Below are 144179 nucleotides of genomic sequence, written 5' to 3' on the forward strand. Positions count from 1 at the left end.
GTTGTGGGTTTAAGCCCCACATTGGGCAAAGGATTCCTGCATTTCAGGGGGTTGGAGTAGATGATTCTCAATGATTCCTTCCAGCCCTACAATGCTATGATTGTAGGCCAGTTGTGCTGTAGTGGTTAAGAGTGGTAGATTCGTAATCTGGTGAATCAGGTTCGCGTCTCCGCTCCTCCACATGCAGCTGCTGGGTGACCTTGGGCCAGTCACACTTCTCTGAAGTCTCTCAGCCTCACTCACCTCACAGAGTGTTTGTTGTGGGGGAGGAAGGGAAAGGAGAATGTTAGACGCTTTGAGACTCCTTAGGGTAGTGATAAAGTGGGATATCAAATCCAAACTCCAAACTCTTCTTCTTTCTAGCTCAGTTTTTTCTTTGCAGGTGTTCTGCAGAGTTTCAGATAGGAGTTCTACCACATACCCAACTTGTGATCTTTGGCATGGGAGCCATGTTTTCTTCCACTCAGGCACAGCCCTTCCCTTAACAACTGGAGAGCAAGAAGCAGCTCACTCCTCTCAATTCAGAAAGCAGTAGGTCTGGCTGATGTATGATATCTGCCAAAAGCACGCAGGTGGGAAAGTTGCTTAGTGCAATGGCCTCCCAAGCCATAAAATGAATTTCAAGGGAGGGCCCTACTCTGAGATGGGGATGGGGCAGAAATGTGATTCAGTTCACATTTAAAAGTGAACCTACCTGACTCGTGCTTTTGAAAACATTACTTGAACCAAAACGCTGCCAGCTTTTGAAATATGCACTTCTCTGCATTTTGTAGCGCATTTCTTCAGTCACGTAATGCTTACAAAGATACATATTTTGGTGAAAGCAGCACACAGAAATGCATTGTATCAGGGGAAGTTAGTTGCTTTGCAACAATTACTTTTGCCTGTTGGGTCTGTCACTTCCTTTTTGTTCTGTAACTTGGCTATTATTTGATTGCTTAGCTGCCTCAAGCCTAGGATAAGCCACCTTAGAATAACAAGGTGTATCTGACAAGGAGATGATTTCCATATAGAGGAAACCCTTGTGTGTGAAGAGGTCAAAAGAGATGCCAAACTATGATATTCATCTAATAAAATTGCTTCTCAACACAGCCTCATTTTGCACACGCAATTAGGGAGATTAGAGAGGAAGGGAAGAACAATTATACAAAGCAAGTGTTTTCAATAGAAGTCCGGGATAATTGGCTGCAGAGTGAACATTTCAGAACAAACACATTGCCTTCCTTTGGCTCCAGAGCTCCTGCGCAGGAGAAGATTGCCTGTGTGCTTTGGTAGGTTGGTAAGAACTGAGCTCATTAGACTAAGCTTTTGCCTTTCCTGTAAGTTTCACATAAAATCACCTAATGCAAAACCCTTCCTTTGTGAAAATCAATGGCATCCCCTCTGCGACTTTGAGGAGAGCTCCAGTGCAAAGGGTCAGGATGGGAAAATATCAGAGGAGTCAGATTGGCTCTGTGGCCAATGTGAAACGTTCTGTGACTGAGGTAATTGTGTAATTGGGACTGGATTCCATAGCTTCCATCGGTCCCTTGTGCACTCGTCAAAGGCAAAACAATCACAGACCTTTCCTAGCACTTAATTTAAAAAATAACAATTTCCTCCTAGGAAATTGCATCCCAGCTCATGGGCGGTATTTAGTTTTTACTCAGAGTAGACCCTTTGAAATTAATGTACCTAATTTATCCATGTTCATTAATTTCAGTGGGTCTACCCTGAGTAAAACTTGGTTGAATACCACCCAATGCTTCCATTTTAATTGAATTATCTGTGTGGACCAGGAACACCACAGCACTGATGTGAAATAGCCCCTTTCCCCCTTTAAGTGCTTCAATAAGACTGGATGTTACATGAGGCTGTCTGTCTCTCCTCCTCCTCTCCCTGATAAAGTGTAGTAAAGAGAAATATGTGGTGAGGACTTACTGTGCTCTTATTTTCAACACACACACACACACACACACCGAGCATAAACCAACGAAGTGGAGGAGGCGGGGGATTTCAGAGATGACATCGCATCACATGTTTTGATTTGCTGCGAGGAGGAGTAGATGGAGAGCTGCTGTTTTCAATGACATCAGCATAGTTCTCCAAATTCTAGATGCAGCCGAAGGCTGTAGCTGCATACACGTACTATGGAATACACCATTGGACTCAGTGGGGTTTATTTCTCAGCAAAGTGCTTCAGGTTGCATTGCATGCCCTGTCCCAGACTGTAGGTCTGGGAGGAAGATACAGATGCAAAGGACAAAGAGTAAGATGCACGTTGAAAAATGTGCATTTTTGCTGTTTGAGAGTCTCTGTTGTAAGGTTTGTATGTACATCAGCAATCTGTGTTGTGGGAGCAGGGAAAGCACTTAGAAATGCATCATCTTAGACAAGAAGAGTGCCAGTGTTCTGCGTTAACCAGACTTGGCATTTGCATTATGCTATGGATGTTTAAACTCCGCAACACAAAGCAGCTGTCTGTTCCACAGCAAAACGTATCATTTCATAGTTGATTCAGTGTGGAGCAAGAATACTGTTTCCCATTCAAGATTTGCTTTTGGCTAGACAATTGAACACCCACCTTAAATGTCTCAACAGCAACTATCCACAGTGGCTACCTTCTCTCTGGGTCCCAGTTACCACAGGTGGGGAGAGTGTTGTTGCACTCAGATCCTGCTTGCCGGCACCTGGCTGGCCAATGGGAGAAACAGGAGGCTGGCTAGATGGACCAGCGGCCTGATCCAGCAGGCTCTCCTTATGTTCTTTTGCCATCAAACTACAATGCAGACTATTCAAAGCAAAGCAAATTGAGTGTGTAATGGTGACTTATATTCAGCTGTTTGCAGGTGGGTGGGTGGGTGGGAGGTGTTGTTCCATAGTTTCCCCCCTAAATGTTTTTGGTTTTTTTTGGTATTTCTCCAAATCTTGATGCTTCTGGACCCCTGCTGATACCTCCCTCTTGTGCATGGGCGGTTCTCTTTTGGCTACATAAGGATAACGGAGTTGGCTATGTAATATTATTGATAGTGATACATAATCATGGCCTGGTTCCAGCTTGTCACCAGTGCTGTAAGAGCTCATGTGGTGGAGGAAAAGGCACCCCATGCAGCGAAGTTGTGTTATGTTTACTCCTTGTTGATTTCTACCCTCTTCTTCTTCTTCTTTTTTTTGAGAGGGAAGTCTATTAATTGGCGTTTCTTTGCAATGTGCATGCTTACCCAGCCCTGCACCACAGGAACTCTGTTCCAACAGATGACAGCTGAGAACATAAGCATCCTATCTCCCACTGCTTCTCCACATCAAACTGACCCTTCCCAAAGTTGTTCTGTCTCCATAGAGGGGCTGCTACGAGTTTGGGATTAATATGCCCTAAGTCATGAGATGATCATGCAGCTGTTTCTCTAATCACATCAACACCTGCCTGTCTGCCTTGTCCCCCTCAAAGTAGCTCATAGAGAACGAGTGGGAACCTGTGGCCCTCCAGATGTTGTTGGTCTCCAATGCCCATCAGCCTCAGCTAACAGGGCCATTGAACAGGGATGATGGGAGTTGGAGTCCAACAACATCTGGAGGGCCAGATGTGCCCCATTATACAGGATTCCCAGGGGTCTCCCCTTCAGGTATTGGTCAGACCAATAGATGCTTAGTTTCAGGTACAGAAGGGTATCAAGTGCACTGGAGAGATCTTTGGCCCCATAGGCTATTGGTGCAAAAGCAGAATGCTTCAGTGTTTGGCTATGGCTTCCCCAATTTTTAAAGGTCAGTAGTACAATTCTGCTGATTGGCAAAACAAAGGATTCCAAAATACTTTTAAAACAGGCTTCCTCAACCTCAGCCCTACAGATGTTTTGAGACTACAATTCCCAGCATCCCTGACCACTGGTCCTGCTAGCTAGGGATCATGGGAGTTGTAGGCCAAAAACAGCTGGAGGAAGCCTGTTTTAAAATGTTAGCTGCAAGTCCTTTTCCACTTTGCAGAAACTTGGTATCCAAGCGATAGGAAAGCAATCACCCAGTGATCTCTGTGGTGTAAAATATATTTACTGTGAAGTAAAATATATGACATTTTTTTGATGCACAGTCTCAGAGTTTATTCTCAGAAAGAATGCGCAGAAGTAAGAGGAGTGCTCTGTTACCAACAAGAAACAAGGTTGAAGTCTCCGTGGATTTGAATTCTGGAAAAGGATGGGCAGGCAAACCAGATTGAGCCTAGACAATAATTAATCTAATGGTTGAGGGTGAAACTTCTGAACATTTTCTCTCCCAAAGCTGGTAGGTCCATATTCTTATTGCCTTATATATATGTACATGCATATTTCCCCCCTTTCCTGTCTTCAGTTTAAGTGCCAGGCAGAACTAATACAGCTTTAATACACTATGCAGTAAACGCACACCTAATTTAAAATAATTAGATAATAAAAGCTGGGAATTTTAACTGAAAAGCATAAAAATGTTAGTGCTGAAATCTGCACTCTGCTCCTACGGAATGGATAGAACATTTGGCATTCTATCCATAAGAATACTAACTTCAAATATATGCCCAGCTGCTTTTACCTTCTTCTAAATATTGCATCCAAGCAGTTTCTTAACAGGGAAATATGTGAAGACATTTTGTTGAAACTGGAAGATGGAAGACACAACCCTTTTAGAATATTACAACATAAAACAATGAAATCTCATTGCAGTTGTAAAGGGAGGCGGGGAAGCATCTGTAGGAGTGAAATTTGAGCATCCAAGAACAAAAGGCTTTACAAATTACCATAACCTTTGAAACAAACATGATTGTCAGGCGGGAACCTCTGTGACCTTGCTGTCACTCAGTGTGGTTTTGAGCACACTATGTGAACCTTGATGAAAACATCGCTGTGCATCAATCCTGAAGTTGTCATATTGTACATATCGCTTGTAGGGGTTGCAAGGAAAAAGTCAGGCAGGAACCTGTGCAACATAGGAGAGATGCATCCAGGAAAATTCATTCTTTTATTGCATACATTTTGGCTGATAAACTGGAAGGAATGTGAGCTTTTGAGCCTCAGAACAAATGGAAAGCAGGTGATACAGCTCATTATAGCAACATGAATCAGAGCTTCTAAGCAAATGCAGTTCATCAACAGCACACATTTTAGTTAGATAATATTTCAGGAAAGAGACTCATGGCGCATCAAAGATCTGTCTGACGTGGCTTAAAAACAACTTCAATCTTATCTCCTAACTCACTGGAGCAGCAGCTTGCAGGATTGAATAGGGGGTCTCAGTGCACCCACACAATGTTTTAATTCAGCCCCAGACTCTCTGTCAATGCAGCCATATATGTTGGCCCATAGAATGGCAGCCGTGTTAGGGACAGGAGAATGGCTCAAGTGGTCATTGCAACAGAATATCCTGGCAGGCCAGCGTAAGGGATGCATATGTCAGCTCTGATCTGCTACACTCCGTCTTTTCTCAGAGTGGCTATCTAGAAAAACTACAATCTGGGGAGGTGTTAAAGCATTTGCATGACAGGTCACATGACTCCCCTGACCCCACATCCTTCAGTTTGTGATGTCCTTACACTGACGACCATTTTCAAAATGTTCAGAGGAAATGTATTGGACATGAAGATGCCAAGAAGTATTTGAAATTTATTTGTGGCATCAACTCCAAATTTGTGCTCGGACAAGCTTGTTCCGGGATGATATCTACTTAGGCCATTTTATTACTCTTGGCAGAATTTTTAAAAATATAAAACATCAAGCCATTTAATAAAATTAAAGTTCAAAGTACCCCAGAGACTGGAACCTCTTAAAATTGTCCTGGCTTTAATGTAAGAGGCCATAATTACATATGAACAAGAAGGAAGAATATGGCCTACAGCTTCATTGGCCTAAATTAATCTAATCTTGAATAATTTTCTGCACTTTGAAATGCATTTTTTGTGGGTGGAGATTGGGGGCACTGGATCCTGGGGAGGGTGCCCTTTTGGGGCCCCCTATATTTTTGGGGTAGGGGTCAGCCTTCCCCCATCCTAAAAGTGCAGTGGATCCTTCTCCTTCACTGCCTCCTCCTGCCGTGGGTCAAAGCAGCCTGCCCCTGGTGGCGGCACCAAGGAGGTGGCGCCCTCGCACATTGAGCCATGTGGCCACTGCATTTGGCTCCGCCCCATCTCCTCCTGATGAAACGTGCATGATGTTGAGCCCCCAATCACCCTCACAAGCTGACACCTCTGGTGGCAATGTTTAGTTACCTTCCATCACTGGATATATATACAGTGGGACCTCTGGTTACGTACAAAGTTCTTAACCCAAGGTACTATTTCTGGGTTAGCGGAGTCTGTAACCTGAAGCGTATGTAACCTGAAGCATCTGTAACCCGAGGTACCACTGTATAGGCAATTCAGTGACAGATCTGGGCATAAAAGAACAGTGTGCATGAAGCTAGGACAGGTACAATTGTAGTATAGAGGCTAGAGAGTTGGAATAGAATGCAGGAGGCCTTTGAATAGGCTAGCTAGCCCATGAAGCTCACCTTGGCCCATCATGACCCCTAAGTCTAACCTAAATAAAATGGGTGGGGGGAACCATAATTCCAACCCTGAACTCTTTGGAGTACCAGCAGGATGCAAATGAAATTTACCACCACATTTCTCGCCTGAAAAACATGGGCACAGGCATGGAAGAGACCTATTTTGCTATTGTGCTGCTCTTTTCCATCTTAAGTTACGTTGGAGCAAGATAATTTCTCAATGCATGTTGTTGCCACCCACCCTTTTAAAAGTCTGGGTGTTTAAAGAGTGTGGTTTCAGGGTTTTTGTAGGATAGCTTTTCAAAAGGAAACGGCAAAATAAGGAGTAACCATCCAAGTAGCCACACACAATGTATACATACAAGATTTGGATTATGAATTAATTCGGATTAGGGTAGATACTTCTACTTTATGTTTCCCAGTAATGAAATTTCTGAAATACAATGTGGGGGGTGGGGGGTGGGTGGGGTAGGGATGAAAGAAGGAGAAAGCCTTTCACACAGCAGTTTCAATATTAACATCCAGCTCGCCATAGACATGTCGGAGAGCATCGCAATTCAAACTTGCAATCAGCTTTCGGGGGCCGGACCGCTTTGGAACACATTTTTCTTCCCAGGTCAAGGTTGAATTCCTTGGAACTTCTCTGCAGCGAGAAAGAATAGTGTAAACATGGTGGTAGATGGGCCATAAATCTGAACTGTAATACATGAGTAAGTATCTTGGTGATAGAAAAGATAACCTATGTTTTAAAGAAATGACCTATCCCAAGAGGGGTTTTTTTTGTCCTAAAGGGGAGGGGATACATCAGAATACCCCTAGAAAATTCACAGCTGTCATTCAGAGGCAAAGTGGACAACTCAAAGAGAATTGTTTAAAGTTAACTGAGAGGCAGTGTGGTATGGTGATGAGAGTGTTGACACCAGGGTTCAGCCATCAAGCTTGTAGGGTCATTTTGGGCCAGTCCCTGTCCCTTAGCCGAACCTACCTCTCAGGGTTGTTTTGTGGATAAATGAAGATGGGGCAAATCCATTCCTTGAAGAAGAGTGTGCTATCTGTTATGTCACTTAATTATAAGCAATTCTGAAAAGGTGTTTTCTCTAACACTGACTCTGTGCTTTGGGAGGGGGGAAACCACCCTTCAAATATCTCAACCCTAGCAAGATGACAAAAAAATAACCTGGTCAGTATTACATAAAAGTGTCCCCCCAGAATATCATTTTGCAGCGAAAATAATAATATGTTATAGAAGACTAGAGGGTGCACTTCCAACAGGACATTGTCCGGAGATAATTTTTAAAAACCCTGCGATATATCCCAAAGGATTATTTTAATTTTAATTTTTTTGGCTAATGGAATAAAACTTCACTAATTCCATTTGCCCGGAGTAACCTTAGTGATGGATGATTCTCAGTAATGTGCTAAGCCATCAACATTGACTGGTCATTTATCATCTTCTATCCACAAAAACAAATGGGATTATTATTTAAATAATCTGCTACGATTTGTTTTCTCCAAGTATAACTTGAAGCTTCTATCCAAGCCAAATGAGAACTCAATCAGCACTATGTGTTATTATGCAAGCCCAAGAACCCCAGCTTTTAGAGTGGTACTTCTTTTTCTCAAAGGCAGCTTCTAGTTCTCTTGGTTTCAGAGAAGATTTTGAAATTGCCCAAATCCAGAAACCTACCGGAACTATTCATTTATTGTTAAAATAAAAATCTGATGAGTGCAAAAAACAAGACTTGCCCATCAAGTCCGTCAAATCACTATGAAAGAAAACCATCATAGCATTTATATAGCAGCCTTTATAGCAGTCAGACCACTTTATAAACATTGTTAGCAGCCTTCGCTTGTAAGGCAAATTAGTATGACTATCTTCATACTAAAGATGGTGGGGGAAAGACCAAGAGATACTAGTTTTCCAAGCGGCTTCATGAGTTAGGTTGCAATCCTAACCCCACTAACCTGGAACTAAGCCCTACTGAATTCAATAGGATTTATTTTTGAATTGACATGATCAGGATTGTGCTGTGCACTTCCTGGATCACAGTTCACACTTTTAGACTGCAAGCCTAACCACGTCTGCTCAGAAGTAAGATCTGTTGAATTCAATGGTGTTTACTCCCAGATAAATGCAGTTAGGATTGCAATCTTAGATTACCTCAGGGAGATACTATGACAGTGTTATGTTTTATATTGCACCAGCATGCATTGCGTCACTGTAAGTCAGGCATGTCCAAAGTCTGTTTCGGGGGCCTAATCCAGCCTGCCGGTCAGTTTAATCCGGCCCCTGGCAGTTTATTTCCTGTAGTAAAATCCCAAAAAAAGCTCAACAACTCTCTGGTCGGCCCTTTGGTAGGTCCTCACGCATGTTCACTTCATCAAATCAGGCCCTCTTTGAAAAACGTTTGGACCAACCTGCTGTAAGTGTTCATATTCCTGTGAAAACGCAGGTTGGGCAGCCAATGCTATAACCACAGATTTCTTACCTAAACAGCTTTGCGGTTGGTTTCAGTAGACCAGGCCCATCAAGACGGACCCAGACATCAGTGAGTTTCTGTTTCAGTGGGTTGGCAAATTCCACTATCACTGCCATTTCCTTGCCAACTACCTTTTCCCCAGGAACCTGTGGAAAGGATGCAAATCAAAAATCAGATGAACTTAAATATGTAAACAAGTATATATTAATGTATATTTAACATGAATGGTCGTTTGTGTTGCATTTGATCCAACCAAATGGCTCATTTTGGCTTTCATGAAAACGTCTATGTGGTAGAGGAGGAGGAGGAGGAAGATTGCTATTGGACTTCCAAGCACAGGATGATAACCCTTAGACCTCACCCTGGCAATACCTCCTGTGGTCTGGCGAGTCTTTTGTCTGACAGGGACAGAAGGAATTAGCACTTTTGAAATAAAAAGGGAAGAAAGAAAAATGCTGTCACGCTGCACAATGCATAATTCATGGCAACATCTGTGGTATGTCACATTTATCTTAGCACATGAGAATAAGTCAGTTCAGCCTATGCTTGTTACGGCTTTATGAATTATATTAAACCTTCATTTCTTCCACCCTGGTCTTTTTTCTCTTTCTTTTTTTTTAAAGAGAGGGATCATGTTCTCTCAGTTGAATCAGACGGCAAGCTGCTCCACGGAAGGAACCAATTTGAGTTTGTATTCAGAATTTCTTACCTCTCCTCCCCTCATACTCAGATACACATGATACTCTTTTGACAGAAACCAGGGGTGTCAGGTTTCTTTTCTCCGCTAACCATTGATTCCTTGCCCTCGTGCTTGAAGAAGACTTCCAGAAAGCAAAGGAAGTGCAGTAATGATGGGTAACAAAGCTGGCCAGGTAAGTCCAATGGTGTGTTTATTTGGATTTTGCTTTCCATTCAGCAAGTTTACTATTCCTACTTCACAGCAGAAGGGGAGACCTGAGCAATCTAGGAGGCTTAACCCAGGGAAGATGATATATGCTGTTCAACTTTGGCCATAAATAAATAAATAAATAAATAAATAAATAAATAAATAAATAAATAAATAAATAAATAAATAAATAAATAAAAGGATTATACATTTTTAAAATGTGGTTACTGAAGATACAAGCTCAAAAGCAAAGTTTATTTGACTTATTGGCTTCCTCTGCAAAATGCTCGGAAAAGACACACTATATCATTTGAGGACACTGCCAGTCAACATTTGTCCAGGCTAATTAAATACACAATGGCTGCGGCTGGAGGAGAGTTTTGAACCAACCTTGGTGTTTGATGAGAAGAAGCCCTTTCCCATCAAACTTCCAAGATTTGCTGAGCTTGTATTTGTGGAACATAGTGTGCTTCTTTTGGTGCATGCATACTTCTCATAGCCTGTACGACTGTTGCCTGAAAACGTGCTATAGTCACTCTGGCGTGCGCCCTCAAGCTACAGTTGAGGAACTTGTGTGTTTTTCCAGATGTTGCTGGAGGACCCCTCCCATTATTCCTGACTGTTGGCCATGCTGGCTGGGACTAAAGGGAGTCAACAACATCTGGAGGGTCCATAGGTTACCAAACCAAAGTATTGCCATGTATGAGGCCACCACTTTGCTGAAGTGGATCCAGGTCTGTTCAGTGCCTGGATGGGTGATTACCTGGTAACCACTTGGACCCCATCTTGGGTTCCATTATGCAAGCAAGACAGGATATGCAACCAAAATGAATAATATATTCCCTATCAGATTCTGGAGCTTCCTTAACCATCTCACTTTATCTTCTAGTACTGTATACCAAGCCTCAATGGGCAGATGAACCAAGACTCAGAATAAATCTGGAATCAGAACAGCAGCACTGGTCTCTTTGCTGGGGATGGGTGAATCTGTCAATTCTGATTTCTTCCAAGTTTCTCATTTTTTCCATTCTTAAAGTCAGTTATTCACATTGCCACATCAATTTCTGAATATATATTTTTTAAATAAGTCCTCATGAAAATCCACCGGCAGTTTCGTGCAAACCTCTCCAGATAGACACATATCCCCCCAAACATAATGCGTTTCTGTATGCTATTTTCACCAGTATATTTTCATGAAGACATTGTTGGGAATCTGCATACGTGCAGCTACACACACAGAGTCAATTAGAGTTTGGCCGACAGCCAGGGCAATGTGAAGGAGTAAGTCTGCCTGGTGATACAGAGGCATGGAGACAGCTCCATGATTGGTCAAGCTCTCTCACGGGAATAATGATTAATGGCCTACTAACTGGAATGTGTGTTAGTACAAGTTCGAGTTCAGGAGTTGTGAGTCGTGTATGAGAGAGCTAGCTAAAAATCTGTGTTCTGTTCTGTTCCTGTATATAGTCCACTGTATATAATAAACACCTAACTACAAGTTCCTGGTTCCTGCTTCGTCCATCCTGTCTGCAGCCAAGTTGCCAATTGCTTTCATGAACTCTGCGTTTACTCTGCTAGGTCTGGCTAAGGTCCTGCAACTACAGTGGTACCTCGGGTTACACATGCTTCAGGTTACATACGCTTCAGATTACACACTCAGCTAACCCAGAAATAGTGCTTCAGGTTAAGAACTTTGCTTCAGGATAAGAACAGAAATCGTGCTCCGGCGGCGCAACAGCAGCAGGAGGCCCCATTAGCTAAAGTGGTGCTTCAGGTTAAGTACGGACCTCCGGAACAAATTAAGTACTTAACCCGAGGTACCACTGTAGTCAGAAAGTTGCGAAACACCAATAGGTTTTGCCAATAGACTTTACCCAAGGATATGCATTTTTATACAGGTTAGTTGGCTGGAGGACTGCATTGCGAAATCTGGAGCATTTTGAAGGACAACTGTGTTTTGGGTTCATGTATTGTTTCAGAACTCCTGCCAACCTAGCAGTTTGAAAGCACGTCAAAGTGCAAGTAGATAAATAGGTACCACTCCAGTGGGAAGTTAAACGCCGTTTCTGTGGGCTGCTCTGGTTCACCAGAAGTGGCTTAGTCATGCTGGCCACATGACCCGGAAGCTGTACGCCAGCTCCCTTGGTCAATAAAGCAAGATGAGCGCCGCAACCCCAGAGTCAGTCACAACTGGACCTAATGGTCAGGGGTCCCTTTACCTTTACTTATTGTTTCAGAAAGCGCAAATTAGCTAGGTTGTCCTTTTAAAAATGTGTCCTGAATCAAATCGATGCCCGTCCTCCTCAACCTGCTGCCATCCCTGAAACTGACCTTAAGGAGCAGCTGGGGTATTTTCAACACAGTGCTCTTCTGCCTGGCCAGGATCTTCTCTGTTTCTTTGACGCGGGCTGTGACAAAGAAATGCAGGGAGGCTTGCTCCAGCAACTGGCTCATGTACTCGCTCGACTTGATTAGCACCTCGACAGTTTGAGCTGACAAGAGGAACAAACAAACAGAGAAAACACAACTGAAGCCTGAAAGCAATATAGTTGCCAGTTATTACTTCCAGTCCTGCTGATGTCGTATTACCCATAGGCCATCAGATGCAATAAAGATGCTGCTCACAGGGAGGGTCAAAGCTTTCAAAGGCACAAGGAAGCTTCCAGTTGTAGAACTGCTGGATTGTTTGCTGTGATCTAAACACAGCAGTGACATGGGGGGGGGGATACAATGTAAATTTAGATCATTTTTTAACCCATGAAAATAAATCCATTTCTGCAGCTAGGAGTGTCGGTAATAGGAAGTTAGCCCCTGACGCAGAAGGCATTTCATTGGAGAGGCACTTTCCCCTTGTGTAAGGATGGGTCAAACTGGCAATTTCGGTTTCTGTTCTCAAGTTCCGTTTTCCACATTTCCACACCAGTTTGCGATTTCCTTCCCTTTCCCTTTTTTAAAAAGGTCATCGTGAAAACCCATCAGCATTTTAGTGTGAGTTTCTTCCAATGGACACATTTTTCTATGCAATTTTGCCTAGTCTGCACATTTTTGAAAAGCAGCTTCTACTAATTTTTTAATTTTTTTGCTGTTTGCACTATACATGCATTTATGTGTACACTTTATCCCAGTACGTGAATTTTTGCACACACTGCTTGACCCAAGAACCGCACTGCAAAATTCTGAGAATCGCATGTTTTTGGTTTGCGTACTCTTTCCTAAAGTGTAAGTTAAGTAGTTTCACCCTTAAACGTGAACTTAATTGACTTTCTCCCCCATCCATACTCTTGTGAGGTTTGAATCCCTATAATAGAAGGGGTTTTTTTTTTTTGTTTTTAGACATGCGTCTCCTAGGATGATAATAGGATAGGATTTTTTTCCAGAGTTGCAGAGCTGGTCAGCAGCCACAAAGAGCAGAACTGTGCTTCTGACCTCTAGCTACATTTCCAGATGTAACAAAAATCCTAACCCTTCACACTGAGGCTGCCATGTGAAAAAGATGTGCTGATTCTCCCTCTTTGTTCCACCCACATCAAAATGGAGCCCCTGCTTTCATTCTTATCACTATTCCCAGGCAACCATCTGACCTAGATTTCCGAGACCTGTCAGGAGCTGTTTGATGTGGCCCCTCTGCTGCAAAGGAATTACACAATACCCCTCTAAGTCTTAACCTTAGATGAAACTTAGAAATAGTCATGTCTAACACTCCCTGCTTCCACCAAAAAAAAAGGGGGGGGAGGCATGAGCGAATCTTATATTTTCACACTATGGAAAAGATTGAGTGGGAGAAACATTTCAAGATAAAACCAACAGGGAGTCTCGTGAAACCTTGAAGATTAACAAAGTTATTGTGGCATAAGATTTTGTAGGCTACATATTATGCCAAAACAAATCTGTCCATTTTTAAGGTGGCTACTAGCCTCTTTTATTGTTTTTTGGCACAACAGACTCGGAAGAATAGACCTCTGGAAGTCTGAGAAGAAGATTGCAAACCTAACCATCCTAAGAAGTTGTTAAGTATAATTGATTTAATTCACAAAGAAAGAAAAGGTATGTGTATTAATGAAGGTTTAAAATGAAAAATGGCTAAATGTGTATTGCTAATATTGGGGTTCTTCCCACGATTGTTTTCTAATGGATTCTGAGCTCCTTAATGGGTTAATGAATAACTGTGGATAGTTTTCTATTATTCTAAACTGTTAGATCAGGTGACAAAGGTATTAAGTTGCAAATTCACCAACTTGAAAGGGTGGTGTTTGATAGTATTTCTCTGGGGACAGAGAATGTTGTTGTTGTTGTTTAGTCATTTAGTTGTGTCCGACTCTTCGTGACCCCATGGACCAGAGCACGCCAGGCACTTCTGTCTTCCACTGCCTCCCGCAGTTTGGTCAAATTCATGTTGGTAGCTTCGAGAACACTGTCCAACCATCTTGTCCTCTGTCGATCACTGCCTTGTTGTGGCAAAGGGGCTTGAATAACTCAGAGAAGCTATGAGCTATGCCATGCGGGGCCACCCAAGATGGACAGGTCATAGTGGAGAGTTTTGACTAAACGTGATCCACCTGGAGCAGGAACTGGCAAGCCACTCCAGTATCCCTGCCAAGAAAACTCCATGGACAAAGACAACAGGGACAGAGAATAAAAGGATGCAAATGAAGGGAGAATAAACAGCCAAAGGCCAATGGAGGCTGGAATGCAGGCTGTGGAAAGAGAGAGGGAGAGGGAAGGAAGGAGGGAGGGAGGGAGGGAGGGAGGGAGAGAGAGAGAGAGAGAGAGAGAGAGAGAGAGAGAGAGAACTTTGCTTATACAGTGGTACCTCACGTTACATACGCTTCAGGTTACAGACTCCGCTAACCCAGAAATAGTGCTTCAGGTTAAGAACTTTGCTTCAGGATGAGAACAGAAATCGTGCTCCAGCGGCGCAGCAGCAGCAGGAGGCCCCATTAGCTAAAGTGGTGCTTCAGGTTAAGAACAGTTTCAGGTTAAGAACAGACCTCCGGAACGAATTAAGTACTTAACCCGAGGTACCACTGTAGGTCTGTTTGGATTATTTTATATTTTCTAAGATGCCGAGCCTGTGCTAGACAGCACAAGACATTGTATGGATATTTTGTGATGTATCTTTGATGCTTATGTTTTGTTTTTTGAAGAGTTCTGCCAGTAAAAGTTTGAATATTATTTTTATGGAGCTGGAGAACGATTCAATCCCAAAAGGAGTCAGTTCTTATGCTTCCAGTTGCTTCAAACTGCACAATATTAATATCTGCAACAGAAGTATGCCATACTGAAGTGGCAGCAAATACAATACAGACCACATAGGACTGTACATGTAGAGGAGACTCGGAGTGTGACCAGGAAGTTGCTAGTTCTGCTTAGGACTGGGAAAGCAAAGCCAGGAGAGACAACAAGTGTCCTCAAATGGAGTGCCATTTCAGATAATAATAATAATAATAATAATAATAATAATAATAATAATAATAATAATAATAATAATAATAATTTATTTATACCCCGCCCATCTAGCTGGGTTTCCCCAGCCACTCTGGGCGGCTTCCAACAGAATATTAAAATACAATAACCTATTAAACATTAAAAGCTTCCCTAAACAGAACTGCCTTCAGATGTCTTCTAACAGTCTGGTAGTTGTTTTTCTCTTTGACATCTGGTGGGAGGGCATTCCACAGGGCGGGCGCCACAACCGAGAAGACCCTCTGCCTGGTTCCCTGTAACTTGACTTCTCGCAGCGAGGGAACCGCCAGAAGGCCCTGTCTGAGACTGGCCAAAGAGCTTCCATTGAGAGAGGGGCAAGATTCTTAGCAACTTTTAAAGGGCTGCTTTCAGTGGTAATTTTTTTAAAACAGCCATATATTTTTAAAGAATAATTGTTAGGTTTTCTTCTGTGTTTTATATATCTCACAATAGCTAACAATCATATTGATACTGGTCAAAGAGTCACTTTTAACCCAGGGAAACCTCAAACTCCACAAGGCCATTTCATAACGTACAGTCTGAGAGTTGCCAGAAAAAAACATAGGCATTCCTGACAAAGACTCCCTTGTGGGGAAACAAAGTGAATGACCTCCCCCCCTTCTCTCCTGAGCAGTGCCTGTGTGCCTACTGTCCTTTAAAAAGCTAAATTTAGCTGAACAGAACTGATAGCCCCTTTGAAGACATTTGAAGTATTCAGATTCTTAAACTTGATTTCCACCTACACAATGCCTTTCATCATGATTTGGAAGACCATGTGCGCAGTTTCTGTTTGAAAACGTGCTTTGCTCCTTTCTTTCCATAACAGCACTTATCATCGTGTGTGTGTGTGTGTGTGTGTGTGTGTGACTGTACCCAAATGCACATAGATCACTGTAGGGTTCCTCTTCATTTGTACCTTATCAAAAAGTCTGGCCAACATGTAACAAGACGGGTTGTTCAACTCTGCCTTCCATGCATAGGCTATGCATGTGGGTAAGTTGTAGGAGCAATCCAAGCCATTGGCTTTCAGGAACCTCTGCCTCTATGCAAAGAAATGTTTTGTGTGAACTGATACCTATTGTCAGGGACCATGCTGAGGAGGAATTGCACTGAGGAATAATGGTGGGAGCCGCCCTTCCCCCTGACCCTGAATCTTCCCAGGAGCAGGAGGACAGTATAGATTTGGAACAGTGGTTTGCAAAGGGGCATAGTTCAGAAGGCAGAAGCTGGGAAATACTGGATGGGGAACAGTTAGGAGAAGAAACACGGGAAGAGAGTGGGTTAACAGATTCACAGTCTCTGGACAGCATTCCTCCCCCCCCCTCACAATCCCCAAGGACACAGAGAGCTCAGAGAATGTCAGAACAGAAAGCGCAGAAGCTACAAACTCAGATTACAAAATGCAGGAGTGACGCAGATTAATAGGGATGGAGGGGGGGTAAGCCTTAATTGGGAGCACCGCCATTCTAGGGAGACGCTTTCTTTTGTCTCTCACTGTGATTATTAAAGAAACTAACTGGTAACACTTTCCTTTCGTTTGATCTGCTTATTTACTGCCACAGAGGAGGAAGCCGATCCCCCAAAGCCTGACACCTCTGCAAGGCCTTGTGGATGTGAGTACATCCAACCCATGTGATTTCATCATGATTTTAAGGCTCACTCCCTCAACCCATTCAGAGGTGCACAACTCTGGGGACATCCCCACAATAGCCTGCAATCCCCAGTGTCTTTGCTACTTTTCAAAATAATAATAATAATAATAATAATAATAATAATAATAATAATAATATTGCAGCAGGTCCCCCATAGGTCACCACAGAGGCACTCCACTACATCAGAAGGCAGAAGGCAAACTTAGATGTAGGTTAGCACTGACGTGCATCAGGTTTTTTTAATGTATTAAAAAACTGGGAATCGTGGCATGGAGGAGAGAACACAGAGTGGAAACCCAGCTGCCTTAGCTGCCATGATCCAGGAGAAGTGGCGGTAGCCGAACTGAGGAGGAGGAGGGCAGAAGACACAGAGAGATGCAGGCAGCATAAAACCTGGAATGAATGGACCTGCAGCTTCTGCCTGTGTCTGGAAGTGGCAGTGGGATGCTTGGCTCCAGTAGTGGCTGTAAGAATCCTCCTCCCTGCTGCTGCAGCCAATCACCCCAACACTGCTTCCAGAGAAAGACGGAGGCAGATCCATTCTAGCCTTTTTTTTCTGCCTGCATCTGTCTCGGTCTCGTGGCTCTGTCTCCATCTGAGCTCCACCTTCCGTGGAGAAAGATCTGTCTGGGTGAGAGGCTGCTTTTGTGGCAGGAAGATGAAGAAACCTTAAACTGTTTGGGTCAGTTTGGATCAGCTCATTAACTGATTAAAGATTAAAGCGGCTGAGTTTGTTGTTTGAGGAATAAAAATAATGTCCCTTGTGTACAAGTATGTAGGGTGCACACGCTAATGAAATGTGCTGTTCATGCCTATGGCAGGTCAGGCTGCATGACACATACAGTTCTATTCTTCAATGCGTTACTATTACTCCTTGCCTGCCTTGTACCAGCATCTGAGGCACTCTGTCTAATGGTAGGGCTGGCCTTATACCAGATGAAGACTGTTCCATTCTAACTGGCTTTTGTGTAATTCTGTCTCTACTGTTTGCTGCTGCTTCCCTTCTGTTGCTGCTAATCCTGAGCTTTTTAAAACCCTTTAATTAAATTGAATTTTTACATGTTGTCAATATATTAAGTATTTCATTATACAGAGCATACGTATTATATTACAGTTGCTGTAAGATGCTTTGAACATTTTAAATACATAAAACATTTTCCTTTGGTTTCTTGCATCATGTTCTACTGTGAGCCTTGAAAAAAGGGGTGGAGCTATATGTTTTAATTAATGACACACCATTAAAATGCAGAAACATATTCTTGCCTTACCTTTCATGGGTTCCAGTTTCACATCAAAACTGTGGTTCTTGAATTCAGCCTTTGGGACTCCAGTATAGAACACAATGTTGCCAGAAAGGTAAGATGTAGCAGTGTACAGATTTGGGGTGTTGTTTCGAAAAGTAATGTTAACAGTGATGTCACTGCCAATTGTTGAGTCTTCCACTGAAAAGTCCATGTCAACCTCCGCGGTAGACACAACATCCTGGGTGTGAGATTTTTTAACACCATACATCAGGGCAGTCTCCAGGGCCAGTCGTTCTTCATCTGTGCCTGCAAAACAAATGGAAAATAGGTTTTTTTAAAAAACATGTGAATCACTGGTCATGTTCCCACATCATGCTCAACCATGAGCAATAAAGAACCACAGTGAACTCATGTGCTCTCCTTCTCCCTGGGAGAAGTGTTTCTCTTTCCTTTAACCGCAGTTTGCCGTGCCATTTGGTATGGTAAACTGTGGTTAGCACTAAACTCGAGTTAATTATAAACAAGCCCAACTTCAAATTATAGTTTCTGAAGCTGGCTTGTTGAAACGAAACTTAGTTCAGTTTAGCTACAGTTACAGATCCAGACGATGTGGCGAACTATGGTTAACTAAAAATGGCAGCCAACGTTCTCAAACTCCTCTTATCACTCAAAGCATATTTATATGGTCTACAAAATCTAAGGATGAAAAATGCCAGAGGCAATGGAGAAAGAAGAGGGAGAGACATGAGGATAATAGGAGATAGATATGTTGAAGTACAGTGATATAAATATAGTTTTTTAAAGTTAGGATCAAAGACTTAAAGTGAAGATTCACAGAAGAGCTAGGCACCATGTAAGTGGGTTAGAAAGGGGTTTTAAGCAAAAAGGGGCATCAAACTCAGCTGTTGGTGGGCCATAGGCTAAATCTGGCCCTTGCTGGAAGAAACATACCTGACAGTTGTTCAGGTGCCTCATCAGAGTCAGCAGCGTCTTAGCATGTCAGACTAAATATTGGGAGTTCCAGGTTCAAATCACTAGGTCTCTTTGGGCCAGTTCTGGTGTCTCAGCAGGCTCAGAAAATTATAAGCCTGCTAAGATATGAACTAGCCTTGTGGGTGTGCATGCCATCCCTCTGTTCTTTTCTTTGCATGAGCATGCAAACAAACCAACAAACCAACAAACCAACAAACAAACCTGGAACTCTCCAATTAGCAATAGTTTCCTGTTTCATTGTACCTGGAAACTGTAGTTAACAACTTTGGACTATCAAGGCAGCTTCTGAACCACAGCTTTCTGGTTCAGATTAATCAGATGAACTCGCTAGTTGAAGAGTTCCTTGTTTATTTGCTCTTGGCAAAAGAGGAGCTCAAGGGCTGGATGAACACCCATAAGACTTGCTCATATCCCAGCTTATTAAGCTGTGGTGCTATTGTCCGAATGTAATCACTGAGGAAAGTTGCTTTGAAGGGACAATAGGTGGCGGGGGGGAGGGGGGAGTTGCTTTGTGGATCTGTGGACTGATATAAATGAAACTTCATTCAGGTAATTATTGAGTTTTGCCGTGAAATTACCTTCTTTGAATTTGTAGAGCTCAGTAATGTCCCTCACTTTATCCCCGCCCTCTTCTTTGGTCACGATTAATTTCCCAATTTGGGTCTTGTCAACATGTTGAACCACCTTAGTTCCATTTTTCATTGCTTTTGAGTATACAACATCACTGTTCACCTAAAAACGAAGCAAAGGCAGAGCGTGAAGCCATCTGCTGGCTATCTCATGAGTCAGTTGATCATTAATTCCCAAACTATGGGCCATTAAAGAACAACAACTGTGCCACAGGAAATAGATTGATTACAAATGTATAAAGACTTCCATGAGCCCAAAGCATAAATTTGCAGGGGAGGCTGCCTGATGGGTCACTTCATGAATCGCTTCTATGATCTTGCCTCCATCTTGCTTTCTCCCCTTATTCCCATTCCCATTTTCACTTTCTCATGCTGCTTCACTTCATTACCTTTTCCCCACTCCAGCCATCATGCCTTCTGCTCATCTAGCATGCCACAAGGAAACTTGCCGTTCCATGTGAGCTAATTCAGTCTTTTCTCATCCTTCAAATCCTTTTCAATAACCTTTCTTTTACTAAGCTCTGGCTTTCATTATAGCCTTTCATTTTCTGCTGCCAAGCTTCTCTTGTCCTATATGAGGTCTTCTCCACCACTCTGTTCTTTGTGCTGACTATCTTGATAAAGACTATTAAATGCCATTAAGGGCATTAAGATCAAGATGGTTAGTCTTTCCATGGCCTAATGATTATCAGTTGGTGATGATGCAGAGGCAAACTTTTTCATTGGTGGCATGCGTGTTAAGGAACATACAGTGGCAAAGCTTCATGTTCCAGCACCGGGGGGCGGAGAGCAAGCGTGGGTGTGGCTGGTGTGCACCCTGGGGGCGTGGTGTCCCATCCACATGGGTGTGGCTGCATCCTGAGGGCATGTCCTGTGTCCTGGGGGCATGGCGCCCAGCACGGGTGGGGGGGCAGCTGCGATGGCACCCCACTGGGATTGCGCTGCCAGGGGTGGTGTGCTCCCCCCGCACTCTTCTTCCTCCGCCACTGGGAACATACTCCCTGGTGAAATCCAAGAGGTTTCATCTGTATTGGCATTCTGCCGTCTTTTATAGATTCACCTGCTTACACAGACATTCCCATGATTTCTCAATGTGAGTTGCCTGTGTTAACTACGGTGTTGTTTTACAGTGGTACCTCGGGTTACGAACTTAGTTTGTTTCGAAGGTCCGTTCTTAACCTGAGGTGCACTTTCGCTAATGGGGCCTCCTGCTGCCGCTGCACAGCCGGTGCATGATTTCCGTTCTCATCCTGGGGCAAAGTTCTCAACCCGAGGTACTACTTCCAGGTTAGCGGAGTTTGTAACCCTAAGTGTTTGTAACCTGAAGCATTTGTAACCTGAGGTACCACTGAAATGGGATTGTTTTATCGCAGATGTTTATATTATCATCTTAGTGTTAGTGTAGTAGGTTTTTATACTTTGTAAACCGCTTAGAAGCCTATTTTGGCATTAAGTGGTCTATAAATAACAAACAAAGATAATTGAAGTGGATGCTTAACTTGACTTTACATCTTGGAGTCTCCATCATATTTCTCACTGAGATGATGTAAAGAAGAATACGGATGCATACCTCTGCAAAAACGAAAGGTGAATCAAACTGGAAGCAGACGTGGCCATGCTTAATGGCTTGAACAGAAGCTGGACCACACCGATACATGCCTGAATGTGGAGAACCAAAAGGGGGAACATGTATTGAGTCTCCCGCTGTGCCACCTGAACCCTTCCACTCCTGCTTGCAAAATTACTTCTGATGTCAGATCTTTCCATACTTTCTGCCCTGATCAGCTGTCAGCCAGAGACCATTATGAAAGCCAAGTTACCAAAAGATTATATAATGCAACTTTGCCTCTCCTAGATAAAACCCTCTTTAGATAAAACAAAACCCTCCAAGGCCTCTCGGAATAATCTCAAACTGGTCATCCCAAAATGCACAGAAGCCCAAAGCATATTTTTTTTTTTAAAGTAGATGTTGCTGTTAACAATAGTTAATACATTGCCACAGAATTTGCTGTGCCCTTTACGATCACCAGCACAGAAGGAGCTAGGGATGTTTCCCAGGATCAAGCGTATAATTTACGGCTTTCCCATATGCTCCCTAATGAATGCTGTCAGACTGGGGCAGGTTGAAGCAGATCCCGTATGTTTTGACGGCAAGCTCTGGCTGCTCAGAAATCGTGGCTCTGGTCTCTGAACTGCCTGGACCAAATGCTTACAGTGCAACCAGTATTCCACTACTAAGCCATGAAAACAGATCAGGGCTTTCTATTTCAGGAGTGTACCTCTGAATACTGGCCACTGGGGACAAACAATATAGAAAGGCTATAATGTTTTTGTCTTTCTTGTGGCCTTCCCAGAGGCATTTGGGTGGTCACTGTTAAAGAATGCTGGACTCAGTGGACCTTTGATCTATTTCAGCAGCATTTGTCTTAGGTTGCTTTTCTTAGGAACTCACTTGACAAATTTCCGATTCTGAAATGGATGATACTGCATTACCAATTATCCCTGCTGACAGTGAAGGTGGGAGTTATTTTGGAGTCCAAATGGTCTAATTGTCTAACCGTTAGTGGCCAGCCAGTCTTGTTTTGTCTTGATTCTGCGACCAAAATGCTCCTGAGATTTAAAAGATTTGATTCCAGTATAATCCAGATAGTCTAGTCCAGGCAACTACAATTCCCATCATCCCTGACCGCTGGTCCTGTTAGCTAGGGATGATGGGAGTTGTAGTCCCAAAACATCTGGAGGGCCGAGTTTGGGGATGCCTGGTCTAGTCCTCTGTCTCATCTCTGAAGATGCTCTTAATATTCCCCTGGCTTTCTTGAATATAGATGCTACTCAGTCTGCTGCTGTCATACTAGCGATGTATACAAAGATGAAATACTCTTCAAAAAGGTCATTCAGTAATTCCTCTTTTATACCTTCATAGAGAGTTATATAAGCCACACTGGCTATTGTGTTCCATGGAATTTTATTCTTAGGATGTTGTAGGCCCTTCACCCTGCCTAGCTAAGGGTCATTCCATCGCCCTTTAAGAACTCTTAACAACTTTTGTGGTAACTAGTCAACCTTTCTCTGAAAGGCGAAAAAGAGAAACTCTGTCCCTTCCAAGCCGATTTTCCTTAGCACGTGAAATGGAAATGTCCCATTATATTTCTACGTTTGAATCAGATATTGGTTGAGGTTTTTTCATTCCTTCTGTCTAATGTGAACCTACCATCATGCAGTGTGGCAAAGGGACGAGGACAGTGCTGTGGTCTAAACCACTGAGCCTCTTGGGCTTGCCGATCAGAAGGTCGGCGGTTCAAATCCCCACGATGGCGTAAGCTCCCATTTCTCTGTCCCAGCTCTGGCCAACCTAGCAGTTCGAAAGTACACCAGTGCAAGTAGATAAATAGGTACTGCTGTGGTGGGAAGGTAGATGGCATTTCTGTGCACTCCGGCTTCTGTCACGGTGTTCTGTTGTGCCAGAAGCAGTTTAGTCATGCTGGCCACATGACCCGGAAAGCCGTCTGAGGACAAACACTGGCTCCCTCAGCCTGAAAGCGAGATGAGTGCTGCAACCCCATAGTTACCTTTGACTGGACTTAACCATCCAGGGGGCCTTTACCTTTACCTTGCAGTGTGGCAAGGAAGAAATATGCTTACCATCACTGTTTTCTTGAGGGGTGCTGTCCACAGCTTGCCAGCCTCCAAAACCTACAGGGAGGTCTGGTCTGGTCATCCAAGCCTCATTCCAGCAATGGTAGTTCCTTTAGAGAAGAAAAGAATAACGTTCACATATTAAACATTACCAAACCTAAGGGGCATCATTATTATGTCTGTTCCGTTAATGGACATTTAATGGAAATAATTGAATCCTAGAACTGGCTGGCTAGTTCTAAATAATGCATAAACTCAGTGGCTTAAAGCACCCTCACACAGTCTCTTTCTCTGACAGGCACAGCTATTGCTTGCACACTCTGCAGCTGCTAGAGGGAGTGGCACCAGTTGGTAATCCACTACTTGAATGAGATTCTGGAGCTGACCTCCATGCAACTGCTAATAAAAAATAGCAGTATTGAGTATTGAAAGCCTTTCTTTGGAGCAGTCACCAGCAAGAGCAGCTGGGCCTAGGAACTTTCAGAGCTGAGGGTGGCTGCCCTGTGTGGTGAGCTAGCTCAGAACACCTTCTCAGCAGTGACATACAGTGGCACCTCAGGTTACATACGCTTCAGGTTACATACGCTTCAGGTTACATACTCCGCTAATCCAGAAATAGTACCTCGGGTTAAGAACTTTACCTCAGGATGAGAACAGAAATCGTGCTCCGGTGGCGCAGCAGCAGTGGGAGGCCCCATTAGCTAAAGTGGTGCTTCAGGTTAAGAACAGTTTCAGCTTAAGAATGGACCTCCGAAACGAATTAAATACTTAACCCGAGGTACTACTGTATACCGTAGATTACGGCGTATTAGGCGACTGGGCGTATAAGACGACCCCCCCAACTTTTGCTGTTAAATTATAGCGTTTGGCCGCCCGCTAAGAACCGCCAGGGGCAGAGCGCGCACCCCTCCGCTGCCTCTGCCGTTGCAGCAGCAGCAGCCCGAGGCGAGGCGTTTGGTGGGTGGAACTCCCTCCCTCCCGGCTCCCTCCTTCCGGGAATCCGGCAGTCCCCATGGTGGCAGGGCGGGTGAGCCCTGGCCGAAGCCGCGCACCACCTCGCGGTTGCTGCTGCTTCGGGAGGCGGCATGGGATGGAGGTGGGGGGGTGGCTTTTACCACCCTTCTGCCCGTTGCCGTTCCAAGCCAGCCACTGCCACCTGTCACAACCATACCCGGCGTATAAGACGACCCCCGACTTTGGAGAAGATTTTCCGGGGTTCAAAGGTCATCTAATACACTGGAATCTACGGTACTCAAGTCTCGTGTCTGGCCACACAAATCTAGTCAGGTTCCTGGGGCTTCCTGGACAGGAAGGGCTGCAAAGGACTTCGGCTGGGATTGTGCCCAAGAAACAGGCTCATCCCTTGGCCCTGGCCTCCTCACATTCTGGCTTCTCAGCTCGGTCTTGACAGAAACACCACAGGGTCATCATCCCATTTGAAATCTGTCCAGGATATTTCAAACTTTCATAAAAAAGCAAAAAAACAAAATATAGCCATGCCATTTTCATTCCACTGGTTCAATAAGGCTCCAGAAAAAGTGTGAATAAGGGAGAACAGGCCTCTCAGAAGACACTTTTCAGACAAGCTTCAGGAGATTTGAGGAGGGAGGGGAATACAGCAATTTCCTTAAAAAAAAATAAAAATTACCCGCTCCCTCCCAGTAGATGAAAAGCTAATTACATAATCCTGGCCATTGTCTCAGATACTCAATGCAATAATATTAGCAATAATGTCTTAGGAAAATATAAGGATCGTTAAGCTCAGCCAGTTTCATTGATAATGGCTGAGGGAAAGAGGGACGAGTAGTTTGCATTGGTGTGAATCTGAGGCTTGCTTTAATGAGACATTTCAAAGTGGAAATGAAAGCTGGGGGAAACTTGTCAGTTAGGTGAGTTAATGAAGCAGGACGGGATGGGTGGGTGTGTGGGAATTATTCCAGGAAAGTGATGCACACTGCCTGAATTTTTGAAACTGCTGGGAATGCTGCAATGTTATAATAAATAATAATATTTTTTTATTTATACCCTGTCCTTCCCGGTTCTGGGCTCAGGGTGGCTACCAACAAATTTAAAACACTTGTGTAATGCAACATAGAAGCAGCATACATTTTCCTGAAGCAGGATATGTTTAAAATGGTTTTAAATATTCTAAATTCTGCTTTGAATGAAAAAAGGACCACATTAATATCACATCAAAATTAGGACACAAAACAATTTAGGGTACAGCTTCCACTGAGTGGTACAAATGAAGAGAAAAGACATAGAGGAGGAATAGAAAGAACTATAGGTTAAATTAATGTATGACCCAAGAGGTTGTGCACATCATGTAGCAATAAATATACCATGGAGAGAGAAGATTAAAGGGGGAGTTCAAAAATGTAATCAAGTTCCCAAAAGGAAGCAAGATTTAAACCACTCCGGAGCTTACCCGCAATTGTTATAGATCTGCAAAGCTCCACTTACTTTAATTTTGAATTAGGTTTTAGAGAATCGCTGGACAATGAATGACTCCATGAAATGAAAAGTATATGAAAGCATTAGATATATATAGGGGAGGAGCGAGATCAAAGCATTCCCTTACAGCCTAGAACAGCCTGCCTCAAGCTCCGGTTCCCAGATGTTGTTGGAATTTTTCTTTCCCGAACATTGACCATGTTGGCTGGGGATACTGGGGTGGGTGTGTTGTCGTCTAACAATATTTGGGGGCCCAAGGGTGGGGGAGGCTTGCTTGATGCTACATGGGACAGTTCCACTGCTGAAGCTAAGAAGGTCTGACCCTGAAACTTGCCTACATGGGGGGTGAGGTGGACTACCAGAGAAAGAACTATGTATAAGTTGCACCTTGGAGGAAGACTGGGTTATAGGCATAATCCTAAGTAAGTACAGTGGTACCTTGGGTTAAGTACTTAATTCGTTCCGGAGGGCCGTACTTAACCTGAAACTGTTCTTAACCTGAAGCACCACTTTAGCTAATGTGGCCTCCTGCTGCTGCGCTGCTGCCGTGCCGCTGGAGCCCGATTTCTGTTCTTATCCTGAAGCAAAGTTCTTAACTTGAAGCACTATTTCTGGGTTAGCGGAGTATGTAACCTGAAGCATATTTAACCTGAAGCATATGTAACCTGAGGTACCACTGTAAATAAAATAATTTTAGAAACAGGTGCCCTGGAAAGCATAGTGCAGCAGATGTTTACTGCAAAATGTCCTTTTTAGTGGTGGCACCCCAGACTTGATTTTATTTCAACGCTAGGTAAAGACCACTTCTAGTTTTCCTAGTTCTTTTCATCTGTTCTCATTTTCTCCTTTCCAGTTGTTTTTATGCTTCTTTCGTATATTTTGTGATTGATCTGCTCTGTTGCCATGTGGTTATAGGACAGTATATCAATACACATAAATCATAAAGAAAAGTTAATTTCTGTTGCAACTAGGGGTAGATAAGTAACTTTACTATATTTCTTGCTCGCTTGTATGCACATACTTCTATCCCACCCTCTTGGGAAGTAGAATTAGTTTTGAGTTATGAGATCAATCAATAGTGTACTACATCATTTTTGATATTGACTTTATGCTCCCTGCGGGTTGTGCCCACTTTCCGCCACTCCGGTTACAGTATAGCCAAAGGGTCAGTAAGCACATCCTCCATAACGAAGATTCATACACACACACAAAAAGAATAATACAAATGGAAAGTGTACAAGGCCCTTGATTGGGGTTTGAAATGCAAAATGTGGAACTGTCTCAATTTTATGGAAATTATAAGCAACAGATACCTTACCAGATCGAGTCTTTTGTGAGTCTGGAATCCACCTTTCCATCTTCATCAACAAAGACATCCAGCTGCAAATTGGCATCGTTATCGTGGGCTGAGGAATAGTTGGTGACAACCCTGGCAGGAATTCCTATGCACCTCAAAACTATTAGAAGAGGAGATTATTTTTTAAGAAAAATGTTCAAGTCAGTGCAGTGGTGTTTGCATGAGACTAAACAGATATAAATCTTTGAGGGTTACTGAGAGTATTGTAGGAAGGGCAATTTATCAATAAACTATGGAGACTTAAGTTTTTTTGTTCTTTAGGGTGGTCATAATAGATCTAAGAAACATACCTGGCAAATTAATTGTCAGAATAGTAAATGCTGACAAACTAGAACTGGCCACTGACCTGCATTCATAACCCTCCCAAGACCACCCCCCATGGGCCACTTTGACAGGTGGACATCACGACCCAACTGTCAATCACCTGGCACCCCAGAACATGAGATGACTCTACTCCAATGGGAAGAATCCTCCAGAAGGAAGACTCTAAATGCACCCCCAGTTCTTCCTTTCTTCCTTCGCATCCTCAGGAGGAAGACTTGAGGGTATACTTAGAGTGTGACCCTGATTCTTTCCTTTGCAGCCAAAAGTTGCCACTTAATCAATTTCACACTTTTTTCATTTCCTGTGCGGAAAAATGGCTACAGCCAATGTAATGGACTTCACCTGCAGCCTTCACAAAGGCTAAGGAAGTACAGAAACAGAGTTTTTATATGTATGTAACAACATTAATTGTACTTCTCCACAGAATTTGTACATTATCTCTACAGATGCATGGATTTTAAATATATTTAAATATATATGGTACTCATTTCATTGATATGTATATTGATATTGGTAGTTTAATCTTGCTAAGACTTAGATCTGTTATTTGCATTTTTATTAACACACAGGTTTATTGTTGTACATTGTTTTTAAATTTATTGTTGTACATTGTTTTAATTGTTTGTTTTTCTTCTGTGACTGTACCCCCAAGTGTGTTTTATAAGCTGGTCTTGGACTGTAATAAATTATCTATCTATCTAACACACAGGTCTCTTACTGCTTGTTACACACATTTGTATGGTACATTATTATAGGTTGAATTTTTCTTTACATGTTCATCTTCATATCTGTTTATTATTCAAGTGAAGAACCACTGCCAGTTGACAATACTGAGCTAGGTGGACCAGTATAATGCAGCTTCTTGTGTAGGAGAAGCCACATCGGGGCCCCCTAAAGACCTAATAAGACCCGAGGTCTCATTTTTGACACTCCTGCAGTACGTAGTTCATATTCTGTAGCCCTAAGGTGGCTGCAGTGTTTCATGCAGAAGAGTAATGTTTCTCGCGCATTCATTTTAATGGTTTGATGACAAATTGCCTGGATTCCTCCAATGCCATATGCACCTATTGATTAAGCTTAATTCGAATGCCCTCCCAGACTTCGAGTGTGCAAGCCATCAAGGCTCATTGGAAATAATTCAGCTGACAATTTCAAGATTAATGGCTCTGCTCCTTCTTTTTCAGAATGTTTTAGCATTTTTAACAGATGACTGTCCCAAAATATTCAATATGGTAACCTTGGGAAGCTGAATCGTTGCACCCATACAGCATTAGAAACCCTAAATAGCTGGAAATTAAATTGCTGTGCATATTAAACACGGAGTGTGTGTTTTAAAAGACGAATGTGATTGCCATAGGATGTGGTTTTATTGGTGGAAACTTTTCCTGGAGTTCTGTTAAAATGGAATTGTAATTAATTATTGTGATTTTTTTTATTTTATATGTGATTGTAAATGCTGTTGGGTCTTTGTTTTTTTTAAAAATGCAAACCATTTAGAGCTTCGGGAAAGCAAATGCCTGAAATAAATGTGAAAGTTTCAGCTCATATTCATGGGCTTCTCGGAGATTTTTTGATGGGCTTTATGTGTGATCATTCGCAATGATTGATTCTCACAAGCAGTGGTGGCTGCTGGTGCCCATTGAAACCAGCAGGGCAGAAAGCAGGAGGCCAACAGTAGGTGGAGCCAGAGTCACAGAGGCAACAAAGTCTATGTTTACCCAGGTACTCCCAATGAGTTCTACATAGGCTAAGGGAGGAAGAAGCTTGCAGATAGTGCTAACCCCTGGATTGTTCATAAGTAAGAAGGCAGGCAGGCATGGGGCTGGTTGAGGGCAGATTGAGGCTGGTCGGGCCGTGCCCCATTTGTCCTAATGGATCAGACTTCACTGACTTAATACAGTCCTTCTTTTGGATATACAGTGGTACCTCGGGTTAAGAACTTAATTCGTTCTGGAGGTCTGTTCTTAACCTGAAACTGTTCTTAACCTGAAGCACCACTTTAGCTAATGGGGCCTCCTGCTGCCGCTGCTCCATCGCTGCACAATTTCTGTTCTCATCCTGAAGCAAAGTTCTTAACCTGAGACAATATTTCTGGGTTAGCGGAGTCTGTAACCTGAAGCACATGTAACCCGATGTACCACTGTATATCAAAGTATTTTATTTATCCTTTCTTGACTTTCTGAGCCCCTGTAGCAAGGGAACCCTGTAGCAAGTAGAGCATGCTTTCTGTAAATTGTGTTAGAGATGTACCGAGTTCAGAGCGTTCAAATGTTAATTTCCTTGCAGACATGTGGTGTTATTTCGGAACATGGCTCAAGGTTTACTTTAATATGTCCTTACAGCATTTGTGTAAAATCCACTCTCACCACATTCTGAGTAAAGATTCATAAAGGCGCCTCCCATGGATTGGAAGTGGATGTGGATAAGTTGGATGTTTCTTAATGTGTAGCTGTTCTTTATATCTGGCGACACCTACTTATATTGGCATGACTACGAAGGGAAAGATAGGTTTTGCTCTGGAGTTCTGCCAGCTGTGACAGAAACAGGATGTTTGTTACAGTTTGTGTCTCTTCTACATATGGCAATATATGTTTAAACATTCCAACATCTTCCATTTTCAAAAAACAAAAAACCACAACAGGCTAATGTCTTGGCTATTTATCACTTGGCTAAGTACTTTGCAACAACAGTACCGAAAGTGCCCAGCTTCTGCTGTCTGCATTTCAACAACATAATGTTTCCTTTCATTTGAGAGAGTCCATGGATGGGAATATGGGCTTATTTGCTTTCAGCATGTGTATCCCACCGTTCACCACAAAGTCGCAGGTCATCACTCCTTGTAAGGCAGGGTCACCTCAAAAACCACATTGTAGAGTTGGAAAAGGTTTGGGAAAGGGTAATGAAAATGTTCAAGGGCATGGCCTCGGCCCAGTATACCTGAAGGAGCATCTCAGCCCCCATCGTTCACTGAGATCCAGCTCCGAGGGCCTTCTGGCGGTTCCCTCATTCCAAGAAGTGAGGTTACAGGGAACCAGGCAGGGGGCATTCTTGGTAGTGGCGCCAGACCTGTGGAACACCCTCCCATCAGATGTCAAGGAAATAAACAACTATCTGACTTTTAGAAGACACCTGAAGGCAGCCCTGCTTAGGGAAGTTTTTAATGTTTGATGTTTTATCACGTTTTTAATATTCTGTTGGGAGCCGCCCAGAGAAGCTGGGGAAACCTAGCCAGATGGTAAAGGGACCCCTGACCATTAGGTCCAGTCGTGACTGACTCTGGGGTTGCGGCGCTCATCTCGCTTTACTGGCCAAGGGAGCCGGCGTACAGCTTCTGGGTCATGTGGCCAGCATGACCAAGCCGCTTCTGGCGAACCAGAGCAGCACACGGAAACACTGTTTACCTTCCTGCCAGAGCGGTACCTATTTATCTACTTGCACTTTGACGTGCTTTCGAACTGCTAGGTGGGCAGGAGCTGGGACTGAGCAACGGAAGCTCACCCCATCACGGGGATTCGAACCACCAACCTTCTGATCGGCAAGACCTAGGCTCTGTGGTTTAACCCACAGCATCACCCGCGTCTCTTTAGCCAGATGAGCGTGGTATAGATAAATTATTATTATTATTATTATTATTATTATTATTATTATTATTATTATTATTATTGAATGACTCCCCCATGACTGCAGCATTTGCAATTTTTGGTTTACAGAAAAGACACATAAGAGGTGCTATGACAGAAGTTTATAAAATTATTTATGTCACGGAGAAAGTTGTATGTATGCATGTGTAAACAAGCCATAAATTATAAAGACACCACAGTGTCCACTGTTCCCCATTCTGAGGAAACCAAGCCCTTGGTAAGCACCTGGAGCCCTTGGAGATTAGGGTGGCATGCAACAAGTTTATTGTTATTCAGTGCAAGCATCAATGCAATCTCAGAAGGGTATTGGGAGGGCTCTGGTTCATTTCAACGTGAAAAAGAAACCGTGTCCATGCCACAAAAGATTCATTGCATATTTTATCTCATACTTACAAGTGTTGAAGACTCCGGCAAAGACCCAGCACTGACCATACCGCACCGGTTCTTTGGAACTATGATATTCCAACAGAATGTCTACACTTCCAGTCCAAGAGGAGGGTGGCACCCCATATTCATAAACGCTGTTCCAGGAGCCATACACCACACCGTCATCATCTTTAGAATTGATCTGAAGGGAGAACAAGCTAGTGAACTGAGAGGCCTGCCAGATGGGTGCTTTATTGAGAGTGCATTCTGCAACATGCTCCTGACACAGTAAAAGGTGCATTTATTCTGCTCTATTAGTTGTTCTGCGATGCTTCCCTAGCCCTGCCACAATATTGCTGTCTGGAAGAGCTACAGTGCAACAAAAGCAGGATAAAACAAATTAATAAACCAGCACATTTGTGGTAGGACAAGTTTTGGGATTTCAGGAGGTAGTTCCGGGATATGTACTGCTTGGAAACGAAGCAGTGGGCAGCACTACTGCAGGCACAAACAATATTGATAACAGGATCGTGTCTGACTGCCCTGATAGCATCATGAGCACAATCATCCACAAAAGGTATATCTGGAGGGGTCCTAAATTCACACAGAAAAAACATTGTTTAGGATTTGAACCTGAGTCACAATCCACACAGAAGAACCCAGTTTATACATTAATTACCACTCGTGCATAGTTATGTTTGACTGCAGTTCCCCACACAAATAAGAGTTCTGGAGGTGGGGAGTCAAGGCTGTGTGTTGTGGGAGGAGGGTGCCCCTTAAGAATGCATTCTTACAGGCAGGAGTATGTGAGAATGCATTCTCACATAATGGAATGATCCATAATGCATCATTCATAAACAGCCTCTATGCAAAGCTGTCATGGGCTTTGAAGAAGAGAAGAGTTTGGATTTAATATCCCGCTGTATCACTACCCGAAGAAGTCTCAAAGCGGCTAACATTCTCCTTTCCCTTCCTCCCCCACAACAAACACTCTGTGAGGTGAGTGGGGCTGAGAGACGTCAAAGAAGTGTGACTAGCCCAAGGTCACCCAGCAGCTGCATGTGGAGGAGCAGAGACACGAACCCGGTTCACCAGATTACGAGACTACCGCTCTTAACCACTACACCACACTGGCTCTCTTTGAAGACGCTTGAACTCAGGACGAGAGGGAGAAATGTTCAAAGAGGAAGGCATGTTTGGCAAACCCTCACCATGATCAACTCCCGCCCAGAAACCAATGTCCCCACTGCGGAAGGATGTGTGGCTCCAGAATTGGCCTCCACAGTCACTTACGGACTCACTGTTAAAACAATCTTACTCGGCTATGAGTAATTGCCAAAGAAGAGGAAGATACATAATGTGATTCTATCCTCAGATCACCTCCACTGATCATTGGGTGAATGCCAGGCCTACATCAGGCTATATTTACACACGTACAAGTTGCTCTAAGACCTGTATGAATGAGGAAAGCTGCAAAAGGACTTTCTTCTGGTCACTAATGGCAAATTTGAAGGAATGGTCTGATCTGAGCTGATATGGGGAAGCTGGGGATCTAGTAGTGACCATTCTTTGGGAAGGTACATGCGCCTGAAAAATTGGAGAGTATGAGGTTAGTGAGCCTTCAAAGCGCGAGCTTTCAAACACACCCAAAACCCCTCAGCCACACCAAAATGGTTGTGCGATTCAGCTCCAGACTTATCAGCATTTAGTGGAAAACAAAACGTGTCCCAGAAAGCATTTGACCTGTTTTGCAAGAAAAAGACTAGAAAACTTCTGTTTGAGCCCCTTGCAATTCCAATGGTTTTGATGTAATTTATCCTGAGTAAGCGGTGTATGTGTGTGTGGAAATAGGCTGTTCATCATGTGCCCATCATGAGAACAAGAAAGATTTTGCTTGTCTAACTTTGCTCGGGGTAAGGCTGTATGGAGTGAGAGTTTTGCTGACTAATGACTAAATGGATAGCTATTAGTGAGCAATACATTTCCTTCCAGCAATTTGAACCAAATCAGTGGAGGCTATGCGGAAAAGCTCCTTTTGCTCTGTACCTTGTAATTATGTTAATACCGAGTTGCTACATTCTTGCCAAATAAATCACGACTCTCATTGAAAAGCTTTTGGCTGGATTAAGTACTGGTTTCTAATTAGAAAATCGACTTCCTGTGAACCCTGAGATACGCATTCAGAAGCAGAACTAAAGGGGTTTCAGGGCAAGACCCTGAGCGGCCATTGCCAGGAAATAAAAAGGCACTCAGCAGGCAGGATGGCAGTATCATTCCGCTTTCCAAACCAGTGGAAAACCAACACGCTGTGCTTGGCAAAAAGCAAATTTGGCAGGCAAATTTGTGGCCCTGCAGATGTAGCTGGACTGCAACTCCCATCATCCCTCACTGTTGGCCATCCTGGTGGGGACTGGTGGGAGTTGGGGTTCATCAACAAGTGAGTCAGAGGCTCCCCACCCTTGGACTAGAAAGGACAACAACAACTGTATCCTGCCCATCTGACTGGGTTGCCCCTGCCACTCTGGGTGGCTTCGAACAAACATAAAAGCACAATAAGCAAATGGATAGCTCCATTGGTTAGAGCATGTTGCTGATAACACCAAGGTTGCAGGTTTGATTCCCGTACGGGACAGCTGCATATTCCTGCATTGCAGAGCTGGACCAGATGACCCTCAGGGTCCCTTCCAACTATGTGATTCTGTGAATAAAACATCAAACATTAAAAACTTCCCCATACAGGGTTGACTTCAGGTGCCTTCTAAAAGTTGTAGAGTTGTATAGTTATTTATGTCATTGACATCTGGCAGGAGGGCGTTCCTCTGCCTGGTTCCCTGTAACTTGCAGAAAACCCCCTACAAACCACCACTCACTCCTGGAATAATAATTAAGAGCCTTCCAAATTAAACACCAAATCATCTACACCTTAGAATGCAGAAGAATAATATTTAGTGCTTGTATGGTGTTTCCATGTGTTCAAAGGGTTTCACATAGGTAAAGGGACCCCTGACCATTAGGTCCAGTCGTGGCCGACTCTGGGGTTGTGGCGCTCATCTCGCTTTATTGGCTGAGGGAGCAGGCGTACAGCTTCCAGGTCATGTGGCCAGCATGACTAAGCCGCTTCTGGCGAACCAGAGCAGCGCACGGAAAGGCCGTTTACCTTCCCGCCTGAGCGGTACCTATTTATCTACTTGCACTTTGACATGCTTTCGAACTGCTAGGTTGGCAGGAGCAGGGACTGAGCAACGGGAGCTCACCCTGTTGCACAGATTCGAACCGCCGACCTGATCGGCAAGTCCTAGGCTCTGTGGTTTAACTCACAGCGCCAGCACTTGTATGGTTCTTCCATGTGTTCAAAGGGTTTCACATAGCCCATCCTTAAAACAACCCTGTTAGGTTAAGTATGTACAGTGGTACCTCAGGTTAAGAACTTAATTCGTTCTGGAGGTCCGTTCTTAATCTGAAACTGTTCTTAACTTGAAGCACCACTTTAGCTAATGGAGCCTCCCACTGCCACCGCACGATTTCTGTTCTCATCCTGAAGCAAAGTTCTTAACCTGAGGTACTATTTCTGGGTTAGCGGAGTCTGTAACCTGAAGCGTCTGTAACCCAAGGTACCACTGTATTATTATCCCCTTAGAATCCACTTATTATATTGCAGGCTGAGAGGGAGAATGGCTTGCTTAAAGCCAGCCTAGTGTGCTCATGGCAGAGGTAGAGTGGCCATGTTATTTACAGATTAACAGTCCTCTAGTTGAAGGGATGTTCATAGAATCATAGAGTTGGAAGGGACCCAAGGGTCATCTAGTCCAACCCCCTGTAATGTAGGAATCTCAGCTAAAGCATCTGTGACAGAAGGCCATCCAACATCTGATTAAAAACCTCCAAGGAAGGAGAGTGATAAAGAAGCAGAAGAGGAGAGCAGGGACTTTGACACAGGTCATCTGGTCACAGTCTTCCCCACAAAAGCGAGACGTATTGTATTTCTACTTAAATTACAGAGATTCCCCCCCCAAATCTGCATATATACACATACCAATTATCATATGCAAATTGTATGCAAATCTGTCTTATTTCACTCTTTCTTTTGGTGATGCACAAGTGGCCTACATATAGGCAAGAGTCAAGCCAAGGACCTCTTGATTGGTAGCTCAGTCTCTTACACTATAATCACACTTACTTGGAAGTAAACACCACTGAATGGAATGGGACTTACTTCTGAGTGGACATGATTAGGGTTGTAGTCTCTGTCGCTAGACTTTTGGGGGAACCTAACCCCCTTTTATTTTATTTTTTGAGACCCTATTATTTTAGTCAGAACTGGATCTACCATGAGCCAGGGTGACGCAGCTTGCCTCAGGGTGTAGATTTGAGAGGTGCTGATAAAAGGCATTACAGTATCAATTACCTAATTTATCTAAAACGAGCTAGGAGGCAGTCCAAAGCTGTGGGTGAGCAAAATTTGGTTTTTTATTTTTTATTTTTTATTATCAGCGGGGATGCTATTTGAATTGTCTGCCTCAAGCTCCAAAGCATTTCAGGCTATTTCTGATTTTTACCAGGACACACTCCCTCCCCATTCCCTTCCCCTCTTTTTTTTTTTTTAAAAAAAGTCTAATTATCACTGTAGTCCTAATTTTAAAGAAAAGTCGATAAATTTCCTCTAGGCCAAAACACTGAGACATTAATGAAAGGGGGAAATCACTGCGTTGCATTCCAAAACTGCATTGCTGTCATGATCCTGGTGGCTTGAATTTACGGAATGCACTTCTCTCTAGCCTGTATCAAAATGTGCAGCATAGTCCGAGGTGTAGTGGTCTGAGATTTCAGGGTGGGGGCACAATGTCATGCCTGTGGCATAGTGTGTGACGTCAGGCACACAAAGTCCTAATGTAGCGTCAGGAGATCGGGAGGAGCCAGGAGCCAGGAGGCAGAGCTGAACGTGGTGGCACCATAGTTTCAATGGCCAGTGGCTCCTCCTGCTGCTGCTGCCGCCACGGGCTGGGGGCTGCTTCCCCCTCTTCTCCATGGCAGGAGGAGGAAGAGGGGGAGAAGGAGCCGGTCACTTAAGCCACACCACATTCAGCCCCGTGCTTGGCCCTAATTCTTTTGAACACGGGGGACCCACTCCCCCCAAAAAAATATTGGGAGGCCCATTGGGCCCCCAGGAGTTGGCACCCCTGGCTCCTAGGTTGACTCAGGAGAAGACACCAAGGAGAAATTGTTCTGTATGCTCCAAAGCTAAGGATTGAGGAACACTTAAAACACAAGGGGCTTCAGTTTCAAGAGAATGGTGTGTAACTTCTGCTACATGGACTATGATATCGGAGCACTCCCAAGCATTTGGCCAGGCACACGCACAGAAAATAGTAAATCTAGCTGAAATTCATGGAGATCTGCACTGATTATTATTAATTTTTTTTTGTAAGCCACCTATATTTGCCACTACGCTGAGTACAACCACCAAAAATGAAATACTGGGCATTGATACTCTCATGTGTCAATTAGCTGCCTTTCAGCAAGGCCAGATTTAGGTTTGAGGAAGCCCTAAGCTACTGAAGGTAATGGGGCCCTTTATATGTCCAGCTGTCCTTTGTCAACAACAAATGGTCGCTGTGTTTTTGTGTTGAATATATGCTACATGGTAATTTTGGACCTAATAGGTATCTAAAGCCATTTGCACATAACAAATAGGAGCCTACACAACACAAAACACTGTTGCTGTATGTAGGTTTTTGTTTTATTTGTTTTTTATCTTATATTTTGGAAATGTACATCCCTTTTTTTCCCCTTTACATTTTTTGGGGGCTCCCACCCCCAAGAGAGTGGAGCCCTAAGCTATAGCTTACACGTAAATCCGGCACTGCTTTTCAGTGGTACTCCACAATCTGTTGCTCTAGCCCAGCTGTTGAGCCAGCCCTGGGGCTTTAAAACTGAAGTGTGTGTGTGTGTGTGTGTGTGTGTGTGTGTGTGTGTGTGTGTGAGAGAGAGAGAGAGAGAGAGAGAGAGAGAGAGAGAGAGAGAGAGATATGGGGGCATATTGACCTAAGCCAAGTAACAAGCAAATGGTTCATTAAACTCCACACATTGCATCCACTATATGTTCCTTACGTACCACTGCAGAGCCAACGCGGCTGATTTTGACCGGATTCCCTCGGCCTGAGAGATCCAGCTGTGCTCTGTCCATCAGGTATAGGCATGCATCCAAAACACCTTCTTCAAACTAAATAAAAGGGAGGAAAAAGAAAGCAACAGAGAATGGATTCAGTGCTCATTCTAGAAAACAAACGGGAAACAAATGCTCTTTGCCTCGAAAGAGGGAGTGCAATTCTTTTTTCAATTCCATGTAGGAAACACCAATTTTCCTATATACAAATTGTAACTTCAGCTGTGCCACTTCAGATCAAACCACCAGAAGATGTTTGATATAAATCTTTACACAAACAACAAACAATCCTTAGCCATTGAAACCCCGCCTCTCTATGGCTTGAGGCACCTTACAATGATAATATAAAACCATAAAACTGCAATTAAAATTATCATTAAGCACCCCCCCCCATTAATATACTACAAAACCAACATATCTCAGCAGCAGTGGTACAAAGCTTTAATTAAAAATTTCAGCAGCCAAAGGCCTTTCTGAAAAAGAGAGGGTGAAAGCTCTCCAAAAACTAGAAAGATGAAGATAATGGCTAGCCATTGTCTATGTACTACCTCCACGATGAGAAGCAATATGCCTCTGAATACCAGTTTGCCATCACTTCCTGTGTTGCACATAACATGGAGCAGAGTCCAATTTGCAGCTCACAAGTGGTAGAGTTCATATAGGGAGAGACATGTATTGTAATGGTGAAAATATATAAAAATTAGCAGAATCCGGGACCAGGGAGAAGAGTTGGTGGAAGAAGATTGGAAGAAATTTAAAGACTATTTACAGAAATATTGTAAAATTAATGAATGTTAGAATGATGCTGGATAGAAACTAAGTGGTTTTTAGCTGCAATACTATAAGGGAATATGAAAAATGGATTACTAATAGGTAAAGATGTAATGTTACAATATTTTAAGATTAAAGATTAGGATAAATAAAGAGGGGAAGGATTTGCTGAACCAACAAACTGAACTGGAATACAAAAAAGGGAGGCGTGAGGAGGTCCGGGAAATAAGCTAATGAAAAATAAGTAATGGAAAGACTGAGTTGTTTTGTTTTTAATTATTTTGTATTTTGTATTTGTATTTTTTTTTGTAATATTTTGAAAATCTTAATAAATTTCTTATTTAAAAAAAGAAAATATATAAAAATTAAAGTGGGTGGGATTGTCCAGCTTAGGGTTAAAGGTGGCTCCAGAGTACGCCACTACTTTAAGCCATGGTTGCCACTGGTGCCTGACAAGACAGGCATAGTGCTGCAGTTCAAAGGTGGCTTATGCAAGTCAGCTGCACATCAGACCCATGCAAACTCGCAAGGGCAGATTCTGGCTGTTTTACACAAGAGTCACACGTGGAGAATGCCCCTTTGGCCTCTTCCATATATGCAGTTGTTCTGTTGAATAAGGTCAGACCACACCTGGAGAGCCAGTGTGGTGTAGTGGTTAAGAGCAGTAGACTCGTAATCTGGTGAACCGGGTTCGCGTCTCCGCTTCTCCACATGCGGCTGCTGGGTGACCTTGGGCTAGTCACACTTCTTTGAAGTCTCTCTGCCCCACTCACATCACAGAGTGTTTGTTGCGAGGTAGGAAGGGAAAGGAGATTGTTTGCTGCTTTGAGACTCCTTTGGGTAGTGATAAAGCGGGATATCAAATCCAAACTCTTCTTCTTCTCTTCTTCTGGAGTTCCATTTCCAGTTCTGGGCACCACAGTTTAAGATGGATTTTGACAAGCTGGAATGTGTGCAGAGGAGGGCAACCAAGATGATGAAGGGTGTGGAAACCAAGCCTTTTGAGGAGCGGTTGAGGGAGTTGGGTATGTTTAGCCTGGGAAAGAGAAGGCTGAGAGGAGATATGATAGCCATCTTCAACTATCTCAAGGACTGTCACATGGAAGAGAATACAAGCTTATTTTCTCCTGCTTTGAAGGGTAGAACTTAGAACTTGAACCGATGGCTTCAAGTTACAAGAAAAAAGATTCCAACTAAACATTAGGAAAACCTTTCTGTCAGTCAGAGCTGTTCAGCAGTGAAACAGACTCTCTCAGAAGGTAGGTGAACCTTCCTTGGAAGTTTTTAAGATGAGGCTGGATGGCCATCTGTCATGGATGCTTTAGTTGAGATTCCTGCATTGTAGGGGGTAGGACTACATGACCCTCGGGACCAGTGGCGTAGCGTGGGTTGTCAGCACCCGGGGCAAGGCAAGTAATTTGCGCCCCCTAACCCGTGGATTTGCACCCCCTAACCCATGGATTTGCGCCCCCTAATCCGTGGATTTGCGCCCCCTAACCCGTGGATTTGCGCCCCCTAACCCTAACGCCCAGATGTTGTGCCCAGTGCGGCCGCCCCCCCTGCACCCCCTACGCTACGCCACTGCTCGGGACCCCTCTCAACTCTATATTTCTATGATTCTAAGGAGCCCTTCCAGATGCCCTTTCTATTGAGCATTTGTGATGATTTGTGCTCATGATACTATCAGGGCAGTTATACACAATCCTGCTTTCAATACTGTTGCACTGGCAAAAGTTTCAGGCCAGACATACTGCTTTGTCACCAATCAGTACATGACTTCCTAACTTCCTTCTGAAATCCTGTAACTTTTTAAACCACAAATGTTTCACAAGTGTGCCCTGCTTTTGCGCCCTTCCAAATGGCAACAATGTGGCAACACCGGGAAACATTGTTTCAGAACCATGAACAAAGCGGAACGATGCGTGAATCCGCCATGAATGCAAAATTATTGCATCAGTGGCATGTTGCAGAATACACCTGCAGCAACTCAAAGCAGCAGCAGCCATTTTGAACTAAGATGGTAGTCTCCAGAAGTGTGGTTATTTATGTCAAATCTTCAAATGCAATATCTGGATAACTTTAAAATACATCGTGTGGTGGGTGGTGGAATAGCACTGGGCAGCCCTAGCTCAAATTAAATCTATTCTAAACTCTCTCTACTGCCACTCCAAATATAGATAGTTTGCCACTAGTTGCACTTCTGATTATTGATGGGCCTAGCAAGCCTTGCAAAGAGAGACCAGCACCGGCAAGTGGCCTGAAACTGTCTTCGAGAATGAACTCTAATAAAGGAGTCTAAATTCTGGGATCCAATGACAACAAGGACAGGAATAAATAGGGGGCAGAAGTGCCTAAATAGAGCAGAATTCATTATGAAAGAGCCTGCCCTGTGATACAGTCCAATTTGCTCAGAAGAAATTGCATAGCAACCAAAAAATGACACTGTCTCTTGGAAAACAATTGCCGAGATGGTGGCAAAGGCACATGAATTCAATTATGAGCCTCTCTAAGCGGTGGTAAACAAATGAGCAGATTATATTTCTGTTGCAAGCTGGACCATCGCAATTGTTGAAGCTTTTCTTTATGCGTTCGGGTTTGCCTCTGTTTCTTTTCTTTTTTTTTAACAAAAAAAATGCTAGTTGGTTAAAAATAGCAACAATAAATTGATTGCATCACTGATTAGTTAACACACCGACATGGCGATGAACTATCTAATGCAATTGCATCCAGGCTGGACATGACACATTTATCATCATTCATCTCCTTGGCTCTGTTACCTATAATTGCATTACTTTTCTCTCTCTCTTTTGGAATGGAACAGAAGCTCATTACTAAATAATGAGTTATAATCCTATAGTGTGAAACAGGGTTCGCGGTGGAGGTCAACACTTTCCCAAAGGAGATGCTTCCAGCAACAATATCATCTTCAAAAAGCCGAATGTTTATTCTAGGAATTGGCCCATAAATCTCAATGGTGTACAAGAGTTCATTGGTGTAAACAATCCTGGAGTAAGAAAAATGCTTTGGTAGCAGCTCTTGAAAAATGGTCCTTTCACAACTGGGGATGTGGATCCATTTTTGAGCTCACCATACTTGCCACATGCTTCATCAAATAAAAGTTTTTGTTTATCTCTGTGCTGTTGGTTGAGGCAGTCCTTAGTCTGCCCCACTTTCATCAGAGTCTAAGCGAGCCAGATTTCTTAACATCAAATCATTCCTGCTGTCAGTAATGCAAGGTCGGTGAATACAAACCTTGCACCAAAACTATTGCCACCAGGGGTTTATAATGCTCTCCCAGTGGGACGTGGGTGGGGCTGTAGTCTAAACCACTGAGCCTTTTGGGCTTGCTGATCAGAAGGTCGGCAGTTCAAATCCCCGCGATGGGATAAGCTCCTGTTGCTCTGTCCCAGCTCCTGCCAACCTAGCAGTTCAAAAGCAGGCCAGTGCAAGTAGATAAATAGGTACCATTGCGGTGGGAAGGTAAACAGCATTTCTGTGCGCTCTGGTTTCCGTCACGGTGTTCCGTTGTGCCAGAAGCAGTTTAGTCCTGCTGGCCACATGACCCAGAAAAGCTGTCTGTGGGCAAACGCCAGCCTGAAAGCAAGATGAGCGCCACAACCCCATAGTCACCTTTGACTGGACTTAACCGCCCAGGGGTCCTTTATCTTTCTTTCTTATAATGCTACACAAAGAACTTCATTTTGATCACATAAGTGTAAGAAGGACTTTTCATTTCAAGCAACCAATGATCCATCATAACTACATCAATATCTGGCAGTGCCCAATACTGAGATGGCAGGTGCCCTTTACCTTCATTGATGCAGCTACAACTTCTCCTGGTTATTCCTCCCCATATTCCATTGACTATCTATCAGAACTCTGCAGCACTGGCCAAACTCCAAGGGCGATAACCCTAAGAAATTATACCCAAAATATAATTCCGCACAATGTGCAGTACCACGCCTGAGTTTGCCTCTGAGTGTACCCTCAGCAGGTATAGCAATCCCCTGGCAATAGGAAGTACTAAGATTAGACCTTCGTCATTGTTAGATTGTTACCTGGTCAAGGCCTATTAGGAAAAAGCTGCCTGGCCCACTAAAATGTTCTGCCCATGGAGACTTACAGAAACCAATGGATGTTGGGCATATAGAGGAGATACCAGCAGCAAATATGTTGATGCTTCAGAGGCATTTTGGAATGAATGATCGACTGGAGCAAGAAACATTGTCAACCCCTGCTTGTCCGCATTCCCTGCTGCCATCTCAAACGACCTTAGCCACCCAGTATGGAGAGGAGATAAGCGCTCACTTGGGGCACAAGGCAAATCTGCCCATGTATGTCAAGAGCCCGTTTTGAAGCCTAGGAGGCGACAGCAAATGATGGTAAAGGGGAAAACATTCTTCTCTGCCACAACTGCATCTGTAGGGTTGTGTTCCAGAGGCTGCTCCAAGCAATTTTCAGTTTTCCACTGAAAATGGGCATTTGCTGGCGGGTGAGACATCAGTTGCTTGTTGAGATAACTTTTGAAGATGGTGAAGTTGTTCAGATCCAGTCCAATTTGTTTGTGACAAAGCGTAGACCAGAACAGTCAGAAGCAGCCACTTTTTTGCAATCACTAGGATCGCTTCAGCCTAGGTGCTTTCTCTCAAGAATGCTGACTGGTTGACTAGGGTTGTGAAGGCAATGCCCATTTCAAATAGTCTATCTTGGCTAGTTAAGGCCAACTGAGAGGAGCTTGAGACTTGCTGGTTAAAATAGCGAACATCTCACTTTGGAAGGGGACCCTCCTGACAAAACCATTCCTAGACTTGTTTCAGGTCTTCACTTTTGAGGAAACACAGAATAGGGAGAACGATTAATAAAATAACTGTATAACACATCACTTCTGGGTTGATTTCAGTCTGACTTCCACCTTTAGCAACTTTCACAGATTACTTGTGTCTGGAAGTTGACAAGGCATTTTCCCTTCTCAATGATTTTGGATGTCTCAGTGGCAGCAGTTCACTAAATTTTGTTGGCCTGGCTTGAACAGCCTGCGGGGATGTCAAATCTAACTGTCGAGTGATTCCTTTCCCCCCAGAATGAACTCAGTGGTCATCACTGGTGATCCCAGCTCAGCCCTCTAGCAGTTGACTTATTGTGTCCCACATGGCTTGATATTTATCACTGATGCCTTTTAACATCTATCATCCATAGGAAGCTGCTGACAAAAATCATCCAGAGCTTTGCTGGTGGGTGTCATAAATTAGACAATACGCTTTCCCTCGAGTTCCATATTTCATTAATGAAGCATCCAATACCAGTTTTCTCAGTATTAAACCACTGTCTTGAGGCTGTGGTTGGATACATGAGCTCTTAAAACAGGATGAAATTGAATCTGGACGTGGTGGAGATACTGCTGCTAGGAAATCCTAATACTGTGAAGGGTTGGCAGAATGCTACCTGCAATTGGCCAGTAGGTCACAGGGCTACTTGAGGTCAATCCTCCCATTGCCTTATCCAGCCAGATGACCCACTCTTACAACATCTGCCTTTCCTGCCCTTTCGCCTGTCTCCATCACTGAAAATTAAGGCTACCTACTCCTCTCCCATCTCCTGTTGGCTTGAAAGAAGCACCAGTGGGAAGAAAGAGGAATGCAAAGATTGAGGCAAGAGTAAGACAGCTGCCTCTGCGTCCTGATTTGGCTCTTCTGTTTGTTCACTCCAGGTAAGAGGGTACCCATTCGACCCAGCAGCAGAAGGGGAAGAGAGAAAGGGAGCTGTGTGTTTGTGAATGAGAAGCATGAGTGAGAGCACAGAACACATGTGCTCTGATTCAAAGCACATCTGCAAATGGAGAGAGGAAATGTCCATTGGGGGTGTGGTTTGCATTCAAATGGTTGGAACGCACCTGCATCTGCTAATGGACTTTAAAGAGGCCTTTGATGTCATTTGCCCACCAACAAGCTGAATCATAGAATCACAGAATTGTAGAGTTGGAAGGGACCTTGACGTTCATCTAGTTCAATTCCCTGCAATGCAGGAATATGCAGCTGTCCCATATGGGGATTGAACCAGCAACCTTGGCGTTATCAGCACCATGCTCTAACCAACCAGGATGGATACTAGCATAATGAAGTTGTTGTCTGATGTGATAATAACATCGAGTGATTGACAGGTGGGCAATCCCCCTTTAAGAAAAAAAAAAGAGGTGTGCACACACAAACCGATACCTCAGGTTTCTGGAACTTTTGGAGGGTGGGAAGTAAGGGGACAGGACACAAGGTGTTAATAATCTCTTCAAGCACTGCCCACTAGGGTGGATGCAAAGCATCAAGCTAGATTTGGGAAGCATAAAACTGAAAGCACTCATATATGGATCAAAGCGTACAGAAGCGCATATGGAAGAATCAATATACAGTGGTACCTCTGGTTAAGAACTTAATTCGTTCTGGAGGTCCGTTCTTAAACTGAAACTGTTCTTAACCTGAGGTACCACTTTAGCTAATGGGGCCTCCCGCTGTCGCCGCACGATTTCTGTTCTCACCCTGAAGATTGCAGAATGCACAAAAAAGTATACATTTCCTGCAAAAGAGACACAAAATGTTTGATTCCTGATACCCCGAGGTACTATTTCTGGGTTAGCGGAGTCTGTAACCTGAAGCGTCTGTAACCTGAAGCGTCTATAATCCAAGGTACCACTGTGTAATATCCACCTGCCTGTCCTATCCTTATGCATCAGATGTGCACCCATCAAAAAAGGTGTCTGAAAATATCTACAGAGAACATTGGTGCAAATGCTTAGGACTCAGATGCAGGTCAGGCTTTGCGAGTCCTTCCTTGTAGAGTAATTCAGTTGAACATAGCAGGTTGCCTCCCAAACAATTGCGGTAAGAATTTCAGCCTAATACCCCAGCGTTAAAAAAAATTGCACCAGTGTATCTGCCTGAAGCCTGAGAGATCAAGGTTCCAATAATGTCACAGGACACCACTGTGGTCTGTGGTCTATCACCCTGGCCCAGCAGACACTACCCCACCTTCAATCTTAAGTGATCATTTGCTAGCGCACAAGATCTTAGGACAGCAGCATAAGTGGCAGAACTTCCAACATGTCCATTCAGAAAAACTCACCTGGCCATAATTCCAACTCCTGGATCTTATGCTATCAGGCTCTCCATAGAAAATAACCCCAAGGTCATTCAGGACATACTCTTGCCTTTGCTTCTCATCATCCAGAAACACAGCATCCTCTGCAACAAAACGTTGTGTGTGAAAGCTCGTCAATACAGTTGTTTTGCTTATAATAGATGCCAGCATTTAGTAGCACAGAATGATATGACGCTAATGAAAAAGCTGGGTTTGGGGGGGGGCTTTTTGTTTTTGTTCATCAAGCAGAGCAGTAGGATATCCTTCCTTCCTCGCACAATTCCTTGTAATTGGGAGCCAGGTATTCTTCAACTTAAAAGGAGGAAAGGGGAGGGGGGAAGGAAGGCAAATCTGCACCGCTTTGAGCAGGATCTGTAAAGCGTGATTAAAATGTCACCTCTCATCAAGCATTTTATGATTTTGCATCGCTAAGTTGAGAAGTCCAGAGTGCCATGATGCAATTAGGCATCTGCATAGCGGATCAAAGAACAATTTTGAAACTTCTTAATCGGCGACAGAGAGCGAGTCAATGTCAAAAGATTTAAAGGGAAAACTCTGCCCTGGAGTTGAGAGATGCTGGAGGAGGCTGAGGGTGTGCTCCACTGATCTATGTAAATAACAGCACAGGGATGGGGAACTTTTTTCAGACTAAGAGTCGCATCCCCTTCAAGGGTAGGCACATGGTAGTGGTGGGCAGGGCCAGAGGCAAAAGTGGGTGGAGCAATAGCTGTAAAGGTTACCTTTGCACAGTAGGCTGGTCTCTATACACATTGCTCTCTATCCTCCACACCTATCTAAGACACACCTTCCAGTCAAGCAAAAACACCCAATGAAATTGTGAAACAAGGTCAGTGAGGGGTGTGGCTTGGAGAGAAGGGGTGTGGCTTGGAAAGAAGGGGTGTGGCTTGGGTTGCATCCTGAGAGGGCCCCAGGCCTGAGGTTCCCTTTCCCCATATTGGAACCTGACTTGATGTTATGACTAAGGATTGATTCCAGGAGACTAGGCAAGGAAGTTTCATGACTGTGGCAACAAATGGGAATGATGATGATGATGATGATGATAATTTATTATTTATACCCCGCCCATCTGGCTGGGCTTCCCCAGCCACTCTGGGCGGATTCCCAAAAAATATTAAAATACTGTAATACATCAAACATTAAAAGCTTCCCTAAAGAGGGCTGCCTTCAGATGTCTTCTAAAAGCCTGGTAGTTGTTGTTCTTTTTGACATCTGGTGGAAGGGCGTTCCACAGGGAGGGCACCACTACCGAGAAGGCCCTCTGCCTGGTTCCCTGTAACTTGGCTTCTCACAGTGAGGGAACCGCCAGAAGGCCCTCCGTGCTGGACCTCAGTGTCTGGGTAGAACGATGGGGGTGGAGACACTCCTTCAGATATACTAGATCAAGGCCGTTTAGGGCTTTAAAGGTCAGCACCAACACTTTGAATTGTGCTCGGAAACGTACTGAATGAGCTTGCACACCAACCCCACCAACCCCTGCCCCTGTTCTTTCAGGGAGGAGGAGAGGCAAGCTATCCCTCCTCATCCCAAAACATTTTCCTGCTGCTGTGATATTTTTGCCTGCAGACAAGAGCAGCGAAATCTAATTGAGTAAGAAGCCCAAAGCCTCAGTTTGCTTAATCAAATCAGTCTGTTTCTGATCTGTGTCAGTTTCACAAGTGCTTATTCATAAGGCCATTCTGCCCCATCTCCAGATTAATCTGCAGTTTGGGATGGTGGGAGGACAGAACCTGCACAGAAATGTTATTGAAACACATACTTTTAATATGTGTTTGAACTCTTTGCATTTCTAAAGCATGTTATTGTAAAAGATATATTTTTTAATGCATTCTGGTCCATTTTTTTCGAGCTGAAAAATGCACTGCAAAATTCAAGAAAGCGTGAAAACAGAAATATATGATACATTCTGATCCACAGGTTAGTAAAGGTCGGGAACCTAGAAAGCACCCAAGCTTTCTGATTTGCAGCAGGCAGATGGGGGAATAATCCTAGCCCTATCTGGAGAAACTGGGGATTGAACCCAGAATCCTCTGCATGCAAGGTAAATGTTTTGCTGCTGAGCTACGGCACTCCCCCAGTTTGCCACGTAACTAAGTTCCTCAAGCATCCCTATGGACAGCTCCGTCTTCCCTTTTGAAATGGAGGCTTCCTTCCAGCTGCTGAAGGTGGGGGTGGATGGTAAGAATCTGTTTCAAGCCTCAGGCTCTTTTTGATTTGCATGGCTGCAATAGAGCTGTCAGCAGCGAAGGGCTCCGTTTCAAGCCGGTGGTTGAAGCTCTCCCAGCCAGCAGATCTAAGTTTCCCCGCGCACTGTCTCTGTTCAGACATCATGTAGATCGTCATGGAGAAAGCTCCTTTTTTACATACCCTCCTCCCAACTAACCCTGAAGTGAAGCGCAATCAGCAACTACACCAGACTGTGGCACAAGCAGCATGCCAATGTACCCAAGACATAAATAAAAGGCTGTGTGAATATGCCCTAATAAAGGTAGCTGTGAGCAGACAGGCTGGCAAGGCTGTAATCCTTTGCACAAGAACTCAAATTCACAAACCTTTTATTGGCGTATAGACAAGAGTCCAGTAAGGTTCAGTACAATAAAATGACTCAGCAAAACCTGTATCTAACATTTAAGTTAATGTTGGATAATATTCACAAATCCTCTGCAGAAACCTGGCTAATATCACCATCCTCTCTGCATCCTGAGTAAACAAACTTTACATTCGTCTGAACGCCATTCCCTGCTAACGGCTTAATGAACTTAATGATACAAGGGACAGGGCAAAAAACATGAACTACTGATTCCATTTGTCTCTGTCCACAGAGGGATAGCGTCTCTGCGAGGGGAATTTTCTTTAATGTCCTCAGTAGCACATTCAGTTCCGCTAGCATGTATGGCCTGCGTTGATTCAGATTGTTCAAATGGGAAGGGTAAGTTGCCATTGGTTGCCCACATCATACCACCCCCACACTTGCACAGATACTATTCATGATTTGGCTACTAAGTTCTTGAAATTCATTGTCTAACAATCTGCGTTTAATTATCTCAAATTCAGGATTTCCCAGTAAGCAGTACAAGGAGTCTAGATCTCACTGAACTCCGTGGGACCTGCTTCTCAGTCCGATTTGCATTGTATGCAATTCTTCCTCTGAGGGACTGACTAGATGAGTTTGTAACTAGAACATTTTTTAAAAAAATTGTGCTGGGGCACCATTTTCGTCAGGACTGCACAGCAGGGGAGAGGGGAGGTTTTGTAAAAAAATTCTACTCATAACTGATCCAGAGCCGATTCCAACATAAAATAAACTTAGCATGTTGCAGGATTCCCCTAAAATAGGCCAGGGGCAATTAATATTTCCTCCAGCAGAGCTTTACTGCTGCTGAAGGCAAATGAGCAGAATGGTTGCAAATCCAATACATTCAGGATTGGCACTGTCCATAAGAAATCCAGTTGCAGCAGAACTTAACTTAAATTTAAAATAATTTATAATAAGACTAAAACTTAGCACTTAAGCATACTATATACAAAACACCACACCAGAAGGAGAGATAGAAAGTGAAAACCAGGCTCCTTCTGGCTGATTATTATAGTCAGCATGACCTTGAGTGAAAGAAATAACAGAATTAGTTTAAACCCAGCTGTTCAGCTTCTCTGAAGGAATAACCCAAACATCATGAACCTTCTGCTTGTTTCTAGGCAGAACAGAAACTTACACGTCAGCTAGAAACTTTCAGTTTGCAGCAGTTTGCATCACACAGAGAAGCTTCCAGAACTCTCTTGAATTAATTGGAATAGGAAAGATCTCTACCAATACTTTCTGTACCAAAAAAATGAAAACTGAAAGGTTTAACCCTTTCCTCTTCTTCCACAGCCCTGATGTAAATGACCCCCTGAAGCAGCTATTGACCATTATGATCATGGTGGTGGAGCAAAGGGCTAAACACCCCTCCCCACATGACTCTCTGGTGCCTACTATTCATTTATTTTCATCTGGTATGAATGCAGGCAATGTGTTTGGCACCATGGGTTTTTGGGCCCTAAAAGCCAGCACTGAATATATAATCAGGGGACGTGATGCAAAAGTAGACATATGCAAAAAGTTGCTGCATTCATCAGTATTATGTGGCACCATCACACAAACATTAATGTCTTATCTTTGTTTGCATGCACAATTCCACAGAGTTCAGTAGACGGGTTCCCGCCTTCTAGTTGCTATACCTGGGATCACAGAAGCAGAATTTCAAAAAAGGAAACTGCAAGAGCCAGTCCACATATCTGGCATGGTGGTAAATTCAGCAGACAGCAGAGGCCGAGTGAGCTGGGAAGGTCTGTGGGCAAATACATTATTTGCTCGATATCCACGATCCTTCTCCCGCTGTGGTGCATTTTTTGTTTTGTCCATATTTCTTTTCTACTCAGGAAATATTAGAGGTTTTCAATCAAGTTTGCTTTTCATTGCTAACCCCCACTTCACAAATATTTGTGAAATGAGGTAGAGATTAATGAATTTCCCTTTCTTTGTCAAAGGTATTCAGTTTTCCAGTATTCAGTGAAGTGTGGTTGAAAGAGACCGAGACAGAGAGAGACAGGTCTTTGAATTGTCTCCAAGAAGGGAAGACTGCTCCAGAAAACAAGGCCTTTGATTTTTGACAGCTATTACGGCAACTGAGATTGGGTTGAGCAAGAAATCCAGAAATCTGACTGCGAGTTCCCTACAGGTAGCTGCTGCGCACTGATGGAGCCCTGCTACTGATGTAGGGGAACTATTTCATGGAAATAATTATGCATGGCCTTATCAAATGAAGCCCTATGCATAGAAGGAATGGTCCCTACTACCAAGCTATAGTCCGTTCCCCATAATGACTTGTGCAAAGTCATCTATGTGATTTTTATGGCTAAGCGTGGAATTGTCTCTAGATCTACCAAATGGATGCATATGGATGCCAATGAGAAGAGATCCTTCCATGCTTTTCTTAAATCAATGGAATTTTTTATAAGATTGTGTGAGAGAGAGTTAGCCTATCTGAGTGCTAGTATGATCCATTTGACACATTATGGGCTCAAGAGACAGCCTTTTCCTCAATCTATAAAATGTAGGAAAATATCGACCCAACTGCACAGTGGTGTTTGTGAGGCACACCAAATAATTAATGTGTGATACAAAGGGAGAAATAATTTGGGGTTCTTTCTTTTTTAAAAACAACAACAACACAACCTTATCAAACGTTAAATCAGCCTGTTGGTTGATTCTGTTAAGTCATGTGTTGGTTTATTGAGAAACAAATTATAGCCAAAGACAAAAGGCTAAAATCTAGCTACAATCTTCATGATGAACATCCCTCCCCTTGCCATATGTGTCTAAACCACTGAGCCTCTTGGGCTTGCTGATCAGAAGGTCGGCGGTTCGAATCCGCGCGACGGGGTGAGCTTTGCCCTAGCTCGTACCAACCTAGCAGTTCAAAAGCACGTCAGTGCAAGTAGATAAATAGGTACAGCTGCAGTGGGAAGGTAAACAGTGTTTCTGTGAGCTCTGGTTTCTGTCATGGTGTTCTATTGCACCAGAAGCAGTTCAGCCATGCTGGCCACATGACCCGGAAAGCTCCCTCAGCCTGAAGCAAGATGAGCGCTGCAACCCCATAGTCGCCTTCGACTGGACCTAACCATCCAGGGGGCCTTTACCTTTTGCCTATGTGCTCTTTTAGTAATATGAATAGTGGGTTAAGGCTGGGTTGATTAGGAACAGAGGAAGCTGCCTTATATTGTGCATCTAGCCCAGCACTGCCGGCACTGACTGACAGTGGCTTTCCAGGGTTTCAGGCAGGTAACATTCCCAGCCCTACCAGGAGATGCCAGGGGGTGTATCTGGAACCTTCTTGCACGCAAAACAGATGCTCTCCCACTGAGGTACAGCCCTGGACACACACATACACACCAGTTTCCTGAAAATATTCTCCCCTGGTAAAAACTGGGGCCAATTTCTTGGGGTGGGGGAGAATTTAAGGAGTTGGTTGCCACTTCCTTTTCTAGGACTTAGTGGGAAGTTCAGTCCATGGAACCTGTGGAGAGAGCCTCACGCCACTTCCTGCCAACCACACGTCCCCAAATGCCTTGGGAGTGATGTGCTACAACACAAAACAATATCACTTCCAAGTCATTCTTGGCTGGTGGGAAGCTATGGGGAAAGCCTCTTTTTAAAACGGTTTTCTTTAAAGCAAGAAACAAAAAATCTGAAAACCCTTGGCCATCTTGTAAGGGTAAGTACGAGGTAAAAATCAGAGCATTTCTTTTGCCCCATGACTTTTGGGGTGATTTTTTGGTTGCCTGCATATACCCAGTGAATACGTGGGAAAAAATCTGTTTGGCACGATGCTTAAAAATGTGTATGGCTCTTCATCTTCATATTCTTTATGTATAGAGGATGGTTCTCCATCCCCTATAAAACTTTGGGTTTGTACAACTATGTATGCATTAGTAGCTTAAAATACAGTGAGGTTCCCACCCACCCCTGCTGAATTGTGTTTCAAGTCACATTCGCACATTGCTGTACACACCAGAGAAGGGGTGAGGATGTCTTTGTCTGACGCACCCTCACCTGTTTGCTTTCCCATGCACACACACACACACACACACAAACCACAACTCCTATTCATGAAGCTATCACCTGAGCATGTGCAATGGCTGTACACACAAATGTACGCACTTCAACTTAACTGCAAAGTAAATGTGGCTTGCATTTTCAAACTGGATGGAAGCTGGTTTGAGGGGAAATGCATTGATCAGGAGTATTTTTCAAGAAACTACAGGGTAGATATGGATTGTGGCTAATTTTCCATTTACGTGGCTTCAAACCCCAGTGGCGGAAGTGCACTGGAGCCAAAGGAAATGGAAATGTGTATATACTACTACTACTACTACTAATAATAATAATAATAATAATTTATTATTTATACCCCACCCATCTGGATGGGTTTCCCCAGCCACTCTGGGCGGCTTCCAGCAGAATATTAAAATACAATGATCCATCAAATATTAAAATCTGCCTTCAGATGTCTTCTAAACGTCTTTGACATCTGGTGGGAGGGCGTTCCACAGGGCGGGTGCCACTACCAAGAAGGCCGTCTGCCTGGTTCCCTGTTAATTTGCTTCTTGCAATGAGGGAGCCACCAGAAGGCCCTCGGCGCTGGACCTCAGCGTCCAGTGTACACAGCCTACAGTCATTGAGGCAGGGTTTTTGCTCATGCTATCAAATACCAAATATGTTAATAGGACAATCCTCCTCCCCATGTATCAACACCCTGCACATTCCTTACCTTCACACCAGGGGTTGAACAGGATGTACGTATCTGTGTTTGGGTTTCTCCTTGTCCTGAGAATGCCAATCGGAGTCAAGACGGCGACATACATACGGAATTTCCCCACAATGCAGTCAGCAGCTGGCATGATATTCAGGCCAACAGAACTTCCGTCACTGTGAGTGATCTTAGCACCCCATTTGCCGCTTTCCAGCTCTTGAACCAAAGGGACGATGATATATGTGCCTTTGCTTTGTTGTGGATATCGCCCTGCAGAGATGGGAAGAGAAGAGGCAGAAATATGGTTTTGCGTATGAGTGCAGCGGATGAATCGTTGTCTTACATTTTGACGGTGCAGCAAAATCTGGGCTGGGAACTGTCCAAAGGAAGTCAGTAGGATTACAGTAGATTTACTGCTTTTTATATATATACTGTCTGCATAATATAGCTTTCTTGTCAACGTTTTTATCTTTAACATCTGCTTGCTCCTTAAAACCAACTTGCAGAAGTTTGTATTGTTTACATAAAACAGGGACACAAGAACCCAAGATTTGGAAGTCACAAAAATACCCTGTAAACAAATTCCTTCATTGAGTACACTGAAGAATCTTCTAATCACCAACATCCTTGCAGGTCTCCCTATATTAGAGTGGAGAACCTGTGGCCTCCCACCTCTAATTTCATGTAGGGAGGGAAGACTGGAGAGAGAGAGAGAGAGAGAGAGGGGGGGGGGGGAAGGAAGGAAGGAAGGAAGGAAGGAAGGAAGGAAGGAAGGAAGGAAGGAAGGAAGGAAGGAAGGAGAGCAACTAGGGGGTAAAAATGGGGAAAAGCCAAAAGATTGTGAGAAATGGAAAGAGAAGGGAAAGCCCCCTGCAAACAATCAGTTAAGAGCTTTGGCAAGGACATAGGCAGTGGGGAACAGGTGGGAGCAAAAATGGATTGGCAAAAGCCCTCTGCAAGCAATCAGTTCAGACTTTTGACAAGAGTGATGTGTCCCTCCTCCGGCAGCCTGCTAGGTAGGGAGAGAAAAGGGGCTTTAGAAAGAGCCTGGAAGAAGAAGAAGAAGAAGAAGAAGAGGAGGAGGAGGAGGAGGAGGAAGAGGAGGAGGAGGAGGAGTTTGGATTTGATATCCCGCTTTATCACTACCCGAAGGAGTCTCAAAGCAGCTAACATTCTTCTTTCCCTCCCTCCCCCGCAACAAACACTCTGTGAGGTGAGTGGAGCTAAGAGACTTCAGAGAAGTGTGACTAGCCCAAGGTCACCCAGCAGCTGCATGTGGGGACGCGAACACGGTTCACCAGATTACGAGTCTACCACTCTTAACCACTACACCACACTGGCTCTCCATGGCAGATCCATACCATACATGTAAAGCATATCCAATGCATATTTAAAGCACATGACTGATACCAAAGAATCTTGGGAACTTTTGTTTGTTAAGGGTGCTAGGTCATGTATCTGTGTGATGGGAAACAAAAGCTCCTTCTGAGGGGGAGGTCATGTGCTTTAAATGTGTGTTGTATGTGTTTTAAAAGCACGGTGCAGATCTGGCCCAGAAAGTGAGAAGGGGGTGTCAGAATATGAGGGGTGGGGAGGGGTGGATCTGACCAATGTTTTGCTCTGGCGTTTCACCCACCCACAGATTGCCCCCAAGCATATGAAGCCCTCAGTAGAGAAAAAAGAGATAATTTGCCACCCTGCCCTAGTCACAGAAAGGTTCCAGGCCTCAATATTAAATTTTACAAATGTTAGGATTTGCTACCAATGGGAGCTATCTGAAAATAGCCAGCAAAGTAGGCTCTTCCCTAATATTAGCTACAAACATCACCCGCCCATATAAATTGAGCAGGTGGGCATGTTGTCCTCCCATGATTACCAGCTTGTATATCAAGGGTGGAGGACCTGTGGTATTCCAGATGTTGATGGACACTAGCTCCAATCAGTCCCAGGCAGCCTGGCCAATGGCAGCAGTGTAGTTCGCTGCTCAGGTGCCCTGCACTTGGGGGGCGGGATGAACTAGGTGCAGGTATTATGGCCAGGGATTATGGGAGTTGTAGTCTAGCAACATTTGAAGGGCCAAAGGTTCATCATCCTTGGATTAAGCTGAGCTACATGGACCTAACTTGGTATAGTGCAGGTTCCAATACCCCAGAATTGTCCCACTCCGCATATACCTGTAAAGTAGGGACTGCTGTGCTCAGGAAAGGTTGCACAGAGCAAAGACAGGAATATGTTCCTGGTTTCTCAGGAGATATAATTGCAGAAACACATTTTTGGGACCTGAACTTTGGCACTGAACGTGGTATATCTAGAGATTAGATACAGCCCCTATAAAGCCCTGGATTTATCTCTATTGACAGGGTTCTTCTACTTTAATCTCCAGTGCAATTCTGGTTTATATTTTGGTTCCTGTGGCCTTGGTTGACACAACTCAGGAAACCTTCCATCTAACCCAGAATATTTTGGCCACATGGAAGAAGAAAGAGGCCTTCAAAAGAAGCAACACAAGAAAGAAAAGCCAAATCAATAGCACATTTGGGAAGATATAGCAAAGGACGCTTTAAAAGGGGGCTTCAAAGGGAATCAGGTGGAGAGGGAGATGCTAAAGAGGCAACCAAGATGAGAGGCCGGTGGCAGCTAACAAGGGGATCAGCAAGTTGAATGCCGACTCGTTCTTTGAACGGTGGCTGGGCCTGACCTTTCCTCTCTCTACAGTAGGGGCTCAGCTTCAGCTCTGCTCTACAGTATAATGGCAAGCCAAGCCCAGAAGAAAACCCAACTACTAAAGAAAGTGAAATGCCAAGAGAAAAATCAGCTTGCTGAACCTGCATATTTGGAAGAAGGAGGAGGAGAAGGAGGCCTCTCTAATGTCCTCCTTTTGTGGGTGAGGAATGCATTTGATTTCTCTTTCATAGTTCATATTTTTATGAACATATTGGGAGCCAGTGTGGTGTAGTGGTTAAGAGCGGTAGTCTCGTAATCTGGTGAACTGGGTTCGATTCCCCGCTCCTCCACATGCAGCTGCTGGGTGACCTTGGGCTAGTCACGCTTCTTTGAAGTCTCTCAGCCCCACTCACCTCACAGAGTGTTTGTTGTGGGGGAGGAAGGGAAAGGAGATTGTTAGCCGCTTTGAGACTCCTTTGGGTAGTGATAAAGCGGGATATCAAATCCAAACTACTCCTCCTCCTCCTCCTCCTCCTCCTCCTCCTCCTCCTCCTCCTCCTCTTCTTCTTCTTCTTCTTCTTCTTCTTCTTCTTCTTCTTCTTCTTCTTCTTCTGGACTTGTTAGGAAGCATGCATGCATTCAGAGACAACAGGCAGTGGCGTAGCATGGGGGTACAGGGGGGGCCGGCCGCACCGGGCGCAACATCGGGGGGGGGGGTGCCACTAATCTAGTGGAAGAGACTCGAGTGCTAAAATCCACGGGTTAGGGGGCACAAATTACTTGCCTTGCCCCGGGTGCTGACAACCCACGCTACGCCACTGACATCAATATGAGATGTAGCACTGCTATGTGGTCCAGGGATAATAAGCATGGCCTCCTCCACATGCTTCTGGACTACAACTCCCATCAGCCCCACCCAGCATGGCCAGTGATAAGGGATGATGGGAGCTGTAGTCCAGGGAAAAAACACCTCTGCCCATTCTCTCCTGTTGCCCTGTATCATGGAGCTGTAGAGCTGGAGGGGTCCCAAGGCTCATCGAGTCCAACAACCTGCAGTGGAGGACCTGGCTACCTCCTTGCATGATGCCACACCTCTCAGGTCCCACCTGTATCATGAAGACTTTCGCTCCACCTCCTAACTCCCACCTCCTTGCTACAGCAAAAGCCTAAACACTTGTAATTGGATCACACCTTTTTTCTGTGCTTACTCCTGTCTCCTTCCCCTCCCCTTCCACTATTTCCTCCGGTCAGATTTGAGATTACTGGAAGCTCCTTGGGGTAGACAACTCTCCTCATGCACTCTGTAAGATGCCATGCGCCTTGATGGCGTTGAGCAAATAGACAGATAAATATCTGGTACTTGAGGGTTGTGGGAACAATTTAAAACTGCAAAGTGCCTGCTCAGTATTCAGTGCCGCAAAAATGATCCAGATTTAAAGCAGGAGCATATCTGAAAAGTTTGTTTATGCAGCTTGTTATCACAGCCCCTTTTGGTTGCTTTAATCTTTGACATTTATATTTAGAAACGGAGTAATTTGAAGCCGAATCAAGCTGAATGTAAAAAAGAGAGAGCCTTGCATAATTAGGGCTTCTTGATTCAAGCTTTTCATCATCATTTGTTCATTGATCTTTAGGCTACTATTTGCATCCAGTGAATTCTGAACTCAAACTACATATGTAGATCAAGATAATAGTTTTGTGTACATTTATTCACTTAAAATATTTCTAACACGGCCTTCCTCAAAAAAACCCAATACCTTGTTGGGATACAACATAATAAAGTACTCAATTTAAAACAGTAATTTCTGTATCTCAATAATGTACTATCACAGATAAAACCCCATTAAACAAGAAACAGCCTTTAAAACCATAGACTGACTCCATCCCTCCAGCATTGATGGCAATCTAACACATAGAGTATCTTAATATACACATTCCTAAACACATTTTCTTCTAAAAGAGGAATGCATTTTGGTGCACTGAGCTGAGAAATATTTCACCAAATTTGGAGAAGTGCAAAATCAAAAGGAGAATTGTTTTTGTATTGATGTAGTAGCCTGGAAGGTGTGAATTAGGTCGGTTTGTTTTACAACACAGACTGGACAAAATTCTCTTCTATTCCCAGTTTCCATCAAGATTTTTATATCTATCCTAACTTTTGAACCAGATGGATCCCCAAGGCACCTTGCATAAATACAATTCGAAAGACACTGATGCTACTTTGGAACCTGTTCAACACAAAGCATGATCACATCGTGTAACAGAACAACCCTTCTACCGCAACTATTAATGAATCCTAGAGTTGGAAAGAACCTTGGAAGTATTCCAGGCCTCCTCCCCTGCTTGAGGCAGAAAATCCAGAGCCATACCATCCCACAGAAATGGCTGCTCAGGGACCTCCAACAAAGACCCCCACAATCCCTAGGTAATTGCCTCCACTCTTACCATCAACACATTTCTCCTCGTGTTTAACCAGAATCTACTGCAACTGAAGACCATTAGATCTAGTCCTCCTGCCCTCTGGGGGCAGCAGAGACAAGTCTTTATCCTTGATCATGGACTGGATGAGAGCCAACAAATTGAAGCTCAATCCAGATAAAACTGAGGCACTGTTAGTGGGCGGTTCCCTAGCCCAGATGGCTGGGAGCTTGCCTGCTCTTGCTCTTACACTCCTTCTGAAGGAGTGAGTACATGGCTTGGGGGTACTTCTGGATCCTTTGCTGTCGCTTGAGGCTCAAGTGGCTTCAGTGGCGCAGAGTGCCTTCCATCAGCTTTGCCTCTATGTGGACAGGGATAGCCTAACTTCTGCTATATAGTCAGGCTAGATTAATGCAATGTGTTCTGTGTAGGGCTGTCTCTGAAGGTGGTTCAGAAACTTCAGCGGGTGCAAAATACAGGAGTCAGATTGATCACCAAAACAAGATGGCTCGAGCACTTTACACTAATCCTGACCCAACTGCACTGACTACTGATTAGCTTCTGGGTCCAATTCAGAGTGCTGGTTTTGACATATAAAGCTTTAAATGGCTTAGGACCGCAATACCTCAAGGACCGCCTCTCTCCATGTGAACCTACCTGGACTCTGAGATAATCTTCTGAGGCCCTTCTTTATGTGACTCCTCCACGAGACGTTTGGAGGGTGGCGACAAGAGAACAAGCCTTCTTTGCAGTGGCTCCCCTTCTGTAGAATGCACTCCCCAGGGAGGCTTGCCTGGCGCCTTCATTATACACCTTTAGGTGCCAGGCAAAATCATTCCTCTTCAACCAGGCCTTAGGCTGGTTAACATTCTATATCCATTTAAATGTGTTTGTGGGAGTGGGAGGAGGAAGAAGAAGAAGAAGAAGAGTTTGGATTTGATATCCCGCTTTATCACTACCCTAAGGAGTCTCAAAGCGGCTAAAATTCTCCTTTCCCTTCCTCCCCCACAACAAACACTCTGTGAAGTGAGTGAGACTGAGAGACTTCAGAGAAGTGTGACTAGCCCAAGGTCACCCAGCAGCTGCATGTGGAGGAGCGGAGACGCGAACCCGGTTCACCAGATTACGAGTCCACCGCTCTTAACCATTACACCACATTGGCTCTCGTGGAGGGGCGTTGTTGGTTTGTGGCTTTTGTTGTTGCCATTGTTTTTATTATGCGTTTTGAGTTTTTATCTCGTATTTTTATATTGCGAACTGCCCTGAGATCTATGGATGAAGGGCGGTATTTATTTAATGAAATAAATAAATAAATAAATAAATAAATCCCTGCCTGAGCATTGGTACAGCAGAGTAATCACTTCCTGAACAGGGGAAATATACATACACACATTTCTTACATCCCTGCTGGTGAAGCTTGCGGGCTTATTATATAAAGCAGTACCAAAAACAAAAAAACAAAAAACCCTTCAGAACCTATGAAGAAAAGGGATAGCGGTGCTGCTACCATCTGCCAGCAACAAGGTTCCGATTACATCATCCTCAATCTCATCCATCTCAGATCCAGCCTTTGTGCACAGCAAGCTCAGCAACCAAGGGTGCCTGGCTCCATGCAACCAGCAGAGGGAGCAAGCAAGCCTCAAAACAACAGCTGTATACGGGCTTCCTGGTTGCTGCTTCCCATTCCAGATATTCCTCTTCAGCCCTTCAAGCAGTAGTCTTGAATGCAGAAGGTGTTCGCCCCGCCCTCCTGCCCGCCCCAGCCACCACCACAGATCAGATAGATAGTAAGGACAGGGCTCTCTCCCTCCCTTTATTTAATTATTTATTTGACGCTTCATCCGTATCACTGGCTTCCAGGCACGTCCAGGAAATATAATAATTGTGACAGGGGTATAAATAGCCAAAACTGCTTTCTCAGATGGGAGGCGGCGGGGGGGGGGGGAGTCCCTATTTCCATCAGAGAAATGGTGGAAGGTATGCAGTTATCTGACCCCTGAGCCATCTCAAGGCAGCCCCATATAGAGAAGGGTGTTTTTAAAAATGTTTCATTATGTTTTATGTTGCAAGCTGCCCAGAGTGGCTGGGGCAACCCAGTCAGATTAGTAGGGTATAAGTTGTAAAATTGTTGTTGTTGTTGAATAGCACATCCCTGTTTGCATCAGATAAATGTTGGAGGGTTTGCTACAAGGAGGACAAGTGTAGGGGGTATCACCAAAATTCATTTTGAATATTATTTATTATTATTTATTTATTCAACTTATACACCGCCCTATACCCGGAGGCCTCAGGGCGGTTCACAACAAGACCACAACATATAAAATCAAACCAAAAGCAGCAACCCAATAACCCCCCCCCCACAAGCTACATTCTAAAAGGGTGTTGGGTGTCAATAAGATCAACCAAAGGCCTGGTTAAAAAGGAACGTTTTTGCCTGGCGCCTAAAGGTATATAATGAAGGTGCCAGGCGAACTTCCCTGGGGAGAGCATTCTACAGAAGGGGAGCCACTGCAGAGAAGGCCCGTTCTCATGTTGCCACCCTCTGGTGCTACTATGAATACAGAGGTGGAGAACAGTGGCGTAGCGTGGGTTGTCAGCACCCGGGGCAAGGCAAGTAATTTGCGCCCCCTAACCCCTAACCTGCCGCTGCTGCCAGCTTCTTCTTGCTGCTGCCTGGGCTGGTCTGGTGTGGTTCTCTCCCGCGCTCAGTGCTGCACTCGGCGGCTGCTGCACCGTCCCTCCCCCAGATAGTCCCTCACTCTCTCTCTGCACCGCACGCCTGGCACACCCCCCCACAGTGGGCGGCGACCCGGCAGCTCGGATCGGATTCGCACAGCCAGCACTGCAGTGAGAGAGAGTGAGTGAGCCAGGTAGGGGCAGAGAGCTGAGAGTGCGAGCGCCCCCCCAGATGTTGCGCCCGGTGTGGCTGGCCCCCCCTGCACCCCCCACACTACGCCACTGGTGGAGAACCTCTGACCCATGGGGCATGCTGGGCCTCCTTATTGGACCTAATAGGCCATTTCTGCCAAGCCACACCTACTTGCCAAGCACCTAACATCAAAGATGACGTCCAGTGTTGGAAGGTAAAAAGTCAGTTGGGCTGGGTCAAAAGGGTTCTCCAAAGCATTATTTATCCCAAGCCGGCAGGCCTTCAAAGCACAGCACAATGCTTTTTGCAAACTTCTTAATCTCAGGGTCTTGGGTTTGAGCCCCATGTTGGGCAAAAGATTCCTGCACTGCAGGGGTTTGGACTAGATGATCCTCATGGTCCCAACTCTAGGCTTCTATGATTCCTTGCAAAGAGTCCTTCATGACGCTTTGAAGTTGAGGCAACCAGCTGATTGTCGGTGCTTCAGAGTTGTGCAGGGCTTTTTGTGACATGCTTTGAAGTCCCGACAAAAGTCCCGTGTCAGCTGATGTCCTTATGATGTCAGGTGTGTGACACCTGGGCCACCCACTCACTTGTGAAGTGTGGCCCACAGGGGCAGAGGCTGGGTAAGGGAGATAAGGATCTGGCCCACCAGTCTCGTCCAGTTCCATATTCTCCGATTTCTCTGATGAACATACAGTAGACCCTTCGGTTACGTTACCTTCGTGTAACATAACTTTCGGGTTGAGAACGCGGCAAACCCAGAAGTGTATACTTCCAGATTTTGCCATGCGTGCATGTGCAGAAACGCTCTGCACAACGCCTGTGCGTGCACAGAAGCGCTCTATCGCACTGTGTGTGTGTTCAGAAGCAACGCCTCATGTTTCGGACTTTTCAGGGTACGTGAGGACCCCGAAACGAATTAAGTTCATATCTGGAGGGTCCACTGTAAGGACGTCCTATTCCATCATCATCTCCATCTCCATCAATTCATTATTTATATCTCGCTAATCTGACTGGGTTGCCCCAGCCACTCTGGGCAGCTTCCAACATATATAAAAACATAATAAAATATTAAACATTTTAAAACTTCCCTATACAGGGCTGCCTTGTCTTCTAAAAGTTGTATAGTTACTTATCTCCTTGGCTTATGGGGTCGCATAACTCCATACCCTTCAACATTTCTCTGAAGACAATTGGGACATCCTAAGGAAAACTGAGACATCCTAAGGAAAACTGGGATCAAATCAGAAACTGGGATGGCTTCTGTAAATCTGGGGTTGTCCCTGGAAAACAGGAACACTTGGGGGATCTGCAGTTTCCCACCCTTCTCTTAAAAGAAAGGACCCAGTTAATTCCACAAATAAAACCAGAGAAGTAAACCAAAGTATACACAATGCCTTCAGCAGCTGTACCTATAAGTCTCAGCTATGGGGCAACAGGTGATAGGTTGAAGACCTGAGACTGATCCTCCCCTGGCACAATTGCAGCTCTCTCTGTTTTGTCAAAGTGTACAGAAATCGCTGTCACAATTGATCTTAATCATGGTGTCAAACAGCTATTAGTATTTGCCATTCTAGTGGTCTCCAGAGGCGGAGCTAGCTGCTCCGGCACCAGGAGCAGAGCCCATGTTGTGCACCCGGGGGCGAGGCAAGAGTCCCAGGGGGGTGGCACGGTGATGTCACCCCCCCTCAGGGATGAGACTCGAGGTGGACCGCCTCCACCGCACCCCCTTCCTCCACCAGTGGAGCTCTCCAGATGTTTTGAACCAGAAGTCCCTTCAGCCCCAGCCAGCACACATCTTACTCATTATGACAATTTTTTTAAAGAAAAAATGTGCTTTTCACATTGTGCCATTTGCAGCTAAGTGTTGCATGGCTAATTAATCAAACGCCCAAGTTTCTGTTAAATGAGAAGAAGAAGAAGAAGAAGAAGAAGAAGAAGAAGAAGAAGAAGAAGAAGAAGAAGAAGAAGAAGACGACGACGACTCATTAATTCAATAGTGGTCTTTGTGACACCATATTGTTCTCATACTCTGCAAAAGACTCCACCCTTTGAAAAAGCTGTTATTTATTACTGTTGAATCATTGTTTCCTAAAATATGTGAACCACACTCACTCCCCCCCCCAAAAAAAATGTTGCGTGCCAGCTGCTAAACTAGGAAAGACAAATATGTGACCACAATGGGCAATTCTGATACTCATCCTGATCTAGCAAATGTAAATATCCCACACTTTCCAGTGCCTTTCCCCACCACTTTCCATATCACAGGAAGTCCAGTCGTTGGAGGAAGTGAATTTGTTGTGCAAAACCTCTCAATTGACTATAAGAGCGCAATCCGAATTTGTTGGTATTTGACTGACAGCCAACCCAAAAATAGTCACCACCTGCAAGCACCCTAAGTCAGAATTAAGGAGCGGAATGCCCCTAAGCACATTCTAAACCTAGGGATTTGTTTTCGGTACCAGAACTAACCTGAGCTCACAGTTCTTTCACAAAAGTCCACTCAGCCCTGGTTAGATTTCTTCGTTTCAACAGCCTTATTTAGCTAGGAAAGGTAGTTTTGCTGTTGCAACGCCTGGGAGTCAAACACCCTTGCTGATAGACTACAAAAAGCCCAGAGGTCTCCCAGTAGATCTTAATTTACCTTCAGCTAGGGATGCTGGAAATTGCCAACAGAAACAGAAGTGGAAATTTCACTTATTCATCCCATGTCCTGAGCAGAAATCAATTCAGAAAATCCTATTGGATTTTGCCACTTTCAGTCCACAAACAATATGCAATGGATTGCTATTCCTCTCCACTTGCACGGGAATTCCTTTGCAGTGAAACGGACGGCCTTTTGCATGGGGTGGAATAGCATAATTACAATGTAAATTACATAAGTTATGCAATTTTGCCACGCTGGTCAACAAGATGAGTAAATACTGGGTGGAACTGAAACAGTGATTCATGTGAGTCATGGATAGATCAGTCAGTTAGAACGTGGTGCTGATAACACCAAGGTTGCAGGTTCAGGCCCCATATGGGAGAGCTGCGTATTCCTGAATTTCAGGGGGTTGAACTAGATGATCCTTAGGGTACCTTCCAACTCTACAATACTATGATTCAATAATAATAATAATAATAATTTCTTATTTGTACCCTGCCTATCTAGCTGAGTTTCCCCAGCCACTCTGGGCAGCTCCCAATCGAGTGTTAAAACCAATACAGCATTAAATATTAAAAACTTCCCTAAACAGGGCTGCCCTCAGAAGTCTTTTAAAAATAGGATAGCTGTTTATTTCCTTGACATCTGATAGGAGGGCGTTCCACAGGGCGGGCGCCACTACTGAGAAGGCCCTCTGTCTGGTTCCCTGTAGCCTCATTTATTGCAGTGAGGAAACCACCAGACGGCCCTCGGTGCTGGACCTCAGTGTTCGGGCTGAACGATGGGGGTGGAGATGCTCCTTCAGGTATACAGGACCGAGGCCATTTAGGGCTTTAAAGGTCAGCACCAACACTTTGAATTGTGCTCGGAAATGTACTGGGAGCCAATGCAAATCTCTCAGGACCGGTGTTATATGGTCCCGACGGCCACTCCCAGTCACCAGTCTAGCTGCCGCATTCTGGATTCTATAACAAATATTAAGGAGTAAATAAAAATGCTGCCTTCTTACATCCCTGCCTTCAGCCCACCGCTGTTATAGAGAATTCTTATTCCAGCCAGCCCAGATAGGTCTGTCCTCACCTTTTCTTTACAGCTCTGACTGCACAGTTATCAAGAGCAACAAGACTGAGTACCAGAGCAAAGAAGAGAAAGACAAAGTTATCTTTGTCCAAGAACCCATGGATTTACAGGAATACAGGAGCCAAGAAAATGCCGACTTTAACCCAAGAGCTCTTTTATGGATGCTGTTATGTATATCAGTCAATTGGCTTATAACAAAAGTGTTTAGGGCATTTAGACCAATATGTATGGATTTTAAGAAGCCAGTTTGGCAGAGGTCAAATGGATCCGAAGATTTACAGCCGTCCACAGAAAAAGATCATTAATGCAAGGAGGTGGCGTATAAATTTATCAACAGATTTAATGTCAGACCCAGGAAGACGCAATAAAAGGGGAGATTGATGTGATCTTTTAGCTGCCTTTTGAACAAGCCATTATTAGGAGGACTCATATTTTCAGTAAGGATATGGAACTGACACAACATCACCTACTATGGATATACTCAGCAGACAGGGATCTGTATGCTCTGTGCCCAACAGTAGGAGGGTAAGGTATGCACTGGAATAAGAGTGTCCAAGGGATGAGGCTAAATTGCAGATCTGAGATGGGGGATTTCTGGTCCTCCAGATGTTGTTGGTCTTCCACTCCCTTCAGCCTCACCCAGCACAGCCAATGGTCAGGGATGAGGGGAGTTGTGGTTCAACTAGACCTCGAGGGCCATAGGTTTCTTATCTCTGCTGTGAGTCCTGCAGATTGCAGGGAGAACATGGCAGGTGGGATCAGCATCTCCATGCCTCCAACTTCTCTCCATTCCTGCAAAGCAGCAGAGCACCTCATGCCTCCCACCCATATTTAGCAGCTGTTTGGTGGTGACTCAAGTTACCAGCTCTGAGCCCTGAACGGGAATAGGGAAGAATGGAATGTGATGGGTAGTTCACCAAGGAATTCATGGTGAAAACCCAGTTATGTATTGGGTTTTCTCTAATGCTACCCAAGATTCAACCTCCTTTTGTTGAAAGTGCAACAGCAGGGGTAATTCAGTTTCTTGTTTAAGGGTTACTTCTGTTATCAGTAAGTCAGCTAGCCTTTTAAGATTCCTACGATTTTACATCAACCTTGCAAACACTTCAAACACCTTATTGGCCAAACAAGCCTTTGTATCTTTTCAAAAGAACACCACTTGGCGCCAAAACTTATCTGAGATCCTGGTTAGATACACCCTACCGGAGTTTAATATCCTTAAACTGTGGAGCCCGGACAAAGTCCGGAAATGGATCCTGAAGAGAGATGCTTTGTTAGATATCACAAAAATACAGATCCTAGGGTCCTCCCACTGGTTTCCCCGACTGAAAGCAGTCAAAACCTGTGCCAATTATTTGGCGAATATCACCAATCCCACTCTTCGGAGAGCCTTTACCATGGCCCGTTTTCAAACCATTCCTACGGCCTATCTGTCAGGCAGATACGCAAAAATCCCAGTAGAGCAGCGTATATGTCCTTGTTATATGAGAACCAAAGAGGATCTCATACATTACATGCTGTATTGTCGCATCTATTCGGCTTTCAGGGATGCGATGTTACAAACTATTCCCAAATCAATAGTCAACTCTGAGGACCAAGTAAAGTTTTTACTGGTGGACGCTGATCCACGGATTTCTCACGTGGTAGCGGTCTTTGTGGTGAAGGCTATGAAAACTAGGGTATGGTTCCCGGATGAAACGGTGAGGTCCCTCCCATTGCTCTCCTAACCTGTTGCTGTATCTTCTTCCCTGAATGGTGGGGTTTATTGGGTAGTTTCCTTGCTGGGACAGCATGGCATGAATTTTAGCTTACTTTTATAATTTTATTGTTTATCTTTTAATAATGTTTTATGGTATTTTGTGTAAAGGCATGGACCTCACAAATTTAATAAACTTGTACTAAGTCAGCTAGCCAGGAGGCGGGACGGAGGTGTTGCTTAGCACCTAGGCCATGGCATGATCTTTCGTGAGGTGGCATGTGATCTGATTGGCTAGATACTTCTGAGGGAGTTTCCCTCTGTATGTTTAGTTGAATGTCTCCCTGATATGTACAAGTAAGAAAGACAAAACCTCTCTGTTTCATTCTCCTCAAGTTATACACTGTTTTTATTCAGTCTTCCTCAGTAAAGTCTTATTGGAGTTTCTTTTCTCTCTCGACTCCGTCTGTATTATTTAATTGACAATGCATTTTATCCAAACATACATGGACTATCCTTCCTTCCAAATGAAAAAGAACCTGAAAGGAAAACCTGAAAAGGCACACCTGTTCACCATATAGAAATGAAAAAGCTAAATGCATGCTAATTCCTAACTAGCAGATTTAATAAATGGCTACACGATTATTGTGCAGCAACAGAAAGGGGGGGCAGACAATAATACAAATGCAAAAATACAGCTAGTTCCTAGGAAGACAAATTAAATGTCAAATCAAAAATAATTCTCAAAGAGTTTATAACAGTAGGGGAGACGGCTGTGGAGAAAGATTTGCATCAGTAAGTCATGTAGACTGAATAGTAAATTTGCCACAAATGTCATGGACTCAGTAGTTCGCAGGCATTCAGATGCAGGAAGAGAATGCAAATGTAACGTTAATTTCAGTGGATTTACTCTAGGTAAAATGTGGTTGAATACTGCCCTATATAACTGCAGCACACAGAATTAGCTTATTAGTCAACAGCAACTGTAACACAGCACAAATGTTTTTCATAAGCAGACTGTTCTTCCATTACGAATCAAGCATTGAGTAATCAGCAAGTAATCGATGCAACATGCAGCATGTTGTGAACCGACCAAAGAAGAAAAGGACTATTTCTTTGTACAATAAAAACTCATAGAACTCGTTACCAAAAAGATGTAGCAATAGCCACTAGCTTGGATGGCTGTAAAAATTGTGACAGTTCGTGGATTTTTAAAAATGGCAATAATCCATGATAGTTAAATGGAACTTCAGTCTTTATATCAGTATACTGTACTAATGATTACCAGGTGCTCATGCTACTGAGATGCTCGTTCTGGTTGGAACTCTGTACATGCCCCAAGGCTCTGTGCAACTTAGCTTTGCAGTGTGCCATTGTGATGAGAGAGAGAGAGAGCCTTTGTTGAGGCCAGGGCTGATCCAAATACATGCCTGCCAGCCAGGAACTGGCTGCATATGCATAATTGAATCCCCTGAACCCAGTGCCAGTTCTAATGCAAGCATCACCTAGGATTTGGCCATTCATCATTCCCTGTGAGCAAACAGATGCCAGCTGGCACACATATCTTGCAATGAGTGTCCATTTGCATTTTCTGAAGAGATCCAAGCTCATCCTCTTTCAGGGCACCTTATTAAAATGAGATTTGATGGGCAGGGAATGCGATTTGCTATTTTCTTTGGGATTAGTCAGCAGGACTCCCCCGTGGAGAGGCACTTTCCAAAGAGAAGGTTTTTCTATTTTATAACAGGATCAGGAAGGTTTGAAATCTGACCCTAGAATCAATGATTATATGATTAGCCCAAGCATCACCCTCTGCTCTCCGCCGCTGGCTGCCTGCCTAAGATGGGACCACTACTTTGACAGGCGGAAGGATGATCTGAAACAGCAAAAGCCTTTTTGGAACATCCAAGGCTAGCTGTGGCCCTCGACTAATCGTGAAAATTCAAGAGATAATCCAGCATTTTCTTTCTGTTCCTCCCACACAAGGCAAGTCATTTCCATGTCTGAATCCCCTGAACTTCTTTTAACCTTCCTTATTACCCCAATCTGCAGTGGCGTAGCGTGGGTTGTCAGCACCCGGGGCAAGGCAAGTAATTTGTGCCCCCTAACCTGTGGATTTGCGCCCCCTAACCCTAAACCCCAGATGTTGCGCCCGGTGCGGCCGGCCCCCCCTGCACCCCCCACGCTACGCCACTGCCAATCTGACTCATCTCTGGGTTCAAAAGGGTTCTTCATGTGAACTTTCCTCTTCCTGGATGGCACAGGGAACTGTGGTTAGCTCTAAACAGGAAGCGGAAGCTTCTGGTCTCCTTCTCACATGAAATGTAGGATGTCCGTTCTTGTAACGCTAAACTATGGCTCTGTCTAAAACCAAACCATTTTGTTTCCTTCCTCCCCATAGTGTTTAGGAAAGGTGAGGCGTTAACAACTGATTTACGGAGGCTGCAGTTCTTTTGTGTTGGAACTCACTCCACTCACTTTCTGCCTGGACAAACCTTTATGTATTTTGTGTTTTTATCTCGTATTATTATGCTGTGTACTACCCTGATATCTACAGACAAAGGGTGGTATACAGATTTAATAAATAAGCAAATTGCTCAATGTTCTCTGTCTCCTGCCATGGCTCATTTCAAATGTAGATGCATATTCCCACCCACCCCAGTTTGAAGCGCTGAGAAATAATTTGTTTTTGCTTTATTTTTTGCTTTTCAAAGCAAAGGCCAATATCTTCTACATACCTAGCAGTCTTTGCCATCTGTAAGGACACCCTCCTCCACTCCCATCTCATCCATCCCCCCCCCCCGTCTAGTATAATAATGCAGTGAAGAGAAGGGTGGTGGTGAACATCACCATTTGACACTTACCTATAATGTACTCAATCCAGAAATGGTCCTTTTCTGGATTGTACGGGCGGTTGAATGTGAGTTGAATGTGGAAGGGCTGCCCTCGGCGCACAATCAGCTTGAGGTTGTAGTATCGCTCCGTGTGGTGTTCTCTCTTATTAATGTCATCTTCACGGTTGAACAAATGGACGTCCTGCACTTCCAGAACATCTGCAGGTGCACAAAGAGATGACCAACATGGCGTTTTTAGTTCCTTCTTGTCACTTGGTTCCCAGAATTACTTCCTTTCCCTTTACCATTTTATCTCACACATTTCAGGCCCTGTCTTTTAATTCTTTAAAATAAAAATTAAAAAAACCCACTTGCAGGGCAGTCATAACTTAAATCCAACTCAAGGACCGCAATACCTCAAGGACCGCCTCTTTCCATATGAACCTACCTGGACGCTGAGATCATCTTCTGAGGTCCTCCTTTATATGCCTCCTCCTTGAGAAGTCCGGAGGGTTGGAACATGAGAACAGCCTTCTCTGCAGTGGCTCCCTTTCTGTGAAATACTCTCCCCAGGGAAGTTCGCCTGGCGCCTTCATTGTACACGTTTAAGCGCCAGGCAAAAACATTCCTTTTTAACCAAGCCTTTGGTTGATCTGATTTACATCCTATGCCCTTTTAAAATGTGTTTTTTTTGGGGGGGGGCTATTGGGTTGTTTTTATTTTTATTATGTATTTTGTGGTTTTCTATCTTGATTTTATTCTGTGAACCACCCTGAGACCCCCAGGTAAAGGGTGGTAAATAAATTCTAACAACAGCAATATAAAGATTAAGCTCATTGAGCAGCAGGCATCCAGAGTTACCATGCAAATGATCTATAGAGCCTAGGCAAATACTCACCTGGTCCCTCAAAGACACAAGGAGGATAAGGCTTTTTCATATAAGATATGGCTATCATATCAATGGCTATCAGCTGTCTGTTACCTCTGGTATCAGAGGCAGTGTGCCTCTGAAAACCAGCTGTTGGGCGTCATGTCTTCTCATGTCTTACTCATGGGCTACCCGGAGGCATCAGGTTTGCCGATGAGCAAACAGAATGTTGGACTAGATAGGCATTTGGCCTGATCCAACAAGGCATTTCTTATGTTCTTCAGTATTGGCCTCAGGCACACTTGCCTGGAGAAATGCTCCAAGGATGGAGTGCCACAACCAAAAAGGCCCTGTCTTACACAAACACAGATGTGGCTCCTGAGAAGGAGTTCAAAAGGCAGAGTTCATCATTGTGCATTTCAAGATGAGAGGCAGCAATCCTGAGCTGTATAGGTTCAAACTTTCCCCCATTCATTTCCAAAGATCAGAAGTCAGAGAAGAATAGGAGTACTAGAGGGGCATGGCTTGTACAGAAGCAAAGTGGCAGCTTGAATTCAGGCCTCTGACAACCAATTCTGGTCTTCCAGGTCCTTGTGACGTTTGCAAGAGCTATTGAATGCCAGCTCATGCTGCAGGAGCTATTAGGCACACAGCTTTTTTTGTTTAAGCCCTACCAGGTCTAATTTTGCCTTTGGGCTGGAGCTTTCTTACCAGTTCTCTACTGCCTGCCATTCATTATGTATTGGGCAGAGCTGTGCTTCATCAAAAAAATCATGTCACTGGGATTACCAGTACGACTTGGAAACTCCGGACAAGCTCAATTCCCCACAGGCTGTGTAATGTAGAGATTCTATGTACTGGGGAAGGAAGTGTTTCCCCCCCAGCTGCTCTACAGTGATTAGCATTCAGAAACAGGACTCAATAGATTGTATTATCATATTTGTCATTACCTCCCAAATCCCTGCTCAAAAGGATATTGCATCAATATCTGTTGCGTGACAGAATAGGGGTTGCTTTTCTTTTTGGAGTCTACTCTAAGGGTGCTTCAAGTTTAGCACATGATGCAAATTGGCTGCTTTTTTGATAGCTGTTTTTAATTTCACAACAAATATGGCACTGGAATGAAGATGAAATCAACAACACATTGCTGTTTTTATGATATTGGCTCTAGACACAATGCTGGCTAAAGTGACCCTTTTGCTTAATGGATGCTAGGAGATGGCTTTTCATTTAGGATTAGCATCCTTCTATAATGTAACCAGATCAGTCTTGAACTATCTGTTTTAGCAATTTTTATTTAGATAAGGAGTCCAGAAATGTTCGCCCAAAGGATTGTCCTGTGATTTTTGAGGCAAAATCTAATAGCTGCTAAGGGATGCTGAGCATCCAGCATGTTTCTAGACCTCATGATTCGGCGGGGGGGGGGGGAGGAAACTAAAGCCATATAAGCAGTACTTGATATTCCCATGGAATACTGTACAAGTGTTTGGACGAGGTTTCATTAAAGGGCAGTTGCGACTTGTCAGCAGAGGCTGCTTTCTGTTAGGATTGAGCCCCCCCAAAATATGTATTTTTTTTTTTACATTTTGCTTTACGATTGGGCCGGAAGCAAGAGACATGCCACATAAACTAAGGGTGATTTTGGGGGTCTGTGAAATGGTGGCTGAGGGAAAAAATCCTTAATGAGAGAGTTTGCAGATTACTAAATTTTGAAACTTTCACAGTTTACAGACTGATTTGGTTTTGGAAGCCTGACTGCATTATTATTTCATTGCTCCTTGCTTTGATTATGTGACTTTACCAGCTATCACCACTGTCTGTTCAACTCATGACATATATAGCATTGCAGGTTTGCTTTTTGTTTGTTTGTTTGTTGTTGTTGTTGTTATCTTCAGTTAAGACATTTCTGTTAGAAAACTGGAGAAAGGCTCTTGAGAGACATGAAGCCTGCTCAACATTAGCGTCAACGCTTTAAGCGTAAAAGGCACCATTTCACGTCAATGAGCTCACTTTTGCTTACGAACCCAGGAGCCCAGCCCTATTGCTGGTCTAGATTCCCAAAACTGGATAGATCTCAGGACGATGAATTGGATTTAGAAGCTTCAGCTGTGAACTGCAATAAAGTGTTGCAGTGCAGAGTGCTCCTGTTCAGAGTTCTGGCCAGTCCTGCCTTCCTCAAGATACCTTGTTCCATTCCCTCTCCCCACGGGGTTTCAATTTTCCCAAGCATGGGTCCAAGAGGTTTTCTGCTTGTCCCATGCTTTCTGGCATGGGTCCAATGTGTTTTTAATTTTTTGTCCTAGCTGTCCAGAGTGGCTGGGGCAGGCCAGCCAGATGGGTGGGGTATAAATAATAAAATTATTATAATAAAATTATTATTACCCAGGAAAATCCACTGTTTACCACTGAACCAGAAGAAACTTAAATCTGCAGGAAAAAGCCCATTGACGTTTGTTCTGAGTCAGTGGTAAATTGCAGGTTTTCCCCAGGTAAGGTAGCACACACAAGCAAAAGTGGGGACAAGCCCTCCGTCGGCAGTTTGTGCCCACGGAAAAGACTCATTTCTCTTTGAGTTGCCCTGGATTCCACACACACACACCTGCTACCTAAGAGATTTTTCTAACGATTTGCCAGACTTTGAGCCTACTGCTCACTCCCTCTTCTGTGTGGCTGGTGCCATCTTGGTTCTTGGAGAAGCAAGTTTCCTGTCAGTGTTTATGGTAGGCAGGGACTGTTCTCTGCATGAACAACTATTATCTAAATACATTGGTGGGGAGAGGAGGTACTTAATAGCGATGGGGAATACCAGTAAACATCCTCACCGTGCAGGCAATTATACGGCCCTTATTAACGGCAGCCCCTCTTCAGTCAAGTCATTTGAATTTCCCATTCTCGACTTCTGAACATCTGACTCCTGACCTTACGGGACGTAAATGAGGCCTCATGAATGATGCAGCCTCTTTGAAGGCCCGTAATGCATACTGGAGGCAATCCCCACTACCTCCAAATCAAATTTTAATGCAACAGCTGAGCGCCCTTATTGTAATGTCAAACAAAAGAGCCCTGTGGCTGCCCTGAGAAAATATACTGCCCTGTATGCTGCTTCCCATTACAGGAACGCTCTAATAAGGCTTGTCCTTGGGTGGACTAGAGAAAGCTACGCTGATAGGTTCCCGGAGGATTAATCATGTGGTATCATAATCATAAAACCACGTTTGAAAGCTGGTTTCAGCTCCATAACACCTATTCCCGGCTGACCATTTCCACGCCGTTAAAAGTATGATTTGAACTTCATTCTGCTGCCTAGATCAGGGTATGAATTGATTTTTAAGTTCCTCAGTTTTTTATACTAGGGCTGCACTCCTATGAAGAAGAAGAAGAGAAGAGTTTGGATTTGATATCCCACTTTATCACTACCCTAAGGAGTCTCAAAGCGGCTAACATTCTCCTTTCCCTTCTTCCCCCACAACACTCTATGAGGTGAGTGGGGCTGAGAGACTTCAGAGCCCAAGGTCACCCAGCAGCTGCATGTGGAGGAGAGGGAATCGAACCCCGTTCACCAGATTACGAGTCCACTGCTCTTAACCACTACACGATGCTGGCTCTATGCACAATTACTTGGGAGGAAGTCCCAATGATTTCAGTGGGGTCACAGGAACTGCAGTTTCTCATGCCAAGTCAGGCTATTTTTTTGGCAAGCCAAGTATCTGTAGGATGTCAAATGCAGTCAAATTCGTGTTTTGCCAGAAGGGGCTGAGGCTCACAGAGCTTTCCTGTGAACTTGCTAGAGAGAACTCTGTGAGATCACTCCCCTTTGTGTCCCCTTTGTGTAGCTATATATAATTATCCCTGCTTGGGCTCTTCTCCACCATGCCACTGTGCTAGGGGGGATCAGGAACAGGTCTGCAACGATAGACTCAAAGTGAGCCTAGAAGGATATAATATTAAATTATTATTTATACCCCGCCCATCTGGCTGGGTTTCCCCAGCCACTCTGGGCGGCTCCCAACAGAATATTAAAAGCACGATAAAACATCAAACATTAAAAAACTTCCCTAAACTGGGCTGCCTTCAGATGTCTTCTAAAAGTCCCTCACTGTGAGATGTGAGGTTACAGGGAACCAGGCAGAGGGCCTTCTCGGTGATGGCGCCCACCCTGTGGAACACCCGCCCCACCCATCAGATGTCAAGGAAATAAACAGCTATCTGACTTTTAGAAGACATCTGAAGGCAGCCCTGTTTAGGGAAGTTTTTAAGGTTTGAAGTTTTATTCTGTTTTTTTAATCTGTTGGGAGCCGCCCAGAGTGGCTGGGGAAACCCAGACAGATGGGCAGGGTAGAAATAATAATGATGATGACGATGTTATTGTTATTGCTGTTGTTATGGTTATTGTTGTTCTTATTGTTGTTAGAGACTTCCTATGTACTGTGTAAAAGGGACGCGGGTGGCGTTGTGGGTTAAACCACAGAGCCTAGGACTTGCCAATCAGAAGGTCGGCAGTTCGAATCCCCATGACGGGGTGAGCTCACTTGCTCGGTCCCAGTTCCTGCCAACCTAGCAGTTCAAAAGCACATCAAAGTGCAAGTAGATAAATAGGTACCACTCCGGCGGGAAGGTAAACGGCGTTTCCGTGCGCTGCTCTGGTTCGCCAGAAGTGGCTTAGTCATGCTGGCCACATGACCGGAAGCTGTCTGCGGACAAACGCTGGCTCCCTCGGCCTGTAAAGCGAGATGAGTGCTGCAACCCCAGAGTCAGTCACGACTGGACCTAATGGTCAGGGGTCCCTTTACCTTTAACTATGTACTGTGTGCTACGGAGGAGGGGAAGGAGGACTCCAGTTCTGGCAGCAGCCCCATGTCTCATGTTAACATCTCAACCTGCCTCAAAGAGAAACACCAGCGAAAGTTCTTGCAAGGCATTGAATCAATGTGCACTGCTGTCTAATAAATTCATCACAGCTCCGAGTATGCGACCCTGTGAGTCCATGAGCCACCTCACCTTGAAATATTAACTCCCTCCTGACGGGAGGGAGCGGGGCGGGAAGCCAGGAGGTCATGGAGCAAGTCAGGGATGTGTTCAGCTCAGCGTCCCCAGTGGCCCAGCCCTCCCTGATATTCCCCATCTCCATGGCAGCTGATTCTCCTCGCAATCACACCCCCACCAATTCTTCACGCCAAGACCATCTGCTCCCCTTGCTCCCTTGTACGCATGCCAGCAGCCAATTTACAACAACGTCCGTCCCCCCCCCCACGACATGAGTGTTGATAATTTATGCGAGGAAACCCCCACGGGGATTTCTACCAGGATGGTGGCAGGAGTAATTCCCTCCTGCATCCTAGATGCCAGCTCTGGCAAAATGCCAGGGGCAAATGCAGAAACCCAAAAGCAGAAGATTTTATTTGAATGGAGTACACTTACACAGGAGTAACGTGTATTTGTGAGGGAGGTGTCAGTACTTCAGCCCCATAAGCAAAACTGAGAAGAGTTTTCAAATGCAGATCTCACCCTTCTAATGATTATCAACGTGTTTTCACGTCTCTGGGCACCTGCTTTTCATTTAGTGACAACTTACCTTAATTCTCCTTATGCTGATATATGCAGATATGTAAAATTGTGATGGCTTTTTTCTTCTGTGTGTGTGAACCAAAGCTGCAGGACGGGGGGGGGGGGTTAAAGTATCTCTCTTTTTCTCTCTCTTTGTACTGCTTATGCTTTGGAATGTTGTTGTTTTTTTAAAAAAAAACCCCAATAAAATTAATTTTTTTAACACTGGTTATTAAATGTGGTGGTGATGAAATGAAGAAGTAAAAGTGGAAGAAGGCCATCATCATGATATGCATATTATTTGTTATTTATTATATAGAGATAAATATTTGCAGTCCATGAGCAGTATGCATTGCAGTGTAGCAGATGAATGGTCCCTAAAATTGGAAACGGGTGAAGCAGAAGGAAAGGAAGGAAGTGGAAGCGAGGAGACGCAGGGACACAATGTGCAGCTGTTCTGGCTTAGCTTAGATACAGCACACCATGGGGACAGGCTTCTGACTTCATAAGACTATTACAACACCCTGCAATTTTTAATAGACTAGCAATGAAGGAGAAACTTGGATCAGCAACCCAAAAGGCTTGTGGAGCACTTAAGAGTTTGTTTGCACACTTGAAGGCTCTGCCCATTGCCTTCCCCTGCTGCAGTCTCTCTGGGCTGAGGCCACGCGAAACAGGACTCACGCTTTTTAATTAAAGGCTTTTATTGCGAAGAAAATTGTGGGACCCACAGCTGCCTTTTTCTTCATTAGAAAGGAGAGATTGTGACACCTGTTTAGAAGCAGCTAGTTTGGACCTTCCTTTGTATTGGATGCCACTTGGAAGAGTCCCCTGACCTTCAATAATACCTTTGCGGGAGCATGAAGAGCCTGCAGCAAGAAGTGAGGACCCCTAATTTCCCCTTCTCCCACTGCGGCATGAGCAGAAGGCTATGCATTGTCCTTTAGTTCCTAACCCTGGATTTCAGGGTTCTGCAAAATCATAAAATTGTAGAGTTGGAAGGGACGCCGACGATCATCTAGTCCAACCCCATGCAATATGGAGAAATGCAGTTGTCCCATATGGGGATCAAACCTGCAACCTTGGCATTATCAGCACCACGCTCTAGCCAACTGAGCTATCCAGCCTGACTGTTTCACATCAGGTGAGAAATCAAGTTTCACCATGCTGAAACTCCAACCCACCCCAACCCTTTTGTTTTCTTGTGGGTGCCTATAGACTTTCATAGTTTACAGTCCTCTAAGATGCCATTGCTGTCCCAGCTTAGTGGCCTCAGGTCCAATTCCCTGGCATGTCCATATCATCTGAACCTGGGGTAGTGGTTAAGGTCTCTTCTCCTTCACTGTAACCACAGAGCAAACATTGGCTACAGATCATGGTTAAGGTAGATCGGGTTCAGACAACACGCTAAGCCAAACTTGCCCTAAACCCAAAGCAACCTTCACATTAGAGGTTTAAAGACTGTCTCAAGGCAAATCTTTAAAAAATGTAGTATAATCATCAACAATTGGGAAACACTTGCCTACAAGTGCTCCAATTGGAGAACAGTCTTTACCAAAGGTGTCATGGGCTTTGAAGACACTTGAACTCAGGACGCAAGGGAGAAACGTGCTAAGAGGAAGGCACGCTTGGCAAATCCACACCGTGATCAACTCCCGCCTGGAAACCAATGTCCCCACTGTGGAAGGATATGTGGATCCAGAATTGGCCTCCACAGTCACTCACGGACTCATTGTTAAAACCGTGTTTATGGAAGACAATCTTACTCGGCTTTGAGTGATTGCCAAAGAAGAAGAAGACTAAACCATGGTTTGGTTTCATGTGATGTGCTAGCAGAACAAATGTGTCTTTAAGAAGGTTGATTGATTATATTTCTCTGAACCCATTCAAATCTGCCTGAAATGTAAGACCACCAGAAGAATGCTGTTAGACTAGGCCTAAGGCCCATCCAGTCCAGCAGCTTGATGTCACAGTGGCCAAACACACAGCATCATAGAATTGTAGAGCTGGAAGAGATCCCAAAGGTCATCTAGCCCAACCCCTGCTTTGGGGAAGCCTGCATGCAGGACATGAGCGTAACGATGCTTTCCCCGCTTGTGATTCCTAGGAACTGGCACTGCCGTCAACAGCAGAGGTGTAGCATAGCCATCCTTCACTAAGTTCACCTGGTAGTAAGACTGCAAGAGGCAGCCAAATGGCAAATGACCACCCGTTAATTAAAATCAGGAGGGCAGCCTGTACCCTCCATCTCACATCAGTGGAAGCAATGTTAATTTTTGCCACTTGCTTATAAGCTTTGTCCCTTGTGCCAAGCCACCCTGGTGGTTGTTTGTGTATATAAGAAATATTATAAAAATAAAGCAATATCCTCCGTCCCTTCAGTTCTGCTCCTCCAAGGGACACTTACTTACTTACTTACTTACTTACTTACTTACTTACTTACGTAAAGGGACCCCTGACCATTAGGTCCAGTCGTGACCGAATCTGGGGTTGCGATGCTCATCTCGCTTTTTTGGCCAAGGGAGCCAGCGTACATGTGGCCATGGGTCATGTGGCCAGCATGACTAAGCCGCTTCTGGCGAACCAGAACAGTTTACCTTCCTGCCGGAGTGGTACCTATTTATCTACTTGCACTTTGACGTGCTTTCGAACTGCTAGGTTCTCAGGAGCAAGGACCGAGCAATGGGAGCTCACGGGGATTTGAACCGCCAACCTTCTGATTGGCAAGTCCTACGCTCTGTGGTTTAACCCACAGCGCCACTCGCGTCCCTCTTACTTACTTACTTACTTACTTATAAATAGTTGAATTTATATACCATATTTTTCGACCTATAGGACTCACTTTCCCCCCTCCAAAAATGAAGGGGAAATGTGTGTGTCCTATGGGGCAAATGCAGGCTTTCGCTGAAGCCTGGAGAGCGAGAGGGGTCGGTGCGCACCGACCCCTCTCACTCTCCAGGCTTCAGGAAGCTATCCGCAAGCCTTGGGAGCCCGGCAGGAGTTCTCGCCGGGCTCCCAAGGCTTGCGGACAGCAGCCTGCAGCCCGAAACCTGGGGAGTGCAGCGGGGCGTACCCCGGGCTTCGGGTAGTTCTCTGCAAGCCTTGGGAGCCCGTCGGGAAGCTGGGCTCCCAAGGCTTGCAGATAGCAGCCTGTTCTGGGGGCTGGGGTCGGGGGAAGCACGGGCTTCCCCCGCCCCAGCCCCGTGCCTGGAGGGGAAAGAATTTTTTTTCTTTATTCCCCCCCAAAAAAAAAACCTAGGTGCATACTATGGGCCGGTGCGCCCTATAGGGCGAAAAACACGGTACCCTATACCTGGAGGTCTCAGGTCAGTTCACAGAAAAAAATCAAAATATAAAACCACAAAATACACAATCAAAATAAAAACAACAACCCAATAGCCTCCCCCCCCCAAAAAAAACCCCACATTTTAAAAGGGCATAGGATGTTAGTCAGATCTACCAAAGGCCTGGTTAAAAAGGAACATTTTTTGCCTGGTGCCTAAAGGTGTATAATGAAGGATAAGCCCTGGGGATGTAGGATCCTTTATCTTCCCATCTGCATTAAGTCATGACTCATTCAAAATAAATCCACATTTTAGGAATTTAAGAAGATGCCATAAACTGAGCCAGGCCATAGCTCAGTATTGTCTACATTTATAAGCATTGGCTCTCCAGGCTGATCTCGACAGGGTCTCTCCCAGCCCTTGAGATGCCAGGGATGAAACCTGGGGTCTTCTGCATGCAAAACAGTTGTTCTACCACCGAGCCACAGCCTCTTTCAGATGCATTCTGGGAAAATAATGGAATTATTCCATTTCATCTGAACCTCAACATTTGGCAACATGCCCAACCTGGGTGCAGGTCCCAGGGGAAGCACGTTTTGCTCTTTCTAAACTGTGAGGCTCTTCGCCATACCTTGCAGCTTATATCCTCTCGGCACCAAGCCAATCGTCTCCATTTCAGGAACTTCATCTTCTTCTGCGTTGGAGACATTGGGTGGGAGAGCTCTTCTCCCACTCGGACCTGTGGGAAGCCCTTTCTTCTTTTGCCTCTCTGCGGCCGTTGGCTCCGTCATTGCAACTCGGTCTCTGATATCCTCTTGAAAGGGAGGAAGCAGGGAGATAAAAGGGGAAATGTGAGCGAGTCAGCTGTGTACCGACTGTGCGATGCCACCAAGTTAGGAGGGGTTTTTGAGGATGTCAAAAATATATACCAAAAAACAAAGTAGCTTCAGACCAATGTCAGAATATTACTCCCCCAAGTTCCTCTGGCTATTGGTGCAAAGTTGGAAAGGATATCTACATTTTTAAAACTCCAGGAGCATCTGGGGGAAATGAAAATTCCAAACTTTTGGAAAAATTCCAGGCAACAGTTTTTTAAAAAATAAATAAATAATAATGTCATTTGGAAGGTGAAATGAAAAATTCGTCTACCTGGACATATAATCCTTCCCAACTAAAAGAAACACACACACCCCATATAGTACAACTCACTAGAAATTACCCTCTTAATGGAACAGAAGTGTCAATGTGTAGAGCACACTTCCTAGAAAGAACCTGAACATCTTGCTCACAAAATGCTTTGGGTTAGAGCAGCTCAGCTACTTTCAAGCCCCAAGTCAAACGATTTGTTTACTAAGTATTAATTGAATAACAGGAGGCATACAGTCAGCTAGAAGAGAGATACCTTGTGTTCAGTGTAGTTTCTCCTCCGTTTCACAAGTACAGCAAACTCTGACGTAAGATATCCTTGAGCAATTGCTATATATGGCCTCAGCCTTCCCCCACCCACCCCCTCCATTCCCTCCCCTTCACGCCTGCAACAGGACAGCTCCCATCAGATACCAGCAGCTGCAGCTGAGACTTGCTTTGCTCTCACCCCCTTGCTAGTCTGTCCTGCCTTCACAGAAAAGGAATGTTCAGATTAATTGGTGGGAAATCCCTTGGTACTTCTCCCAAGTGGGAAAATTAGTCCCAAACCTCAGGGGTGTGCCTGGGAAATAAAAGAGTGTGGCCGTGCTAAAATACAAAGAACAATGGGAGTTAGTTGGCGTCCTGAGCCATTAAAACAATCTGCATGTCCCTGTTGGATGCTGCACAGTATCTGGGATGGGACCATCCCAAAAGTTGGACCTGCAAGTACCAAAATGTTTTCCAGTTAAGTCAGAGTTGGAAGTATCTGCTCATGAATCTGGCATGAATGCCCTGCACCTTCAAGGATATTTTCGTGTACTTCATAGCAGCTACTCAAATAGAAAATTGAATGTACACTGAAAACTTCACACAATGAATGAATTTTCACAATTCAGATCCAAAAGTCTGCATTCTGAACGTGAAATTTCGTTTGACTGAGAATTTGAAATTCAGCTGCTTTAGGCTTGCTGGAATCCCTCGATAGCTTTGATTTTGGCAGGTAATGAAAGATGTTGAAGAGGCCGTCATTCAGGGTTGGAGCCTTAACTGATAGTACCTCCTTGAATCTATTTCCTTTCGATTTTCCCAGGAGTTTCACCTTTGGAAGATCTCTCTTATTCTGCTTTGTATATTATTTTAATGCAACTTTTAAGCATGTTATAATGTGCTGGCTATTTTAATGGATTGCAACTATGGCTTTCCATGTGCTAATGAGGGGAATCCATCAGCAAAACTGGGGAAAGAGGCCTTTTTGTGATTCGTCCACCCCCTCTGTGCAGCCCCCTGTGCCCCCCTCCCAAATCTGATGTCACTTTCCAGAGTAGATTTAGGGGGAAGCAGGGGAGAGGTGCAATCACCCAACATTGTGTCCTTTAGCCCAGATTCCTTCCATCCATGGACAGAACACATTGGCTAACATCTCCCCCATTGTGCATGGTAGTCTTTTATTATTAGCCACCCTATAATTTGATTGACTGGTGGAGGAAGGTCATATCACTCTTTCCTGCTTCCTGCTGATTGTGCAGGAAGAGACTTTCCTTCATCTATGGTTAACCCAGAAGCCAAGCAGGCTGGGAGGACAGAAGTGATCATTTTTTTCTCCACTAGCTCATTTACTCGCCTGCATGTGATTTCTGCTCACCTATGACTACCAGGTAAGCCATTAACGACAAGTCTGGATTAATGGTCAGATTCAGTTTAAGCCAGTACATCCATCTCATAAAGGCATCAGCTGTCAAACACTAATTAGCACTGCATGTTATCTGCCAATTGCTGCCAGATTTATTTTATTTTTATTTTTTAAAAAATAGCATTACATGTAACGTCAGCTATTAAATATTGTGCCTGTCAGCAAATGCTATTGCAAGCCAGTATTGCCGACTATGAAACAGTGATAGTTTCCAAAGTGTCTTTTGGGGAACTATGGATTCTTTGGAATGAGAAAATCAGTAATGGCAGCCAGACTTTCTCCAGAGGCTATGAATCACTTTTGCTGCTTTTATGGGTTTTTTGGGGTGTGTGTGTAATTTTTATCCCTCCCAAAGACAGCTTGCTCTTCATTGCCTGCCTTCCTACACACAGGGGCAGATGGGGCTCATCCACCTGGGAAGATAGCCCATCGAGGAGAAAGGAAACTGACCCTAAATTTCCACTGCCTTGTGAGGTATCTCCAGGAGAAGAAAAGGGTAAGGAGGAAACCCTACAGAAATTTGGAGCAGATTCCCTAAGACGATTGGATGGGGTCTTATACGCCTGCTTCCGGCAACTCCTGAAGCCAAGCTGGTGTCAAACATATTGCTCTGCTTTCCTCTGGATCACATCAGTGAGGCCAAGAGAGGGGGGTCTTGTTGTCTGTCAGAAGGCAGGTGAGCAACCTCATCCTTCCTGTGTCACTCCACCAACAGGCACTGCTTAATGGAACAGCCTCCATTGGCTGCAGGGAGTGGAAGAGAAAGGTGGCGGTCCATAGCACAAATGGGAGCCTGTTGTGTGAACAGAACAGCAACATCAAATACAGCCCACTGACTCCATAACAATTTCGTCAGGTGACTTCACTGGAAGGACTGACAATGGAGATACGTCATCGGAATGCTTATTGGGGACGGGTGAAGCTGATGTATTCTTTTGTCCTTCTTCCAATTTGGGGAAATGCTAAAATCAATTCTGCTGGTCTACAATTAATGATAACACATGGTAAATCTAGGTACAGTGGTACCTCGGTTTACGTACTTAATCTGTTCTGGAAGTCTGTTCTTAAACCAAAATCATTCTTAAACTGAGGCGCACTTTCCCTAATGAGGCCTCCCGCCGGTGCCGTTCCACAGTTTGGATTCTGTTCTTACACCAAGGTAAAGTTCACAAACCGGGACACTACTTCCGGTTCGTAAACCGAATTGTTCTTAAACAGGACTGTTCTTAAACCGAGGTACCACTGTATAGGGAAAAACGTCTAAAGCTCTGATCAGAAGTGTTATCTTCATCTCAGTTACAGGGATGTAGGCACTCTTGATAATTTTACAGGATTTGATTTAATTTTACTGGATCTGATAGTTTTTACGGAATCAATCAAACAGGATTTGTTAAAAAATAGACATATCATGGACCCTATATGCAATGCTGTGTACTATAGAAAAGCCTCAGGAATACCTTGAACAATAGCCTCCCTAGACTTTTGGCAAAGTTCAATGGAAACATTTATTCCAATTTTTATCTAAAATGAACTTTGGAAATTCCTTTATATTAATTTTTTTAAAAATTGTATAGCAATAGCACAGTAGTAGTTCAGGTGAATGGATTCAGAATACCTAAACGTGTGAAGCAGCACTGAACAAGGATGCCCCTTATCACCACTATTATTTGAATGGACACATTGGCTTATGCTATCCGAACTAATAAGAAAATATCAGGAATATTAAGAAATGGGCGTATAATAGCATTGAACCTCTTTGCTGATGATATTGCCCTAATGGACCCAGAGACATCCCTGTCAGAGGTCATTAGGGAAGTCCATGTACCTTAACCGATAACAATCACTTTACATGAGAAGTTAACTAGGAGAGTCCACAGCCTGAATGATGTATTTGATACCGACGATTTTGTTGAAATATGGCACCCCTTTATAAAATATTCCAATGAACATCCTGATGACTGGCACCCACACATACAGATTTGTCAGCAAATTTGACACATTAGTCTTCTGTTTTGGGGGCGGGGCAGGGGAGAAACGATTGTATTGTTTCCGTTTATATTTTTTCTGGAAAATTAATAAAATATTTATAAAAACAAATTAATGATAATTTTGCATGGGTTTTTGACATCTCACCAATAGTGATCACCAAGGAATTGACGATAATTCCCGTGGTTTCCATTACCAGGAGATCAGCTAATCGCAGGCATTGTGTATCTATAGGGGATGCTGAAATAGTCGACATCAAATGATTAAAATGCGACGGCAGAACAGCAGAAGTCATTAGCAGTCTGCTTTCCTCTGATGATATGTTACAATTGCGTGCCTCGTTTTTTGGCTCACTGACTCGACCGCAAAATGTTTTCCTAGTCTTGCAACAGACACTTAATAAGATTAATTCTGTCCTTGTGGAACCAGAGAGCATTGTCAAGACACCGAAACCTCGCTCCATAGTTTCAATGGGTTTGAATAAGCCCCTCTATTTATCCCCCCCCCCACTTCTCCATGCAAAAAAAGAACAAAGAAAAAAGGGGGTCATGCAATTAGATTTTTTTCAATAAAAAAATCTGAGTCAGTGAAATTTTGGGGGGAAATAAATAAAAGATTGCAAGCGGAATTTTTTTTAAAAAGCCTTGGCTTTGTCATCAGGTTTAAAGACGGAATTACATTTTGGAAATTAATTAGCAAGGACTGTCATATCATTAGCAATTCTCTGACAAGAAATATAATGAATAGTCCTTGGGAACGATGTCTCTGTGATACCTGTAGAGCTAGATGGTAATTCATTCAGAATCTCAGAGTATTAAGTGTGAACTTTCTCAACTGGAATCCCAGCACATCAGAGAGGTACAGAATTTAACCATGCAAGTTGCTATTAAGCACAAACACACAGAAAGAGAGAAAGAGAGAAAGAAAGAGAGAGAGAGAGAGAGAGAGAGAGAGAGAGAGAGAGAGAGAGAGAGAAGAATAGTAAAGTATTTGAATGCAATTTAGAATGTTGGCTACCTTTATTGTTAGACACTATCCAATTTAGTAGTGGTAGTAGATATATAGGTATAAGGAAAAGGTAAAGGGACCCCTGACAATTAAGTCCAGTCGCAAACGACTCTGGGGTTGTGGTGCTCATCTCGCTTTAAAGGCGGTGGGAGCCAGTGTTTGTCCACTTCCTCAGACAGTTTTTCTGGGTCATGTGGCCAGCATGACAGCATGGCAAAACCAGTGCAGCGCACAGAAATGCCATTTACCTTCCCGCCTGAGCGATACCTATTTATCTACTTGCACTGGCATGCTTTCAAACTGCTAGGTTGGCAGGAGCAGGGACCAAACAAAGGGAGTTCACCTCGTTGCAGGGGTCGAACCGCCGACCTTTCAATCGGCAAGCCCAAGCAGCACAGTGCTTGAACCCACAGCACCACCCGCGTCCCAGATATATAGGTATACGTATTAATAAATATATGTAAAAACAACAACACTCTGGTGTTCCAAACTTTGCACAAAATATACACAAATGATATATAGGCAAAACAAAAGAAATTCTTAAACGTGACAGAGATAACGTAACATCCCCAAAACAGAGGAGTAAAATAGAACTATGTTTTGACTGAACTTTGTGGGGTCACATTTTCCACCTAAGATAGGCAGGTGCAAACTCTCTTTTTAAAAAACATATACAGTGGTATCTCAGGTTACAGGTGCTTCAGGTTACAGACGCTTCAGGTTACAGACTCCACTAACCCAGAAATAGTACCTCGGGTAAAGAACTTTGCTCTTTCTGAGAACAGAAATTGTGCTCTGGCAGCGCGGCAGCAGCAGGAGGCCCCATTAGCTAAAGTGGTGCTTCAGGTTAAGAACAGTTTCAGGTTAAGAATGGACCTCCAGAATGAATTGTTCTTAACCTGAGGTACCACTGTACAGGACTTGGGTTCAATTTACTACTGAACCAAGTTTATCATTTTGCTGTGGACTGATAAGGCCTTGAGCAGCTTGGAAGTGTGGGTTATTTAATAGTTTAATAAAGAATAAAATGAAAATTCTCTGAATTCCTAGATTCAGGTTTGGGGCAAATATTCTCTTGGTGAGAGAGCCCCAGCAGAGATTTAAAATCATAAAACATGCAGCAAAAGGAAGCATTGAAATATAGGTTGTTAGATCTTTAAAATATCCCTTTTAAGTTGCTTCCTCTTTAGCACAGAAAAGACCACAGAGTAAGTTAAAATTGGTCTTTACTTACAAACTCTTCAAAGGTCAGATTCATGTGCTTTTCCACATAACAGTCCGAAAACACAGGCAGCAAAACTTAGGCTACAAAAATTGGCAAAATGTTTCTAAATCATTGGTCTAGAAATACAAGTACCCAAGCCTGCCACTGCCTAAAATACACATTTTTGCAAAGAAATTCTTCCTAATACAATGCACTTTTATATGCTATTTCCATTCATACATTTTGTGTACACTCTACCCTAGTATATGCATTTTTGTACACATTACTTAGTTGGAAAGCTGCACTGCCAATTTTGGAGAAGCATGAATTTTGTAAGATGGCTCTTTCAGTTCATATATTGTTTCAGAAAGTGCAGATTAAGTAAGTTTGCCTTTAAATGAATCAAATTTTCCCCTGTCCCTACTTGGAAGGAAAAAGAAAGGGGGTGATAATTGAGTCCCTTCCCTTCAATTGGGGCCATAGGAGCTCAGTGCATGCCTTTCCACCTCCTTCAGAAATGCTCCTAAAAATTGGTAGTTGGCTTATGTGTAAACCTAAGAAAATCCTACAGGAAGAATAATTCTATAGAGAGAAAAGCCAACAGCAGATATAAAGACAAAGAGGACACGATATGTGTTCCACTCCTTCTAATAGCAAACTCAGGACATGAGTGGTGCCCTGACTGTAGTCAACTTATGGTATAAAAGGGTTAGTTAGAAAACTGGAGAACCTACCAAAATACCAGAATCATTAACCAGCTTCTTGATAAAACAGGGGCCATCTTTATCTCTCTTTTGAAGTGGTTTTAGGAAAAGAGGCTGATTTGGTCACCATACTGGATGACCTTTGCCAGCAGATGGAAAGGGGCGTGTGGCACTTGTTATTCCTCTTGAATTTCTCAGCACCATTTTTTAATGCCATTGAAAAGCAAAGGTGAGAAAGGCCTCTGAGTGTGGTCAAAATAAAGCTTCAAAACCTCTAGTTGTGCCGAACTGCATTTAATTCAGCTCAATGCATTTTGAACCAAGTTCTGATTCCATGGCATTCATGGGCTCAAACAGTTTCATTCTCCAAACTCTGTTGCAAGGTTTAATTGGGGTGAGATCATGCAGAAATTTGGGGCGTTGCGTCATCCAGATGTTAATGACACCCAGCTCTCTGGGTGTCTCTCTTTTCTATCTAGTCTTGGGGAGGCAATGGAAATTCTGAATAAGAGTTGCATCAGGGATGGACTGAATGGGAGAGAACAAACAAGCAAGCCCATCGCAGCCAAGTCAGACATAATAGTTGCTGGGAGTATTGACAGCCTGGGGGTTGGGTTCTACTCCTCAAAGACTTTGGTTTTACAGCCGGTGTGGAAAACTACATGTCTATGTACTCTTCTAACAGCACAGAGACTGAGGAGGAGAAAAAAGACAGGCAATGCATACCCTTTGGACTGGGTGCAAGTAGGAAGGCAGAGAGATGGGGGTTGGCTGAGGCAGGCACCACTGTTTCCAAGCATGTCTGTCTGACCTTTAGGACTTCTTCTAGCCCACTATCTCCTCCCCAACCACACCTTGTACTGGCCCAGCATCTTGGATCTCTTTGTGTCTTGACATCCAGGATATTGGATGCCTTTGCTTGGCTGGAATGTGTCATTGAGTTCTGATCATGCTTCTTTCTTCTCTGCATGGAGGATAGAGAGAGCGGGCTAGCCAAACACACACACACACACAGAGGTTATGCGGGAACATAAGACGCTGCCTTGTACCAAATCAGACCATTGGTCTATCTCACTCAGGATTGTCTCCGCTGCCTGGAATTCCCCAGGGTTTCAGATGAAGGTATCTCCCAGTCCTACCTGGAGAAAGGCACCTATGTCAGCACCACCATGCTCACACAGAGAAATAAACCCTTTGCAGCTCTTCTCTGTTGAGGTTGGAAGGGAGGGATCCTGTCCAATCCTGGCATCCCATGAAATGTATGCATGTTTACAATGGCATGTTCAATATAGGAAAGACTGAGCCTGTGCAAGCAGGAATGGAGCAAGAAGAGCAAACGGTCTCTTGTGCATAATAGATTTTTGAAGGGATATTTGCAGAGACCTTTCATGGGTACCATAAGAGGAACTGGTGAGCATACTGGTAACCAGGGGCAACTGGTAGGTTCAAGGGGCAAGCCCTTTTCAACAGTGGCACCAGATCTGTGGAGCTTTATCTCTGAAGAATTCCACTCCACCCTCTTTGTTTCATTTACATACCAGGTGAAAGCTGTGCTTTTCCAGCAAGTCTGTGATACCCTCCTAGAATGGAATAATTTCTTTGCCTGACTGCTTCTGTTGGTTTTCTTTGACTTCTGCTTATTTAAAATGTTGTTAGTTTTGCTTCTGTTTCAATGTTTGCTCCTTGTTTTGACATGTAATTTTGGGAGCCACCTTGAATATCTTTCTGGATATATAACACACACATAGTCACAAAGAGAGACTCAGAATCAAATAACGTTTGTTTAAAAGTGTGACCCCATCACTGGCCTTCTGAGCAAATGCAAAAATCAACCTCCGGAGGAAGCCGTGCGTTTCTCCCCCCAGGAGCCTTCAGCGTGAGGAAAGCATTGCGGAGGAGTTTCATTTTGGGACAGGGCACACCAAGAGAAAGGGGGCCAGGCAAGACAGTGCAATCGCATACAGTCCCTTGTGCTTAGCCAGGCGTCATGTACAATTGCTCCTCTGTGCACATTCACAGCTACCCACCAGGGAGCCTTTCACAGAATCTGACAATGACAATTGAAAACAAAGGAATCAAACTCCACTCCGAAAAACAGCAGCAAACTCCAGGGCTTTGAGTCCTGGGAGACTCATGTTCCCTAGTCCTTAATTTATTTATTTTGTGATGGGAACGGACTGGCGCGCGCTCACTCTTTTGACAACTCCAGAGGACAAGAGTCGTCCTTCCCCCTTGTGGCTTTGTCTTCCTGGCAGTGGAGCTGCTTGGTCTATTAGACTCTGCTGAGCAGTGCTTCCTGTCCCTGCAAAGCAACGGCTGGATGGATGGATGACTCAGTTCTGCTGCTGACATGGGAGTGGAAGGCAAGTGACAGAGGAGAGCAAATTGATGTCACAAGGCATCTGTGTCATCCACTTTGGGGAGAGACTGTGGCTCAGGGGTAGAGCATCTGCTTTGCATGCAGAAGATTCCTAGCTCAACCACTGGTGTCCCCAGGTAGGGCTAGGAGAGACCCCTGCTATATGGACCAATAGTCTGACCAAAAGTAACTTCCTAAGATCTGCTTAAGAAGAAGGATGCACAGGTGCAGCATCAAATGGTGTGACCTCCCAAAGACATGACCAGCTTTCCATGTAAACAGACTGTGCCCCAGGATGCTCTGCAATGCACAATGACCACAATAGCCGCAATGGTCATACAGGGATTCTTTGGCAGACTAATCCACGTAGACAGGGAATCCTGAGACAAGATATCGAGGAGGAGGAAGCTCCCTTTGGGAGGAAGGGCACAATGCATAAATAAAATAACAACAGTTATAATTAATGCCACTTCTGCTCTGTGCCAGAAAGCAGCATAGAAACTAACTAAAGAACATGTGGGCATTTCTTCAAAGAAGGATCCATGACAGCTGCGAAAAATGATGCTATCATTCCAAGGATGCCCTACCATTTCAGAGAGTGAGGCAGCTGCACCAAGTGCTAGAGAGCAGGAAGTGGTGGCGAGTTTTTGGAAGTCATAGCCATGTGTGCTATGCAACCTGCCCAGCACAACCTAAGCTAGTCTGTTGCCCTCAAGTGTTGTGAAGGATGTTGCCCCCATCACTGCTACTGCCCGTTGGTTTGGGGTTTTGCAAACAGAATGGGGAAGGGACTCCATCCTTCCTTTGCCTGAGGCAGCAAAGTGTCTTGGGCCAGTCAATGCACGTACGCGCCATACATTTAAAGTTCACTCCCCACACACACACACTCAAAAGAACCTGAGAACTGTAGTAAACTACAGTTTCTAAGATTCTTTCAGAGGAGGAATATGCTTTAAATGTACAGTGGTACCTCGGGTTAAGAATTTAATTCTTTCTGGAGGTCTGTTCTTAACCTGAAACTGTTCTTAACCTGACGTACCACTTTAGCTAATGGGGCCTCCCGCTGCCGCCGCACCGCCACCGCGCAATTTCTTTTCCAATCCTGAGGTAAAGTTCTTAACCCAAGGTACAATTTCTGGGTCAGCGGAGTCTGTAACCTGAAGCATCTGTAACCTGAAGCGTCTGTAACTCGAGTTACCACTGTATAGTGAGTCCACAGCTATCCACAAATGACTGATTTGCACTGCCTGGGTGCTTCTATGTGGTTTCCTACTTGGGCAACAGTTATTCCACAAACCGTAAACTTTTGATCCAGCTGGTGAACCTTTGATCCATGAGTTAGACTAATTGTGAGAAGAAATTGCAAAGATTTTCATAACCAGAATGTGCTAGTTTGTTCACTTTCCTCGAACTCAGCATGTTTTTCTTTGGGTCTGTTTCCTGTTTGCGCCAAAGATTATTGCGCAACTTTGTCCTAGGCAGGAAAAAAAAAGCGGGTTCAACTTCCTGTTCTCCAAGTCAGCAATCTTCACGGCGAGAAACAAGAACATGCTTGAGGAAACCACGGGAACAAGTCTTTTACTATTTCAGGCTTCTATTATCCTGGTGCCCCTTACTTCTTCCTAATACTAGTGAGACTATTTACTTGGAAGCGACCTGGATTTTCTTATGACTGCAGAAACCATAGCTTTGTCCACGGACAGCTTTCCGGGTCATGTGGCTAAATCGCTTCTGGCACAATGGAATACCATGACAGAAACCAGAGCGCACGGAAAAGCTGTTTACTTTCCCACCACAGCAGTACCTATTTATCTACTTGCACTGGTGTACTAGGTTGGCTGGAGCTGGGACAGAGCTATGGGAGCCCACCCCATCACATGGATTTGAACCACCGACCATCTGATTGGCAAGCCCAAGAGGCTCAGTGGTTTAGACCACAGCACCACCTACATCCTCATTCAACTTCTCTGGAAGCATATCGCAACAACTGCTCAGTAAGCAGGTCATCTGGAAGCAACCAAAGTTTCAAAAGTCAGAGTCTACACCAGGGTAGCCAACGTGGTGCCCTTCAGATACTGATGGGCTACAACTCTCAGCAGTCCATACCAGTGTGGCCAATGGGCAGAGATAATGGGCATTACAGTCTAACAATATCTAGAGGGCATCATATTAGCTATCCCTGGTCTACTTGTGCACTTCCTGCAGAATGTTACAATGAAGAGTGCTCAACCTCCTATGAAGAACATTTCAGAATGGTGTGGGAATGAATGAATGAATGAATGAATGAATGAATGACTTATACCCCACCTATCTGGCTGCTTCCAGCATAACATAAAAACTAATAAAATGTCAAACATTGAAAAACTTCCTGATACAGGGCTGCCTTCAGATGTCTTCTAAAAGTTGTGTAGTTCTTTATCAATAATAAATAATTGTTATGACTGAAGGGAAGAAGACTTTCACCAGTCATCCATGACGTCCCATGCACTAACCAATAGGTGCCCATGACACTTCAGCAACCGTATTTCAGATGGGAACCGTACAGCAATGGTCGTACTAGCCGGTGGGCAGGGGCATCTCCAAAGATCAGAAGAATTTTTAGCAAAAAAACTCATCCCACGCTTTTGGGAAAGTTTTTAATGATAAAAGTCTGATCATCACAACACCGACTTAATGATATACAGAGCTTAGATCCAGCTTTAGAACATATGAGTCATGCTTCAGACATGTCCTTTGCTGCTTGTGAAAAGCCTCATAATTATTTTTAAATTGAGTTCAGTGCTGAATGCTTAAAGCCCAGCAATATCTTTCGACATCTGGTCCCTTACCCTAGAACATTATGCAGCAGTGATGGGGAATGTCTTCCGGTTGCTGCTGGACCACAACTTCCATCGCCCTGACCATCGGCCATGCTGGCTAGGACTGATGGGCTCTGGAGTCCAACAACATCTGGAGGACCACAGGTTTCCCATCCCTGGCATGCAACCATTTAAACAAAGAAGGACTGTGTTGGGTATTAATGCTTAGAAGAGCCCAGAGTAGTGGTTTTCACATTTTATGCATTCAGGGAACGTTTGAACTCCAGTGCCAACTCATCTGCTACAGAACTCAAGCACATTGCAAAGGATTCAGGGCCACTTTGTGGTCCTTGAGATTTTGCCTTTTTACCTTGCACAAAATTACAGTAAATCTGGCAATACAGTTGTAGCTATGCACTGCCAGGGAAGTTCAGTATTGGCAAATTAAATATACTCCAGGAAAAACTCACCCACTAGAAGAAGAAGAAGAAGAGTTTGGATTTGATATCCCGCTTTATCACTACCCGAAGGAGTCTCAAAGCGGCTAACATTCTCCTTTCCCTCCCTCCCCCACAACAAACACTCTGTGAGGTGAGTGGGGCTGAGAGACTTCAGAGAAGTGTGACTAGCCCAAGGTCACCCAGCAGCTGCATGTGGAGGAGCGGAGACGCGAACCCGGTCACCCAGATTACGAATCTACCGCTCTTAACCACTACACCACACTGGCTCTCTGAGGAACACCTAATCAGCTGTCAAGACGCAACGCCCCCCCCCCAAAAAAAAACCACACCCAGGAGACCCAGAGCCAAGTGCCCAAGTATTCCTGCTCACATATTAATGTGTGTGCGTGCATGCTCACTAGAAATGAGATACACCATATTTTTTCGTGTATAATACGCCCCCACGTCTAAGATGCCCCCTATTTTTAGGGACTCCAATTTAAGAAAATAGGGGGGAGATTGCCCCGTGTATAATACGGCCCACGGTTTATCACATAATTTTTAAGTAAAAAAAACCCTAGTCCTATACATGGGGAAAGTACGGTATCTATTTCTCCACATGGAGAAATAGATTTGACTTCTGGAGACCCTGGGGTGTAAGCCAAAGACTGAAGAACTGGTTAGCAACTCTGGCAACTCACAAAGACAGCACTTTCACAAGCCATTCCCCGAAGTCACAAATGGGAACATGACAAAACAGGGACAGTTTTGTAGTGCGTGCTAAACAGAACTTGATGCCGGAACTTTCAAAAGTTGCAGAATGCAGAGCATCTACAGATCCCAAATTAGAAGTCTGGAGAACATATTGTTCCTGCAAGTTCTTGGTACAACACAGCTTGCCTATGAGTCTTCTTGCTTCTCACTTGTCTCAAGGCCCCTCCAGGGTTGTTGTTTTTAGGTGTACTGTATTCTGCAACAAGTCATTGATGCAGTAACAGCACATCAGTGCTGGATTTGTACTGGGCTGCCCACACATCCTTCTGCTTTATTCAATGTTCTGCTATTTCCCCCCAATGTTATAATATTATTGCCATCTACAGGGGCGCTCTTGCACTACAGCACAACTAAAGCTGGGCACACGTACACACACCACAAAAAAGTTACAGGATTTCAGCAGGAAGTTATGTGGCAAGCACTGATTGGAAATGAAACAGTATGTCCATCCCTGAACCTTTGCATGCTCAGACAGTATCGAAAGCAGGATCATTCATAACAGCCCAGATACCATAATGAACACAAACCATCATGAATGCTCAATAAAAAAACACTGGCAAGGACCCCGATTTGTCTCCATCTTGTGCATCAAGTGAAATAAACAACTGTTTGAAAACACACAGACATGATCTACAGTGGTACCTCTGGTTAAGAACTTAATTTGTTCTGGAGGTCCATTCTTAACCTGAAACTGTTCTTAACCTGAGGTACCACTTTAGCTAATGGGGCCTCCTGCTGCCGCCGCCACACAATTTCTGTTCTCCTCCTGAAGCAAAGTTCTTAACCTGAGGTACTATTTCTGGGTTAGCGGAGTCTGTAACCTGAAGCATTTCTAACCTGAGGTACCACTGTAAGGTGTTTAGGAGCTGAAAAGCTTCTTTTGACCTTCAATTTCTTGGCATTAGTGCCAGCATTCATCTTTCAGACCCTAAGGTAAAACACACACATACACACCTATCCTGGCTCTGCTGCTGCAAGTCAGGCTGTGTCAGGTTAGTACCTGCCCAAACTAGGCTCAGTGCCTACTATACCTCTCTGTCCTCTTCTATAGCCACCCTGACCTTACTGCTTCTGCCTCTCTCCTTCCAAGCCAGCTGTACATAGAACGCAGGAATCTTTTGCCCATGGTGTGGGACTTCAACCCACCACCCTGACATTAAGAGCCTCGTGCTCTACTGACTGAGCTATGCAGTCAGAGGCAGCAGCGTTTAGCACTTCATTTTAAACTGGGAGGGGGAAACCATGGAAAGTCGCTGCTAGCTGGGATTGTTGTTGTTTAGTCGTTTAGTCGTGTAATTGAAATTCACCCAAGAAAACTGAACTGGACAGTGCTTGGGACCTCTTCACTAATGACACACTTGTTGTTGTTTAGTCGTTTAGTCGTGTCCGACTCTTTGTGACCCCATGGACCAGAGCACGCCAGGCACTCCTGTCTTCCACTGCCTCCCGCAGTTTGGTCAGACTCATGCTGGTAGCTTCCAGAACACTGTCCAACCATCTCGTCCTCTGTCGTCCCCTTCTCCTTGTGCCCTCCATCTTTCCCAACATCAGGGTCTTTTCCAGGGAGTCTTCTCTTCTCATGAGGTGGCCAAAGTATTGGAGCCTCAGCTTCACGATCTGTCCTTCCAGTGAGCACTCAGGGCTGATTTCCTTAAGAATGGATACGTTTGATCTTCTTGCAGTCCATGGGACTCTCAAGAGTCTCCTCCAGCACCATAATTCAAAAGCATCAATTCTTCGGCGATCAGCTAGCTGGGATAGGCATTGCTGATTTTGCTTAACCATTAATCTAGCATATAAGGAGCTTTTGCTATGTTCCTTAATGACTGCATCAGCTCAGTGGGCCACAATATGCCTTAAGATGGCCTGTCAATGGACTTGGCAGGCAGAATGGTGGAGAAGGCCAAGCCCATCGCATGTTTCTCTGTACAGGCCAAGGTATGTGCATGCAGCTGAGAATTCCTTTAAAACTATGATCCAGGAACCTTCATCTCCTCTTTTAAAAGCCTTGGTATTATTCATAAATGCAGCTCAGGAGCTCGGATGCTTTGCATCCAACTGAAAATGCCCCCAACAGGCATCCTAGCAAATAGACAGAGTACCAAAGATCTAACAGCCAATTAGACCCCACAAAAGCCCTCAGATCTGTTCTATGGAAAAAAAACCAGCAGAGCCAGCCCAAAAGCTGCCGTACCCACAACAGTGAAACATGTGCGGTGATTGACTCTCCGGTAATTGGATTTTAGCGGCACTGCGGAGTTGACTATAAGAAGCCACTGTCTCTCTGGTGTTAAATATTTGCACTTGGGATTTGCTCAATCCACTTCGCAGGGAGTTCACGGGTGCCAGGCGAGGAAAGGAAACACTCAAGGAGGTGGGTGATACAAATTCTGCTCTCAGCTAAACAGGCTATTAAAGGCTTGGTTCCACCACGATGTTCCTCACTCACCTTCTGTGAAAACAGGGGTTAACGTTGCCTGGAGAAGAACTCTCAGACAGAAGCACAAAGCACAAAACTTTGCCCCATAGAAATTACCACACTAGTGATGGGAGTGGAAGAGATCCCCCTAAGACAAGTACTTTGAGGGGGTGCAAAGTGCTTGAACCAGCTTTGGTAGAAAGGTTGGGAGTTCATATTGCTCGGGGAGAACTGAGGGCTCTTCCAGCTAACCTATTTATTGAGCATTCATCCTGATTTGCTTGTACAAAGCTCACCCGGAGCTCAGATTAGATCCAGCCTTTATTGAGCATTAATTCTGATTTGTTTGAGGGGAGGTGATACAACAAGAGGGAAGAGGAGGAAATTGGATTCCATTCTCATATAAAGACAACATTTCAGGTGGTGAAACTGGTCAGCTAGGCCAGAGGGCTTGGAGACTTTCAATGTTTCTGTAATAACAATTTTATCCAGAAGTTCACATTTTGAGAGCTGGCACCCCAAAAGGCAGTCATGTTCTTCACAGCAACATTTGTTCAAAAGCCTTTGGATCCTGCTCCTCATCTAAAAAAAACCCCCAGGCCCCTTTGCTGGTGATTTGGTTGGTTCTGTTCTGTTCCATAAAGCTCTTTTTGCAGGAGGAGGGAAGCTTGCTAGGGCCAGAAAATGGTACAAAAAATGTTACGAGGTATTAAACAACAAATCATCATATGGTATGGGAAATATTTTAGTATCTGCAGAATGGCTCCAAATCATTTTGCACAAGAACACAAGGCAAAGGAAGGCTGAAGGAAAGGAATGTCCCTATTTATAGCATTCTGTGTCACTTCTGTGCAATTTCAGTCTTTAGAAATGTTGATGAACTGATGCATCTGTTTTCCAAGCAAATTATATATATATAAACACACACACACCTCGTTGCTCTTGGTAGCTCATAATTAAGATAATAAAAACTGTAAAGACAGACTTTCCTTTGTATCCTCCGTGGGCATGGATGTGAGACAGGAAGCCAAGACAAAGTGTGAACTGCTTGATGCAATACTACTTTCATTGGGACTTGCAGCAGGTTCAGTCATTAAAGCGTGAGAGCAGCTCGTTCTTATTTTAGACGTTAACACATTCTGGCAACCAATTTGACCTTCCTCAATCTTCCAAAGTGTGGAGTTTGTTGCTAAAGTCATGGGTGACTATTAGGCTACAGCCCACCACTAAGGACATCTTCCTGTGCAATCCCCGTTGAAATTAATTGGAAGAGAGCAACAGCTGGGCAGATGGAACCTGCCAGCTAGGATATTAATGTCATTTCAAATCCGCTACAGATTTCAAAGGAGCGCTCACAAAGGAGCTGGATGGTATTGCTTTGGCTTTGCAAGCTCAGGCCTCTGGCAGTCTAGCCTGGGAGTACACAATACACTCAACCAGAGCCAGGGCCTTTTTGGTCGTGGCCCCAGCCTGGTGGAACGCTCTCTCACAAAAGACCAGGGCCCTGAGAGATTTGACATCTTTTTGCACGGCCTGCAAGACGGAGCTTTTCCACCAGGCCTTTGGCCAGGGTTCTGTCTGACTCATTTTCTCTTTGTATAGCAACAAGCACGAAGGAGGTTTCCCAGTCCTCTCACAGGACCTTATAATATCAGTTGAAACAGTTGATCCTGGTGAGTATTAACCGCTTTCAATTTAACCTGAGGACTGCCATTTGTTTAGTTTAATTTTAATTTTAATTTATTTGAATTAATTTTGGGATGCATTTTAATTGATTGATTGCTTGTTTTTATGTATATTGTGTTATTAATATGATGTTAGCTGCTCTGAGCCCAGCTCCAGCAGGGGAGGGCAGGAAACAAATAAAATTAGTAGTATTGGTAGTAGTAGTAGTAGTAGTAGTAGTAGTAGTAGTAGTACACCTTTAAAGCACATTCAAAGCACATTCTTTCCCTCAAAGAATTCTGGGCACTGTAGTTTGTCAAGGGCTGCTGGGAATTTTAACTCTGTGATGGGTAAATTGCAGCACCCAGGTTTCTTTAAAGGAAAGAACATGATTTGGAGGAATTGTGTGTCCCCAGCCGTAGAATCTGTTTGCAATACAATAAAATGCCTCAGCCGGGAGTTGTCCTCCATCTGCAGGCAAGGAGAGCTTCTCTCCTTTCTGAGACACCACAGCTGCATATCTAGGGTAAGAGTGCAAGATTTCTATGCTCAGTGCCGCACAGCAAGATTACTCATCTCACAGAAAAAGCAAGACTTGTTCTGCCATGGGGCCTGCACTGGTAATTATGCCACATGATGATGCCGTTCTTAATCACAGCTCTGGAGCCATAAAAGCACCATGCCTCCCAGCTATATTTCAATTATGGGCATGTCGCAGAGAGCTCCAGGGTATCTTCATCGGAATATATCCTGTCCACAATGCCAGAAAGAAGGAAATGTATCACACACACACAAGAGGGGACAGGTGGGCAGGGGGTGCATGTGCTAATGTATATATAGAAGCGCATTTGGAAATATTATCTATAGCTTAAATAAAAATGCAATGGATTTCACCATAGTCAGACAAACTGTGACCAGTCTGCTGCTCAGGCTGCTGTCCAAATGCTTACCTGTTGACAGGAAATTCAAGGCCCCTGCTTTCATTTACTTTATTATAGCACTTTGTCTTGAAACTAGACGTGGGCAGCCCTTCCGATAGAAGATTTGCCTCTGCAGTGGTATTTTTTTCTAGAAAAAGAGGTGCCAGAACTCACCACAAACACCTCCCTCATTCTCTTAGAATGGCAATGGCGTCCACCTGAAAGGTGATGGAACTGAGTTCCGGCAAGTTCCGGCTGAGGGGGAAAAAGTCCCTGGTTCTCTGCATGGTCAGCTGAGTGTTCTGTATATTGCAACACATCTGAAAAAATTAAAAGGGAAGAGGATTGTGAGGAACAGACCTGATCCATCGGAACAAAATTTCAGAGCCTCTTAGCAAGGGCGAAGCGCTGCCGTACACCCTTGCAGGAAATATATGCAACTGCTTAAAAATACAACAAAAACCCTGGATCAGGGAATTCAGAGTTATGGTCCCCAAAGCAGCTGTTATTTGAACCTCTCGCAGCATATGGAGCACTTTCGTTTACAATAGGAACATTATGTTTCAGCGCATGGGTGAGTTATGAAAGCGGCGAGAGAGAGCACAGAGAAGCCCTGCGATTCTGTACAGACCCTGCCTGGCACTTTTGGCATGCAAATTGGGCTCAGCATCAGGGCAGAGATGTGACAGAATGAGCAAAGAGAATGTCCAGTGCAGGGTTTCCCAAACTTGGGTCTTCTGCTTTTTTTGGACTACAACTCCCATCATTCCTAGCTAGCAGGGCCAGCGGTCAGGGATGATGAGAATTGTAATCCCAAAACAGCTGGAGACCCAGGTTTGGGAAACCCTGGTGTAGCGTGGCCACGTGCGAAAGTGTCTTTCCCTCATGGCTGAAAGAAACCAAAGACATCTGAGCTACACTAGTAGGTGGTTTGGTTGGCTTCAGAACCAGCACTTCCTCCGACTTTTTCCCCAGCCGTAGTGCATAGCTTAGTGATATGAACTGTTCACAGAGGGTCACCACTAGGCAGGGTCCAGTAAAACTAAATAAGCATAAGGCATATGTTTAGTCCACTAAATGTGACAACCTGTAAGATTTTTGGGGAAACCACATAAATAATGTGTCATAGCTGCATAAACACAATGAAAGAGCTACGTGTAATTAGGTTGGTTTTTAAAAATCATTTTGTTTTGGACTTCCGGGTTGGCGCCATCACCAAATGGCGGACTGCCTCCGAGCTCCGGAGGGAGTCTGTTCGGCAGGGGCTGGGTCCTACCGCGCCGGCGACGCGGGGACCCTTAAAAACCACGGGCACGGAGCCCGTGGGCATGGGGACTCGGCTGGCACCGCTAGCGCCCTCCCGACTCGTGAAGGAGCCTTTTTAAAGGCTTCGGATCGGGTGCCGGGGAGTGGTGTGGTGCTTTGAGTCTACCGCTTCCCCTGCCGAGCGCAGCCGCATGCCATTCGACGGAGAGCGCTGGCTTCTTCCATTGGAAATTTGGACTATCAACAACAACCCGTGAGTAATTGGGAAACCGGGTATAAAAGGAGAAAAAAAGAATTTTTTTCGGATTCGGCACGAGCGGGGGTGATCTAAAAAGGAAGTCAGTCCCCCCCTGATTGTAAACATCCTAAAACAAGGACTGGGTAACCAAGATCGAAAGAGAAGTTTATTGCCGATAAAAATTATTAATTCCACGATGGGAAATTACAAGAATTGTGCTGGAGGAGAAGAGTGGAGGGTGAGAGGGAAAATGCAACCCCCCCTGGGAACTGGGGCGATTCGTAGAGCCTGGCGAAGAGAGACGGAGACTTTGACAGCTGTCAAAGTAGCTGTCAAAGCTGGAGAATATAAAGAGGACTTTGTTACAAGGATTTTGCTGGCTAATTCTGTTACAATTTGACATAATATGGATATAAATTGTCAGAAAATAAGGAACAACAATTTGACTTTTGGATTAGAGGATATAAAGTTACTGCAATCCCCCTAGAGGGGTTTCGGGACATTAAAAGTGGTCGTACATGGAAAATTACTCTGGGATTTGCACAGGACTTATCTTCTGGGAAAGCTGCAAAACTGAAATAGTATTTTGTCTACAGAGGTGTTTACATTAAAAGGAGACAATAGAATTTTCTATTGAAGAAAGGAAGGGACTGGACGTAAGTTTTTGTTCCTGAATAACAAACCTCTGTAGAGATACCAGATCTCGGAATAAGAACGTTTGAGCAGCTGAACAAGACAAGAAACCTGAGAAAGTAAGGAATAAAAAGAACAAAGGACCAACTACGACACGGAAAGAACAATGGGAGGAGCAACAAAGACCAAGGAAATTAAAGGCCTCTATTAGACTGGATTTTTGAAGCTAAACGTCATTAAAATAAACAAATTAAAAGAAAACCGGCAAGGTGGAATGGGAAAAATTTGGCCATGGACTTGAGACCTCCAGGCTGACAACATATAGACTGATGGACATGGGGAATTCAAACCGGGGAAGGGAGGGGGGAGTTTTGGAATCCAAAGGCTATGTAACCAACTTTTTGAATCTTCTTATATTTTTTATCTTCTATTTCTTTATATAACTTTTGTATATCATGGTATTTTGATTTGACATGTTTAAAAAAGGGGAATTCGTGGAAGGAAATTGGGGCAGATCTTGGGGGAAAATCTTTTTTCTTTTTCTGTTAAAGATGAGGGGCGATGGTAAGATTGTATAATTTAAATTGGTTAATGGGTTAAACATTCTAAGTTTTAAACTGGGAGTGAGAGCTTGTGGAACCAAATTAATGAAAGGGGAATATAGTCGGGAGGGGGAGGAGGGAGTCCTAGAAAGAAGGTAACAAAAGTAAGGTTTTAAATATATTTCTATCTTTTCTATCTTTTCTTTTCTGTTATATTTCTATATTATTGGAAACTCTAATAAATATGATTTTTTTAAAAAAATCATTTTGTTTTGGTCAAATGTATCAATTCTGTAGGGTAGCCAAATAATTAGGCAAATTAGAGTAATTTGGGGGTCTTTCCCTTGTCTTGAGTTGATGTATGTCAACAAACACACACCCCATGTCAGATCAAGAACCCCACAAACTAGATTTTTTTTTAAGTGACAAGCTTCATTTGAGAACTGTGTTTTCTTTAATCCAATGTTGCTATGTTTTAACAAAAACAAACAAACAGGCAGCATAGCTACACATTGTAAGGCATTCTGGACACAGGAAGCGGCAAAGGTTTTTTAAAAACAAAACAACAAAACAGGAAGACACATTTTTACCTTCTACACAAAAATTCCATGGACCTCTTTGTCCTCAGTTTTGCAGGCTTCATCCACATGTGAGGGGCTCCTATGCTTGCAGATTTCACCTATTTTAGCCAAAAGGCAGGAAATTATAGCATATAAAGGTAAAGGGACCCCTGACCATTAGGTCCAGTCATGGCCAACTCTGGGGTTCCGGCGCTCATCTCGCTTTATTGGCCAAGGGAGCTGGCGTACAGCTTCCAGGTCATGTGGCCAGCATGACTAAGCCGCTTCTGGCGAACCAGAGCAGCACACGGAAACGCCATTTACCTTCCTGCTAGAGTGGTACCTATTTATCTACTTGCACTTTGACGTGCTTTCAAGCTGCTAGGTTGGCAGGAGCAGGGACCGAGCAATGGGAGCTCACCCCGTCGTGGGGATTCAAGCCGCCGACCCTCTGAACAGCAAGCCCTAGGCTCTGTGTTTAACCCACAGCACCACCCGCGTCCATATATATATATATATATATATATATATATATATATATATATCCCATTATAGTGAATGAGGAACATATAACTTCATTTTACACAGAGAAGCTCAGGTGTCAAATTACAAATCAAAGCATAGAGAACACAAAACAATGCAGTTGCAATTTGGAATTTTATTTTATTTTAATGTACAGATACAGGATGACTCTTAAAGCCTGTTCAGACTCCTAGAATATATGCTTTTGACAGTTTGAGTTAAGTGCTCGATCTGAAATTTTTGTCCCTTGGATGATTGTGAACTAAAACCCATCATTTATGTAGCCATTCGTTAGTTGAATGCATTTGTAGCCACGAAGTTCCGAGTTTGAGGTGGCGGGAACACCTTTTACTACGCTCTAGAAAAGAGAAGCCTTTTCGGTATGTCGAAAACTCTCTTTTCAGAACTGCTGCGCTTATTAGAATTTACACCTCTCCTTGGATTATGTATATGCCTTTTCGTTCAATGAGATTTTAGTTTATTTTACTGCTGTTGGGTTCTTGCAGCCAACAGCTTTATTGATCAAAGTGTAACTGGAAAGAGGAGCTGTCAGGGACTGTTCCTTCCATAAAAACCAAAAGTGCTAGCTCTGCAACCTCCAAACCATCGTGCTTTTTTTCCCCTCTTCCTTCCTCAGAATTACAAGTAATATGTACGTTGAACAACTGCTGCAAAATGTATCGGGGAACTTTCTTTCCCTTAGCATTATTTAGTTAGTTAATGCACAAATCAACACGCATGGCACTTTACAAAATACAAGGGCGACAGGTCCCTGCTCCAAGGAGCTTGCTATCTAAATTTAACACAGGGAGTGGGGAACGGCAGTGGAGGGGCAGGTAGAAGCCTGCTATCTAGGGCAAATGGGGCACAGACCAACCTCTGTCTGCCCTCCATCAGTCACTGCCTGCCTGTCTTCTTATTTACAAAAAGTCTGGGGGGGAGTGGGCTCTGCCTGTCATTAGCTATGGCTTCACCTGGTCACTCTTTCTGCCACTAGACAGACGTCAGCAGGAAAAGAATATGCAGTCGTTTCAGTTACACGTGTTTGGGCTCCATTAAACTTTAGTCGCAGTAGAGCTGATCTGAGAGCAGCCATGACAGGATATCTAAAGTAAACTGCACATTCAGCTCACTTGATTTGAGCAGGGGGTGAGGTAGCAAAATGCTTCTAAAATACATCTTAAAAGGCATTAAAAATACATTTCGCCTGGACATCTGAATATCTGTTTGTGAAGCCTGAGTAATCCTGACCATGGTTGTACAGTGGTACCTCGGGTTACATACGCTTCAGGTTACATATGCTTCAGGTTACAGACTCTGCTAACCCAGAAATAGTGCTTCAGGTTAAGAACTTTGCTTCAAGATGAGAACAGAAATCGTGCTCTGGCAGCAGCAGGAGGCCCCATTAGCTAGAGCCAGTGTGGTGTAGTGGTTAAGAGCGGTAGTCTCGTAATCTGGGAAACCGGGTTCGCGTCTCTGCTCCTCCAAATGCAGCTGCTGGGTGACCTTGGGCTAGTCACACTTCTCAGCCCCACTCACCTCACAGAGTGTTTGTTGTGGGGAAAGAAGGGAAAGGAGAATGTTAGCCGCTTTGAGACTCCTTAAAGGGAGTGAAAGGCGGGATATCAAATCCAAACTCCTCCTCCTCCTCCTCTTCTTCTTCTTCTTCTTAAGTAGTGCTTCAGGTTAAGAACAGTTTCAGGTTAAGTACAGACCTCCAGAACGAATTAAGTACTTAACCCTAGGTACCACTGTATGTTCAAAACAAAACCAGGGATAATTTGAAAAGCAGCTAGCAATATTTGTTTACCCACTCTCACATCTGAACTAAGAGCTCATCCATACTTTTCTTTATGCTATGTTTTGGTTGTATTCTATATCAATGACTTATCCTGGGCTCAAGAGCTATTTTCCATTACCCCTGCGTGCTCCTGTTAAAATCTGATGTCAACATCTAAATCAGATCCTGTGAGCTCTGGGGAACATCTTAAGAGAGATTTGCCCCACTTCCTAAACCACTCCTTAAAATTTCTTGTAAACAGGGTTCCTTGTACTTTCCCCCAGAGATGCATTCAGGGGCAGTCGACTCCTACCTCACCTCCTTTCCCCTTCTTCACTTCAACAATAAATTTTCAGTTCAACTTCCAAGCAGTGCACTTCTGGTTTACTCTTACCATTTAGGACCCGACCCCCAGTCTTGCAGGTTACACATACAAGAGATCTCCTTTCAACCTCTTAAGGTTGAGTTCGCTTCTTATGCACCTCAATTGTCTATGGCAGGAATGTGGGGGGTGCTGTTGCCCTCCAGGTGTTACTGGACCCCAGCTCTCCACATGACCCATAACTGTGTGTATCTGAAGAAGTGTGCATGCACACGAAAACTTAGTTGGTCTTTAAGGTGCTACTGGAAGGAATTTTTTTATTTTGACTATGGCAGACCAACACGGCTACCTATCTATAATTGCTTCTGCTAGTCTCATGTCCAAAGTCTGGCATTTGGTTAGCAGAGTGTGCAAGCCTATCAGTTCAACACAGGGATTGAGAGGCTGCCTGGAAATCTTCTTCTTCAGTGAGAGGTATGATCCTCCTCTCAGCTGCACATCACCTTAAAAGGAGTTCTGTACATCTATGAGCAAAGCAACTGGGTTTAATGGAGGTGGGCAGGGAAATATACGATGTCCATGTCTCCAAAGTCTCCACACTTCCTTTGGAGTACAGTCGTACCTTGGTTCTCGAACGGAATCTGTTCCAGAAGTCCGTTCGACTTCCGAAAACATTCAAAAACTAAGGTGCAGTTTCTGATTGGCTGCAAGAGTTTCCTGTGCTCAATCGGAAGCTGCAAAAGCTGCGGAAGCCACATCAGACACTCGGCTTCCAAAAAGGTTAGCAAACTGGAACACTGACTTCCAGGTTTGCGGCGTTCGGGAGCTAAAATGTACACATACCTGTTGAGATTTCCATTCCACCTTAAGGAGCAGATGTGTGGAACTGTTGCATGTCACATGTCTGTTTACATTCCAGCACAGCTTGCTGGGAACTTCTGTTGTGTATAGCTTTTGCTTTTCGGGTTCCCTCTGAGACGACGAGAGAGAGAGAGATGACATGTTTCTTTGTCCTGATTTATGATTAATAAATCTGTAGTTGTAGTATGCTTCTATAAGCCTCACACCTATTCTGTGTGCACAGTTTGATCTGCTGATACAGTGGTGCCTCGCAAGATGAAAAGAATCCGTTCTGTGATTCTCTTCGTCTAGCGGTTTTTTCGTCTTGCGAAGCAAGCCCATTGACGGGTTAGCGGATTAGCGCTATTAGCGGCTTTTAGCGGCTTATCTGCTGATCGGCTCAGCTGATAAGCGGCTTAGCGGCTTAGAAAAAGGGGGAAGGAAAAAAACCCACAGGAACTCGCAAGACATTTTCTTCTTGCGAAGCAAGCCCATAGGAGATTCGTTTTGCGAAGCACCTCCAAAACGGAAAACCCTTTCGTCTAGCGGGTTTTCCGTCTTGCGAGGCATTCGTCTTCCGGGGCACCACTGTAGTATGTCCTGGCTTTGAAACCCAGGTCGCTGATTTACGTCGGAGCAGAGGCGAGGGGTCTTCACAGCGGGACGGCTGGAAGGAGATGGCCCAGCCGGGGCTAGCCAGCTGGCCTTGCGACCCTCTGCATGTCGACAGTACCAAGGCGTTCGAGAACCAAGGTACAACTGTATTTCCCCAAATGACTCCAAATTATGTATCCAAATTTCCTGTGTCTATACGTAAAACTAGAGCACCACATCTACCAGCACGCACAAAATGGCTTCCCCTCTGCACTCTGTATTGCATCCACCACATTCAACAGCGACATGCATTCCAGACTGAAAGAATTCTTAGCATCGCTCATAAAAAAACGCCCTTTGGAGCCACTGAGGACTTGAGATCCTATTTGGGCTGCTCTGCGTCTCATGCAGTCCTATTATTAGATGCAGCAATCATAAAAACTTACCATAAAAATAACACTGCCATGATAATATTGCATGTATATTTGTTCCATACACACAAACAGCAGGATCATCAGGAACTAATTCTGCATTTAATTGCCGGGGCCACAGTCACACCTTGCAGGTACTGGGTCTCCAAAAGTTAAATGCATAACTTCTGGAGCACCTTGTAACATTTCCCAAAACTGTGCTTAATAAGTATTCCAGAAATGCACAACAAGATCATCTACCGCAAACTTTTATTGGCCATTATCCTGCCCTGAATATGGTGCAATCACCCCAAATGCAGTAAAACTTGGTCGTTTTTCACAATGTTTCCCTGTGTAACTGACAAATTTATTGGCACCATAAAAAGGGCACATTTTTTTTTAAATCCCAAGGGTGTCTTAGAAGTAATGGTGTCAAACATGTTCCTGTTTTCATTACTGTCCAGGCCACCACAGGACCCAGCTAGACTCACTGTCTTCTCTTTTCCTTTTAAAGTTAGATCACGCTGGAAATTTACATCTGCAACTCTTGCTTATACCAGGACAGAGTGACGGCCAAGGCCCGGACTGCACATGATGCTGGCAAATCCAAATTGTTAAATGCGGGTCTGCCCCATTTGTGTGGGGCAGACAAAGAGGGACATGCGGTGGCGGGGTGGGGGTACTGCTGCATGCCTGTCCCATTCCCTCCCCCCCCCCTTCCAGGGCCTAATAATGCTAAGTGAATGACATGGTGTGGGTTTTCCTTGTGTTTCCTCACTCCCAGAAGTTAAGGTCAATAAAACAGAGCACAGCAACTTCATATTGATATCACAGTAATTGTGCATTACTGGACATTACTAGATTCAGATAGGTAGCCATGTTGGTCTGACGCAGTAGAAATAAAAATAATAATAAAATTCACTTTTTTAAATATGGTAACCCTACCTAGTAATGTCCAGATAAAAAAAAAATAAAAAATTGTCCAGTAGCACCTTAGAGACCAACTACAGTAAGTTTGTTCTTTGTATGAGCATGCACACGAAAGCTCATACCAAGAACAAACTTAGTTGGTCTCTAAGGTGCAACTGGACAATATTTTTTTTAAAAAAATTATCTGGACATTACTAGGTAGGGTTACCATATTTCAAAAAGTGAAAATCCAGAGACAAAAGTTGTTGAGTTGTTTGAGGAATTTCACAAAAAAATCAACATTTCCGACATAGGTTGCCCCAAACACTTCCCCCCGTTTTTGGAAATTCTGCCCAAATGCTATTTCTGAAGGACGAATCCCAGATATATCCAAGAAATCCCAGATGTATGGCAGCCCAATTAATGGGGGAAAGAAGAGGAGAGGATATTGTTTTCTGTCAGATGAGATTTACAGAGCACTCCTTGCTATAGAAAGCTGGCGTAAGCTACCCCTATTCCAAACACTGTTTAGGAGGAATTGGACTTTTTGCTGGCTTAGTTCCACTCGTTTGCTAGGTCATGCGACCAAGCTGAATTGGGTTTGAAACAGATATATGTTTCTTCTTGCCCTGTCCTGCCCCAAAGGCAGTTTTAGGGTAGGGCAACCGGTTCAGCCACCTTGGGTGCTGTGCTAAAGGGGGCACCACAACAATGCTGTACAACAGAGCATGAGAGGCAGGGGCCACTGAATTTTAGCATCATGCAGGGGTCCATTGACATTTGTGAGCCCAAAGTCTGCCACTGCCTGCCCACTCCATACACCCACTTGGAATGACCTTTTTTGGGGGACTTATACCACTTATACCACCGGACGTGGGTGGCACTGTGGGTTAAACCACAGAGCCTAGGGCTTGCTGATCAGAAGGTCGATGGTTCGAATCCCCGCGACGGGGTGAGCTCCCGTTGCTCGGTCCCTGCTCCTGCCAACCTAGCAGTTCGAAAGCACGTCAAGTGCAAGTAGATAAATAGGTACCACTCCAGCGGGAAGGTAAACGGCGTTTCCGTGCACTGCTCTGGTTCGCCACATGACCCGGAAGCTGTACGCCGGATCCCTCGGCCAGTAAAGCGAGATGAGCGCCACAACCCCAGAGTCGGTCACAACTGGACCTAATGGTCAGGGGTCCCTTTACCTTTTATACCACCTGAGCTGTGAAAGCCCAAGGTCTGCTGAGTCAAAACTCTCTCATCCATTACTCCCATTTGGTTTCCACTGCATCCTTAACTACCTAATTTGGCTAGAGGGGATTAACCAGATCCCAGCAGCCTTCTTTGGGTAAACTTTCACTAGTAGTTCAATTGGTGTAATGGCTATTTCTTCAGTCCAAGGGTGGCTAACCTGCAGCCCTCCAGTTATTAATGGACTCCAGTTCCCATCAGCATAACCACTCGTCAGGGGTGATGGAAGTTGGAGTCCGGCAATACCTGAAGGGCTACAGGTTAACCAACCCTATTGTAAAAGAATCTCACAGAAATCTAGCAAACCTCTCTGTCCACCCGATACTTGGTTTTATTTTATTTTTCTGCATTTGCGCATTGTTTGAATACCGAAAAGATCAAATATAGGAATTAAATTCAGCTGTGTATGACTGTTTGTGCATACTTTCCAGGCCTGGAAAACATCAATATAGCACTTAATCAATGCTATCTATAGAGAAATATCCCTTTAGCATAGAATATAGCCAAATAACACAATTTCTGCCCAGTTTGGCATTTTGTTCCCGTCTTAGATCCCCAAGAGGCTAAGAAAGAAAGAGTTCCACATGGGAGGGATTAGCTTCTGCTTCTTTTCACACTTTATGTCAACCAGCATGACATCATGCAATAAGAACTTTTATCTTATCCACACTGGGCTTATCTGTACTGCTGACTTAAACTGGTTTTAAGAGCCATTCATTTCTCTCAGGTACCTTGGGGCTCTCACTAGGGAGGCAATCTAGGAACAGCATTCCTTTGGAATATTCACCCGCCCACCACCACCACCATCACAGATACAAATTTTCAGGAGACCCAAACTGTGGTGTGTGCTTCTGGCATTTGTTAAAAACATAGCTTTTTGCTCAGGCATTCCCTAGCCATTAACACTAGATCACATTGCCCTGTTTCTGTGATACTTGGGGAGAGTGGGGAGTTAAGATGGCTTTGGTTTTGTGGTGTTACTGGTTTTTCCTTATTGAATGTTTCGACATCGACTTCTACTGTAAACCACTTAAGAGATTTTTTTTTTTTGATCCTGTAAGCAGCCTACAAATTTACCAATTACAAATAAATAAATAAGTCACAACACACATAAACACTCCACTCCCAATTCCCAGGATTCTTAGATGGAATCTAAAATACTTAAAGTGGTTTTTTAAAAATAAATAAATTATTTTTATTCAATTTCTAATACAAGATTTAAACATACATTTTCAATATTATCACAGATACATAATTTTGACTTCCTTCAGCTCATCCGCGAATCTTCCATTTTCTAATCTTCTATCCACAATTCTAAATTTAACATTGCCTTTTATTTTAAATAAACCTATTCCCTTATTCCCTTTTTTACAGTGTTTCTAATATTATTTCTTCACAAAGCTTCCTGTAAACCCACAAACGTTATTTGTGTATCACAAATGCTTCTCATATAGTCCACAAATTTGCTCCAGTCCTTGGTAAACTTGTGATCTCATCGGTTTCGGATCCTTCCTGTTAGTTTATCTAATTCTGCGTAGTCCATTAAAGTGGTATAAAATTAATGTGGGTAATTCTTCCGTCACAATCAAGACTGGGTTCAAGTGTCACTGTCTAGGGCAGCTCCCATGATCCCTAGCTTACAGGACCAGTGCTCAGGGATGATGGGAATTGTAGTCCAAAACATCTGGAGGGCCGAAGGTTGGGGATGCCTGGTCTAGGGTCTGTCTGGAGATTTCTCTCTCTCTTTTATTCCATTGTGGGTTAAGTCCCCCTCCACATAAACTTAGGACTCCCCACCACATAAGCACAACCTGAGACATGGCCAAACAAGAGTGTTTAATCCATTCAAATCATCTTTCTTCCCCCCTCCCAAAAAACAATCCCACAAGGATATTGCACATGTTCAAAGTTCCCCACTTTCTCCCAAAGTCTAGATGTGCCAAAGTAAGCCTATGGCCTTACTCACGGTTGCTCCGAGGATGCAGTTTGTTGGTCAGTGTCCTTCCAACAAGGTCAATCCAGCAGGTGGCAGTGAACAGGCTGCTATGCCCTTCTCAGCTCCAGCCAATTTTTAAAAACTGAATCTCCTAAAGTAGTTTTTTTAACTTCCCCTTCTTTCACACTGGAAACCAGCAAGGAAGAAGAAGACCACCTATTTAAGAGTCAGTCCATAAAAAAATCCAGAGTAGTTTACAGCTGCGATGCTTAGCAAGCATCCCTCAAATGCTTAGCCAAACAAATTCACCTCTTAGAAATAGATTGTAATATAAGATCTAATGCTAACCAACCAACTCCTTATATATCAACCCAAAAAAGAAAGAAAAGCATTCCCTAGTATCAACACCCTTTTATTCCAAGTCTTGAACCCATATCCTCTCACGACTACTTGTCACAGTGACTGACACCCCCCAAAAAACACACTCTACAAGCAACCATTTCTTCCATTAAGATATTGTAATTTGCACAGTTAAACAAGCCCAAGAGGCAATGCTGTAAAAAAGGAAAGGAAAATGGATTTGCATGGTAGGTGGAACTCCTGAATTTTCCTTTCTTTTTTTACAGCATTGCCTCTTGGGCTTGTTTGCAATGATGGTGCAGTACATGTCTCACAATTAGAGAGTTGCAGCTAACGTTTTTCTAATGTTTGACGTTACGTCCTTTTGCCGTGCCATTTTTAATGGTAACTTTACAGGTGTTTGGAGCAACCAGATTGTTGCCCAGTTGTTGTTTATCCTACATTTTTCTAGATTTGCCTTGAGAGAGTCTTTAAACCTCTTTTGTTGACCACCAGCACTACGCATTCCGTTTTCAAGTTTGGAATAGAGTAGTTGCTTAGGAAGATGATAATCAGGCATCCCCACAACATGATCAGTCCAGTGACGTTGATGTTGAAGAATCATGGCTTTGCCACTGGTGATCTTTGCTTCTTCCAGTACACTGGGTGATCGAGCAAGTGAGGGCTAAACAGCAACAGGATAGCAACATACATTTGTAATCTCAAGGCTTAGGGCTCCAATAGTGAAGATTCAAAGCCAAATACATTTCAGGAACAGTTGCCTTCAAGTGCAGCTCACTACAGGTTCAGTTTCACTCTGGGTTCTGTGTACATGCTGGTAGGTGCTTGTGAGCTTCCTGTAAGCAACTACTTGGCAAATCTGAGAACAGAAGGCTAGATTCAATGGGCCAATGCAGCATGGCTCTTGATATTTTTATTTGTTTCTTTAAAGTATTGCTGTACCATCTTGAGAGCCAGTGTGGTGTGGTGGTTAAGAGTGGTGGACTCGTAATCTGGGGAACCGGGTTCGCGTCTCCGCTCCTCCACATGCAGCTGCTGGGTGACCTTGGGCCAGTCACACTTCTTTGAAGTCTCTCAGCCCCACTCACCTCACAGAGTGTTTGTTGTGGGGGAGGAAGGGAAAGGAGAATGTTAGCCACTTTGAGACTCCTTGGGGGAGTGATAAAGCGGGATATCAAATCCAAACTCTTCTTCTTCTTCTTCTTCTTCTTCTTCTTCTTCTTCTTCTTCTTCTTCTTCTTCAGCAGCAAAGAAAGGCTTCTAAATCAGTGCAAACAAGATAGTCCCTGCACTCAGGCTTTCAGTCTCTAAAGATATGATACCAAAGGAAAATGGGAAGGAGGAGGAAATAAGCAGATTCAGATTCAAGTTCCTGGCTACAAGTTCTTATAATAACCTCCTGGAGTGGAAAACGTCGAAGACAAACAGCCCAAAGTTGGTGACTTCTCAGCTGGGAGTAAACTACAACCATGGTGGAAGATATTCTCCATGGCTTGGGAACATATCAGAGGACTGGGAAGGCATCAGATCTGAATGATTCCCTTCTCTTTTCAGTTGTGCTGATACTGGAGCTCCGATGATGGCAGAGTAAGAGCTGCAGCAGCAGCAGAGGGAAGGCATCCAACATCTCTTCTGTAGTTTTAAACCCTCTCTGAAGTCAGAGCACACTCTCTGTCCTGTGGGTGGAACATCTGGTGCTACCTATTAATGCAGAACGCCCTAGGGAAATAAATAGCTCTTTGCCCGGCACCAAAAGGACATCTGTGCAGGTGCCAGACAGACCTTTCTGGGAAGTGGATTCCATAATTAGGGTGCCACCACTAAGAAGATCCTCCCCCCCTCACTTCAGATGGAGGGGGTACCTACAGAAGGAACTCTATATAGAGCATCTCAACGTATGCAGACAGTTTCTCCCTCAAATCTCCTAGTCATTATGAAGTTCTTTGAAGGTCAAGATCTATAGATTTTACTGATGGAGTTGTCGTTCCCTAGAAGACAAAGAAGGGTATCTAGGTTGCTTCAAGCAAGCAAGCTACAACATCACTGTGAGAAAAGTTCCTTGCACAGACATGTGAATCATGGCAGGATAATCCAGTTAAAAACAATAATTTGGACCCCTCTCCAGAGTATTAATGCTTATACAGGCAACCAGGTAAACATACATGCATTGCTAAGAAGCCCAAGACTACAACCGTAGCTTCCTCCTCACCACTAAGAATCTCTGAGACAAACCTGGTGTCCCTATATGATTCATTGAAATATATTTGAAATTTCAACATAAAAAATGAGAGAGACAAATCAATTCCAGTTTCCAGCACTCTTCTCCAATGGTCAGTAGTGCTGTAAAGGAATATTGGCGTCCCTGATAAAGGAGCGGCTCAGAAGAAATTAAATTTTAAAAGGATGGAGTAAGATATATTGATCCCAACCTTTCCAGAGTGTAAAATATTAACCAGAGGGCCTTTATTTTACACCAGACAGAGCTATTAGATCAATTAAAAACAAGGGAAACTTGGCTGCAAGCATGTGGAAAACAGCTCTGATTGAAGTCTTAATTTCACCTGTTTTTCCTCCCATTGATAGCCGTTAAGTTTGAGAAGATTAATTTGGGTATTTAAACAGGAAAAGGAAAAGAGATTTTCCTTCACTTGTACATGTGCATTAAAGAAGACTATGGCGAAGAAATCCCAAGCAACATAGATAAAATGCTCATTCTTACGTTTCGGCCTGAACACAAAAGCATCCAGATGTTCGTCTGTCATTAAGCTGCTGTGGCAAAGGGGTCATAGCATGGAAATGGTCCAACAAACAGCATTATTTGACTAAGGTGTGATTTGCAATCCATGCTTAGTCAAATATCTCTTGAGAAGTTGTTGGGAGATGATGGAGGAGATGGTGGAAGAATTGGCTTTTCTTGTAAGAACAGCATCCCGTTTTCAGACGGTGCCTCATTCCTTTTCCTTAAAATGATAATTAGTAACCCATTGTATGAAGGGCATTCTGAATATTTAAAGGTACACCAGAACATTTTTGTATCGTGAGATTGGCGCTCTAAACCTGTCTCTTACTACCCTGGTTTTGCCTGAACTGTCATTGATGAGAGATGGGTATTTATTTGCCCAAAGAACTTTAATCACAGAATCATACAACCGTAGAGTTGGAAGGGACTCTGAGGCCCACCCCCTGCAGTGCCTTTAAAGCACTATGATACCACTTTAAACAGTCATGGCTTCCCCCAAAGATTTCTGGGAGCTGTTAAGGGTGCTGAGAGTTGTTAAGAGACCCTCCCCATTCCCCTCACAGAGCTACAATTCCCAGGTTCCCTGTGAAAAGGGACTGATGACTGTTAAACCACTCAGAATCATAACTCTGGGCAAGGGCTGGAATAGATAATTTGCTTATCTTTTCCTGAAGTTGGAACAGGATAGTCAGCCACAGGAATAAGAAAGGGAATGAAATAAACGAATCCATAGCTATAAGGGGTTTTTTTAAAGCAGGAAGGTGCAGGCAGTATGGCGACAATACCAAGTCAGTTCCTCGCCTCCCAACTTCCCCATCTACCCATGAGTTTGTTTGACATTTTCAGCCCAATGAAGACTCCTTGCTCACTCCTTGCTCACTATTTTGTGGGTTGGACATAAGAAGTGGATTCTGGATATTTTTTGTTCCCCCAAATGGGAATGAGAAATGTTGCACGTAACAATTATTCAGGAAAAACAAATCTATCTATCTCTATGGGAAGCACTGTTGCTGCTTTAAAAAAAAAAAAAGCCTAAGGAATTAGCAGAGTCCTTAAGATTTGGTTTGTCCTGTCCTTTTGAAAAAAGATTAATGAAATTTCAAAGGGGAGTAAATTACTATTGGAAGGCATATTGAAAAGAAGGAACTGTAGCCAAAAGTAATTAAGATATTTTCAAGATTTTATTATTATTATTTACAAAAATCAATTGCGGTTCCATGTCCAATTCCTTTAAAACAGCTTCCGCCAGTATTCCCAGTGTGTAAAACTGTAAAAGCTCCAACAAATTTCTGTCCAAACCTGATTAGTTTCTCATTAGCAGGATAAATGTCTCCAATAAGCAATTGCGCCACTCTGCTTGGCTCCATTTTTGGGACTTAAAAAATATATTCGCTTTCAAGTTTCAGACTTAAAAGGGTACACCTGATGCAAGAGAAAAGGGAAGCATTTCCGTTAGCAAGACTGATAATATCTTAAAACACAAATATCTTTAGCCGTGTTTTACACTGTTCTGATAGAACTGTCCAAGGAAAAGAAAGAACAAACGCCCAAATTAGTGCCATGGAGTGTATCATTAGTGAAGAGGTCCCAAGCACTGTCCGGTTCAGTTTTCTTGGGTGAATTTCAGTTACTGGGACTTAAGACAAAGTGCTTTTTTTAGTCCAGCCAACCACTTGTGTACTCAGTCTACTAACTCTAGCAAGAAGGGGTGATTCTCAAGAGAGAAAATGTTAGGTTTCCTGAAGAAACCTAAACTGCCCCCAGAATATGTTAACAACTACAGGGTGGTGGTCACTTCTTGGGCAAGTGTCTTGAGAGAGCAGAGGCAAGGCAATTGCAGTCATCCTTGAATGAAACAGATTATCTAGATCCATTTCATTTGAGCTTCAGGCCCAGTTCTGGGATGGAAACTGCCTTGATTACTTTGTGGGATGCCCTTTGATGGGGGAGAGACAGGAGGAGTGTGACCATGTCAATTCTTCTTTTGATACCATCAACCATTACACTGGCTTATAATCTGTTTCCAGGTCCAGCTTAGTCTTGTTTACCCCAGCCTTCCTCAACCTGGTGCCCTCCAGATGTTGATGGGTCCTGGGACCCATCAAGCCCAGGAAGCAGGTCAAGGATTATGGTGGTCATGGTCTAAATCATTGTGGGGTAAGCAGCCTCCTATAATTAATGCATGAAAGAGGTTAAGACCATAGAGTAAGCTGTCCTGCCAGGCTTAGCTAGGTCATCCCCTCCTAGTGTCAGAGCAGTGTCAGAGCAGGTTTCAAGGTTTTGTTCTCAGGCATATAAATAATTGTAATTAATTAGGCATTGACACTGCTATTCACAGCTTGCCATACAGATTACTGAGGCAGAGGGTTGTCTTTATGGTACCCTAAGTGGAGACACCAATCAAAACCTGCATCTCATCTCCCTTGGGTCTATAAGAACCAGGTCGACATCAGTGGAGGCAACCCAAAATGGAGGCAAGGAAGCACTAGTAGCAATGTGAGTTTGAGTTTGTTGAAACAGCTATCCTCTTCTGGGGCTTTCATTCACTGTCTGAAATAAAACACAAAAGCAGTAATCAAGCAATTCACAACTGGGGACGATTACTGGAAGACTTTATAGACATTTTCCAGGAATATCTTTCACTCCAGCACCCATAAAAAAATCCCCTTGCTCTCTCCTGAACTAATTTCCCCTTGTAAAACTAAAGCTATAATAACTACGGGCTGTGCTTTATTCTGGCCTTCTGTCTAGAACTTGGTGCTTCAGAGTCCTTTGTCAGGCTCTCAGTGTCCCTGTTTTCCAAGGACAGTCCTGGATTTATCCCAGAATGCCCCGCTTTTCCTTAAGACATCCTTATTTTCATCGGAGAAATGTTGGAGGATATGGAGTTATGCAACCCAGAGTCAAGGAGATAAGTAACTATACAAACTTTATAAGACATCTAAAGGCAGCCCTGTATAGGGAAGTTTTTTTAATGTTTGATGCTTAATTATGTTTTATATATATTGGAAGCCGCCCAGAGTGGCTTATGCAACCCACTCAGATGGACAAGGTGTTGTTGTTGTTGTTGTTGTTGTTGTTGTTGACACCCCTATTTTCCTCAGAGAAATGTTGGAGGGTATGCTCTGTAACTAAAAGAAGGCTTTTTACAATGTGATGTGGTTAATTTTTACTTTTACCAGCAGGTGTGGTCAATCGAGACGAGGATTTTAATTTAACCCTAATGAGGGGGGTGGCATCCTGTGGTTATTGTTGTTCTTTGTGTGTGCTATAGACCAGGAAAGATCAATATCATGCCCTCCATATGGTTGGGGCTGTAATTCCTTTCATCCTGACCATTGGTCATGCTATCGGAAGATAGTGGTAATTGTAGCCCAAAACATCTGGAGAGAACCTCATTTATTACCTCTCATGAACTGCAGCAAGCATTTTAAAAGTTGCCCACTGAGAAGACATGAGTGTGGTTTTTTCCCCATGGAAGTCATTTTTTTCATCCCTAGCTATTGTTCTAGGCTTGTCCCAATGCACATGCCAAGAACACTCTGAATCACAAGACCTCTAGCTGTCATCATTCCTTGCCAAAAAGCATCTTCTCATCTGGTATGCTATACAGACAGCTTTATTTTAACCAGAAGTATTGTAAGAATTGTTGGGTTGCCATTCTGAACACTTTACAATCAGGTCGGATGTGTTTGGAAACAACTCAAAATCAAGTTTGGTCATGAGTTTGCCAGCCAGTTTAATCTTTCTGTGCTTTATTATTCTCTTTTTTCCCCTCTCCAAAAAGAGAGAACAGGCTCCTTTATAAGAGATATGCAGGACAAGGGACCTCTAATGTTGAGATACCATCCAACTGAGAAATGACTGCTGAAGAATTGACCAAAGCACTGGGCAAGAGATTCAAGTTGTGAGACAAGAATTTCTAACTCTCTCCTCTTCCCTCTTTCTATAAAAACTGAACTTTAACCAAGTGATTTGCACTAAATGAAAATACTGCAATAACTGGAGATGGGAGGGTGGAGAGTTCATAATTAACACAAGATGCAAAAAAGAAAGAAAAGGAAAGAATATAAATCAGAAGATTTTCCAGCAGTTAGAACATGTAAAAACAGCAGAAAACATTTTTTGATTGAAACTATGAAAAGTTTGCAGCCGTAATATAAAGTTTTCTGAGCATTCCTTCTGAAACTGAAGCAACAAAGTATATATGTAATTTGGTTCTTTTGGTTGCATTAGGGAGATAATGGTAATTTAACATAGCATCAACAGCAGCTTCTCCCAGAAATGCTCTTAAAATTATTTTGTCTTGTATTCCAGTCCTGTTCTGACTAGCTGCTAGAAAATTGAGATTTAAACAGGGCTGGAGGCTTGCCATAAAGGATAGATTTACTAGATTTATATTTCATAAAGCAAAATCAAATACTCCTCAGTGCATCAACTCAAGCCTGAGCCTAACCAAGGCCATTCTTCACAACTGGAACCCACACACAGACCTGCTGCTTTCTGAAAGAAAGCCAGCAAAATCCTATTTTAGATATGTGCGCACACATATTTTTACCCCTCCAGAAAAGGGAGAAAGGAAATATTTGTATGCCTAGCCAGGAGAGGCAAACAAATGAAAAGAAGCAGATGATAACATCTTTGTTATTCATTCGCGCATCAGCTCCCTTACTGTAGCTTCCAGTGTGACTATAAAAGCCATACCTAAAAGAATTGCTTTTATGGAGCAAAATTCACTCCACCATGTTGTAAGGGAGGGAATAAGGGAGGTTCCCTCCTTTTAACTCTCAGGATTAATGTGACAGTGACACAGAGTTTAAAATGTGATATCTTGTTCTCAGCAGCACCTCTGTCTCATGCAATCTAAATGACACCCCAAAGGGAGATGCTTCTGCGTCATTTACCTAGAAAAATAAACGAAAGACGTGACAGTTTATTGGGAACTCTGTGCTGCTTATGTAAACTGTTCATCATCTGAGGCCCTTCTTCATGCGCCTCCTCCGCATGAGGTCTGGAGGGTGGCGACATGAGAATGGGCCTTCTCTGTAGTGGCTCCCTGTTTGTAGAATGCTCTTCCGCAGTGGGGGCTCACATGGGCCGGTGCCTTCATTATATGTTTTTAGGCGTCAGCAGTGGCGTAGCGTGGGTTGTCAGCACCCAGGGCAAGGCAAGTAATTTGTGCCCCCTAACCCGTGGATTTGCGCCCCCTAACCCGTGGATTTGCGCCCCCTAACCCTAAACCCCAGGTATTGCACCCGGTGCGGACGGCCCCCCCTGCACCCCCCACGCTATGCCACTGGGCGTCAGTCAAAAACATTCCTGTTCAACCAGGCCATTGGCTGATTAATATTCTGCAGCCTTTTAAAGGTATCAGTGGGAAGCGGGTATTATTGTGTTGTTAAAGGTAAAGGTAAAGGGACCCCTGACCATTAGGTCCAGTCATGACCGACTCTGGGGTTACTGCGCTCATCTCGCTTTATTGGCCGAGGGAGCCGGCGTACAGCTTCCGGGTCATGTGGCCAGCATGACTAAGCCGCTTCTGGTGAACCAGAGCAGCGCACGGAAATGCCGTTTACCTCCCCGCTGGAGCGGTACCTATTTATCTACTTGCACTTTGACATGCTTTTGAACTGCTAGGTTGGCAGGAGTAGAGACCGAGCAACGGGAGCTCACCCCGTCGTGGGGATTCGAACCGCCAACCTTCTGATTGGCAAGCCCTAGGCTCTGTGGTTTAACCCACAGTGCCACCCGCGTCCCTATTATGTTGTTGTTTTGATTTAATTATCTACTTGTGTTTTATCTTGTATTTTATTCTGTGAACTGCCCTGAGATGTGTTGATGAAGGGTGGTATATAAATTTAACAACAACAATAACAATAATAATGCATGGGAGCTTTGCACAGCACTCTCATCAAAATGCCACCCCATATTATTTCCCCAATTAATTCAAATTGACCGCTTCCATGGAAAATCTGATGTGAAAAAACAAAACAAACCAGTGGAAATAGTTAGTCTGGATTAAAAGGAGGAGGAGAGATAATGATTGGCATATTAATGAAGATGACACCGCGTGGACTTCTGCACAAATCTTTCCTGTGTGAGTAGGACCAATAGACTACCCATAGCGTCTGACCAATAAGATGCACCTGCAATGCATTTGTGCCAGCAAATGATGCCATTTCTCATTGTTTGCAAGATGACCCAAAGGTCCAAAACAAGCAACCAAGGTGTCCAACTTCTTGACACACAATCAAAGCTTTCCCTGGGTTACTTCTTCTCAAGTACAACCAGATATTACCATGGCATTTCCAGGTAGGGCTGTGAAAGTCTCCTGTCTAAAACCCTGGTTAGATACACCAACAGTCTAGCTAAGTTCTTCCATGCTTCTTGCAGAACGTGGCTGTTCCACAGTTAGGGAAAAGAAGCAGAGAGCAGAGGGTGAGGAACCATTGATTTTGCTGAGAGTTGTGACTATGCAGGTGACAAGGTAAAGGTAAAGGACCTCTGGATGGTTAAGTCGAATTTGACTATGGGGTTGTGGCACTCATCTCTGCTTTCAGGCAGAGGGAGCCGGAGTTTGTCCACAGACAGCTTTCCAGGTCATGTGGCACAACAGAACACCGTGATGGAAACACAGAAACGCCATTTACCTTCCCACCGCAGCGGTACCTATTTATCTACTCACACTAGTATGCTAGGATGGTAGAAGCTGGGACAAAGCAACAGGAGCTAACTCTGCCGCATGGATTCGAACTGCTGACCTTACGATCAGCAAGCTCAAGAGGCTTGGTGGTTTAGACCACAGCGCCACCCGTTGGAGCCATTGCAGCAGTTTGAGGGCCCAACGGAGCCCATTGCAGCCGTGGCAGGCCCCACTGGGCCTTTCAGTGGGTGCACGAGGGCCCCTTCCAGTGTGTGACATCACGCACAATGTTGAGCGAAACCCGGCGTGTCTGGCGCATGCCTAGAGTATGATTATTTTTGGAGTCCATGAAACTTCATGCCATAATAAGATGCCCCGAGTCTGATTTTGTGGTACTTTATCTCATGCCTTGCTTTCTTAGGGAAGAAGGGCCCTATTCTGGGAACTACAGCAAGGTCCCCAACCACCTACCCCCTCCCCAACACTCTTTATGGATTGTATTAAGTATTACAATTATTCCATTTTTTGATCAAAATAAAATAAGATACTAAATGGAAAAATCAATTCAACATCGTATGTTGCTGATACATTAAATCACAGATAGATAACCTTCTATTCTTTAAGTGTGACTTCCATCCATCTCACTACCAGTCCTTCCTTTTTATCTCTCTCTCTCTCTCTCTCTCTCTCTCTCTCTCTCTCTCTATATATATATATATATATATATATATCTGGATTTGCATGAAATGTAGCATGAGAAGTTTCAATTGGGTGTTTCTTTTGCTTCATAGACACTGGGGAAAATCCTATGGCAAGATCTGCCTGGATGAGCAGTTTAGAATGCAGTGGATCTCTGGTTGATCCAGGAAGTCCCTGGCTCAGGTGCACTTAGACAACATTAAGGTGAAGATGACCCTGGCATAACATGCTCAGCCCAGCTCAGCCCAGCTTTAGCTGAAGCTGACAGAGCCAAGGTCAGTTTAAGTCCCCAAAGAGTAGCATTCTGGGGGCTGGACCAGAGAGTGGGGACTTAGACTGGATCCTAAGCCCATTCACCTCAGTCACATGACTTGGCGACTTGGCATAGAGCACTATTTGAAAGACTCTCCACCCACTGCTGAACGGCATTTGGATCTGGCGTAACTATAAGGCAGCTTAACTTGCTTTGCGCCAGTTTCTTGTGCAAAGCATAGGTCCTGCTCTGAATGGAAAACACCATGTATGAAATAGCCTGAAATTGTTTAATGGGATTGCAGAAAGGCACTGATAATATGCACAGAACCCGCTGTAGTGAGAGGGTGTGTTCAATAATTCAATTTTTGCACCCGAGGGAATCAACTGGCAGGCCGCATTTTTAAAAAACAAAAACAAACAAACAAAAGAGAAACCTTTTTGCTTCATCATCTACTTTTCTAAAGTTGACAAAATGGGGGGAAAGCTAGAAAAGCAGCTGTTAATGGATAATGACAAGTAGTTTCTTGCGGTCTTAAAACAAGCCATCAGTTTGCAGGCAGCCTTTTAGATTCTACAGGCTAAAAAAGAAATTCAATACCATTCAAGCCTGTTGCATGTTGCTGAATGATTAAGAAAAAAGTAAAAAAAACCAGGAGGGGAGGGTGGGGATGTATTAAAAAGAAATGATGTCCCTGTGCTTTATCTGGATAATAATACCATTTTGATAAGCATTCCACAGACGCTTGGCTAACTTTCATCCTGGTGAAAAAGAAAAACAACGCAAGGAACATTTGAAACGCTACAGCAAGGTATTCACTTAATTTGCTGCATCAATGTCACCTGAGCTAGGAGTGAACTCATTTTTTGAATGATCACAAGTGCCATGCTGGATCAGGCCAAAATCCCATCTAGTCCAGCACTCCATTCTCACAGTGACCCACCAGATGTCTGTGAGATGCCCAAAGGCAGAACTGGAGTTCAACAGCACCGCGATTCCCAACAACTTGTATTCCGAGGCATACCGCCTCCAAGAATAACCAGTATCATGCACAAGCGTCAGCTTGGGGACAGGACCGGCCCTACAGTAGGCAGAGTGAGACAGCTGCCTCAGGGAGCAGCAGCAAGGCTTCAGAGGCAGATAGGTGTTTACCACACTGTCCCTTCTACATCCCTATAATGATGCTGCTGCATTCGGGCATGATGTCCTGTCGCCAGTGTTGAAGTGAGATACGGAAATAAGGGAGCACCATCTTGTCCTTTGCTTCAGGCAGCAAAATCTCTTGGGCCTGGCCTGTTTTGGGGCGTTGTGATTCCTTCATTGGGACTAAAATGCTGGTTTAAGGCACTTCAGGCAATACACGTGGTTACCGGTAATCCCATACAACAAAGGCAGCTGCTCTAATTGTCAAAGTGTTATAGACGTTAAGCCAACACTGCCACACCCCTTTGCTATCCTATGTATAGGAATTAAGTGTTTGTGTAATCTCTTGCTACACCAGTCGGTGGAACTCTCTGTTCCTTTCTCTTTCGACTAATCCTGGACCTAAGATCTTCTCAGTGGCTGCTCCCAGACTTTGGAGCTCCCTCCCTAGAGAAGTTGTACTGGATCCCTCCCTATTGTCCTTCTGCTGGCAGGGGAACACCAAAATGGATGAGACAAGAGAACAGGTTGAGGGAGCCCCCAACACCAACCTCAGGATCCTTCTTAGCACACTGCCCCACATCCTTCTGGACCACTTCCTCGGATCTTTGGCCAATCCTGACTCAGCCAGCCTGGGACAAAAATAATTATACTGGGTGCTTTCCCAGGGGGATTTCAATGTGACTGGATCACTACCATCATGACCAAAATTAGTCAACAGGGAGTTACATTTGTAGATAAGGAAAGATATCCATGTATGACATTCAAAGATCTTTGCGGGAAACGCAAAATGCAAGACGATACAAAGAGCAATGCACTGTTGAGGTGATCTTGCATTTCTGTGCTGTAGCCCCATGGCACTTCCAGCCTGACGGAGGCCCTGCTCGTATCACAAGTGACAAAATACCACAAGAGATAAAATAATGCCACCGCCGCCCCCCACTCCTGAAAAAGAACAAGAAAAGGCCATTCTTGGTTGCCACTGTTCTCCCTTACCTCAAACGGATATTGTCTCATTGAGATATGCCAAGCGGTTTAAAAAAGTACTCCGTAAGCGATTCTGTCAGGGAACTGACATCGGAGCCAGAGGCGGAGGCAAGGCTCTCAAGCGATGCTGGAGAAGGGCCCAGCAGGGAGAGAGGCAGCTCCGCAGATGGGGAAGGAAATCAGCATAACACCAGGGATAAAGGGGGGCAGATGGGGGAATCGGCGAGAGGGCTCCAGGACTCCTCGCCAGAGACCAGCGGGGAGAGCACGGGTCCTCCGCTACCCACACCCTCCCTGCGCAGAAGACTTCCACGCAGGGAGAGTAGGAGGAGACTTAGGGTCAAACAGCTTTTATGCTGGAAAAGGTTTAAGAAACGCCCACTGACGGATTCTGCTAGCGACTGAGGCAGCCACGAAGTGAAGGGCTGTCCAGACAGAAAAGGTTTAACAAGGCAACATAGCCAGGAGTGGCAGCAACTAACGCACGAGCAACCCCTATATTCATTACAGATTCTTTCTGTGGTCTGAAGAAGCCACCAGAAAAACAATATGCTGGCACATTGTTTAAATATTTACAACAACAACAACAAAAAACAGCGACCCATGTGCATTTAAATACAGTGGTACCTCGGGTTAAGTACTTAATTCGTTCCAGAGGTCCGTTCTTAACCTGAAACTGTTTTTAACCTGAAGCACCACTTTAGCTAATGGGGCCTCCTGCTGCCGCCACGCTGCCGGAGCACAATTTCTGTTCTCATCCTGAAGCAAAGTTCTTAACCTGAAGCACTATTTCTGGGTTAGCGGAGTCTGTAACCTGAAGCGTATGTAACCTGAGGTACCACTGTAAATAAATACTAAAAACTGCTTGCATTCGCTGAAGAAGAACAAAAGGCAGGGAACTGCCTCATGGATGGCAAGCGGTGAGCAGCTATTTCTCCTTCTTCCTGCTTGACCCCCACACCTCCCCCTAACAGCCCCAGATCACTCTGGGCTGCTCAGCCTCACCCAAGGCCATCCCGGGCTGTCTCAGCCCAAACCAACACCCAGCTTCCCCCAAATCACTACCAAGAAGGCCCTCTGCCTGGTTCCCTGTAACCTCACTTCTTGCAGTGAGGGAACTGCCAGAAGGCCTTTGGTGCTGGACCTCAGTGTCCGGGATGAATGATGGGGGTGGAAACGCTCCTTCAGGTATACTAGGCCGAGGCTGTTTAGGGCTTTAAAAGTCAGCACCAACACTTTGAATTGTGCTTGGAAACGTACTGGGAGCCAGTATAGGTCTTTCAAGACCGGTATTATATGGTCTCGGCGGTCACTCCCAGTCACCAGTCTAGCTGCCGCATTCTGGATTAGTTGTAGTTTCTGGGTCACCTTCAAAGCTAGCCCCACATAGAGTGCATTGCAGTAGTCCAAGTGAGAGGTAACTAGAGCATGCACCACTCTGGCAATCTCCATAGCTCATCTACACTCTTGTTGAACCCGCGGCACCACCAGAAGCCCAGCTTACTCACCAGCTATGCCCCTGTATGTGCTGCTGTGCACAAGTGGGCCATCCCTCTCTCTCAACCCACCCACCATGACTCAGTCACCAGTCTAGCTGCCACATTCTGGATTAGTTGGATTAGTTGTAGCTTTGAGGTCACCTTCAAAGGTAGCCCCATGCAGACCTTGCAGTAGTCCAAGCGGGAGATAACCAGAGCATGCACCACTCTGGCGAGACTTCCATAATTCAACTATGTGCTGAGAGGGGAAAGGGTGCTGAGCTATCCTAAGCAGGATGGAACTTTGTCTTCTCCAGGGACCTGTCTCCCGTCACGCTGAGGGGTGGACAGGATGGGAAGAAGTCCTGATCTGCTTGTTTTCTTATTTCAAAACTTCCCTCCTCCGGCCCTTCAGATTCCTTCAAGGGCTAGGTGCTCAAGCCAAAGGGAATGAAATGCAGGGAGAATGGAACTGTATTTAATTATTCATTTTGTGTAATCTGAAATGAATGGGACTGGAAAGTATCATAGCAGCCTGGAACAAACTCTCTCGAGATGGCATCACTTTAATCACACCACAAGATGGTCCTCTTAAGCACTGTTGACGTAAGCTGAAATAAATCAGAACTATCCTCCAATATATTACAAGCAAGCAGAGCTCCAAAAGAAGAGCCAGAAAACAAATTCTTAGGGAAAGAGCTGGGTGCAAATAGTATTATCATTTTTTGGCACATCCCCTTCACTCTTCGTGTAGGCAGGGCATTAGCAAGCAACCTAGAAATGCCTAGAAATCAAATAGGTGGACAGACTTGGTAACTACATGCATAATGAACTCCAGGACAAGAAAACAGCTTAACATCTTACAAGGTTCTTCCATGGAATCCTGCTAAAATGCCCTTTTGACAAGAATCTTCCTTTGTTAGGCCTCAGCTGCACTATACATTTAAAGTGGGATCATACCACTTCAGAAAATCATGGCTTCCCCCCCAAAAACACAAAAAACTGTAGTTGGTTAAGGGTGCTGCTGAGAGTTATCGAGAGGCACCCAGTTTCCCTCACAGAGCTGCAGTTCTTACACTGGTTTAACCATCAGACCCTCTTCCTAGAGAAATCTGAGAATTGTAGCTCTGTTAGGGGAGACAGGGATCTCCTAACAACTCTCAGCACCCTTAACAAACTACAGCTTCCAGGATTCTTTCATAATTGTTTAAAATGGTATGGCACTGCTTTAAATGTATAAGTGTCAGGGACCGTGCTGAGGAGGGCTGCACTGAGGAGGAATGGTGGGAGCTGCCCTTTCCCCCTAACCCTGAATCTTCTCAGGAGCAGGAGGACAGTATAGATTTGGAACAGTGGTTTGCAGAGGGGCATAGTTCAGAAGGCAGAAGCTGGGAAATACTGGGTGGGGAACAGCTAGGAGAAGAAACACGGGAAGAGAGAGGGTTAACAGATTCACAGTCGCTGGACAGCATTCCTCCACTCTCCCCAAGGTCAAGAAGAGCGCAGAAAGTCTCAGAACAGAAAGTGTAGAGGGTACAAGCTCAGATTACAAGATGTAGGAGTGATGTAAATTAAGGATCATGGAGGGGGTGTGATCCTTAATTGGGAGCACCGCCATTCTAGGAGATGTGTTTTTTGTTCTCTCACTGTGATTATTAAAGATTCTAACTGGTAAGACCTTCCTTTCGTTTGATCCTTCGATTCCCTGAAGCTTGACAATAAGGTAGATGGGACCTAAGTGACAGTAGCTATGAAACCTGGTGACAGGAAGGGTGTTTGTCAATGCTAGCAGAAAATAAACCTGCTTGGTCATTGTTCACCATTCTTTGAAAGGCCCAAGACCTCCCTAACTACGCGTTCCCAACAGTTTGTGAAACCATTAGCACAATTCTTTGAAGGAAAGACATCACATTGAAATTTTACATTTTCAAAGAGATTCACATGTGTAAAGGCTCTTTGAACCAAGGCTAACGTGAAAGCTGTTGTGTGTTTTCAAAAGCCTGTATAACTCTACTAAAGGAGTAAGTTTGTGGACCAGACCACCAGCAGTTCATCTAGAGCAGTCTTCAACAACCAGGTGCCCTTAATATGTTTAGGACTACAACTCCCTTCAACCCTGGCCAGCACATCCCTCATCCCAGTAAACAGACTGAGGAAGCGGCCTTATACAGAGCAAGACAATTGGTGTTTATTATCATTAAAGAAAGCTAACTTTTAGTTAACCATTTGCTGACTTGCCTTGACACTCCAAATCTTACCTTGCCTAATGGTAGGACCAGCCCATGGAAGACACAAGATCTACCCACCGTGGAAGAGTGGCAGATGAAAGTGATGGACTATATGACATTGGCTGAGATGACTGGCAGAATCCGGGACCAGAGGAAAGAGACGACGGAAGAGGACTGGAAGAAATTTAAAATTTACCTTAAGGACTATTATAAACTTGATGAATGCTAAAATGCCGAGGTGTAGAGAGAAAAAGGGGCACAGCGATATATGATTAAGTTAAAGAAAAGATTAAGAGAACATATATTTGACAAAAATTATTTAGAAGCTGCTGAAATAATTTAGTAAATTGGGATGCAGAAAGGGGAGGTATGGGGAAGTCCGAGAAATGAGGGTTATGAAAAAAAGGTCATGAAATTATACTTGTTTGTTTGTCTTTTTATCTGTTTGTATTGTTTAAAAAATGTTGTAAAACCAATAAAAAATTTATTAAAAAAAATAAAAATGGTAGGACCAGCCCAAGTGCAGATTATTGCTTCATAATCCTTCCCTGCTCTTTTCCATTTCCCACTACATCCTGTGCTTTGCACATCCAGCAACCTGCCATAATTAAGCACCTTTCTGATGTTTTTCCAGATAAGTAAATCCAGAAGAAGAAGAGAAACCTGTGAACTTCAGTTAGAGCTCCTCCATTTACTGCTGAATCAGAGCAAACATCAATAGTGTTTTCTGCAGATTAACTTTGTTCCAATTCAGCAGGTTTTCCCAAGGAAAAAGGTGGGACAAAAGAAAAACCTCTCAGACCCATGCCTAGAAATTGTGTGGAGGGGTCCTTACTCAGCCCAGGAATCAAGAGACACTGTTCTTTGGGGGGCATGAAAAAGATTCCAGCTTGCAATTTGACCAAAAGCAGGACAGAAAGGAAAAACTAACTTGAAAAGATGCCCTATCTTCTAAGGAAGGGTTCCCACCTCCCCACCCCTAAGCAGATTTTTAAAGCAAAGGCTTTTAAAGCAAAGGTTCAGCCACCAGCTGAACAAATGCAAGCAGGTTCACATTATTGAATATGGCATATACACAAGAGAGAAGAGCCAATGACAGTGGGGAAGCTGACTGTGCTAATCTGAGTCAGCAAGCTGAAATTCAGCTATGCAGAACTTATTCCATCCACCCAGCCAAGGTTTGCTCATTATTATTATTATTATTATTATTATTATTATTATTATTATTATTAAAAACTAAATGTTTAGTTAACCATCTGCTGACTTCCTTTGACATCCCAAATCAGCTGCCTGAGGTGGCCACCTTAAAGGTAAAGGTAAAGGGACCCCTGACCATTAGGTCCAGTCGTGACCGACTCTGGGGTTGCGGCGCTCATCTCGCTTTATTGGCCGAGGGAGCCGGCGTACAGTTTCCGGGTCATGTGGCCAGCATGACTAAGCCACTTCTGGCAAACCAGAGCAGCACATGGAAACGCCGTTTACCTTACCGTTTACCAGAGTGGTACCTATTTATCTACTTGCATTTTGACGTGCTTTCGAACTGCTAGGTTGGCAGGAGCAGGGACCGAGCAACGGGAGCTCACTCCGTCGTGGGGATTCGAACCGCCGACCTTCTGATCGGCAAGTCCTAGGCTCTGTGGTTTAACCCACAGCGCCACCCGTGTCCCTTGCCCAATTGTAGGACCAGCCCATGGGCAGATTATTGCTCCATAATCCTGCCCTGTTCTTTTCCATTTCCCATCGCTCACCCTCCTCTCTCAGCAGCTGAAGCAAGTAGCACTTTCGTTTCCCATCCGCACCCCGCAGCATATGAGACAATGATGAGCAATGGGGAGAACCAGACCAGAAAGCATAGCAGTTACTTTTCCTGCTGCACAGGAAACACTGAAGGTAAGAATGCAACCGTGGGTTGGCAACCTGGCAATGCCAGCTACGTTCTTGTTCCCCTGGTGCTGCTTCTGCTTCAGAGTCTGTGCCAGTTCTGGACTGTTGGTCAAAGGGCAGCCCTGCAGTGTCTCAGCTCTTCACAATGCCCCTGCTACTAACATTGACAACTCAGCTCCTGTCCTTGTTTTTTATCCTGACACACTGGGGGGAAAATTAGCTTTCATGACTACTTCTCTCCATACCAGGAAAAGCTTCCTCTGTTCTCGGTGTATTGAGCAGAATTTGTAGGGATTCAGGGGAATGGAAATGTATTTTTTAGTTGTGCTTTTTTCTGTTTCATAAGTTGTATTTTTAAGCCATTCACCACCCTGGGCTGCTGCGGAAGGATGAGAGAGATAGACAGATTTCCCCCTACATATATCCCCCTCACCCATCTGTTTTTCATTGATTTCCATCTCTTCCACCAGTCTGCAAAATCAGAACTGAGCCTGTCTGTCTGTTCCTTCCCTAGAGTGGTGGGACGTTTGCCGGGGACAATTAGCCGACACAGGAGGGAGTATGCAAGCACTCCTCCTCAAATCCTTCCCTGCCAATGTCCTCTCCCCAATATTCTCTTATTCTTTTTTAGGATTTAATTGAGGATGGGACATTATTATTATTATTATTATTTATTATTATTATTATTATTATTATTATTATTATTATTATTATTATTAATACCCCGCCCATCTGGCTGAGTTTCCCCAGCCACTCTGGGTGGCTTCCAATCAAGGGTTAAAAACAATACAGCATTAAATATTAAAAACTTCCCTAAAGAGGGCTGCCTTCAGATGTCTTTTAAAGAGAAGATAGCTGCTTATTTCCTTCACATCTGAAGGGAGGGCGTTCCACAGGGCGGGCGCCACTACCGAGCAGGCCCTCTGTCTGGTTCCCTGTAACCTCACTTCTCGCAATGAGGGAACCGCCAGAAGGCCTTCGGTGCTGGATCTCACTGAACAATGGGGGTGGAGACGCTCCTTCAGGTATACTGGGCTGTGGCCGTTTAGGGCTTTAAAGGTCAGCACCAACACTTTGAATTGTGCTCGGAAATGTACTAGGAGCCAATGCAGATCTCTCAGGACCGGTGTTATGTGGTTCCGGCGGCCACTCCCAGTCACCAGTCTAGCTGCTGCATTCTGGATTAATTGCAGTGTCCGGGTCACCTTCAAAGGTAGCCCCACGTAGAGCGCATTTCCGTAGTCCAAGCGGGAGATAACTAGAGCATGCACCACTCTGGCAAGACAGTCCGCAGGCAGGTAGAGTCTCAGCCTGAGTACCAGATGGAGCTGGTAGACAGCCGCCCTGGACACAGAATTAACCTGCGCCTCCATGGACAGCTGTGAGTCCAAAATGACTCCCAGGCTGTGCACCTGGTCCTTCAGAGACACAGTTACCCCATTCAGGACCAGGGTATCCCCCACACCCGCCCACCCTGTCCCCCCAAAACAATACTTCTGTCTCGTCAGGATTCAACCTCAGTCTGTTAGCTGCCATCCACATCCACATACATGGCTGTATATACCGGTACATGGCTTCTGGCTTCCTAAGACACTCGTTTGCCTAGATAATGTCTAGCTTGGCTCTAGTTCTAGAATTCTAGGGGAAAGTGGATTGACTGCTGGTCTCCATCATGTCCCAGGAGGATGGAGATACAAAGATTGCTGTTTAATGTGGTCTAGGCTCTGCATGATGATGACCAGCTGGAGTGTGCATTACCCAAGCCCTGAGTGGGCCAGGGATCCACTCTGGGAACTGTACTCACCATATGAAAATGCTGTTTTATTCACGGCAGACACCTGGGAATTAGACACTTTATATGGACACTTTAACAGTTATGACGTTTATGGGAGCCTGGGTGTCAGAGGCTGCCTCAGGTCTCAGCTCACAAAAGACCAACGCCAAGCTCTTCTTATATACAAGGATGTTTATTGCAGTTCATTATTGATTCCACAACCGAGGCGCGCAGCCCCGAGTCTCTAACGTTAGACATTTGAAGTCCCCTCTGAATCGGTCCCGCCCCTGCACCAACTTAAGAGGCTTGTGCTAGACCACCTCTTCCTGTCTTTCCTTTTCCGCAGGGTCTTTCTGCCCCCCTGGGTTCCTTCCCTCCTGCTCTCTCCTGAAGCGGATTCCTGAGATGCCTGTTCCCCCCTCCTTCGTGCTTTGGGGCTGGGCTCCTCCTCCGGGCTTTCTCCATTTCCGCGCGCCTCCACATTTGAACTTGGCGCGCGCTCGCTACCCCGACCTTCCTTTTGACACTTACACTACTCCCTGTACTACTCTCCGCCTCTTCCGCCAGGACGTTCTCCCCAGATCTCCTTCCTCTGTCTCTTTCCTGCTCCGCTCCGTGTGTCACACTGGGAACCCCCCTCTCTTCCCTTCGTTCCTGCTGGGAAGCCGGCCCCGATCTCCCACTCCCGCTCGGGGTTTCCCTGCTGCTTCCCTGCTCCTGGCAGGTCCCCCCTGTGACCCCCCTTGTCCTGACTAGGGGCGCCCCCTCCTGAGAATCCTCCGATTCACTTGAGAGACTCATGGAAGATCTCAAGTCATTGTCATCCTCTTCCTCACTGTCCTGGGATTCTTCCTCGTCGCTCTCCATCTCCTCCCTCACCTGTGCCTCTGTCTCTGAACCCCTGACATCCATCCCCCCCTCGAAGCCCCCCCTTCCCCCCTCCCGCTGCTCGGGCGCAGGTTCCGGGGGCTCCGTCGTTGCGGAGGTCGCTGCCGGACACAGGTCGTCGACGTCGATCTCCTCTGCTTCCAGTTCATTGTTTGTGTACTCGAACCCATTGTCCTCTCCCAACATGTTCACGTCCTCCCCTCCCCCTGTTGCCTGGGTGGGGTCTGCTTGCCAAGGACCCACCCGCCACCTCATGCGCCAGTCCTCTTCTGGTTGGTCGTCCCACCAGTAAGAAGGGTCGGTGTCCACCCCCGAACACGATCCCCTTGGAGGGCTCGACGCTGGCGTCGTCTCCTCTGCGGAGGAGAACCCTCGGAAGGTGCTGGCAGAAAGTGTGGGCGTAAAAAGCCAATCGTCGAAAAACTGTGCTGGCATGGGCCTGTGTGGGAAAAGGGCATGGAACTCGTCCTTGAGGAGGGGTTCGTCCAAAGCGTAGTCCGGCACCCAACTGTTGGTGCTGGCCGGGGCGCCCTCCCTGGCGAGAAAATATTCTACTCCCTCTTCCCCCCATCTCGAGTCCAGAATCTCTGTGACCTCGTTGACTGGTTCGTCCTTAGGTGACCTCCCCCTCTTGGGCGACTCCCTGCTTGGTTCCGGTGCCGTCCCTGACTCCTGAAATCTGTGTGGGGCCTTGTAGGGGGTGAGCATCGACCTATGAAAGACCGGGTGCATTCTGGAACCCTCGGGGAGGGCCAATCGAAACACTACGGGATTGATCCTGGCCTCAACTTGGTACGGCCCTAGTTGCTTGTGTCCTAGCTTCTTTTTAGCTAACGACTTGGCCGGCACCGCTTGGGCCGCTAACCATACCCAGTCTCCCACCTGGATGTCTTCCCCCTCCCTCCTGTGTTTGTCCGCCTGCACCTTATAGGCTTGTTTAGCTAGCTCTAAATGTCTCCGTAGCTCGTCGTGCACCTCTTGCAATTCTGCTGCGAAATGGTCGGCTTCCTGTGGCTCCCCCTCCCCCGTCGTTACGAGCCCCGGGAAGGTTCTGGGATGCCTTCCATTGTTAGCGAAGAACGGCGTCACCCCCGTAGACGCATGCTTCGTGTTGTTGTAGGCAAACTCAGCCATCGGCAGGTAATCCACCCAAGCCGTGGGTCGCTGATTGGCGTAACATCTCAGGTACTGCTGCATGATCGCGTTGACCCTCTCTGCTTGGCCGTTGGTCTGCGGATGTCTCGCCGACGACAGGTTGATTTTGACGTGCAGGATCCCTAGGAGCTTCCGCCAGAAACTGGACACAAACTGGCGCCCCCTGTCGGACAGAATGGACCGTGGCAACCCATGCACCTTGAACACGTGGTCGATGAACAGTTTGGCTGTCTGCTCCGCTGTCGCCACCTTCGCACAAGGAATGAAATGCGCCATCTTGGTGAACAGGTCTACAACCACAAGCACCGCCGTCTTGCCTCGCGAACTGGGCAGATCAGTGACAAAGTCCAGCGCCACCCTCTCCCACGGTTGCAGTGGCGTTTCCAGCGGTTCCAGCAGTCCCGCTGGCTTCTGGTGCACTGGCTTGGACCTTTGGCACGTGTCACACCTGGCGACGTACTCCGCGACCTCCCCTTGCATCTGGGGCCACCAAAAGTCTCTGGCCACTAATTCCGTTGTCTTTTCCTTGCCGAAGTGGCCAGCGCTGGGTGCGTCGTGCAACTGCTGCAAAACCTTCGCGCGGAGATCGTCTCCCGGAACGTATAGAGCACCTTTACGGGTCAGCAGGCCGTCGCGTATCTGGAACTCGTCGTCCTTCGCTGTGCCCCTCCGCACCTCTTCCATCTTGGACTGTGCGAACGGATCCGCCTGCAACGCGCGACGCACCGCCTCCAGGTCCACGGCGGCTGAAGCGCACGCCCACGCCTGCGGTGCAAAAATGTGCTTGGCTGCCACCGGTGCCGCTGCCTCGAGATACTGCGGTTTCCTGGAGAGCGCATCTGCTATGACATTGTTGTCGCCTGGGATGTACTCTATCCTGAAATCGAAATCCGCAAAGAACTCCGCCCAGCGTATGTGCCTCTGGCTCTGTAGCTTCGCCGTGCGCCAGTACTCTAGGTTCTTGTGGTCCGTGCGGACCTGCACGGTGTGCTTGGCTCCGATGAGAAAGTGCCTCCACGCCTTGAAAGCTGCGTGGATGGCCAGCAACTCCCTGTCCCAAATGGTGTAGTTCTGCTCCGACTTGCTGAGCTTTCTGGAGTAGAAAGCACAGGGCCTCCAGTTTCCCTGCGGGTCTTCCTGTAAGAGGACGGCCCCCACCGCTCTGTCAGATGCGTCAGTCTCCACCCTCATGGGCCTGCCAGGATTCACGTGTAGCAGCTGTTCTTCGGACGCGAAGAGACTCTTAAGTCTCCTGAAGGACTGCTCCGCTTGGTCCGTCCAGGTGAACTTCTTCTTCTTGGAGCTGAGAGTGTCCGTGATAGCTGCCGTCTCCTTGGCGAAACCCCTGATGAACTTGCGGTAAAAGTTGGCGAAGCCGACGAACCTCTGGACCTCTTTCCGATTTCGCGGGCTCTTCCAGTCCAACACCGCGCGGACCTTGGCGCTGTCCATGGCTAGTCCCCTGTCGGACAGCCTATAGCCCAGAAAATCCACCTCCGTCACGTCGAATTGGCACTTCTCCAGCTTGGCGTAGAGCCTGTGCTCCCGTAGCCTCTGCAGGACCTCCTTCACGTCGCTCTCGTGAGCCTCCGGCGATTCTGAGAAGATCAGAATGTCGTCGAGGAAACATACGCACTTCTTGTAGAGGAGTCCCGCTAGCACATGATGCATAAAAGCTTGGAAAAAGTGGGAGCCATTTTGGAGACCAAACGGCATAACTCTGTATTCGTAGGTGCCCAACGGCGTGAACATGGCCGTCTTCCACTCATCACCCTCTCGCACGCGTATGAGATTGTAAGCTCCGCGGAGATCCAACTTGGTGAAGATCTTCCCTTTCCGCACCGTCGCGAGCAGGTCGTCGATCTTGGGCATGGGAAAGGCCGCGGGCTTTGTCTTTGAGTTTATGAATCTGAAGTCTACGATCAGCCTCTTTTGGGGCGTGTCTTTCTTCTTCACAAAAAACACAGGACTGCCCCCTACAGCCTTCGATTCTCGGATGAATCCCCGCTGCAGATTGTGATCTATGAACTCCCGGAGCTCCTGCAGCTCCTCCTCGGACATGGAATACAGCTTCACAGGCGGCAGCGTTGTCCCTGGCAAGAGATCAATAGCGCAATCGTAGGGCCGGTGAGGTGGCAACTGGTCAGCCTCCTTCTCGCAGAAAACCTCCAAAAACCCCTTGTACTTGAGGGGTACTGCTTGCGCCATGCTGAGACGTAGCTGCTGCCCCTCCTCTTGGCCCTCCTCCTCCTGACCGGTCTGGATGCAATGCTGCGCGCAATAGGACGAGCCGAAGGTGAGCTGCCGCTGGTACCACGCCATGGTCGGGCTGTGCCTATCCAGCCAACTCATGCCTAACACTATAGGCGTGTCTGACAGGCGGGTGACGTTGAAACTGATGACTTCTCGGTGATTGCCAATTTGCATCACCATGGGCGGCGTCTGTTGTACCACTTGCCCCCCCCAGCAGCTTCCTGCCATCCACTGTGACGACGTTTAATGGCAGCGTGGCTGGCAGAAGCTCTATGTGATGCTGCTTGACGAACTGCACCCCCACGAAGTCTGCGTTGCTCCCACTGTCAATTGTGATGGGGACCTCCAGGGTGCGTCCATTAGGTAGCTGGAGGGTTGCAGTGAGCTGCACTACAGGTTTGGGTGGCAGGGGGTCTGTAGGCTGCAAAGGCGCTGGGGACTGCTCTATTGACTTGCCTGGCTGTGCCCCAACATTGCTGATTCCAGCCAGGCATTGTCGTTTCCCTGACACAGCTCTTCATGTTGTGCTGCTGCATTTACTGTCGCCAAGGCTGCAGTGTGCTGCCGGAGCCTCTGGGGACACTCTTTCGCCATGTGCGTTGCACTGTCACAGACGTAACACTTCCTGTTCCCTCTATGAGGCTTCTTCTTGACTGTTCCGGACGCTGGGGCTCCGGCTGCTGACTGAGCCTTTGCACTCCCCAGTTCCATAGGCTCCTCCCCTGGCTGCAGCTGAGGGGAGAGACGCGGACGTCCTGGATCTCTGGGAAACAAAGGAGGCACTCTAGACGGTGCGTGAAGCTGGCTACCCCCCTCATTGCGCCAAGGGCGTTCTTCCTGGCACACTCCAATGGCAAGCGCACGCTGCACCACGTCTGCCAGGGGTTTAGGTCTGTCCCCCCTAGCCAGCTCGTCCTTCACCGGGCCAGAGAGCCCCTCCCAAAATAAGTCTCTGACAGCCAGAGAATCTTTCTCCCATCGCAGCACATTCAGCAAGGCGAAAAAGCGAGCATGGTACTGACGCACGGAAGCCTTGCCTTGCCTTAAACCATGGAGCTGCTGGCGTGCCACATCCACATCCACACTAGACTGGAAACAAGCGTCCATGCATTTGATAAATTCATCAGAGTCCCTTCGAGCAGGGCAATCCTCACGCCACAGATTGCGCAGCCAAGCCCTCGCTTCCCCATGCAAGTGGGACACAATGAAACCCACTTTCTCCTCTTCATCTTTAAAGTCGTCGCGAAGCAAATGCAACGCATATTCTACGTCTGCTCTAAAACTGGGGTACTGCTTCAGGTCCCCATCGAAGTGGGCTACCAAGTTGCCTCCTCTTCTGCCCAGTGCTACTCCAGCAGCTTTGGCCCCCGGGAACCCCACCTGGCATGCATGATCCCACCTGGCTTGCAGATCTTGGCACCGCTTTTCCGCCTCTTCCCCCCTCTTCTGGGAGATCGCTACCTCAGTGGTAAGCTGGGAGACTGTGTTGCGTAGCTCAGCTATCTGCTGCTCCATACTCATGGCTGCCAAACTTCGTGAGCTTTGCAAAAAAAAATTTTGCGTATCTTTGGGAGGGGACTTACTGTCAGAGGCTGCCTCAGGTCTCAGCTCACAAAAGACCAACGCCAAGCTCTTCTTATATACAAGGATGTTTATTGCAGTTCATTATTGATTCCACAACCGAGGCGCGCAGCCCCGAGTCTCTAACGTTAGACATTTGAAGTCCCCTCTGAATCGGTCCCGCCCCTGCACCAACTTAAGAGGCTTGTGCTAGACCACCTCTTCCTGTCTTTCCTTTTCCGCAGGGTCTTTCTGCCCCCCTGGGTTCCTTCCCTCCTGCTCTCTCCTGAAGCGGATTCCTGAGATGCCTGTTCCCCCCTCCTTCGTGCTTTGGGGCTGGGCTCCTCCTCCGGGCTTTCTCCATTTCCGCGAGCCTCCACATTTGAACTTGGTGCGCGCTCGCTACCCCTGACCTTCCTTTTGACACTTACACTACTCCCTGTACTACTCTCCGCCTCTTCCGCCAGGACGTTCTCCCCAGATCTCCTTCCTCTGTCTCTTTCCTGCTCCGCTCCGTGTGTCACACTGGGAACCCCCCTCTCTTCCCTTCGTTCCTGCTGGGAAGCCGGCCCCGATCTCCCACTCCCGCTCGGGGTTTCCCTGCTGCTTCCCTGCTCCTGGCAGGTCCCCCCTGTGACCCCCCTTGTCCTGACTAGGGGCGCCCCCTCCTGAGAATCCTCCGATTCACTTGAGAGACTCATGGAAGATCTCAAGTCATTGTCATCCTCTTCCTCACTGTCCTGGGATTCTTCCTCGTCGCTCTCCGTCTCCTCCCTCACCTGTGCCTCTGTCTCTGAACCCCTGACACTGGGTTAATGATTTTTTGTCTCACAAAGATGTCACCTAGCTGTCTTGTTACACAGGATGATAAGATTTAGAAGGCAAGGGCTTTAAACAGAGGTGTACTAACGCACCCTGGAAAAACAGCACTGGGGGATATATCTTTGATTTTGCCTTGAGTCAGTTGAATGTATATCTCTGCAACAGTGGGCGTGTTTGCTTTTAGAAGCTGCCAGCTTTAGTACATAGAATTAGAATGTCTTATTTCAGTACAGATGGGACGCGGGTGGCGCTGTGGGTTAAACCACAGAGCCTAGGACTTGCTGATCAGAAGGTTGGTGGTTCGAATCCCCACGACAGGGTGAGCTCCCGTTGCTCAGTCCCTGCTCCTGCCAAACTAGCAGTTTGAAAGCACATCAAAGTGCAAGTAGATAAATAGGTACTGCTCCGGCAGGAAGGTAAACAGTGTTTCCGTGTGCTGCTCTGGTTTGCCAGAAGCGGCTTAGTCATGCTGGCCACATGACCTGGAAGCTGTACGCCGGCTCCCTCAGCCAATAAAACGAGATGAGCGCCGCAACCCCACAGTCGGTCATGACTGGACCTAATGGTCAGGGGTCCCTTTACCCTTTACCTATTTCAGTACAGAAGAGGGTGCCTGAACTCTTCGGGGGGAAATCTCATTGCATGCAGCTTCTCCCTTCATTCCTCTATTACTACGGAAAAAGCACACCAGCAAAAATTCTTTCTTTCTTTTTTAATTCTCCCATAAAAGGACAGGGTATCAATGCTGTAATCCTGTGTAAAGGGACTAGGAAGTAAATCCTATTGACGTCAGGTTCAAGCTGCAAAATTGCCAACCCTGCATAGAAACCCTGCCCTTTCCTCTTTAGATGATCAAAGTTCGGTCAGCACTCTAATTTTAAAAGCATCCATTGAAATATTTGAACTTGCCTGCACTGTCAACAATCCTGAGCTCAGGTCAAGTGTGCTAAAGTCCCACTAATAGAAGTCAATGTGAAACTTGCTTGTGAAACTGAATTCTGTTTGACTTCCTTCTGCATCTGATCCCAGTGAGTCCTTAACACTCAGAAATCCGAATTTAAAGGCACGCAGCCTGCACTGGCAGCTTTTTGAGAATGGAATGGGTGCCATCGTTTGAGCCCCCTAGTTTGAGCACACAACTCACCTCAGCCGTCTAGGGTAACAGAATCGTAGAATCATAGGGAAGGGACCCAGGGGTCATCTAGTCCAGCCCCTGCAATGCCAGGAATCTCACCCTTGAACTGGGAAGAGCATAAAGCATTTTATTAATTTTTCTAAATTAGAAACAGTTGCAACACTGGTTAATGCCTAGCTATAGACCGATGATTAAATGTTCTGTACAAGACTTTTTGGACTGGAAAAGTACAGTCCAAAAAGGTCAAAAGGAAAAGTTTCTCTCTGTGTTGATTTCATTTCACAATAACTAGAATAAGAAGTTCAAGAGGGAGATTCGTAATTACAAAAGAGGGAATGTATAGCGCCTGGGGAGGTCTCAGGTGGCTTGCCAGATAAAGGGGGGAGATGATGGTTTAAATTCTGGAGTTATTAAATTGAAGGTGATTATTATTATTTTTAGTTTTCGGGAATATGATTCCCCCCCCCTTATTTTTACAGTTCTTTCAGCTGCTGTGTGGACAGATGAAATAATGCAGGTTTGGGATAGGCTGAGAGAAGCTGGTCAAGTGAGCTTTATGGGGGCATTTTCACATCCAATTCGGTGAGGCATGGAAGGCTTGAAATAATTTGCTGTCTGTACTGGAGGCGTCCCACAAAGCACAGCAGCGGTGAGTGAAGCAGGTCCAGGAGCTATGGAAATTTGGTTGTGGCTGCCACATATAGTGAACTACAGGTGGAAGCCTTCTTAGCTTCCAGATTGAGTTCATCTACCCAACCATTGGAACTTTCCATGTAGGAAGTAGAAGAAAGCTTTGTAGCTTAGTCTGCTTGAGCAACAAGGTCTTTCTGAGCACACTGGTATGTTCCTGTATTTCCTCTGTGGTCCTGACTTCTGCCTTGCTCTGACAGGTCCAGCTCAATTCATTTTCCTGCCTGAGACAAAGGACAAGATGGCTCCTCCTGGTGCCGATTCCATGCACCAAAGCTGACTGGACTAGCAAATGAATCTTATTCAGTACTGGAAAGAGGATGGTGCTCTCCAGTAGTGTCCCTGAGCACAGCTTGCTAGTTTAGGGATATTATGATACACACAGCAGAGGGCAATGGCCTGGGAACTCAGGAGGAAATGGATGGTGGGGCTGTCCCATTGCTTCCCAACACCTGCTTCACTCTGCCTAATGGTAGGCCCTGACCTCTTTGGTTCCGACTCCTGGCTGGTTCCTTAATTCTGCATCCTGGCTGGTTCCTTAATTCTGCATCCTGATGTGTCCTTCATGACCAATAACCTTTCACGTGACTCTTAATTCCCAGTTTCTGACTCATCTCAAACTGCTGCTTGTTGCCCAGCCTGTTCTATTTAGAATTGGTTTTTCCCTCAAATTTGGGTCCCCCCGGCGGTTGTTGGACTACAACTCCCATCATCCCTAGCTAGCAGGCCCAGTGGTCAGGGATGATGGGAATTGTAGTCCGACAACAACTGGGGGCCCAAGTTTGAGAAACACTGATTTAGAACAATGGCCTTTGGTGTTTATTTGATAGTACCACGGATAGCTCTATGCATGATATAGACTGAAGCCTCTATAAGACCAGAGCTGAGATGTTGCTTCAGCAGCAATCAGCCTCCGACTGCACCTTAAGCAAGAGCAGCAGCTTTATCTCAGGTGCTATCTCTACCTTTGATGAGCGGAGCCTCATCATTTTGAAGGACCAAGCCTTCCTTTAGCAGTTGGAGTCCCCCGAGTCAGAAGAGGCGACTGTGATGTCCTCAGGCCTGGGAGGTACTTGCACCACAAGCTTATCTTGCACAACATCTAGGGCTGAGGGCAATTCTATGACAAGAAGGAAAGATTCAATTCAATTCCCATGAAATACTGCTCTTCACAACCTACTGTTCATGCAGATATGGCAGGGATGAGGATCATCAGGTCTTTGGACCAAATATTGCCACTAATTGATGCTTTTGAATTATGGTGCTGGAGGAGACTCTTGAGAGTCCCATGGACTGCAAGAAGATCCAACCTCTCCATTCTGAAGGAAATCAGTCCTGAGGGCTCACTGGAAGGACAGATCGTGAAACTGAGGCTCCAATACTTTGGCCACCTCATGAGAAGAGAAGACTCTCTGGAAAAGACCCTGAAGTTGGGAAAGATGGAGGGCACAAGGAGAAGGGGATGACAGAGGACGAGATGGTTGGACAGTGTTCTCAAAGCTACCAGCATGAGTTTGACCAAACTGCGGGAGGAAGTGGAAGCCTGGAGTGCCTGGCGTGCTCTGGTCCATGGGGTCATGAAGAGTCAGACACGACTAAACAACAACAACAACCTGATCCTTAGAAATCTCTCTAGACCAAACACCTCTGCCCAAAGAAAAACGTCCTTTCCTGCCTAATTTTGCCTCTGGCCCTGCCCAGCGCTAACACATTACCTCTGGGAGGTTGTTCAGAAAGGAATGTGTCCCTCAGCCTAGAAATGCTTCCCTACCCTGACATTCAAGGACAAGCCAGGTCACTCCCCAGGCCACTGATCTTTAATGAAATAGCCTCCACTTCTCATTTTAATAATCCGGTTTTCTAAAAGTCTTGAGGGAATAGGCATCAGTCAGGGAAAGGTGGTGGTGGAATGAAATAAAACTTACAGCCTTTAAAAATAGGCACACACAAAATATTTTGCCACCTGCCGTGCCAGCAATTAGTATACATCTCAAAGACAGCAGCCATGTGGCAACCTGCTTCAGGCTGAGCACGCTGCTCGTGGATGCTCTGCCATGGAGCGGCGCTTTTGACAGGATTCCTAGGGAACACGATGAAATATTCATCAGCTCATATTTGTAAATGGCCTGGCAACATACTGAGTAAATGACCTCCGATGAACATCCGCATTAAAATGGAATAGAAACCAGACGAAGCGAGGGAGCTACAAACAACCCGTGTGTTTTGTCGGCGCTGAAAAGCAGCAAACACAAAAACAGAAGGATTTGCCGGTGTGGAGCCACTGTCTTGGCACTGAGCTACAAACAAGGAGGACACCTGTTTACCTGGGAGAGGCTCACCGGCGGGGCTGCCAGTACTAGATTGCTCCTTAAGCATCTCCAGGAACGCATGTGCCTAGAAAATAGCTGCGGCAAGGAGAGGGTCTTGTTTTATTCTCTGCACTAGACACACACGCCTGCAGGCTGCTTCACTATTGTGCAGCCCATTCGGCGGCTACTTATTGGCATCTGAAAGGAAGTCTGTGTGATGGACGAGCCAGAGTTGCACCTCCCTCTTTCCTCCCTCCCTTTGGCACCTCTGTTGAAACTGAAATTGTGAGCTCTATAAGACAAGGATATAGACAACTTAGGAAGCAGCCTTATACTGTGGATCTGTCTAGTTCAGTATTGGTGACACCGATTGGCTTTCAGGTTTTCAGACCAAGATCCCCTCTGGTCCTACATAGAGATGCCAGGAATCAAAGCTGTGGCCTTCTGCATGCAAAACAGCTGCTCTGCTATTGCCCTTCCGAAGACAACAAAGTGTTTTCATCACATCATGCTGAAAAGTGCCTTGTTTGTGTCAAGTATGTTATTATAATAGTAATGAAAAGATGCAAGAGGCCCTATAAGATACAGGCTGTCTTTGCCTTACATGGGAAGAAGATACAGAGCTAGGCATTCAGTTCTTTGCGTAGCGAGTTCCCGCCTCCCCCCTCGGAAAATAAAGACACAGGACACCAGTATTTTAGGTTAATGGGCAAAATAGGCCACAACCTTATTGATTACAGGAATTGAACGGTATTGGCTTAGGCATTGGTACTATCGACTAACCGGCTTCAGCCTGATTGCTTGAAGACCGGCAAGGGTTAACCGCCAGTACGGGGAGTCCTGCTGATGCACATCAACTGGGAGCTCCCCCGGGGTCACCGCTCGGTGGCGTGCCTTAGGCCCACACCTCCATAGGCTTAGGACAGGGCCACGCCCCCCGGAATCCTTTACCGGACTACCCTTCAATAGCAATGTCAGAGAGCCAAACCTAATGGGTGGGTGGGGTGGGAAAACCTGATCAGCTGGAGCGCAGAAAGAGGGAAATCCTCGGTCGCACCGGCCCTAAATAGGCCAGGCCACGCCTCCTGGGCCAGCCAATTGGCTGGCCGGGGAGATGACGCAACCGAGGATTCCCCAGTCTCGAGGGGGATGTGAGTCAGCCCCCGCGCACATGGGGAGGGCGTGAAGCCCACAACCCCACCTCCTCTCCAGCTCGGAAGTGGCTTTCTAAATCAGGTCTGCAGTTCTGCAAGATCAGTTCTATAGCTTGCAATCTTTCCTATTTGGAAAGCCATCTCTTTGAAGGACTGCTTCCTCCGGGACCCTCCCCACCCAAAAAGAACTATTACAGATACTCCTGGAATATCGCATTTCCAAACACGAACCTGTCCAAGGATGCAGGTTGTGTAAGTAGGAACTTCCACATTTCCTTGGTTTTGTCTTCTGGGGCTGAGAAGAGAGATGGGTTTTCGCTTTCAAGTCATCATCACTATGCAGGCGGTGAAATTTTCAAGGAGGTTTCCAGTTCTGCAGTGCATCACTGCTGACGGTTAGGTACCTGTATAGGAATGTTCCACTCTCAAGGCTGTGCAGTGTGTACAAGACCATTTCAGAAACCTGCCAAAAAAGAAAGATGTTGGTATTCTGAGATAAGCAGAGGCATCTGGGTCCAGCTGGTTTCCCCTCTATCATTCCATATGTGTAGGCCTGAAATAAAAGTTTAAAATTAATTGCTCCGGCAACTTGCAGCAGGGTGAGATACTGTCACTAATCCAAACTGGAGACAGGCAGACACACAAACACACACACACAGAGAGAGAGGGGGGGGGGAGAGAGAGAGAGAGAGAGAGAGAGAGAGAGAGAGAGAGAGAGAGAGAGAGAGATGTATGTATGTATGTATGTATGTATGTATGTATGTATGTATGTTCAATGTTTCACATTGAGAAGATTTGTCTTCAGGTCAATACTATATTGTAGAATGAAGAGGTGGCTTGCAGAAATTAGAATGTAAACAGCACCATCTGGTGGCTAATGGAAGGGGGAACTGTCTGGAGCAAACACATTTCCACAAAAATTGCTTTTGAACACTCCATAGTGCCCTGCAGATGTTTTGGACTACAATTCCCATCATCCCTGGGCATTGGAAATGCTGGCTACAGCTGGTGGGAGTTGTTGTCTACAACACCCAGAGGGTGTTGGCTATTCCCACTAACACAATGGGGACTTTGACCCCCTCCTCTCCATTGGGGTGTCCCATCCCCCCCTTCCTATTAGTCTCTTAAGACTCACCCACTACCCATGCTGACTCCAATCTGCACCATGGCCCTTTTAAGCCCAGGCTCCTACTTCTCTGCCTTCAGCTCCCAGTGGTACCCTGGTGGTTGACATCATCAGAGTATGCCACCAAGCTCAGAGCTGACCGCCATGCTGCAAGGGGCAGAGAGGCAGGATCTGTGTGGCTTGTTTCTGAAGCACCTATGTTGGAGAGTCCAGTCCAGGGGTCATCAAACTTTTTCAGCAGGGGGCTGGTCCACTGTCCCTCAGACCATGTGGGGGGCCAGACTATATTGGTGTGTGTGTGTGAATGAATTCCTATGCCCCACAAATAACCCAGAGATGCATTTTAAATAAAAGGGCACATTCTACTCATATACAAACACGCTGATTCCTGGACCGTCCACAGGCTGGATTGAGAAGGTGATTGGGCCGGATCCAGCCCCAGGGCCTTAGTTTGCCTACCCATGGTCCAGTCCACCATGCTGATGGCAGGTGAGCCTCAGGCACCATGTGGCTTCCATGATCTGCTGCTGCGTTCACTCTTGTTCACCTCACTCTAAAGAGTGAGAGAGTTCTCACTCAATGCTGGGGCCGTGCTGTGAGGGGTGGAGGGAAAACAAAGCCTTGAAATCAGGACGCCCCGATTTCAAGTCAGAAGCTGTGGTGGCTTTACCAATTATGGGACTGTGCTAGGAAAATCAGGACAGTTGTGGGGTATACCCCTCCCCAACCTCCAACCAGGCAGCCAAATGGCATTATCTCAGTTCAACACTGCACCTCACCCAGGCAAAAGTACTTGAGGAGAGAGTGGAGCAGGACGTGCTATGGGGCTCTCCTTAGTGTGTGGCCTCCTTAGAGTCCCAGACCCCTGGCCGAGAGCCCTGGAGGGCTGCATTTGGCCCCAAAGGCCTGCAGTTCCCATCCTTAATTTAGATGGGAAAGAAGGGTAAACAAAAATTGCGGCTAGAGGATTTTAAAAATATGTGGGTCCCAAAATGCAGGTTCGGGGAGGCCCCGGATCTAGAAAGGGTTGACATGCCTCTTTTCAGACAAGAATGTGCTAACATTACCAGCGAAAGCTTCCAGTGCGGATGTCTTTGAAAAACAAAGAACAAAAATGACGGAAGACACGAT

General features: G+C 45.0%; 1 protein-coding gene across 1 annotated transcript; it reads right to left on the reverse strand.

The window, feature by feature from the left end:
- Window positions 1-6422: 6422 nt before the first annotated feature.
- F13A1 (coagulation factor XIII A chain) lies at window positions 6423-80435 on the reverse strand. Its single transcript, XM_081206346.1, has 15 exons — window positions 80287-80435; window positions 79516-79698; window positions 69219-69407; window positions 52996-53247; window positions 45653-45771; window positions 37721-37828; window positions 31636-31810; window positions 27239-27377; window positions 23473-23576; window positions 21401-21489; window positions 19780-19933; window positions 18233-18514; window positions 12181-12341; window positions 8973-9109; window positions 6423-7126 (listed from the first exon to the last, which is right to left on the reverse strand). Exons 2-15 carry the CDS (start codon window positions 79673-79675, stop codon window positions 6979-6981), a joined length of 2217 nt encoding a protein of 738 aa, XP_081062472.1. The 5' UTR covers window positions 79676-79698; window positions 80287-80435; the 3' UTR covers window positions 6423-6978.
- Window positions 80436-144179: the final 63744 nt, after the last annotated feature.

This window comes from Podarcis bocagei (genome assembly GCF_964188305.1).
Source record: "Podarcis bocagei genome assembly, chromosome: 8".
NCBI lineage: Eukaryota > Metazoa > Chordata > Lepidosauria > Squamata > Lacertidae > Podarcis > Podarcis bocagei.

Bases quoted from the DNA above. Each gene is read 5' to 3' on its own strand.
- F13A1 (XM_081206346.1), bottom strand. From the start codon at position 79,675: ATGACGGAGCCAACGGCCGCAGAGAGGCAAAAGAAGAAAGGGCTTCCC. The intron at 45,772-52,995 runs GTAAGGAATGTG...GTTTTGTTGCAG, and splicing joins GTTCAACCCCTGGTGTGAAG to AGGATGCTGTGTTTCTGGAT. The intron at 18,515-19,779 runs GTAATTTCACGG...TTTGTTTTGCAG, and splicing joins GCTCTACAAATTCAAAGAAG to GCACAGATGAAGAACGACTG.